The 135,808-nt window shown below is 54.5% G+C and overlaps 9 protein-coding genes across 16 annotated transcripts; 5 read left to right on the top strand and 4 right to left on the bottom strand.

The window, feature by feature from the left end:
• Positions 1 to 17,213: 17,213 nt before the first annotated feature.
• On the top strand, positions 17,214 to 24,614 carry GLA (galactosidase alpha). Its single transcript, XM_075007552.1, has 7 exons — positions 17,214 to 17,454; positions 18,288 to 18,462; positions 18,968 to 19,145; positions 21,110 to 21,201; positions 22,158 to 22,319; positions 22,694 to 22,891; positions 23,091 to 24,614. The coding sequence occupies exons 1-7, from the start codon at positions 17,270 to 17,272 to the stop codon at positions 23,415 to 23,417; spliced, it is 1,317 nt and encodes a 438-aa protein (XP_074863653.1). The 5' UTR covers positions 17,214 to 17,269; the 3' UTR covers positions 23,418 to 24,614.
• A 1,939-nt stretch (positions 24,615 to 26,553) lies between these two features.
• RPL36A (ribosomal protein L36a) lies at positions 26,554 to 31,340 on the bottom strand. The gene is made up of 5 exons (XM_075007553.1): positions 31,294 to 31,340; positions 30,642 to 30,747; positions 30,159 to 30,226; positions 27,319 to 27,441; positions 26,554 to 26,620 (listed from the first exon to the last, which is right to left on the bottom strand). Exons 1-5 carry the CDS (start codon positions 31,294 to 31,296, stop codon positions 26,600 to 26,602), a joined length of 321 nt encoding a protein of 106 aa, XP_074863654.1. The 5' UTR covers positions 31,297 to 31,340; the 3' UTR covers positions 26,554 to 26,599.
• A 1,482-nt stretch (positions 31,341 to 32,822) lies between these two features.
• Positions 32,823 to 61,172, top strand: BTK (Bruton tyrosine kinase). Of its 2 annotated transcripts, none has more exons than XM_075007425.1 (19): positions 32,823 to 32,976; positions 43,714 to 43,905; positions 44,811 to 44,909; positions 45,692 to 45,760; positions 47,082 to 47,163; positions 50,140 to 50,268; positions 50,389 to 50,456; positions 51,093 to 51,274; positions 51,637 to 51,699; positions 52,591 to 52,645; positions 53,574 to 53,656; positions 53,829 to 53,956; positions 55,641 to 55,718; positions 55,977 to 56,148; positions 56,454 to 56,670; positions 59,060 to 59,124; positions 59,483 to 59,601; positions 59,739 to 59,896; positions 60,258 to 61,172. In XM_075007425.1, exons 2-19 carry the CDS (start codon positions 43,765 to 43,767, stop codon positions 60,327 to 60,329), a joined length of 1,980 nt encoding a protein of 659 aa, XP_074863526.1. In that variant the 5' UTR covers positions 32,823 to 32,976; positions 43,714 to 43,764; the 3' UTR covers positions 60,330 to 61,172. The 2 variants fall into 2 exon arrangements, with proteins under 2 accessions (XP_074863526.1, XP_074863525.1); XM_075007424.1 differs by lacking the exon at positions 32,823 to 32,976 and adding an exon at positions 38,064 to 38,338.
• Positions 61,173 to 63,047: 1,875 nt separating this feature from the next.
• Positions 63,048 to 67,704, top strand: TIMM8A (translocase of inner mitochondrial membrane 8A). The gene is made up of 2 exons (XM_075007790.1): positions 63,048 to 63,267; positions 65,229 to 67,704. Exons 1-2 carry the CDS (start codon positions 63,145 to 63,147, stop codon positions 65,388 to 65,390), a joined length of 285 nt encoding a protein of 94 aa, XP_074863891.1. The 5' UTR covers positions 63,048 to 63,144; the 3' UTR covers positions 65,391 to 67,704.
• Positions 67,705 to 67,855: 151 nt separating this feature from the next.
• LOC142020149 (magnesium transporter NIPA2-like) lies at positions 67,856 to 74,128 on the bottom strand. Of its 2 annotated transcripts, none has more exons than XM_075007788.1 (6): positions 74,021 to 74,128; positions 73,061 to 73,208; positions 72,082 to 72,138; positions 70,638 to 70,728; positions 70,347 to 70,507; positions 67,856 to 68,964 (listed from the first exon to the last, which is right to left on the bottom strand). In XM_075007788.1, exons 2-6 carry the CDS (start codon positions 73,197 to 73,199, stop codon positions 68,351 to 68,353), a joined length of 1,062 nt encoding a protein of 353 aa, XP_074863889.1. In that variant the 5' UTR covers positions 73,200 to 73,208; positions 74,021 to 74,128; the 3' UTR covers positions 67,856 to 68,350. The 2 variants fall into 2 exon arrangements, with proteins under 2 accessions (XP_074863889.1, XP_074863890.1); XM_075007789.1 differs by having other exon boundaries at positions 73,061 to 73,308; positions 74,022 to 74,068.
• A 125-nt stretch (positions 74,129 to 74,253) lies between these two features.
• TAF7L (TATA-box binding protein associated factor 7 like) lies at positions 74,254 to 83,357 on the top strand. 4 transcript variants are annotated; one of them, XM_075007560.1, is made up of 13 exons: positions 74,278 to 74,318; positions 74,831 to 74,881; positions 76,434 to 76,507; positions 77,285 to 77,363; positions 78,238 to 78,371; positions 78,876 to 79,002; positions 79,269 to 79,327; positions 79,866 to 79,938; positions 80,381 to 80,497; positions 80,894 to 81,082; positions 81,230 to 81,342; positions 81,724 to 81,783; positions 82,678 to 83,357. In XM_075007560.1, exons 2-13 carry the CDS (start codon positions 74,869 to 74,871, stop codon positions 82,720 to 82,722), a joined length of 1,083 nt encoding a protein of 360 aa, XP_074863661.1. In that variant the 5' UTR covers positions 74,278 to 74,318; positions 74,831 to 74,868; the 3' UTR covers positions 82,723 to 83,357. The 4 variants fall into 4 exon arrangements, with proteins under 4 accessions (XP_074863662.1, XP_074863661.1, XP_074863660.1 ...); XM_075007559.1 differs by having other exon boundaries at positions 79,269 to 79,328; positions 79,861 to 79,938; XM_075007561.1 differs by lacking the exon at positions 74,831 to 74,881 and having other exon boundaries at positions 74,254 to 74,318; positions 79,269 to 79,328; positions 79,861 to 79,938.
• Positions 83,358 to 83,504: 147 nt separating this feature from the next.
• Positions 83,505 to 91,217, top strand: LOC142020025 (uncharacterized). 2 transcript variants are annotated; one of them, XM_075007557.1, is made up of 6 exons: positions 83,505 to 84,079; positions 85,035 to 85,214; positions 85,903 to 86,091; positions 86,270 to 86,446; positions 87,044 to 87,185; positions 88,117 to 91,217. In XM_075007557.1, the coding sequence occupies exons 1-6, from the start codon at positions 83,984 to 83,986 to the stop codon at positions 90,312 to 90,314; spliced, it is 2,982 nt and encodes a 993-aa protein (XP_074863658.1). In that variant the 5' UTR covers positions 83,505 to 83,983; the 3' UTR covers positions 90,315 to 91,217. The 2 variants fall into 2 exon arrangements, with proteins under 2 accessions (XP_074863658.1, XP_074863659.1); XM_075007558.1 differs by lacking the exon at positions 86,270 to 86,446.
• A 224-nt stretch (positions 91,218 to 91,441) lies between these two features.
• LOC142020016 (dystrophin-related protein 2-like) lies at positions 91,442 to 100,950 on the bottom strand. Of its 2 annotated transcripts, XM_075007540.1 has the most exons (6): positions 100,838 to 100,950; positions 99,847 to 99,912; positions 99,444 to 99,587; positions 98,456 to 98,693; positions 98,156 to 98,276; positions 91,442 to 97,757 (listed from the first exon to the last, which is right to left on the bottom strand). In XM_075007540.1, the coding sequence occupies exons 1-6, from the start codon at positions 100,885 to 100,887 to the stop codon at positions 97,621 to 97,623; spliced, it is 756 nt and encodes a 251-aa protein (XP_074863641.1). In that variant the 5' UTR covers positions 100,888 to 100,950; the 3' UTR covers positions 91,442 to 97,620. The 2 variants fall into 2 exon arrangements, with proteins under 2 accessions (XP_074863641.1, XP_074863640.1); XM_075007539.1 differs by lacking the exon at positions 100,838 to 100,950 and having other exon boundaries at positions 99,444 to 100,731.
• A 302-nt stretch (positions 100,951 to 101,252) lies between these two features.
• Positions 101,253 to 115,815, bottom strand: DRP2 (dystrophin related protein 2). Its single transcript, XM_075007538.1, has 14 exons — positions 115,770 to 115,815; positions 111,853 to 111,973; positions 109,971 to 110,239; positions 109,148 to 109,294; positions 108,552 to 108,630; positions 107,155 to 107,215; positions 105,694 to 105,755; positions 105,291 to 105,365; positions 104,677 to 104,878; positions 104,305 to 104,390; positions 103,772 to 103,929; positions 103,283 to 103,449; positions 102,300 to 102,411; positions 101,253 to 101,417 (listed from the first exon to the last, which is right to left on the bottom strand). The coding sequence occupies exons 2-14, from the start codon at positions 111,965 to 111,967 to the stop codon at positions 101,277 to 101,279; spliced, it is 1,674 nt and encodes a 557-aa protein (XP_074863639.1). The 5' UTR covers positions 111,968 to 111,973; positions 115,770 to 115,815; the 3' UTR covers positions 101,253 to 101,276.
• Between the last annotated feature and the right edge of the window lie 19,993 nt (positions 115,816 to 135,808).

Below are 135,808 nucleotides of genomic sequence, written 5' to 3'. Positions count from 1 at the left end.
GCTGGCAGCAGGGTGAGGCAGAGATCACAGCTGATCACTCCGCTCTGCAGCTAACATCAATCTCCCTCTGTCCTCCCAGCCAAGTTTCAATAGAGCTGATCTGTGAGTGACAGCACAGCCCCGGCCTCTTGCTGAGGGTGTGCAGGGCAAAGCACTGGCTCGTACCTTTTAGAACCGTCTGCCTTCCCCTTTTCTCTGCCAGACCGAGCCTCGGCCTTCTCCCAAACATTGCCGCTTTTGCTCAGCCCTGGGGGAACTCTTTCAGCCGGGATGCTGGCCTGCTCTTGGCCTCCTTCCCTAGCAGAGCCTCCACGTCACAAATGGGCACAGACCACTCAGGCTGCTTCATGGTTTGAGGCCAAACAAGTGAAACATGCTGGCAACCAGCTTCGGGCGCTCCAACCGGCCTCGCTGGGAAACACTGAAGCAGCAGCGATACCAGCTCCTCGGCAAGTGGAAGCATCCTCCAGGGAGGTGCAGCACATCTAATGAACGTGACCACTGAGTGCTTGGTATATCTGGTTACCTTGCCCCCTCGCCCCCAGCCAGTCTGCTCGGCCCTGGCCTGCCCACTCCTTGGAGCTGCCAGGACAGCTCCAAATGCTCCCGTTGAATCCCTCCTAACATGTCAACTGATACTCAATAGCAGGTAAAGTGGGATGACCGGAAGAAGCAAGCTGCAGTCCTCATCATGGCAGTTCTACGGGAGAGACTGTACATTGTTATTGGGCAGTTACTCATAAAGCGCCTTCCCCTCTAATGAGGAGGCGGTTCAATAAGGAGAAGTGTAGAGTCCTGCACCTGGGGCGGAAGAATCCCAAGCATTGTTACAGGCTGGGGACCGACTGGCTCAGCAGCAGTACGATGGAAAGGGACCTAGGGGTTATGGTGGATGAAAGGCTGGATATGAGTAAACAGTGTGCCCTTGTAGCCAAGAAAGCTAACGGCATACTGGGGTGCATTAGGAGGAGCATTTCGAGCAGATCTAGAGAAGTTATTCCTCTTTTTTCAGCACTGGTGAGGCCACATCTGGAATATTGTGTCCAGTTTTAGGCCCCCCAGTATAAAAAGGATGTGAATTTGCTGGGGCAGGTTCAGCGAAGGCAACAAAAATGATTAAGGGTTTGGAGCACAAGACCTATGAGGAGAGACTGAGGGATTTGGGCTTGTTTAGTTTACAAAAGAGAAGACTTAGAGGTGATTTTATAGCAGCCTTCAACTTCCTGAAGGGGAGCTCTAAAGAGGAGGGTGAGAAACTGTTCTCAGTGGTGTCAGATGGCAGAACAAGCAGCAATGGTCTGAAATTGAAGAGGGAGAGGTGTAGGTTAGATATTAGGAAAAACTACTTCACCAGGCGGGTGGTGAAGCATTGGAATGCGTTGCCTAGAGAGGTGGTGGATTCTCCATCCTCTTGAGGTCACTTCCAGCCCTATGATTCTGTGATTCTGTGTGATTCTGTTGGAAGATCACAGCAGCTTACTAAACAGAAGCAAAACTTTCAAAATGAGCCTCCACAGACAGCACCCCTTGTACACGCTCTGCAGGCAGGGGTGTTTTCTCAGCTCGGTGCTGCTGTGTGCACCTCGCTGGCATGTGAATGCTTTCAAACTAGCAGGAATCCAGATAGGGAGGTCACAGGGTAGGGAGAGAAGGAGGTGGGTGGATGGAGGGGACAAGAGAAAGAGAATGAGAGAGAACACACACACCCCTGTGGACAGAAACAGCTTCAGGAGTCAGACCGCAGAGTCAGTGACTCAAGCCATATAATAAATGCTGGGGTGTCAAGGCTGATCCCCACTCTGAGAGCAGAAGGTGGGGGCCCATAAGACACTTTAAAACACCTTGTCTCTATGGGCTTCTGTTCAAAGGTTTCCCAAGGTCACAGATTTTCTAACCCTGGGAGGTAGCTGCCACCACCACCCAAATGAGAAAACCCCTCTTTAAAACCCAGGAGGATACTCTTGGGATGTCTCCCTATGTGGTAACCCCAAGCTCTTAACCATCCCTTAGGAGAGAGCTTGAAAACAAAGAGGAAGAAATTAAGCTGCAGTCTGATAGCCAATATTTCAGTCTCAGGCAATACACAGACGCTTCTCTAGAACACAAGAATAAAATCATTGCCTTAAAAAAAGGGGGATTTACTCACAAAACAAAATATTTACATGATAAAGCATACTTGGATGCTAGGTATTATGAAGCAATTTACAAAAAAAAAAAAAGGTTAAAACACAGAGAATTACTTCCCTGGGATTCAGTTTAAAAGTTACAGCGTACGGGGGTGCAACAACCAGCCTGAAAAGTCACGCACCAAACCCAACGTAAAAAATAACTTGATGCCATCTGACTAAACATTTCCTTTCTACTCACATATCTGTATGCCCAGCTATCCTTGTGGCCTCGATATTTACTGACTCCTTTAATCCTGCTTAGTCTTAAACATGTTTCTCTCCTCTAGCCACACAGAAGAAAGACCCTTCAGCATATAACTGCTTCAATTCAAGAAATTCCCCTCTCTCGTCCCATTGGCTCACCTGGCTGCTTGCCGACAGAGAACACACCCTCTCGGGGTTTAGCCCTTTACAGGCATTCATTCATATCATGGAGTTTTGCTTTCTTCTGTCTGAGCTTCGAGTGTAAGCTCTGCTCTGCAACCATAGAGCTAGAAACTTACTGCTAGGGTTGCCAGCTGTCCCAACCGGAGGGACCAGCCACCATTTGCGACCATAGCATCCTATCCTGGGAGAGCTGTCAACCCTACTTCCTTCTTGTTTGAAAAACTGAAGAAGTGACAGAAGCATCATTTCAGCGGGGAAGAGTTCTCCTAGGAGCTGGGGCTTTAAGGAAAAAACCCCACGTATCACACACAACCCTCCCGCCAAGAATTGGCAAGGCTGCTATCAGGGCTCCTGTCAGTGGAGCTGCACGGGTGGTAGCCCGTTTCAGTAGACAAGTCCTGCTATGAGGAGAGGCCAGAGACTGAATGGGCCATGGAGACCCCTCACTCCTGCAGGTGCACTCACAGACAAGCAGTAGTCATTGTGTGGGATCACTTAAGACAGACCGTGCCAGCCAGTCCCCAGCCTTCTGGGTATGATTTCCCCACCTCTGGGCAACCCAGTACCTCTCCAAGGGGTACCTCTGTCCACGGGTATTACCAAGATACCAAGGACAAACTCCTCAGTCCCTCCCTCACCCCCCATCAGTGGGAAGCAGGGTCTCTTAGTCCTGGTCTCCCCTTTCCTCCCCTGGCTTGCAACAGTCCATGCGTCAGGGATTCATGTGGCACTCTGATTTTACTGACTGTTAGGCACTGAAACCCCTTTGAGGGGCTGAGCCCAGTCTCTCACAAGACTCAGCCAAGACACACATGCTCCTGGCGACGCCTCCCCACCAGGGCTTATGCACCTTGCTGCCCGAACGGTAAGGAGTCCTGTCCTTGACTGCCCCGCCCTCAGCAGCCCAGTCAAACTGCCTGGAGACCTCTCAGGCCCTGCTCTCTACCGCTTAGCAATAAGCATGCTCCAGCCTTCACAGAGGAATGCTCAGCCAGCCTTTATCTGGATTCTGACTGGAGGATCCCTGTATTGTTACACAGGACCCTTTGCTAGGAGACAAGCCATTTTCTTGTGCCTCGACCTCTATCCTAACAATCCTTAGTTTTTCCTCGGCCCCTGGCATCCACTGCAGCTGGTTTCATCCTGCGAGTTTCCTCTCTTGCAGATTTCACACCCTCTCTTCTTTTGCTGGTGGCTCCTTCATATGCAGAGCGTTGGGGAGCCACGTCCATCCCAGATCCTTGCCTCTCTCACAGGCCAACACAAGGAGACACACAATACACCAGAGGGTGACCAGTGACCAGAGGGAAGGCAGCCGAGCCTGACGTTGCCATCCATGCAGCAGGCCGTGACCTGCTCACAGATAACAAAAGGAAGTTTCTCCTGCCTGGCAGGAATGTCTGAGGTACATCACCTCCTGGTGACCCATTTTAATTCCAAGACCTTAAGAACATAATTTTTAGTATAGATATGTAATGCCTTATGTCAGGCCTGCCAACAGAGGAGGGAACTGCCCTGGGGCCAGGTAATTCAACAGGATCCAGGGCTCCCAGCCGTTAAATTGATACCCGAGGCAGGGGTGCACCCTCTGGGTGGTGCTAAGAGTTGGCGGGTGATGGGGCGTGGCATGGTCTGGGTGGTGCTAAGGGCTGGCTGCCCTCGGCCTCACTCCTTGTGCCCAAGGCCCTGCACCTTCCAGGAATGTGGAACAGTTCCCCCTTGCCCAGGGGCCCTGCAATTCGGGTGACTCCGCAGCCTTACCAGGCGTTTCACAACGAACATGGCAACGGATACACTAGGGGAGCTCAGCTGGAGATCTCCCACGTCACCCTTCGGTGAACGGTTCTGCAGCTGTCCAACTGGGAAAGCCCCGTAAAATCTCATGCACCCCTTGTGCCTCCTGCCAGTTGGTCCCTGGGTCCCACTCCCTTGGTGAGCCGAGGGAGGGCTCAGGGTCCTCCTCTCAGCCCGGCCAGGCTCCTCTCTAGCCAGCAGCTCTGCCCCAGAATGACTACGTTAAACCCTCTCCTCTGACTGAAGTGGTAACCATGACAACCACCAACCTCCCCGTACCAGAGGCCGTGATGGAAGGCACTTGGGCTTCAGCCCTTTGGGCCTAGGGCTTCATCGGTTCTTTTCTCAGCATAGCAGACTGTGGGCGCTAACGGCATCACATCACGGGGCCCTCTTTCTTCCCCCCCGCTCAGGGCCAGATACATTGCCAGCCCAAACTCCCTCCTGGCTCCCCAGCAGTTGTGTGCAGTTCTCAGGTCCCGTGTTCGCAGCAGGATGCTCACAGCCCGGCCTTCCCCAGAGGGAGATGCATACAAAGCAGAGCCTGACTCAGCCTGATACCCATAGAGCAGGCTGTGAACTGCTACGCAGATAACAAAAGTAAGGACCTGCTCCTTTGAGGTGCAGAGCACGATCCATTGCCAATAAAGATCCCCAGCAAGCAGGGAGCAGAGCACAGCATTCCTGGCAGCGGGTCCTGTGTTCTGGCCTCTGACGTAAAGAGCCCAACATAACACTTCACTGGAGTTCGTGTGAAGCACACAGACTATTTTCTGCCTGCCTGGTTTGAATTTAGAGCAACAGATCTCAAGCTCTGGGTCGCATCCCTATTTTAATGGTGTCACCAGCTGGGCTCCCTCTAATTTTTTCCATTTGTGGGCAGAATAAATTTTGTTATTTGCACCAAGGTGTGTGCATATGTGAACCACCAATAGAAACACATGGTGCCCGCTGTGGCTGGCTGTGGGAGCTCTCCTAATCAGCTAGGTGGCAGGTGAATCTCTCCTAGTTAACTACAACATGTGGCCTAAACAGGTTTGCTCTCCCTAAAGAGGCCTGGGGGGGTGCAGACTGGGTCCTTCTCCCCAAACAGGGTTTGGCCGCTCCATCCAGGAACTTCTTTTCACAGGAGTGGTCTGGGAATAAATCCATTCCCATTTGCGATGCGCTCAGATACTCCAGCGATGCGCACCACAGAAACGCCTCGGGGGGGAATCAGCCGTTCTGCCGTCAGAGCAGGCTTCGAATGATGTGCAGTAAATAAGGTTTAGAGCCACACATGGAACAAGGAGAAGACAATAAAATGAGGAAATAGCTGCACACTGAGCAAGCACCGTCTGTCCTGTGTCCTGGACAAGGCCCTGGCACACAGATGTACGTATTCATGTCATTATAGCTGAATCCTGAATCTGGCCTATCTGGAGCAGTCCCCGGGGTCTATTTCATTGTCTTCCCACACCAGCTGGCAGGGCTGGTGCCGGTGGCAGTCAGCGTAAGGCACGCTCCCTCTTTGCTCCGAGCAGCAGCTTAGCTCAGAGGCCAGGCGTGACGTTTGAGGGCTGCAGACATCCTTCTACTCATGGGTACCCGGATGCAGCGCTGCCACCCTAATGCCTTCTGTGGGCTGTCAAGAGCACCCTGTGCTGCTGGCAGAGGCAGCAGGCCATCGGCCATGCAAAGAGAAAGGAGACACAAGCAGTGGGGGTTGCCTTCTGGGAGATGAGTAACCACTGCTCGGTCCCCTCCCCTTCTACTTGTGCTCAACTGGATGCAGTGAACCTCTCCTACCAGGGTCCCTTCTTTCTCCCCGCCTTTCTGTGCCTGTCTTTCCCTGCTGTTTGCGGATGGAGAGAAGGTAAATAAGGGGAGTGGACAGTTACTTTAAACACAGATCCCCAGAGCGGCAGGCCCACTGGACAAAAGTGAGGTCAGCTCACCAAACAGGACATATAGCTTCACTGATCTCCTTGGAGCTACTCCATCATACCAGTTGAGTGTCTGATCCAACTTTGGTCGGCAAAGAGCAGGTCCAGGCCGTGGACCAGGATTTTACAGTCTGATGATCATCTTGGTCCATGGCCTATGCCCAGAATAGCCCTGAGAGCGCCTGGTTAGGATCTCAGGGCTGGTTCCCCTCAGAGGTACATCAGGAGCCTCCACTACGAGGCACTGAGTGCAATGGGCTGTCAGCTGAGCATGAGGAGAGAGTCCACATAATATAGATCTTGGCTTGTGGTGCCCAACACTCATTGACTGCTGTTAACATTACAGGCAAAGCTTTCCGGATCTGCAAGGAGCCAGGCACCCCCACCCCCTTGTGACTTTAAGGGGAGCAGATTGCATTCAGCACTTCACACTGGACGCAGCATTTAGCAGGAACCAACCCTAAGGAACCACAGAGCTTGGTGGTTGCAGAACATTCAGTTTCCCTAATACGCCTTCCAAGTGTTTTGAAATGATCCCCCCAGATCGTTGGGACCTCTCAGCATCTACACGTCCATGTCACGGGACCTCTCGCTCTTGCCTCACACCTTCTGCATTTGTCCTCGTAATCGGCAGCATTGACTAATTCGTAAGAACAACCACACCGAGCCAGACCAAAGGTCCATCAAGCCCAGTGTCCTGTCTTCCAAGAGCGGCCAATGCCAGATGCCCCAGAGGAACGAACAGGGAATCATCACGTGATCCCTCCCATCACCCATTTCCAGCCTCTGACAAACAGAGGCCAGGGACACCATTCCTGCCCATCCTGGCTAATGATCTCAGGAAGCTCTTCTCCCTCCTGCATCAGAAGCACTGTGTGCTGGTGGGCAAGGAAGACATTTGCTTTTCCTGTCGGAAACGTGGGCGAGGGGATTGTGTCTGGGCTGGCACATTTTCATGAGAAATATCCCACTGCTCAGCCACCACAGATGCGGATGGCAGAAGTGCTCAGCCCTCATGAGTCTAATTATTCAGCAGCTCTAAAAACTGGACCTCATATATAAACTCTTTCCTCATTTAGGCAATCCCCTCCCAGCCTGACCCGGGAGAAAGGATCGGTGCCTTCCTTCTACGCAGGCTCCGTAACTGGAAGCTGATATTTCCGAGCCCTAACTTTCCTTCCTCCCTGGCTTATTCACGATCCCTTCCGTCTCCCTCCACTTCCTCCTGTCTTGCACCTCATTTCTTCCTCAGCAATTGGACCCTTTTCCTGGGACAGAGCCAGCTAGGGCAAAACACCAGAAATGGGTAAACAGCCTGTAACTGAAAGACTAAAATGAAAACCCCTTTTAATGGAATATAATCTGCAGGTCCGACCCAGAATAAAAGGATAAGAAGTTGCTTGATTTTGTAAGTAAGCGGAGGAGATTAGATAGATAGATAGATAGATAGATGAGTGCAGTTCCAGCCTTTCCTGAACAGAAGAGAAGGCACACAAGCTGTATTCTTGGCTGCTCGTGGGGAGGAGGGACGGAGGCAGGGTGGCACAGGCTTGATGGAAGTGTCCTTTGTTTTAATTTGACATTCTTTTGTTTTCAGAATGAATGTGTTTTTAACCCGATTAGGTAATCTGTCCCACTGCTCTCGGCCGCCGCTCCCATGTCCCCTCACGCATCACTGGCTCAGCCAAGTTTCAGCGCAGTCTAACCAACTCTGCAAAACTGCCAGGTCTCAAGAGATAAAGTGCAGAGAGTGTTCCATTCACACATAGAGCCACACGCACAAAGTCTTTCACCCTTCGAGAGAGGCAGGTTTGGGGCTCATTAAATGACTTCTCTGGAAAAACTAAGGAGAAAATTCTCCCTGGGCTGCGTCTCCACCCTGTTGAGTCCCCTTCACGTCTTGCTGCTGGGGCAGACTGGGAATTTTGCAAACTAAGGAAATGATACACCAGCCCCATTGCCATTGTTTCACTGCTCGATGCTTAAAGAGAATTCAATGCTGGAAAAGGGCACAGGATTGAAAGAGCCCCAGAGACAGAACAGGTAAAAACACGGGCAGCTGCATGGTAATCACTGCAGGGCTGCTTTTTGGGGCTCCTCAGGTGAAACAAGACCCAGTAAGAATAATACCTAGTATGTACGTATACAGAGACAGCACTTCCAGTCAGAGACCTCAGAGCACTTTCAAAGGTCAGTCTCATTACCGATACATTTTTCAGATGGCGAAACTAAGGTACAGAGCACTGGCATGACTTGCCCAAGCTCTCGCTGCCAGTCAAGGGCAGGGATGGAACAGAACCCAGGAGTCCACCTCATAGTTCAGCAGCCTACAGAGCTTTTTAAATGAATAATTATTCTCATGCACTCAGGATGTGCCCAAGCCAAAACACAAAACATCAGATCCACATCTGGTTTTCAAACATCACACAATCGGGCGGCTGTCTGTCTGACTGACGCTATTTTGTTTCAGTCCAGAATAAAATAGGACCAATTTGCAACATTTACATCCAGAATCCAGATGTGGCTTCTGACTTTGCCTCCCCAGTTCTGGGGTGTGTGATTGGGGTGTGTGGTACAGAGCTGTCTTCATTACTACGTAAACCCTGCCAAACTGAAAGTTGCTTCTTTAACTGTCGCATCCCTCCGCCTCACTAGATGTCTTAACCCCAGACACAGCTAGTCCCAACAGCAGGGAGGTTCCAGGTTAATCTCTATGATGAAAGTGGAACAGGATCCTGGAGGAAGTCCCATTTAAGCCTAGGCAGAATAAAACACTAGTAAATGCACCGCAGAGGCCAGCCCTGCGTTGGAAGGCAGACACAGCGTGAGACCTGAGAGGCTTTTTCATTTCTAGCCTTTCTGATCTCCGACCAGCATGAAGTACAATGGCAAGGCGTTCTTCCTGCTTTGGTCTTTAACAGCCAGCAAGCCTGTGGCACTGGAGCCATGGTTTGCCCACACCTGCCAGAAATGGGCCAGGAATAGCGTGGAAGTGGTCATCCCAGCAGGCTCCCTGTGTGACGTAATGGGGGATACGGATGTGTGTGTGTGTATGGCTCACAGAGGGTGTGGGGCTCCTGCTGAGGGTAACCGAGGCGACCAGGTGACACCTCTGGACTGCAGACAAAGGGGGAGGTGGAGCCTGAGGGGGTCTGAATTGGAACTGGGAGTTGGGAAGCAGTGAGTATGAGCTGGGAGAGAGAGAGAGACAAAGGCAGGGGCAAGGTCCCGGCTCTGGGGGCCCCTCGGGGCCTCCTCTCCCCAACACGGATTGGACTGGCTGTCTCTGCCAGCTGTACTGACTCCTCTGTACAATGCTGCATCCCTCTCAGCTAATAAACTCATGGTTGTCCTGCTGAGCGACAGTCACTCCCGCCTGCAGATGGGGTGCAGAGCTTTGGGAAGCCTGAACCCCATTACACCCTGTGCTCCCAGGTCTCTGCCATGTGGAGGGGGTCACATTAAACATGCTGCTTTTCATCCTTTCCTGCTGCACGTTGCTCCAAAGAGCTGCTGGGCCATTTCCATGTATTATCCACCTCCCAGAGAGGCAGGGGTGAGGTCAGGCATTGTTCCCTAGCCCTGCTGACACCAGCGATGAGGGCAGTTATGTCTTTTTTTTTTTTTTTGGCGGGGAAGGGGTGAATTTCTCACAGCGCTGTGAGATGTGGCTAGACCAGCCCCTAGTCTCCAGGGGATGTAAGAGGCCAGAGAGGCTTCCGTTCCTCAAGATGCAGAGCTGGACTGTCCCTGCTGCACCTGGTCGACCTGTGGACCTGGGAGGCACTTGCCAGCCCTCCGGCAGCGGTTGCACACAAGGAAATCAAGGATGATGGCTTTTTCCAACCCTGGAACCAGCCTCTGCCTCTCAGGGCCCGAAGGCGCGGCTGACTTCTGGTAGCACTCCCGAGGTGCCAAGATTTTAATTGCTGAGTGGAGTGTCCCACATGCCTCCTCCCTGCCCCTCTGGGCAACTGTGCCCACACGCACACACACCCCACAGGCACCAGTCACCCCAGTTTGAAGGGGACGGCAGGGAAGGAGCAAGGCTCTTCAACAACAAGCAATTATTAAACTCCCCACTCAGAGGCACTTTTGTTCTCTCAGCGTGTACAGCCACCACCTGCTCTGGACCCAGGCGCTGGGATATGGGAGCACCTAGTGGGGAGATCAGAGACTACAGAACGTCAGCAGAATTCTGGTCTCTGAAACCCCAAGGCAGCAATCACCAGAACCCAGAGCCATTGCCAAAGCAATCACCAGTCCACAGAGCAGAGACCTAGGAAGGCTCAGGCGTGTTCCAGGAGTTAGTTCTGGAGGGGACTGGCACTGTGCTGGCCCATCAGAGCAGAACATTCCTGGAGCTGATACACTCTCCGTTGGAGCGGTCAAGAGGGGATTCATCCCACGCTGGCAGATCAGGACTCCTGGGTGAGGAAGTGGTATGGTAAAGGGGACCAGTTTCATTGAACATCTTCACTGAGGGTCTGGATGACGGGAGGACTGTACCCTCAGCAAGTTCACAGATGGCACTAAGTTGGGTGCGTAAGTAGGTATGCTGGAGGGTAGGGATAGGGTCCAGAGTGACCTAGACAAATCTGACGATTGGGCCAACAGGAAATATGATGAGGTTCAACAAGGGAGTCTTGCACTTAGGATGGAAGAATTTCACGCACTGCTATAGGATGGGGACCAACTGAGGGAGTGGAAGTTCTACAGAGAAGGACCGACAGATCACAGTAGATGAGAAACTATTTAACAGCCAAGTGGGTGCCCTTGTTGCCAACAAGGCAAACAGCATATTGGGCCGCATTCACAGGAGCACTGCCAGCAGACTCAGGGAGGGGATCATTCCCCTCTGTTCAGCACTGGTGAGGTCACATGTGGAGTAGTGTATCTAGTTGTGGGGCACCAACTACAGAAAGGATGTGATGTGAACAAACTGGAAAGATTCCAGGGAAGGGCAACAAGCATGATTAAGGGTCTGAGGCACTTGCATTATGAGGAGAGGTTGAGGGAATGGGCCTTTTTAGTCTGTAGAAGACAAGAGTGATGGGAGGGGAATTTGATAGCAGCCTTCAACTACCTGAAGGATGGGGTCCACAAATGATGTTCTTAGTGGTGGCAGATGACAGAACAAAGAGCAGTCATCTCAAGTTATAGTGGGGGAGGTCTAGGTTGGATATTAGGAAAAATTACCGCATTAGGAGGGTGGTGAAGCACTGGAACGGGTGGGGAGATCTCCATCTTTAGAGGTTTCTGAGGCTTGGCTTGACAAAGCCCTGGATGGGATGATTTATTTGGGGATGGTCCAGGTCTGAGCAGAGGGTTTGACTAGATGACTTCCCGAGGTCTCTTCCAACCCTAATCTTCTCTGAATCTACGAACCTCTTCCGAAAAAGCCTTGTCCAAGAAGCCACAGGGGTGCAGGCAACTGCCTTTGCTCAGACTCTCTTCTATCAGAAACAGCACAGTAATGAATACATTCTTCTCCTATTGGAGTCAGTAGGAATTGTGCAGTTGACTTCACCCGGCTCAGAATCCCTGCTTTCAGGGAGGTCACTGGGGACTTTGCTGATGACATCAGTTGGAGCGGGAACAAGATCTAAATCTGGACCCAATCTGTCAAGATGCTGAGCATCAGCGGGCAGGCACTCTTCAGCTAGGCCCGCTCCACACAGGAAAGGCATCGCTTTCTGCTGTGCTTAGCTCCGAGGACGTAAGCAGTGGTGACAGGGGCCAGCTGCCTCAGAATGTGGACTGGGGTGCGTACACAAAGCAGATCTCCACACATACGAGGAAGGGCCACTCTTACTATTGGTTTAGTTGTTTAACCCTCTGTAGCCCTGGTGCACTTCGAAATTCGGAAATAACTTTTCTTCTGCCACCAGCATTTCTTTCTGTGTTGCCAGCTTGGCTCTTTGTGGTGTTAATTCTGAACTAAGCATAACTCTCGGCTGCAGAGAGGTCTCCGTTCTCTCTTGCATCCACATTTTCCAAGATTCGGGTGCCCATATTTCCCTATGCTGAAGATGGGATGCCTGGCAAAATTAGACCCATTCAAGTGAGTTCAGCAGCAATCAGAACGAAGCACTACCCATGTTCAACTTGACGTCAAGCTGACTGAGATGATGATCCCATTACAAAGCAATGTTGTGTCATTGGATTATTTTTATTTACCTTCTTTAAGGCTTTAGGTTTCACATGGGGAGGGGTGACATACACACCTACTCCCCCCTCGCCACCCACACCCAGGGAGAGGTGACACACACGCGTTCCCATACACCTCTCTCAAATATGAGGTGGGGGAAGGCAGCCAACTGATCCAACCCTCCTTGCCTGGCTGGCTCTGCCTTCCATGCCTGGCTGGACAACCTGGGGAAACCCCGGCTCCCTTGGTACTTGGTGTCACAACTTTCTGAGGCAAGATATAGATGGAGGACGCACCGGGTCACACTCCCCCTTCCTGGACCTTCCGCCTGGTTTCACGCCAGAATGCGACCAGGAGTCTGGGATGGGAGCCACTTCCCGCTGCAGGGAAGTTGGGGGATGACCTGGCCTGTGTCTTTACACAACTCATCTCTTTTCCTTTCTCTCCCCATCCCAGCTTGTGGCTGGAAGCAGCATGTCCCTTCCTGCTCACACAATGCTAACAGGCACCTAACACCTCCAGGCTGCTGCTGGCCACCAGCATAACTCAGACACCTCCTGTCTCCTCCCACCACTACAGCACAAGCAGGAAGGGATTAAGCCCTAAGGATGCACTGTGCAACAGATCCCAAGAACCTGACTACCGGGGCTTCAGCAAACCTGGCCAGACAAGTGGCTCAGCAGGGGAGGATGCCCAGGAGAGGGAGCGGCCCTGCGTTCCCTGGAAGCAGGATCTTGGGCAGGGTGGATGGTGAGGGAGGTGGTGAGCCCCTGCCTGGGGGCTGCTGTGGAACCTGCAAGGTTGGGGTACAAATAGGCTAGAAATAGCTTCCCCCATCACTCCAGAGCTTAGCTGGAGGGGGAAGAGACCTCCCCATGCCAATGCTGCGCAGGGCTGTGCCACATGCAGGGATGGGCACCTCCTGGCTAGTGCCCTCTTGGGCTTTGCTGCAGCTCAAGCCTGACCTGAGAAAGGAGCCTGATGGCCAGTCTGATGGTGACCTGTATGAGCCAACCAGGGGTTGGTTATCTGCACAGCGCTGGGAGCAGGCCATGCCCCATCTCTCCACTGAGGATCTGGGGGAGCAGTGGTCTTTAGAGGGAGAATGGGCAAAGCAGGGAAAGGACAGAGAGATGGGATCACCACAGCTTACAGCACGTAGCCAGTGCTGCCCAGAAATGGGATGGGGGCTGGTGGACCTCTCTCCCACCTCCCTCTCCCACCAGGGCTCAAGAAGAGTACACGATGCTCAAGAACAGGAGCGAGGCCTGGCACCCTGACACGTCTCGCTAATTGAAAGTGTGGCATCCACTGCAGTCATGCTGACCATTTGCCATGGTCCCTACCCGTGGCTCTGAAGAGGGCAGCAAACCCCTGCTGTCCTGCTAGGTCAGATTCCTGCAATGGCCCCAGAGCTGCAAACTGCTCTGCTCCCCAAGCCCAAATATGGAAGTAAAGTTCTAAACCTGCAGCAGAAGCAGGAATTGAAATCTCCGGTGTCGCAGGCGGGGAGAAGCAGGCAGCAGAATGTAGAAGTGAGTCTGTGGGGTGGGTGGAGAATACACAGATGGATACGGGACATGCCAGGCTTCTACGTCAAAAAGTATATTTATGCATCAGCCCCATAGTGAGGCTGAACAGCTCCTCCGGGGACACTGGGTTCTTGAAATCAAGGCTTGCTTGGCAGGTCCCTTTTCTTCCTTCTTTACCAGCCCAACAGAGCCCCTTATGAACTAGAAGTGAGGATAGTACTGAGTAATTGTGACCAGATCCCTGGGGTGCAACCTGGGACCACAGAACAGCTGTGCTCCCTTAACTCTCCAACTCACTCTCAGCACCTTACTAGTGAAAAACAGCAAACCCCTCCAGGCGCTGAGCTCACTCAGCACAACTCCACACGGAGCCCCACGCCCAGCTGGATTGCATGAATTCTGCCAGAGTCATCCTGATTCACACAAGGCATTAGCCAATTCCCCCAGCTCCCAGCACTGTACCTCAGAAACGGACCATCCTGCGAAGGAAGATGTATTAACTGTTTCACCACTTCATCAGTGCAAGATGGATACACACCAGCCTTTATAAACCTCAGCGGCTTTACCGGGCACTTCGAGCAAAACTCACTGTGAAGATAAATAGTTAAACAAATGCACTGATTAAAAAGATGGATTTTAAGTGATTATAAATAATGGGCGAAAAGTCAGAGTTAGCCACCAAAAGAAAATAAAATGTAAGCTTACAACCCTATTAGACTGGGCAACACCTCTATCAGTGGTCACCAACCCAGTGATTACAATGGACTGGTAGACCCCGGAACCTCTGCCAGTGAACTGTGATCTTTAGAGAGGCTGTCTCTGCCTGCCTGGCCTCATGCTGCTCCTGGAAGCAGCCGACTGAGTGCAGGCACATCTCTGCAGCTCCTGGTGGGGAGGGAGGGTACTGCTTCTGCACCCAGCACTGTCTAAACAGCTTCTATTGGCCAGTTCTGTGATATTTTTCTTGGGAAATAATTATTAGCATGATTCCTCATCACACAAGCCAACACTGTATTTCAAAGATAAGGGACAGCTTTTTTAGCATCCCTCCCACTCCTTTGCCCATTATTATCATCATTAATAATAATAATAATAATAATAATTAATAGCAAGAAAAATATTAGCCACACTCACCTACATTCACCCAGTGGTATTTCGTGCTGCTTTTTGCAGCAACTAACTCCTCCCAATCTTGTAGTATAGAGATGAAAACATAAGGGATGCCCCCTTGTAATAGACCGTTGGTAATCCTTGTACATTGTCTGTTCCTAGTCCTTCCCATCCAAAGGTCTGATACTCCTCCACAGATAGGCCATCACAGTAATCCCTTGATTTACACAGAGGTTGTGTCCTGGGCAACCTCCACATAAATCTAATTTCACGCAAATTGGGGTGTTGGGGAGATCCCTGGAATTCCCTTGGCTGGGGGAGAGGGCAGCTGGGAGAAGTATGCGCTGTGGGGGGGGGGCAGCCACATGGCCCCAGCTTCTCCCAGCTGAGGGGCACACAGCTGCTCATGCTGTGGTTTCTCCCTGCTGGGGGCTGGAGGGGCGGTTTCCATTTGCACTGAACTTCCATTAATGTGAGTTAAGCACAAATCGAAATTGCGCTTCTCAAGGGTTTACTGTATAAGGAAGCTGAAGCACACTGAGGTTACGTGACTTGCTCAGAACAAGAACAACACTGGAGGCCAGAGTAGAACCTAGCGTTCCCCGTTCTAAGGCTGACTTAGGGCCTGACTCATGATTCGGTGGAATATTCTGTACTGAACTCAGTGGGCATGGGATCCAATATGGCCATCACCCAGCATACAGAATTTGTAAGTCAAATCCCAGAAAACGCTATTGAGATACACATCACATAGAGTCAGAAGGGACTTTGGGAAGGCATCACGTCCAGTCCCCTGCCCTCATGGCAGAACCAAGCACTTCCTTTTCTCAGGGAAAAAAAAAAAAAAAAAGTATTTGCCCTGTTGCCTCCTTAAGGTGGCATAGTGGCAGTTCGTGGCCGGTGTGCAACACTGGCCCAATAACACACCGAGAGTGGAAGAATCTTTATTTGGCATGCCAAGTAAGGCGCAGGGGGGTCTCTCCTCAAAGCCTGCGCACCTTGCAACAAGCAGTGAGCAATACTTATACCTCTCTCCTCCTTTGTTCATCCCCCCTCCTAACAAACCAGGGGAGAGTTTCTCATACTCCCTTTATCCATTCCTCCAGCTCAAACTGAATTTCTACTGCTCATATGACATTCCGCGCTGGTAATTCCCTATTAATCAGGAGGTAAAGTACCAATAGATTATTAACAGAATGTAAGTTACAGGAAGGTAGAGTTATTCAGTCGTATAGAACATGAACAGGATTTCAGTAACAAAACAATGCTGAATTTCATGAGAAAATTGAGGATTCACTAACAATGCTAAATACAATATTGGACCTCATGGGAACATCAGTAAGCATTCATTTACAAAACAACGTTTCTATGAGTACAGAATATAACAACGTTTCCCCTGCCAACAGCCCCAGATACCTAAACGGCCCCCTCAAGAGCTGAACTCACAACACCGGTTTTAGCAGGTCAATGCTCAAACCGCCGAGCTGCCCCTCCCCGCAAAAACTGCACGATTTTTCTTTTCTTTTTTTTTCAAAAAAGAGAGGTTAATTTTTCCCCTGGCCCCAGAGCGGTGAGGGCGCCGTCGCTTGACAGCAGCAAACTTTTTTTCCCCCCAGCCATTCTGAAGACTTATGTAAAATTTTGTCGTGGTAAATGGGAGCTGAGCTTCACGCCGTCCCCGGACCCCAGCAGCCGGGACTGGCAGGGAAACTGCCGCTAACAGGAGAGACTCCTAATGACAGCTGGGGCTGGCGGCACTGCCGGAGTGGGCCTGGAGGTGCGGCCTGGGGTCACAGGTGTCGTGAAGGAGGGCTGGGCCCCATTGACTCAACCGCCTGTCCAGGCCCGGGGCTAGCAGGGAGGCGGGCGGGGGCCTGGGCCTGAGCCTGAGCCAGGAAGGAGGCCACCGCCGCTCCTGCCACCCTCAGCCCGGGGCTGCGGTCACATGACATCCTCCACCCATGTCACATGACAGCCCCCCCCTCCCCGCTCCAATCACATGACAACCCCTCCTCCGCCGTCTCGCGCCCGGCTTCCGAGTTGAGGCCGCCTACCTTGCTGGATGGGTGGACTCTGTGGAGTGGTGTGCTGTGATTGGCCGAGCGGTGACGAAGGCAGGCTCGGATTGGCCCGCCGGAGTGCCCGTCCGAGGTTAGGTCGGCCGGCCAGGCCGTGGTGCCCGTAGTGACGGTCCCGTTGCCGATGGGCAGGGCGGCAGGGAGCTGGCGGGGGGCCGCGCTGGCCTGCGGCCTGGCCCTGCTGGTCCTGGGCGGGCGAGCCGCGGCGCTGGACAATGGGCTGGCCCGGACCCCCACCATGGGCTGGCTGCACTGGGAGCGCTTCCTGTGCAGCACCGACTGCGCCCGCGAGCCGCTCTCCTGTATCAGGTACCGGGCCGGGCGGGAGGGCAGCCCCGGCCCCGGCCCCGGCCGTCTTCGGAGCGCGTCGGTGCCTGGATCTGACCCCTGTGGCTCCGGCGCCAGCGAGCAGCGCGTCTCCTGCTCCCCCTCTCGCAGGGACCTCCCCTGGCGCCCCGGGGCGTGCAGGCTCCGCTGCCCCTCAAGGCCGCTGCCCGATCTTATTGCTCCGGTGGCCTGGCTCCAGCAACGGCCCAGCGCTTTCCGGAGTCTTCCCGCCCTGTCAGGCAGAGCGCTCGGCCCTCCGCTAAACGCGCATTGCCTAGGGACTGCGGCTTCGTTTCGATATCCAGCAGTGGCCAAGGCTTTAAGCACATTCTGGGGCAGGGTTAAAGTGCAACTAGCCCAAGGCCGTTAGCGCTGAGAGAACCACATCCCTTTAAAGTATAGTAGCGACAAAGCCTTGGTTAGTAAAAGGTTTGGCAAGCTTGGTGGGGTGGGGGCAGGGAGAGAGATGAAATGACTCAAGGGCTGGAAATAAATCCTCTGCTTGGCACTGGGATGGGCCTTTGGATGAGTTGTTTTTCCCCCCGGACTAGTATTACTCCATGACTTTGATTTTCCCACTAGCAGACTCTAACCAATTTGTGCGTAAAGTGTCTTGAAATCTGCACGAAAAGCGCTGTACAGAGAACTTTACAATCCTTAGGCCAATTGATATATGCTGCACAATAGCACCTGCTTTCTAGGAAGTAGTGATGCACGTAGAACCTAAGTAGCACAGAGCTCTCTTGTTCATAAGGTCAGATTTAGTACAACATAATATTTTATGTCTTGTGATCCCTGGTTTTTGTGTCCCTCAGTGAGCAGCTCTTTATGCAGATGGCTGACTTGATGGTGTCGGATGGCTGGAAGGATGTAGGTTATGAATATGTCTGTATTGACGACTGCTGGATGTCTACGACCCGAGATGATCAGGACAGGCTCCAGCCTGACCCAGAACGCTTCCCCAGTGGGATCCGCAAACTGGCAGACTATGTGAGTGCGTAGATGGAAACTAACGCCACCCCCTCTGACCTCCCAGCCATGGGACAGTGTAATATGTACAGTATAAGTTCTAATGGTGCCTCACTTTAAATGGAGAGATGGCACGGGACTTTCCTCCGATCTACTAAAACTAAATAGTTTGCTTGATAGATTAGGTTTTTATGATGAATCTTTTTCAGATGGGCTGACTAGCAAATTCTGTATGTGGCTTTCTAACCCTGGCTTCTAGGGAGTCCTGAACTAACACTGAAGAGGATGGAGCCCTTGCTGGGTGAGGGAGGCTTGGTCCTCATTCACATTTTCCTCTAGGATTGTGGATTATATGAGCAGTGAAAATGGGATCTTGGAGGGTTCTTGTCTCTTTCAGTGGCTGTGTGATTAAGGTACTGCAGGGGCTTTCACCTTTTGCTTACTTCTCTTACCATGCACCCCTTTCTTTTTGCCCCATGGCTGTTGCCTCTCATTGTGTGTGTGTGTATGTGTGTGCCCCCCTCAGGTCCATTCCAAAGGGCTGAAGCTGGGTATTTACGGGGACGTTGGAAACAAAACCTGCGCTGGGTTCCCTGGCAGTTATGGCCACTATGACCTCGATGCCCAAACTTTTGCCGACTGGGGCGTGGACCTGCTGAAGTTTGATGGCTGTAACTTTGGCACCCTGAACCAGCTGTCAGAAGGTATTTGCCACTGGAGAGATTCTTGTGGGGGAGGGAGTTGCTTTGCAGCCAGCACTGTCTCAGAACTGACACAGCTTCGGCAGAGGGGCTCTTCACAGAACCTATCCACTGGCACAGGGGATACGAGGGCTGGAGGAGCCATAAGGAAGCTTCTCCGATGGCTCAGCGATACACGTTGCAGGTCATCTTTATCTTGGGGATACAGCAATCGGTCAGTCTGACTTCAGTTTACCCACTCATCCTCTGCCCCTGCTGCACACAGGAAGCCTCCGCTTCATCTAGTGCCTCTTCCCTGGGTTGGTACTCCTGTGAAAGAGCGAGCTGAAACCTGCAGGCGTGGCTTGCGGGAGCTTTCTCGGACCCTGCATTGATCAAGGGAGGGGGTTCTCCAAGAGATGCGATCAGAGACGCTTTGGGGACCTCCCAACAGTTTGATCTGTCACCTGCTGTTGCTGCTCAGGCTCTAAGCTCAATAGAGCCTTTAATCTCAGGGACTCCAAACATTTCACGGACATTAAACCTCTAGTCAGCTTGTACCAGAGAAATATGCAACTACTGGGGCTCTTGGCAGCGGAGAAACCACAGGGGAAAACCCAGCTAGGATACCCTGTGACTGGAAGGACAACTCAAGGACACAACAGGCACATTAGCCGTGATAGCTATGAACCTGTCTTTGCTGGGGAGTCAGTTGTGTATCTTCACCATGCCTCGGCAGATGTGGTGGCTGACGTTTTGCAGACTCCCATGAAAGGGAAGCGGGCAGCTCAAAAGGAGGACTGCTGCGTTCCGTCCTTATTGGCACGGTGAGCAGCATCATTAATCAATTGGCAGGAGGCAGGCTGGACCCAGTTCTGTTCTCCCTCAGCGATCTGATCAGGACTGAGGGCCAGGCCAAGCTGGTTGGTCCGACACTTAGTAACTTCAAGCGCCAGGCCCACCGCTGAAAAAGCCCCTTTCAGCAGTGGTTAGTGACACTGGAAACTCTTGGGAGAGAGTCTGTGACGTCAACAGGTTTGAAGCAGGACAGCAAAGTACGTTTGCTACCAGTGTTTTAATCAGAAGACATAACAGGACAGGGCTTTTCTAGGTACAAACATAACAGTAGTGATACTAGAATCTCACCCAGTTAGTTTTGTCTCCTACTGCTTACACATTTCCCTCTGAAGCCCTATGGCTTGGGGATTCCATAAGGGTAAGGAGAGCAAGTTACTGACCTGTGCAGTTGTTAGCCACAGCTGGCATTACTCAAACTGTTCTCAGCCTGGAGGACAGCTCTTGACATTTAAATAGCAGCTATCGGTTAAACAAAACAAATGAGTGTCTAATATAACTTTTTTAGACAAGAACACATTGTAGTGGGTGATGGGAGAAAAGCCCCATTACACAGCAGCATGTAATTATACCCATTTTACAGAGGGATACATTGAGCCTTAGAGCAGTATTACAGCTAACTTACGTAAGTCTCTCAGCAAAATGGTGGATGAAACCAGTATCGGACTCAAGGCCCAGTCCTTTGCTCTAATCAATGGCCAGCCACGTCTCATAACACCTGGTTCTTATATAGCACTTGTCATCAGTAGATCTTGAAGCTTTTCACAAAGGGACAAAGTATCATCCTCATGTTACTAATGGGGAAACTGAGGCGCTGCCAGAAACAGGAACAGAAACCAGCCTGTCAAGTTTTTTGTTTCTAAACTACAACTGTTTCTCAGCCTAACTGCTCCAGCTTCCTCAAAGGCAAGTGGCTGAGCTGCAAACATGGCTGGACCCGGACAATTCACTCCTTTCCAGCTGGTGTTTGATTTTCAGCCACTGTCATATGAAATACCATCTCACAACCCACTCTCAGTTTTCCAAGAGTCTTGATCTGCCATTTGACCCATCAGTGCCAAGCCACATTACCTTCCACTGTTTCCCTCTGCCTTGGTAGGTGGTATGACTGGGCTGTTCTTCTCTGCCTTCAGGTTACAGGAACATGTCTTTGGCCCTGAATAAGACTGGCAGAAGCATTGTGTACTCTTGCGAGTGGCCTTTCTACATGAGACTCCTGCAGAAGGTAAGGAGTCCTTCCCCATACAGGTGTGATGCATGATGTGAAGACAGTGGTGACATTCAGGAATACTAACAAAATGAATTAACTTCCAAAATCGTCTCAAGAGTTTCCACGGGAACCGTGGCAGAATGCCAAAGGAGCCAGAGTGGTTGAAGGGAAGAAGTGTTGAGGAATGAAGGGGCTCTGAGCAGAGGGCGAAGAGGGGCATCAGCTAGTTAAGGATTCATGGCAGAGAACCAATGTGCTAGGAAAACCTGTGGCCCCGTCCTGTGTCTCTTGGGGCATCCCTTTCCTCTCCATTGGAGGCGCCTGGAGATAGTTTGGCTGCACCATTGAGTAGGAGCAATCTGTGCAGCATGGGTGCTTTGATGTTTTTCTACTGCAGACTTGTAGCAGGGTTATGTAATCCTCCCCTTAGGCCTATCTGCCAGTAGAGGAGTCCCCTACACAAACAGGGATTTTGGAGTACTAGAGATTTCTCCACCAGGAGGGTGGGAGAAATCTCTGAGCAAGGGGACTGGAGTGAGACTCCACTCTGAGCTGGCTCCTTCAAATGGTGACATAGCAGAATGTAGCCACCTCCTCCTGTGTAAAAAGGAGACCAAATCCACTAGAAGTTGTAGGCTGTAAACCCCAAGACCCAGGGATAATTAATTAGAACAGTATCAGCTATGGATAGGTTTCATGGGGTGGCACTGGGCTGAATAAAATCAGGAAGATGTAGGCGGCCATGGGAAGTGGTTGAAGCGCCATTGCCCTTGAGTGGGGGCAAGTACCAGAGACTGGGCCCCAGGGAACAATCCTGCCTGGGCCACAGCATGGAGATTGAATGACATTATAGGTCTTTTCCACCAATGATGCTCCACAGAGCATCCACGGAGCGATCCATCCTTGTGTCGGCCTCCTTATCATAAGTGGCCAGGCTGGCTCCTATGAGCACCCTCTTTGTCCTCCAACAGCCCAACTACACAGAGATCAAACACTACTGCAACCACTGGAGGAACTTTGTTGACGTCTATGATGCCTGGAACAGCATTAAGAGTATCCTGGATTGGACAGCTGTTCACCAAGACAGCATTGTGGATATTGCTGGGCCAGGGGGCTGGAACGACCCTGACATGGTGAGAACACCATGATGCAACCTCTACTTGACTAGAGACTATGGAGGGGCATGTGGGGGGGATGGTGACACAGCACCAGTGCAGGATGGTGGATGGGCAGTCTGCTCCTGGAAACGAGGAGGAATCACAAGGAAACTTTATAAGGAACTGACTGGGAAAACATGAGGGTGGAGGATGTTCTGTGGTGGGCCTAGCACAAGGGGCTCATCAAAGGAGCAGGAAGGCAGCCCAGTGGCTGTGTAAGGATGAGGGGTGCTAGGCACAGCAGTCAGGCAGTACTGGGTGCTTGGTGTCCTGATTTCAGCTCAAAGCAGCAGTGGAAACGAGTGCAAGTGTCAACACACTATTACCTTTCTCCTTCTCTGCCCCCACAGCTGGTGATTGGCAACTTTGGACTGAGCTGGGACCAGCAGCTGACTCAGATGGCACTGTGGGCTATCATGGCAGCTCCACTGTTCATGTCCAATGATCTACGACATATCAGCCCTCAAGCCAAGGCGCTGCTCCAGAACAAGGATGTGATTGCCATCAACCAGGACCCGCTGGGCAAGCAAGGATACCGTATCACCAAGGTACGATGGGGACAAGGCCCACTGAAATGGGGACAAGCTCTTCAGGGCATGACAGAATAGAGGAAGCTATGCTGCAGGAGTGGGAAGTCTCCTTGTCTTCCTCAGCATAGACTGGTGAATGTAATCTCTAAACTTCTGCCCACCAGGAACTGAGAGTCTGTCCTACTCCCTCAAACATTTTGGTTTCCCTTTTTGTTAGGAAAACAACTTGGAGCTCTGGGAGCGGCCTCTGGCAGGGGGCGCCTATGCTGTGGCCGTGCTGAATCGGCAGGAGATTGGAGGACCCCAGACGTTCAGCTTTTCTACCTCTTTCCTTGGCAATGGCCTGGCCTGCAACCCTGCATGCTCCATCCAGCAGATCCTCCCCACCAGTGAGGACTGGGGCCTACACAACTGGGTTTCATTTTTGAATGTGGAGGTGAACCCAACAGGTACTGTGCTGCTCAAGGTGGTGGTGATTGGGGAGTCTCCAGGTGAGATGCCTCTCATGAACATTCACAAAAAAAAATCTCCAGATATCTTATAATGTAGTGGTGGCCCAATTCCCTAGGCACCAGAGCTCCCTTGCTGTGAGCCTCCCCCATCACAGCTGTGAGCAATGAGCAGTGAAGGTTCCCTTGGATGTTACTAAATTTATCAACCCTAATCCAGCAAGAAGTACTGTAATCTGTCTCTTCTTGGGTTGCAATTACTGGGAGGAAGGTGACTTGACTTATTCCTGCTAGAGCTACCCAAGGCCTGGTCAATCTGACAAGTGTCCTAACCTCCTCTTTTCCCGGAGGCTTAAAGAGTCGAGGTGATCAATTAAACCGGGTCAGTGCTGCGTAAAGACCTTGTGGCCTTGGTTAACTGGTGAGACAATGCAAAAGCAGGGCCATACCCTGTTAGTGAGGTTTTTCAGTGGTGCCAGCAGTCAGGGGAAGTGTACGCATTCTGCCTGAACAGCTTCCTCAGGCTAGTGTAACTGATATATATCAGCTCCAAGAAAGCAATGCTGCTCTGAGACCCCCACCTGCAATCAGTCACCTTCCCCTAAGGTTGCTCACCTTGTGGGGGTGAGTCTGCTAGTGTCTTAAGCCAGTACTTGGATAAAGGCCGCTGCAGCCATGCAATGGTAGCTCCCACTCCTGTAGGACAGGAACCTTGCCCGTGGATCTGAATGTAACCAAGCATCCAGCTGTGATTCATTTTGCTCTAGGTGTTCTTAAATCCATGTTTGAGGGATAGGAAGCTGATCTAACTGCCTTCACCAGCTTACTGAAAGAGCTGCTGGCACAGTAAGTGTTCCACTGCTGACCCTGAGCTAAAGAAATCTAGTTCTTGGTGCAAATGGATTAATCATTAGCCACTCATTAGGAGAGGATGACCTGTGGAAAGGGGTTTCTCTGCTCCTTACTGCTGTAGACTGGTGCCATTAAGAGAAAATGGCTTACAGCAAGGATGGGCTTGCTCTGTCCTCTTCCCCATCTCTTTCCTTTGTACTACAGTCTACCTTAAATAAGACGAGGTAGGGTAAGCGAGACTTTTTGTGGTGGATTGTAGAACTGAGGTTTGTGTGTTAGATTTGTTGCAGTGGGTTTTCCAGCTCTCTTGTGAAACAAATCCCATTCACACATACCCGGCTATCTGTATCTGAAGAACATTGTACATCAGTCTTCTTAAAAATTAAAGCTTCCCTATTCCTAGCCACCTTTGATAGTTGTATTAAAGCATTTCAACCGATGCTGCTGTTGACTCCTGCCTTCTCTTGAAGATGCACCACTAACGGCTGTCTTCTCATCCAGCATTGTGAAACACCCATTAATTTTTGGTATGCAGAATTGCTACAGAAACCTGTATCATAACAACAAGCTGAAATAGGATACCCTTCTGAACCTCCATTGTAAAGAACTGTTCTACTTTTCAAGTCCAGTCAAAAATCATTCTATTTCTTACTGGAGTGTATTGCTGACAGACAATATTCTATTACACAACAGAATTTCCCAACTGCTGAGGCTGTAAAAGTTTAGATGCTAGAAGAGGCACATACGCATATATCCTGTCAATAGGGCACTCCTTCTGTTGCTTCACATGGAAGAACCTTAGTTGTACCCTCACTCCATAAGTGTTACCTGTTTTCTGCCAAAGTTTAGTTTGATCATGAAGTGAAATTTCGTAGACGTGCTGCGAGTTGCTCCTAAGCATCCTCTACACAGCTTAGATGAAGAAAATTAGATGACCCCTCTCCTCTGGAGTAGAGGTCAGTATTTATGAACAGTACCTACTCAGTCCCTGCTAATGTATCTTATTTACCTTTAGTGCTAGCACATAATCTTGCAGCATGATGAAGTGAGTCTGTGCTCACGAAAGCTCATACTCAAAACTTTTCTGTTAGCCTATAAGGTGCCACAGGACCCCTCGTTGCTGTTACAGATCCAGGCTAACACGGCTACCCCTCCAATACTTAGCACATAATCTGTAATCCTCACACCTGGACTCAGTGCTCTCTCCTTTATTAATTTAAAGGAATTACGGGACGGTGTGAAGTGCTGATGTGGAACAAAAAGCTAGCCAGGTTTTTCCCCAAGTCTATGTCCAAGGATGGGATATTTTGAACACTTGTTTAGCTGACTGGGCTAACGAAACAAACAGGCACTTTCCAACTTGAATGTAGCAAACCACAGGCTAAATAGGTGAAGCTTAACCCTTACAACTCAGCTCCTCTGAGCTAGCAGCAGCAAGGTCACATGACTAACAGAAATGAATGCTGGCTGCCCGAAAAGGGTACTGGAAAGAGGAAGTCCAGCTGCACGGTGAAATCTCTACATTTGTATTAGGGCAGCTAAAACCTGCCCCGGGGCCTTTGTGTATTTACTCCCTACATTCAGTTTACTGCTAGTGCTTATAGAGAAGAGGGGTCTAAAATGTAACAGTAGCACACGGCTTCATTCTTTCTGCTTAAGTTCAGCAAAAGCAAATCTAGCCCTACTCCGGCATGTGCATTAAGACAATCACTTACCAGGTAAGCTGGTCTTACTCACCCCCTCCCTCTCCTCTAAAAGCACTTGGTGCAGGGTGGACTGAAACTGGCCCAGGAACATCAAACCCCTCTAATAAAGGTAGAGTTTTGTGCAAATTAGTTAAACTGCTACAGCTTTATAGACAGACCTCAATTTAACTGAGCCTTAAACTGGTTTTGCTTCTGGCCATATAGGTTCAGAAACAAGCAAAATTACTGGAGCAGTTTTAAGCCAGCTGAGTGTTCACACCAGAGTTTGCACTAATTTAACTAACCCAATTAAATGAACCCAGTGCAAACTGTGTTTAGACAGTCCTATCTTCTGCACGATAGTGGAAGTAAAGGACCTAGGACAGAAGTAGAACCTGGCTTCTGCAGCACGCCATGGGTACATTGGACTGGTAGCCCCGAGCAACCTCCTGGAAGTTGGCACCTTTGAGGATGGATTTTATTTTATTTTATTTTTTTTTTTAAAAAAAGGTTTCTCAAGCTGTAGACAGAATTTACACTAAAGCCTCTTTTAAGCAGCACCAATCCATACAAAGTAATGTTACCACTGCTGAGATTTCCCAGCCCAGAGCATTTTATTTGCAGTGGCAGCTCCCACTTGGTTTGATATACCTAGAAGTCCCCTCCTTGCAATAAAGAACTATGCAAGAGCAGATCCTTTCCACACTTTAATGGATTCCATAACAATGACAGGATGGTGTTTAGAACTGGATCACCTGGCCCTGAGGGAGAGAAAAGGCAGTCTCAGTATGTGCAATACAGAACCGTACCACAAACACAACCATTTCAGCTTGCCTCAGAGACCTCTGTGGAGCAGGGATGGGGAACCTTTTCTCGGTTGGGGCTAGAAGGGGGCAGTGAGCCCCAGACAAATCAGATGGGGGCCACACAAGTGAGAAGGAGGGGGAAGCAGCCCTCACTGATGTGGTCTCTGACTGAAAAACAAAAAAGGAGACACTCCCCCCCTCCTTCCCCTCACACACTGGCCCTGGAGCCTAGGGGTTGGGGTGGGGGAGGGCAGCAAAGCATTCGGTGGACCCCTGCAGGTTCTGGGGCTGGATTGTGATGGAAATGAGGGGTTCAGGGTGGGAGGGGGCTGCCGGGAAGTGGGCTTGGGATGTGGGGTCTCACAGAAGCGGGCTGGGAATTGGTGGTCAGGGTGAGGGGGTTCAGGATTGAAATGGTTCCGGAATGGAGGGGACAGGAGCTGGGTGGGCTGGGGAGTTGGGGTGAGTGGGGGTCTGGATGGAAGGGGACACATGCGCATCTAGGAGTACAGGGTCTGGGCAGTGGGCTGAGCAGCAGGAAGACCTGCTGGCCAGCTCTGGAAGTGTCATTTCCCCGCCATGCTCAGAAGTGAAGTAGCTACCCAGTCTGTAACTTAATGTTGACCACAGCCCTTCCCAGCTCGCTAGCGTACCTTTCTCTTCTTGTCTCCTCCCAGCTCAAAATGCTTGCACCTCTTAATGGCCAGCATTCTCTTGGACCTGCAGTTGGGCTCCACACACTCAAGCCTCAGCACAATCTTCTTCGTGGTCTTGGCCTGGAGAGAGGGAGAAAGGGGGTGGGGAGGGAGGGAGAGGGAGAGAGAGAGTCAGTGAATGGAACATTCCCAGTAGCAGGCAAAGCCAATCCTCATGTAGGCCTAAGAGAGGAAAAGCTCCTCCTGACACATACACATGAGGCTGGCTGCTACAAGGCCTTTCAGGAACAAAAAGGCAGCAACCTTGGGAGTTTGGTGGCAAGAAATCTAAGAACAAAACTTCCTATTCGGAATGAAGTGAGGGAATTTTGGAGCAGAATTTAGCAGTTACGAGGAATGAAGAGCACAGAGCTGACAAAACCATGGGACCAGTTTCGTAGCATAGATCTGCTGCCACATTTCAGTGTTGGCCTGCAACATCCTGTCCATCCACAGGTTCTAGTCTGGGTCCTGTAGATTACTGGTAATCATAAGCAGCCGCAGTCCTCTTATGCTGGCTACTTAAATAATCATTTCCAATACTACCATGAATGCCAAAATATACGATGGTTCTGACAGACACTGAACGCACCCATCCTTCAGCTTGTAACCCAAACTCTTCAGGGAACAACATCTATACCACAGTCACCAACTGTCCCACACAGTGAGCATGCTAAAACTACTTTGACATATCTCTCCCTATGCTTCTAATAGACCATTGTGTCTACACAATACGGAAATAATCAATATGAACATGTATGTACAATATACATGTCGATTATTTTCACACAATGTAGATACACCATGGGGTCTCACATTGGTGATTGTAACACTCCACCCTGGCCCCATTTCGCTGCCAGCGTTTATAAGAGTGTTAATTTAAAAAGCATGTTTAATTTATAAGGGGAGGGGAGATGTTAACATTTCTGTAGCTGTAGACAATTTATTCTGAAAGCTCTTTTTAGGCAGCATAAGCTCATACACTGACGCAGGTATGGGTCTATTAAGGTGGTTCTCAAGCTTTTTTTTTTTAACTGGTGACCATGCAGGATTGCTGAGTTAAAGTAGCTGACAATAACAAAAGTCTGAAAACCACTGTGTCAAACCCAAGCAAAAAGTCCCCAGTCTTAAAGGGTGACTTGCAAATGAAAAAGTCTGGTTAGTGCCACTGTATAAACAACCGAGCGGGGGGACTGTTTTTTTTTTTTTAAATTAAATCAGAAATTCCAATATTTGTCCTGGGAACCTAGAGACGATCAGAAAACTAAGATCATAGCTGTATCATGGAAACAGGACCTGATCAACTGAGAAACTGGTTTTAATTCACACTATTTAAAGCTTCATTTTTGCTGAAAACGTTAACTCAGATGCCCAAGAAACCCTTGAAAGAAAATGCCTTACATCTGAACCTAACCTCCGAGTTCACAGGTCCTCATTTCGCAGACATCTAACACATCTTCCAGCAAAACAGTAAACCAGATGCTGCAGCCCCTAAAGCCTCTCTTCTTAATCTGGCTCTGCCGCCGTCCTCTAAAGCCTCTCTTCTTCATCTGGCTTTGCTGCCATGAGTAGAAGAGTATGTCTTCCATACTCAGCAGCCCTGAGCGGGGCTTATTAGGCAACTGCACCTTATAAGGAACCATGGTCAACAATATGAGTAAGGGAAAGGGGTAATCTAACTTCTCTCCACGCTGTGCCTCTTGATGTGTTTGCACTATGGCTCACAAAGACATGCCACTTCAATCTACTATGAGGAAATTTCCCATTTGGCTGAGGAGCAGCAGACGAAAGAAATGAATTCAGCACAAATTGGCAAAACCTGTCATCCGTCCGAGTTACCAAACCCCAATAACAGCAAGGTCACTCCTACTGCTCACAGTCTTGATCTGAGGTGTCCAATATTCTCCATTTGCCACAGGTGATAAACGGGGAAACATTCTGTCAAATGTGGATCATGCAGTGGCTTGGGGGCTCACGAGCCGTGTGTCTGGCATGGGAGGCTGTGCAGCAGCTCCTCGGGCACCACACCACTGGACCCACTCAGCCCCACACCTCGCAGCCCTGAGAGCCACATTGTACCCAAGCCAGCCATGTGGTGCCCAAGGAGCTGCTGTGCCACTGCTCCAGGTTTCAGGGCTGCACGGCTTGGGGAAAGGCAGCTCCAGTGAGTCACCAGGGGCAGGGCGGTTGGGGCATGTGGCGATTGGGTGTCTTCCTTTTGGACACTCGTGCTTACGTACATTGACATCCCTACCCATGGCTATCTACACAGCATGAGTCTCCACTCAGCAAACTTCATGTTAGGCTGTAGGAGTCTTCTGAATTACCTCTCTTGACCAGAAGACACAACACACACAATTTCATTTGGTGACCCCTAGTTCTTGTATTAATGGGCAACAGGTTTAAAACAAAAGAAAATATTTCCTCACACAGCACAGTCAACCTGTGCAATTCCTTGCCAGAGGACGTTGTAAAGGCCAAAACTACAATGGGGTTTGTAAAAACAACTAGATAAATTCATGGAGGTTAGGACCATTGATGGCTATTAGAAGGATGGCCAGGAATGTTATCCCTGGCCTTTTGTCTGTCAGAACCTAGGAATGGGCAACGGGAATGGCTCACTTGATGGTCACCTGTTCTGTTCATTCCCTCTGGGGCACCCTGGCACTGGTCCGTTTCAGAAGACAGGGTACTGGGTTAGATGGCCCCTCAGTCTAACCTAATTTGGCCATTCTTACGTTTCTAATATACAAAGCTGACCGGAGTTTCAATGCCCTCTTTTTTCTAGCTGTGCTCACCTTCTTACGAAAGATAGGCTTTGTCTGACCACCATAACCGCTCTGCTTCCGATCATATCGCCTCTTTCCTGAGGTGAAGAAACAAAACTATTCAGACCAACAGCTGAAACTTGTTAATACCCAAGGTTTATGGGATCCTCCACCCCATAATTATGGATTGCTAAATTCTCCAAACACATCCAATCCGTTATCCATTGTGCTTACTACCTCAGGAGTAATTGGTTACTCACAAATGGGATTCAAACCTCCCACGCTCCCACTGTGGGCAGTAATCAGTGAGTCTGTCCCACGAAAACTCATCACCTAATAAGTTATTTTGTTGAAGTGCGACATGACTTTTTTGTTTTGATAGAATACAGACTAACATGGCTATCTCTGTCACTATCCCCATTACTGTGCACATTGGTGGCGTGCCTCGCAGAGTAATAAATTGCTGCCTTCCACTGAAAAACGGATTAAGAAATGCAGTGATCTGCCCCTTACCCTGAGCATAGAGAGAGTCCTTGCCCTTCTTGTACTGGGTCACTTTGTGGGGCTGGTGCTTGCCACATTTCTTGCAGTAAGTCCTGCGGGTTTTGGGGACGTTCACCTAGCAGACGGCAGCATCAGCATATTGGAGCAAGTGTCATGACATCTACCTAGGGTGTCCCAGCACTGATCACCCAGGGCCTTGCTTTGGCTCAAGCGTCACCCCGACCCCTTTCCCCATCCCCCAGCACTCGGATTACAGGCCCGCAAAGGCACAGACACGAGGGGTGCGCAACTCTCTCTCCTCCCTCTCACAGGCAGGACAGCCCACAAATCCCAGTGTCCCAGCATCGTCCCGCCCCTCGCCCCCAGTTCCAGCCAGCACAGGGCCGGGTGAGCGCCCCCTGGCCTCGGCCGCCAGGGGGAGGGGGAAAGCGGCCCGCAACGGCTCCTGGCTCCGCGCTCCCAACCCATTGCCACTCCCCTCTTCCCCGGGCCCCCTCCTCGCAGGCGGCTCTCGGCAGCTGACAGGACCCCGATGCCCCGGGCCAGCCCCGGCCAACCCCCTCCCCAGCGGCTCCCCTAACCGTCTAGCCCGACCCCGGGCTCAGACGGGCGGCCCCGAGAGCGGATGGCGGCGGATACACCCACGTCCGGCCCGTCTCACCATCTTGCCAGGACCAGCGGCGGCACGAAAGAGAAAACCCGACCCGGAAGCGGAAGGGAAGAAAGGGGAAGGCGGAACAATAGAGTGGTGACGCAGAGCGCCGGAGGGCGACCATAGAGTGTGGCAGCAGCCTGCCACCTACTGGAGAGGTGCGGATATTCACTAGGCGGCTGAAGAGGCTGGGAAAGAGCCGCCTGGACCAGGATGGGCCATAAAGATGAAGGAGGCCTCTGATTGGTTGAGCTCCCTCCCGGGGGCGCTCGAGGGGCCGCTTGTGGCAGTGAAGTGCCTCGTGGGCAGGTGTAAAAGGCGCAGGGCAGGCGCCAGGGTAAGGGCACAACCCGGGTGCAGGCAGGGCTGTATCGGCACCGCACCCCCGAGATGCCCGGTGCCCACCCCGCTCCCGGAGGTGCCTCTAGACCGACAAGCGGCCCTCAGGCCTGACCCTGAGGTATGGCAGGGCTGCGGTGCAGAGTTCAGGGTGTACTCCAGGGAAAGGGTCAGTGGAGTGAAACTGCCCCGGCCTGGTTTTTCCGAGCATGTTACCCACCTTCTGACAGACAGAGCCCGTGCGAAGGTGCAGGGCATTGCATCTACTGGGGGCTCACATCCTTAAAGGACAAAGGAATTCATACCGCTGCCGAGGCAGCAGAAATGCAGAAGCTTTGTTTCCCCTGACGTTGCCATTTTTATCAACAGCAAAAAAATCACCTTAGCTAATGGGTCGGTAGAAGGAAGTGTCTGTCCCTGGCTCTGCCTGCAGCCCGGAGCGAGCGTCAGTTCAGATTTGCATATCAGTAGGAGCTGTCTCTGTCCCTCTCACTGAACGGTCCCCTTTGCCTTGCTTGTGGTAGAGCTGGCTCTGCCCCTCTCCCCCGCACACCCCACTTTGGTCCACTGGCGAAGGGAGTGCCAAGGGTGCGTCTACACTGCAATAAAATGCCCGTCTGCTCAGGTCGGCTGGCTTGGGCTGCTGAGCTGCAGATTTGCCGTATAGACATTGGGCCTTGAGCTGGAGTCTCCCCCCTCAGCTCAGATCTCGACACTGCAATTTTTCAGTCCCATGAGCCCAAGTCACATGACCCAGGCCGGCCACGTGTCGTTTACTGCAGTGCCGACATACCTTTCCCCTCTCCACCGTCTCATCTCCGACTTTTCCTCTGCCTGTCTTCTTCTGTGGTGCCTGCCTGTCCTATCTCTCCACGACCCTTGTTCTGTTAGCTGATGGCTGTCCGCTTTTGGCTGCCCCTGTCCTCTCATCCTGCCTCTGCTTCCATAGCTGTATCCCTCCCTGTTCGTTGTCCCTTGCTGTCTTTCTGCCGGCACACCCCCTACCCCTCGTGGGCCAACCCCATGGCCTAGCCTTAGTACCCTCTCTGCACTGGACTCAGGGTGGCACTGTTGGAGGATCAAGAGGAAACAAAGCTATTGGCTTAAGTCAGAAACACAAAAAGGAGAACTGAAAGGGTGGGGTTAGCTCTCAGTGTCCTTCCTTCCTCCCTCCGAGCTCTCTGTGAGAATGAGTCGCCTGGTGCCATTCCTATCACCCACCGCCAAACCCGACATTTCAAACCAGCTGCCTACTGCCTGCTCCCGAGTCTGAATGCCGCTGGGAAAGCGCCCTCACTGAGGAGAGCCAGATTTGGGGCAGGTGCATGGAGAAGGAGTGACAAGACATCACCAGTAAGTCCCTTTCCTTTGGAGACCCCTGGGGCCAGGGTGGGCACAGAGGATAGGTGGAGAGGGAGCTGCTGTGAACTGCATGTTGCACTGAAACCAGGAAGGAAGCATCCAGCATGTGTCACCTGGAGTAAGCAGAGAAGGATGTGCCATGCTTTGGAGCTATGCCGGGCCAGGGGCATGGTGTCCCAAAGCCAGAAGAGCAGGTGTGAAAGTCACTCTCGTTTCATACCCAATGTGCCAGGCAGGCACAGCATGAGCCCGACGGGTGGTTGCATAGTGTGCCATAAAGCAACATGGGGTGCGAGGCTGGAAGGAGCCTGGAAAGCTACACAGAGGGCTGCCATGCACCACACAGGGTTAGGAGACACCTAGAGATCAGCCAGGGTGAGAGGCAGTACCCAAGTCCAGAGTCTGTGAAGGGTCAGAGTCCCTGGGCCTAGGACTGTGGGGGCAGGGGTGGGGTGGAATCACATAGGGGGTCAGAATACAGGAACGTAGGAACTGCTAAACCAAGGGAGCCCAGTACCCTCTCGAGTCGAGGACAGTGCAATGGCCAGGTGGGCAGTAACGGGCCCAGTGGGAAGCAGGAGGGTGCATGGCCTTTATACACATTCACTTCAGTACGTGTGACTGCAGACGTTATTCATACACCTCTCAGGCTTACTTAGACCCTGCGTGGCTCTGCTTCAGGAATACCTTGGGCAGTGAGTTCCCCAGGTAGCAATAGCAGCAGTTCACGTGGGGTTAGGATTGGTTTGGGGGGTCGCCCTGGCTCAGAGATCCCATGTCGGTCACACAATGGGTGATTAGGTCCCAGCGTCCTCACCGGCCGAGAACACGCTCACTGGTGTACACAAAGGGGGCCGAGGAGACAGAACAAGGTGCTGGGAATCAGGACCCTGGGTTCCATTCCCAGGCCTAGCATTGAATTACTGGGTAACTTCAAGCCAGTTACTTCCTCTTGCCGTGCCTCGGTTTCCCCTCTGGCCATCATGTCAGTGGAGACAACGACATGCATCTGCCTTGCAGGAGTTGCCACTGATGTGTAGGGGGCTTTGAGATCTGGGGCTAGAAGGCCAGGGTGGGCAAAACCCACTGAGATGTGAGTTCCCTCCCTCCCCGTCCCACTTCTGCGCCACAACAGAGCCGAGCTGCCGCCTTTCAGGTTCATACAGTGCGGCCCGCAGAGCAGCAGAGACACTGCCAAGTCGTGCCCGTCAGCAGGCAGGGAAGAGGTGCCGAGTGGGGAGGAGAAGCAGCTGGGGAGATTCCGTACAGAGAAGGGTGCCCCGTGTTTCTTGTTGCCAGCACCCCCTTTTCCCTGGTTGTCTCTCTCCACGGTGTCTTGCCTGTCCTTCCCCAGGTCTCCTATTGTCAGTTTCTTCTGTGCAGCCCTGTCCTGCTGCAGCAGGGAAGGAGGCAGCCTGGCACCCAGTGTCCTGTTTTGTGTGGCTTTCTTCTTCTCCAGCTGCCAGGTGCCTCCAGCCCTTAGTGAGGGTTTCTTAGATACCAGACACGTGGCTGACTCTCAGCATTATTTAAATACTATTGTGGCTGCCAAGTGAGCTGCTGCCTACACGTGATGTATCCTGCTCCCCTGATGAAGGGACGTGTTCTAGCAGAGGAGATAAGTGGTACCTATGGGGCGGGTGCATCCCTCAGCACAGCGGTACCCCCGGGCTGGGTGCATCCCTGGGTGCATCCCTGGCACAGCACTACCTCCAGGCTGGGCACATCCCTGGGCACAGCGGTACCTCCGGGCTGGGCGCGTCCCTGGGCACAGCGGTACCTCCGGGCTGGGCGCGTCCCTGGGCACAGCGGTACCGCCGGGCTGGGTGCGTCCCTGGGCACAGCGGTACCTCCGGGCTAGGCGCGTCCCTGGGCACAGCGGTATCTCCGGGCTAGGCACGTCCCTGGGCACAGCGGTACCGCCGGGCTGGCTGCGTCCCTGGGCACAGCGGTACCTCCGGGCTGGGTGCGTCCATGGGCACAGCGGTACCTCCGGGCTGGCTGCGTCCCTGGGCACAGCGGTACCTCCGGGCTAGGCGCATTCCTGGGCACAGTGGTACCTCCGGGCTGAGCGCGTCCCTGGGCACAGCGGTACCTCCGGGCTGGGCGCGTCTCTGGGTGCGCCATTGGGCACAGTGGTACCTTGGTGTTGGTTGTCACTGGGGGCTGGCAGAGCAGGTGATACTGTGTTCACCACCCCTTTAGATTGCTGGTCACTGCATGTTGTTTCACTCAGCTGAGGCTGTGAAGTGCAAAGATAATGTCTTGTAAAACTGCTTGTTAAGCTGTGAGCCTGAAGGGGCTGCTCCCTGCCCAGGGAAATCGAATGGCACAGCCAGAGGCATAGACCTTTGCTCCCAGGCCTGAGCACTAGGTAGGTGAAGGACTTAAAACTGAACCCCGACTCAGGAGCGACTGATCCCAGCGAGGAGATCCAGGCACGGGTGCCTCCCAAAATGGCCTGTCTTAACCTCAGCCTTCTCAGAGCTCCCAACTCAGCTTTGGCTGGTGTTTTATCTCTAAATACTTGCCTTGCTGAAGAATCCTCTCCCCCATATACCCACACCAGGCAGTTCCTTCAGCCCACCTCTTACCCGGTTCTTCTCTGCTCGGTCGCTGGGCATCACCTGGGCTGACTCAGCAAACTGTAGCGCCGTGGCATGCTTGGCTGGGGTTCCGTCAGTGGGCTGGGCTCGGAAGCGGGGCTAGCAATGGGGATTACCCCTGTCTATGGGTAAACTGGCAGAGTGGCTCTAAACAGCCTCTCCCAGCCTAGGGTAGGGCCTGGCTGATACAAGCAAGGGAGGGCTGGCCATAGTGCTACATTTCTATTATTCTCTACTTCTCATGGTTTCTAAGTAGGCCTGGACAGCCCCAGCATAAGGTAGAGCAGCCCAGAGGTTGCTCTAAATTACATGAGGCCTCCAAATGAACCCAGGATGTGGACGTTCCTTCCCTACACTGAGCATAAGAGTATGGCAGCCAGGTCCTCACTCTGCACTGCCCGTTCCAGCCCCACTTTCCAGAGGGTGAACCTAGCCAGCCCCACTGTCCAGCCCCTCCACATCTCCTGCTTTGTGCACTCCTGGGCCCTACTGTTGGTGCCCCACTCTACTCTGCCTTTTCTCTGTGCTCAGACCTTGGGTTTGTCCCAGGAGTCAAGCCCCTGCACAGCGGGCATCCCCAAGTGGGTCCATTTGAGGTCTCTGCTCCTGCCCTGGGGCAGAGAGTCAGGGCTCATTGAGAGCAAATGCAGCACCAGTTAAAGCAGCAGGTTTGACTCAAGGCCTGAGCTATGCAAATCCCTGCACTAGCACAGCTGGGTGAGCTGGGCGGGTTCCTTTCGGCGGGGACTGCGGTTTGCACCTCAGCTCAGCCACATGGGTCTCACTTTCAGCAGGGAAGGTGCTCGCCGGGGAGGAGGAGCAGCTGATGAAATCATCCAGCAGGATGCTGACACAGCTGTACGCTGCACAATCCCTCTGAGTTCCTGAACTGCAGCTGGTTAAACTTAGAAACAGGCAGATTACCAGGAGTGCAGAATCCGAAGAGCTGCCTCAGCATTTTAGCAGCTGGCTTGTTTCCTTAACATCAGCCTTTTTGAAACCGCTCTTCTGTGCAGCCCTGTCCCCATGCTACTGTCTTGTATGCAGCTGCTGACTAGAACACTCATGGAAACAATGTGTTGGGTCAAATTCCGCACTGCAGCTCCCCCGGCCTGCAGCCACCACTAAGGGCAGGATCTTCTCTACCATCTTGTGCTTCCCTCACCTCGCCCCCCACCTGCCCTGCTAGCTGAGACACAGACCCCACTTTCCTCCTTTTGGATATACTGCAGAAGAATGACCCCTTTCGTTGCTGGGTTGACTACAGCACCGAGCTGTTCTGTCCCAGGCTCCAGGTACCGTTCTGCCTCCCATGGCTAGCAGTTACCCTTTTAGCTATAGTGGCCTCATTAGGACACACTTTTACAGCTGGCGTTGTCCTTTGCCCTTGCTTGGGAGACAGGAACAGCAGAAGGTCTCAACCAGAGAGAATACAGGTGTGTGTGGGGGGGGTCCCCATTCTTTTCTTCCCCGAAGCTGGGGGGATTTTCCTGCTGTGAGATAGGGCGATGCGAGGAAGTGGAGGAAGAGTGCAGAAAGGAGTGGATGGTTTGAGGAAATTTGGGGGAAGGAGAGGCTGGTCTGTCTCACTCTCTCTGCTGCAGGGCTCCAGGGGAATTCCCCAGGAAGCCTCGGGATTTGGGGACCCTCCCTCTCCTTCCCCCAAGCCACCACAGATTCAGCACGAGTCTCATTGGGTCCTGCCTGGCAGGGCTCCCAGGTTTCGCTGCCCAGACACAGGTCCCTCTGCAGGCCTCTACTGCATGAGCCCAGGAACTGTGAGCTCAGGGGTTGGCCCCCGCTGCCCACCCCTTTCCAGCACCTCCCTGTGGTGTGCATCCAGCCGGCCCAGCATGCACAGCAGCAGTGTGTTATTTTCAGACACAAGAAGCACGAAGCATCCGGCGGACAGCACATGTGACAGGCAGTCGGGTGCCTCAGAGAATCACACCGGGCCTCTTCCATCCCCCGTATCTGATGGGAGAAATGACCACCCCCATCCCTTTGTGATCTAGCTTAGAGATCCCACCAGCCACCGCTGCCCAGGCAACCCGTGGGGTCCCATCTCTCTCCCTCCCTCCCACCCCAGCCCCCAGCACTTCCTGTCAATCCATCCGCACCGCACCACGCAGCCTCCGGGAGCCCTGGGGTTTCACACTCTGTCTGTGCAAATGCTGCTGTCCTATATTTGTCAGAGCACAATTGACCAAAGTGTCATATCTACAGGAAGTCCCATTAGCCAGGCAGAGGGGGAGCCACCCTCTCCTTCCCACTCCTGTGCTTTTGCTTTGCTAGAAATGGACAGCTCACTGCAAGGTACGTGGCGCCTGGCGCTGGGGAGCCAGCCAGGCTCAGAACCTGGCCCGTTGGAACCGGAGAGGGAAACGTGAGCTGGGAGCAGAGCCCCGGGGGTAGTGAGCTGGGTTCGGTATGTTTGCTTTGCATTGAGGTCGTGCCCTGAGGCTGGGCCCCGTTGCGCTGGCTGGGTGCTGCCCAGATGCAGGTTAGAAGCCGCACCCTGGCCTGAAGAGCAATGCCCGGCTGATGGAGAAGCTGGATGGATCTCGGCGAGGAAAAAGGAGGCTGTACCACCTGCGTGGGACCATAGAAATAGAGTGCAAGGGACCCCGTTCTCCCTGGGTATTTACCTTCCTTTCCTTTGTCACTGGGCTCTTCCTGAAGACACGGTGAGGAGCTGTCCTGCCTGCATGTGGCTGCTGCCCATTGCTCGGCTGCTGCATCGCAAGGTAAAGCCTTTTTCGCTCCAGTCGGCAGAGCTGGGGAAGTGGTGTGATGACTCTTTGGGGCGGTGGCAGCAGATCTGGCTCGGCGGCGCGGCTGGGGTCAGATCGATGGCCATTCCGGAGGCTCCGGGGAGCTGGGGACGTGGCTGTAAATCCCAAGCTTTCTGAGCCAAGGAGTCCTGACGATTATTCCTATGAAAGGCCACTATACCCAGCATTAACTGTGAGGCAGCCCCGAAATTCCACAGCCTAACAAGGGCTGTGGCAGCCCCAGACCGGCTGTGGCAGAGAGGAGCTCCTCTAAGGCAAGGGTTTGCTGGAGGGAGCGGGCTTGGAGGTAATCCTCTCTCCCTATGGCTGCCTTGGGGCAGCCTGCAGCCCAAACTCATTATCTCCGGCCCCCCACCACTGCCTGCACCCCAAGCCAAAGCTTTCAGCGCCCCCCACTCCAGCCCTCTGCCCCAGCCCTGAGCTCCTTCCCACGCACTGACTCCCTCAGGCTTAGCCCTGCCACATGAATTGTGTCCTGTGCACCATAGGAAGGTGATGTGTCATGAGTCACCTCCTGGTGGGTACACAACCAAATTTATCCTGCACGTGTGTGGCAAACGTTAGAGGGACCATTAAACAGAATTCCCTGTTTGTTACCTGTTCCCTCACCAGGGAGCAGAAATAATACCACAGGAATCAGGTAACTAGTCCTACACCAGGGAGGACACAGAGCCCAGGTAACCCGTTCTCTAATGATAAATAATACCGGCCTCTTCTACAGTACTGTTCACCAGTAGATCTCAAAGCACTTTATAAAGGCAGGATCATTATCCCCCATTTGCACATGGGGAAACTGAGGCACGAGGCAAGCACCCACCCCCCTTGCCCAAAACCACCCAGTGAGGAACTGAATCTAGGTCTTACTCTATAGTTCCTGAGGGCAGGCGGCCTTCACGCATATCCCACCCAGCTACTTCCATTAGTCCACTCCTACCCACTGCTTTCCTATCCCCCTTATGCCTCTCTTGGAGTAGGATGTCCCCAGCTGTGACTCAGTCGAGCTGCACAGACCTTACAAACCTTTCTACCCATTTTTCATGGGTATTTTTAAACAAAGCTGCACAGAAAAATGTTTGCTTAAGTGGTGTGCGGGCCTTGGCTCAGAACAGAGCTAAATGCAGTTTGGATCTTTCTAGTCCAGCACCCTTGGGACCCGACTGGTGCCAAACGAGAGAATTTGCCAGACCACGGGAGGTTAATGTTGTCTAGCAGCATTACCAGCACTTCCACTGCTTACTGAGCTCTTAGAAGATATTTAGGGGTAAATTAAGAGTTAAGTAACAGCACAGAACACTGAGGGCCAGGACTGGTGGCTGGAACCAAACTTTACGGGACCACAGGAAACTTGGCCACGCCCATGATAAGTGGTTGTCCGGCCCACTAAAATCATGCTGGATCACGGGTGTTGCCAGATGAGAGAGGTTCAACCCATACCGGGAGCCTTCTGTGTTCCCCAGCTCCTCCTGCTTGCTTTGCTTGCCTCTTGTCAGGCACTCCAGCCACAGGGGCCACAATACAAGTATCAAACAGACAGATCCTTCCAGGCCGGGGCTGTGCCAGTTGATCTGAACTATGAAGCATCAAAGCCCACTCTGAGCACAGCAAAACAGAGCTACCTGCTGCTTGGCTGGTTGGCTTTCGCTCATGAGCTCTGGGTCCACCTGATCACCATATATGGGGTAGGAAGGGAATTTTCCACCCCCCCAAGTCAGACGGGCAGTGCCCTGGGGGGGTTGTCAACTTCCTCTGCAGCATGTGAGTGCAGGGTTATCTGGGCATCTTCCACTTCATGTCTCTGCAGTTCAGCCTTCAGCACCGTAGGCTAGTGATACACACTGTAATACTTTGATCTACTTTTGGTTACGGGACGTAGTGTGTAAGAGTTGGTCGTCTTGGCAATCCTGGAGGGAAGCCTGTAAGATCCGGGTGAGGGTGGGGGTAGTTCTGCCCCAGACTCTGTGATGGTACTTAAGAGCAACTTGCCGCTGGAGCGTTTTGTGGGTGCTTCTGCAGAATGAAATCAAAACCGTATTGTGAGTGATTCTTGAGCCAGGAGAAGGGGGCTGGTGTGTTCTGACAGCTAACGTCGCTGCTGATGCCTGCTCAGCTCGACTCTTTAGCTGTGTCTACACGTGCACGCTACTTCGAAGTAGCGGCACTAACTTCGAAATAGCGCCCGTCGTGGCTACACGCGTCGGGCGCTATTTCGAAGTTAACTTCGACGTTAGGCGGCGAGACGTCGAAGTCGCTAACCTCATGAGGGGATCGGAATAGCGCCCTACTTCAACGTTCAACGTCGAAGTAGGGACCGTGTAGACGATCCACGTCCCGCAACGTCGAAATTGTGGGGTCCTCCATGGCAGCCATCAGCTGGGGGGTTGAGAGACGCTGTCTCTCCAGCCCGTGCGGGGCTCTATGGTCACCGTGTGCAGCAGCCCTTAGCCCAGGGCTTCTGGCTGCTGCTGCTGCAGCAGGGGATTCATGCTGCATGCACAGGGTCTGCAACTCGTTGTCGGCTCTGTGGATCTTGTGCTGTTTAGTGCAAGTGTGTCTGGGAGGGGCCCTTTAAGGGAGCAGCTGGCTGTTGAGTCCGCCGTGTGACCCTGTCTGCAGCTGTGCCTGGCACCCTTATTTCGATGTGTGCTACTGTGGCGTGTAGACGTTCCCTCGCAGCGCCTATTTCGATGTGGTGCTGCGCAACGTCGATGTTGAACATCGACGTTGCCAGCCCTGGAGGACGTGTAGACGTTATTCATCGAAATAGCCTATTTCAATGTCGCCACATCGAAATAGGCTACTTCGATGTAGGCTTCACATGTAGACGTAGCCTTTGATAACCGAAGAAACTGTCTCCTCGCACCAGGCAAACTGGAGAGGTGCTGGATCCTGTCTCTGGCAGAGTTCTCTGGATCATGTTTCAGATAAAGGCAACTCCCCTTGTCTCCTACCCACTTCTGTAAATGCATCTATGCGCTCAGTTAGGCAATGCTGTATCGGGAGGATAACTTTGGACTAGCCTGTACACCTAAATTCCGCACTATAGGCTTTGATAGGATTGTTGTCACTGACTTCAGTGGCAGCAGGATTGAGCCTTAAAACCAAGGACTGGTGAGCTCGTAACTTCAGTGAAGCATATGGGACTGCGCATGTTACTCCTGTGCATCGTAACTATGCTTTTGATTCTCATTGAATTAGTTTTGTAATACCCCACAGCGGTGCCTTCCAGGGGTTAACGCTTCCTGCGTGCAGACTTGTCTGCCTTTGTGTCTGTATGGAAGGGGCTGCTTTCCTTGTTCGTACAAGAGTGGAAAGGGAAGAGGGATTCTCTGAACCATTCATTGTTCCCTGTTTCTCCAACATCTCTCTTCTGACCCTTCTCCCTCCAAATCAATAAGCCTCGGCCCTGCCTATAATACGCCTGTAACAGTGGCTTCAAAAAATTTGAGTCTTTCTCCCTTGCCCTTAGCATCTCGCCTTTCGTTACGATGTATCTCTGTGATTACCCAGCCCTGCAAAGTGCTCTGGGGCACACCTTGCAGTGGATGAAAGGCATTCGACAAAACAAAGCTGTATTTTTTAAGGGATTGTTTAAAGAATCTCCTACTATCATTAGTTTGGAGCATTCCGCCAGGGGGAAAACAGAAGCAATTTTGACATCAAGTGAAACGGACATCACTTGCCGCTTACAGGCATCCAATGTTAACGATGTTTAACAGGCGAAGAATTGGGCCTCTTGCAATGGGCACAGCCAAACAGTGTTTTAGGGTAACTAAGTGAAGCTTCCATCTGTGACCATCCAGGCCATCAGTCAGTCTTGGGCAGATTTAAGGTCATGCTGAGGCCTTTTCAGACTAGGCCAAAATTCAACCAACTGTTAAAGCTTCCCAGCTACAAACTATTCCACGTGTGGAAAGTGAGTAGTTCTAGGTTGTTACTTCCAGTGTGGCACCGTGGAGATAAATGAGTTGCAAACCCAGGAGCTCACAGTCAACACAGAGCACCAGAGAGCCCCTGGGTTCTGTTCAGGTCCATGTGTGGTTTTCCAGTGCTTGGGGCTTGAATCCCGAGCTTGGATTTGGGCCCGGTTCTACCTGGATCCGTTCACCAGGAGACCCAAGAGAATTGCTCTGCTGCTGTTGTGGAGGGGATGACCCACCAGGAGACTCTGTGGATGCTTGTTTGAACCAAAGTGCTGAGCCTCAGACCCAGCTAAGCTGTGGTGGGAGAGGGGCCTACACTAAGGTGGTTTATAGGCTGCTCTCCTCACGGTAGCTGTGTCCCCAGGTCTCTCCCAGTAAGTCTTGACCCTGCTCCTTTCTGGCAGGTACCATCTCCCCTTGGGCTTGCTGGCTCCTTCCCAGGCAGCTCTCACCAGCCCTCCTTCGCTCCTTCCCAGGCGCCGGGGGACCTCTTTTCAGCCCAGTGGGGAGGCAGCTGGCCAGTCACAGCTACACTGGCCTCTTCCCTCATAAAGCAGCCAGGACCAAGGCAGGATCCCTTCCCCATTCCTCCAGCCCCAGGGCTGCCAGGACTGTGACTATTGCAAACTACAGCAGCTGTTCTCACTCACCCCAGCTAGTACCAGCTCCCAAGTCAGGTCAGGTGGAAGGACTGGAGCGCTCCAGGCTGGCCCACTCCCCCAGGCACACACCTATCACATCTCTTGTACCGCGGATCATGGGGGAGGATGGGATGAAGCTCCCCCATCAGGGCAGCTTCTGGCCTCTTTGTTCAGGAGCCAGGTGCTAGCCACAAACCCCCACAATCTCATCAGTGACAGCAGCAGTCCCCACGCTGCAGTCAGCCGTGGTGCTCCTGAGACGCATCAGCCCCAAGGTGCGCCTTCGTCTCCCCTCCCAGCCAGCCGCGTGTCCCAGGGCCCACGTTAGCCCGGACTAACGGCACTAGTTCCCAGCATGATCGTTCGGGATCTCACTGTAGCTGAGACCTGCTCAGAGACCATCTTTCTTGGCCTTATGGGGCCTCAGTCATGAAAAACCTAATACAGCAGTAAAACAGGAAACTGAGAGATAATGATCAAGTGTGTAAATTACACCCCCTTTCCCTCGCCTCTTTGTGACCACATCTTCAGCCATTAACATCTCCAGCCTCAGCTTGCTCCCCTCCCAGTTTGAATGGGTACAGAATGCTAGGCTGGGGTCTCCCTCTGCCTTCCCCTAGTGACAGCGGGAGCTAACAGGACCCCCGCGATGTCCCACTGACATCAATGACAGCTGTGGGGCCAGAGGTCTAGAACTCTGGCTGATGAGAGGCCAGCATCTGGCAGGCTGCTCGCTGACTGCCCGGTCTCTGCTTTGCTTTGGCAGCGGCAGCCCAAGCAGTGTGGTGTGGAGGAAGACGAGGAGGAGGAGGACAGCATGGCCTCTGCTATCCTGGAAAGCATCTTCCTGAAGCGCTCTCAGCAGAAGAAGAAGACTTCTCCTCTGAACTTCAAGAAGCGCCTCTTCCTGCTGACGGAAAGCAAGCTGTCCTACTACGAGTATGACTTTGAACGTGGGGTGAGTCCCAGGGCCTAGGGCAAAGCAGGGCACGTCACTGCGGGGGCAGGGGTGGCTCTGTCCGAGCCCCCGCTGGAGGACACAGGAATGCTGTCTCCGGGCCAAGCAGTGACTCTCAGGGGCAGCAGGCTGGCAGTGCAGGGGGTGCTCGGCAGAAGAGAGGTGGGGAGGAAGGGACGTTTGACCTGGTTACTCTCTGAGGCTCAGCAATCCTATGCAGGCAGAGATTGAGAGTGGAGTAAGAGTCCGGGCTGGTGCCTAGAGCTAAAGCCAGCAGCCAGCTTGGAGGCACATCACACCCCAAGCTTAGTGGCTGGCCCCTTTCTCTCTGCATAAGGGGACCCCCACCCCGCCATCAGGGTTCCCTCTAAGTTTTTCCATGGCTGAGCGGAATAAATGTTACATGCACCGAGGCATTTGCAGACGTACGCCACCAGTAGAGACACAGGCTGCCGGTGCTTTGCTAAGTGGCACCTGAATCTCTCCTGGGTGGCTGCCCCAGCGCTTAGTGTAGCGGGAAAACTGACCCCTACCCGTCTGCTCCTAACCACTTGCTGATCAGCCCCAAACTGTGCAGCTCCCAGCCCTCGCTAGTGCCACGGGGCTGCAACAGAAGTCTCAGGGCTGACGGGGCCTTCGCTGCCCCTCCAAGCACTTATTCACAGAGCAGCTGCTCAGGAGACGGTCAGTACACACCAAGGTCTCCGGAGGCAGCTGCCGGTACCTTGTGGTGGTCCCGGAGCCACTGGACGGGAGTATCACGTGTTGGGCCAAATCCTTCTCTTGGGTACAGATGTCAGCAGCAGCTGCATGCAGGGGTCTGGGGCAGCGTCTGTGCTGAAGTCTCACCACGAGGGGCTGGTCTCCCCCTCCCCCCAACTCCTCTTCCTGGTTCTCCTTTGCAGCGGCGAGGCAGTAAGAAGGGGTCTGTGGACATTGAGAAAATCACCTGTGTGGAGACGGTGATGCCCGAGAATAACCCTCCTCCGGAGCGGCAGGTGCCGGTGAGAAAACAACCCCCTTCTTGTTCCATCCCCAGTGCTTCCTCCCAGCCCAGCTCTGCCTGCTGGGCAGAGCCCATCGTACCGCGCCGGTTGGGGGCCCAGCCCTGCTTCACTTCTACCCTGAAATGGGGCTGTGTCCTGCACTGAACTGGCCCTGGTTCCTCTGGGGAATTGCAGGTGTGGCTTCTGGCTGCAGGCCCCTGCGGGAACTGAGGAAATCCTGGCTGGAGGTTCCTGGCCTGCTCCAGTGCCTGTGGGCTCCAGGAGTCGATTCCTCAAGGCCTGGGGAAGGGTTGTGCTCCATTTCCAAATGGGTTGTCACTCCGGTCCTTGGGGCACACTGGCTCCGCTGCATGGTGGTTAGCCCTGGTCCGCACCAGAAGGAAGTGCAGGTGTAGGGGTTGGCTGCTGGCTCAGCCTCACGGGCCGCAGTCCCTGGGGTGGCAGAGACTCAGGAACAGGCTTTGGGTTAGTCTGCCACTGGCACCAGTGCCTGGCTGAGATCCTTGGTGCCAGGCAGTGGGCAGCCTGCAGGCTGGACACGGCCCTACATGCTCTGACCTGCCAGAAGGCAGACGAAGGCAGCAGCAGTTTAAGATCCCCAAAGACCGGGGAGGCGCCTGTGTCACAGAGCCCGGAGATCCGGAGCCGTGGATTCATCACGCAGCACCGATCTGTGGCGCCACCAGACGCTACACGTCCGTGCTGGGGGCTGGCACTTGGGTACTGCAGGCCCCGGCAGCCAGGCTCCAGGCTGTAAACCCACCGTCTGTCTCTTGCAGAGGAAAGGGGAGGAGTACAACGAGATGGAGCAGATCTCGATCATAGAGCGCTTCCCATACCCCTTCCAGGTGAGTCACTCTCCCGCTTGCTCCCGCCGGGGCTGGCGGCAAGGAGCCCAGGCTTGGATGGTGTCGGAGGGGGCTAGCGTTCCTAGGCGTTGCTGTACTGGGATCCCACCAGGGCTGGGTGCTGTGCCAAGTCCACTTGGAAAGTGGCGCCAGCTGGCCAGGAACCCTGCACTCCTGCTCCGGGATCAGGGTGCGCACGCGGGGCGCTCGCCTGCACCCAGGCTTAAGCTAACGAATTGTCAACGGCAGACAAGCCCACCGTGCCTAAGCTTCCCCTTTGTGCCCTGGGGATGAGGGGCCGGCCCTGCCTCGGGGGGCGGCGGGAGGTTCCCAGGCCCTGCGGCCTTGAGGGCTAGAGAAGCGCCAGATGTTGATGTGAAACTGGTGGTAGGTGTGTGGCACAGCTCAGCCACGCCCACGGCTGCCACCTGCGCTGCTGCAGCACCGCTATTTATACTCCTGCTAGCTCAACGAGCGCCCAGCGCCGCGCGTGGTGAGGACGTGGCTGTAGTTTCCGTTCCATTGCGTTGCTCACAGTGTCACCACGCCGGATGCCAGGCGGCAGGTCAGGGTCTGAACCAGGCCTGAGCAACACCACTGGAATCCAGGTCCAAACTTCCCCCAAACTGCAGGCCCAGGCTTTTGGCTCAACCCACCCCAGAGCTGGGGCTCTGCTGCAGAGCCTGGACCTGGGGACGTTTAGCTCTGGGGTGTGGTTCAGGCCCATCTCCAGTAGCTTGGCTGGTGGGTTAGCTGCCTAAAGACAGTTTCCTTGTTTTGAGTTCTGGAGACTTAAAGGCATTTTGCTCTTTGTGGCCCGAATTCCGTCTGAATTGCCCTCCTCAGCCCCTCTCTGACCCAGGCGTGATACGTGGCTGGGCCACATGAGCTCCCTGCCCATTCTCTGCTGTCAGAGTCCCGGTCGGTGAACAAAGCAGCCCCTGAAATAATGAAAGTCGAAGGAGGAAGTGGAAAGTCTCGGGGGAGGGGGCTTATTTATAACCACCTGGTCACAGTCCCATAAGCACAGCATAGGGGCCCAGATGAAATTAAAGGGGTTATATGTAACCCTCACACCCAGAGGCCGTTCACTGTCCCACATCGTGGTACCCAGACCCCGTCACAGATGAAGAATGTGCCCTCTACAGCCTAAGCAGAGAGCCAGCTGGCCTTTAGCTCAAGCTGTGGAGGCGCCCATTCGAAGCTCCAGAGGTCTGCCTGTGGGCAGTTACATACGCCCAGCAGGAGTAAGTTAAAGGCCCCAGTACCAACCTTCTCCCTAAAGGGATGCTCTGGACAGTACCGTCTGTCTGTCCCGCAGGTGGTGTATGATGAAGGGCCCCTCTACGTCTTCTCCCCGACAGAGGAGTTACGCAAACGCTGGATCCACCAGCTGAAGAGTGGTGAGTTTCTGGCTGTCACAAGGAGCCTTTTTCAAAACCTGGCTCGGGGCCAGCCTTGCCTCTCGTTTTTCCCATCCCTGGGCGGAACAAATTTTGCTGCATGCCCGAGGCATGAGCAGATGCGCACCACCAATAGAAACACGCTACCGGCTGTGCGTGCCTGTGGGTGCTCTGCTAAACAGCTGGGCGGCACCTGAATCTCTCCTGGGCGGCCGCCCACGTGCTCAGCTTACAGGGAACCCCGCTTGGAGCAAGGCAGGTGCCCGAGCCCCACTGCCTGTGGGTGGGGCAATGACATCAGCTCTGGGCTAGGCTCATAGCCCTTTCATCTGAGCCGGGACCCGTTGCAGTGACTCGGTGCAGCCGGGGTGTAACAGTTGTGGCCATCTGAAATCTGATGGAGAGGGGTGTGTGCAGCTGTGGGCTCGAGCATGAGGCGGGAGATTAGCTGGCAGAAATGACACAGGGAAGTTCACCCATGCAAGCCGGAAGGATGTCAGGCTGATAACAGGGAAGTCAGTTATTGCACGACAACCCCCAGCTTCTGAAACAGCAGGCGGGTAGCCGAGCTTGTCGCTCAGCCCAGCTCTTCGGTTGGAGGGCTGGGCTGCGTTCACGGTACTCTGCTCCCTCTCGGTCTGGCACTGTGACCTCATCTCCCTATTAGCCAACCCGGCAGTGCTGTGCCTTCAGCTCACAACCCCGCAGCGATTGCTGCCGGAGAGCCCAAACTCAGCCCTGAGTAATGAAGCTGCAGTAGCCTCCCGAGGGCGGGAGACGAGGGCTGTCAGCGGACATGTGGACTCGTTGACGCTGGCACCTTGGAGAGCAGGTTGCATGGGTGGTTTGAGCATCGGCCTTGTGAACCCAGGGTTGTGAGCTCAATCCTTGGGGAGGCTGTTTAAGGGTCTGGGGCGAATAGCTTGAAAACGACTCTCTCAGGGATGGTGCTCGGCCCTGCTGAGAGGGCGGGCGACTGGCTGACCTCCCAACGTCCCTTCCAGCCCTGTGACGTATGGGTGGAGTTGTGCTGTGCTGTGGCATTCTGCTGGAGAACCACAGGCCACTTTGCCACAACAGTCATGTGATTTGACTGCCTAGTAAGGAGGACAGAACAGCAGCTTTAGGACCTGCTCCCAGGAGAGGCTCCGGAACAAGCAGGCGAGGAGAGACCCACCCAAGGAGGGAGGGAAATGAACCTCCCCAGCGCCACCACAGTGCAGCAACCTCCTTGGCCTGTGTCCAGATCCAGAGCTGACCTCAGCAGCTGGGCGTTTCCAGCTGTAGGGCTGGCGTGGGACCATGGGGTGGGAAGGGGTCAGCTTTAGAAATTAACCACCATCGTCACAGGTCTTGGAAGGCAACAGGGCAGAGTGGTGACAGATGTGCTGGGAGAGTGATGCCTTTCCAGAGGGTGGGTGTGGGGATCTCGTCTCATTTCCCTTGCTCGGGGCTGAAGGAGGAAAGGGTCCTCTTGGACCCTGTACAGGTACATGGTGTGAGTCAGGTGCCGCTGATGGTGCGGTGGCTGGCAACCAGCTGCTCCCATTGGCTCTAGGGGAGTTACTCCCAGGTTGTGCTCCATAAAAATGTCCCAGGGTTGTCTGGCACATGAGAGCAAACAGCTGGAGCTCCCCAGCCTGCCTGTGCATTTGTCTTTTCATGCACGGGCCTCATGCCAGGGCAGCTGTCCTGGGCCAGAGTCTCAGGGCTGGCCATTGGGCACCTGGAACCACTCAAGATGGCCGTAAGATACATGTGCCCGGCAGTTAAACGCTCATGGTTGGCCGATGTCCGCTAGGGGGTGTTTAATGCAGTGTGGACATTTGGGCTGGAGCCTGGGCTCTGTGACCCTTCTCCAGCTGAAGAAAAAAACCATCTCCTCCATGGTTACAGCCCCATAGCCCGCGCCTCCTGCCGACGGAGCAGCTGACGCTAGCCAGCAACAAGTGTTTAATTGCAGTGCAGGCATGCGTTATATGGTTCCTGAGCCTCTGCTCACTGGACACACGCCTGGCACTGAAGAACATTTTAGAGCAGCCTCAGAGTGCCCTGAACTGTGCTGATTGCCACACCCCAAAGGATCTGTCCAGCGCTCCGGTGTGCAAGGGAGTTCCAGCCAGACATTTCTCAAACCCATCCCCCAAGCTATGGGCTTTGAGAGCAGTGCTGTGCTGACTTCACTCCCCTGCAGGATCCTTCTGCCCAAGGAGAGGCCACAGCTAGACAACAAAGCCACCTGTCTGGTTTCTCTTCCTGGGCCAATGCAAAGCAAGCTCAACAGGGCTGAACATATGGCTTGTAGCGCCTTCCCTGTCTTTTCTTTCCAGCGCAATCACTGAAGTGTCGCTAATATTGGCAATAACTAAACCTACTCAGATCCACCACCACCACTGCGGGGTAAAGTCCTTTGGTCACAGCCCTCCTGAAAGCCGCTCAGCCTCCGCTTCCCTCTGTCTGGTCCTGGCTTGTGTACTGGAGTCCCTGATTTCAGGACCACTGGAAAGCCAGGACTTGACAAACTTCAGCAGGCCTCGCCTTGTCTCAACCAAAGGGAAGAGTCACCCAAAGAAGCGTATGGAGTGACCGGACAGTAGAGAGTCTAATCCCGACTGCCTGAAGGCCTGCGGGGGAGGGAGAGGTTATCAGCTTAGCAGGGTTTGAGGTCTGCGTTCGGGGTCCCCAGTGATAAAAAACTAGCTAGTTTCTCCTAGGCTCTGCAGCCCTGGTCAAGAGCTCTACAGCTTCAGTCACACCATGGAGGACAGATTAAGTGAGAGTTTGAGGAGGGTAGGGTTGGCGAGGCGGGACACGCCGCTATGCCAGTTCTGAGTGAGGGAGCGAGGCCTGGATAGGTAGGTGTGAGTGTGAGGCGGGCCTGGGGTGCAGAGCTGATGGGAGCTGTGAGGTGAGGCCCTGACTCCTTGGGGAGGGGGCAACGCCCGTTGTACAAACGAGCTTCCTCTCCTGCTGCAGTGATCCGCTACAACAATGACCTGGTGCAGAAGTACCACCCTTGCTTCTGGATTGACGGCCAGTACCTCTGCTGTTCTCAGACAGCCAAAACCGCCATGGGTTGCCAGGTCCTGGAGAGCAAGAATGGAAGTAAGAGCCCACCTGCCACCCCACGCTGCCCTCCATCCCCTTCCTCATCCCGTCCCCAGGAGGCAGGCTCTGGCCTCCTTCCCAGTCGCTGCTGCTTTTACTGCATTTCTTATCTTAAAGGTTTAAAGACCGGGAGGTCTCATCGCAAGACAAAGAAGCCGCTTCCCCCAACCCCTGAGGAGGATCAGGTATAAGGGAAGTAGCTGGGACTGGCACTTGTCCTGGGGCAGCCTGTCTCCTGGAGGCCTGGAGCCAGGCAGCCCTCAGCTAAGGCGTGTCAGAGCAGCCGGTTCCAGGAAGGAGCCCCAGGTGTGGCACCGGCTGAGCAGGAAGCGTGGCTCTTAGCTCCAGCCAGAGAGGCAGGCAGGAAGGCTCTCTGAGAAGCCTGGGAGAGCTCAAGCAGAGCCCCAGGGAGGAGAGCTGGGCCACGGGGAGGAATTTCAGCCCAGGGAGGGAAGAGAAGGCCTGGAGGAAGGTTGCACCAGAGAGGTCGTGGGGCCAGAGTGGGATGGGCCCGGCCCTCTGCTGAGAGAGAACTGAGTGTCTGCGGAGAGGCCAGCCCTGAGTGAGGGAGGGAAGGCTCAGAGCCCGGACAGGCCACAGGAACCGCAGCTGTTTTCTAAAGACTCAAGAGGGGACATGGGGGTCTAACCCTGTCCTGGGTGCAGGTGAGTGCCCTGGAGAGACACGCAGGGGGCGCTGAGGTGGGGCCCAGGTAGGGCCAGGGTGACACACTCTGGGACCAGCCTCCCTGTACTGCAGACGGTGAAGGGTGGGCGCTGGGGTGCTCACTCCGGTCTGTGCTTTCCCTCCACCCCGGAAAGATGGTGATGAAGCCGCTGCCCCCCGAGCCATCTCCCAGCGCTGCGGGGGAGCTGAAGAAGGTGGTGGCGCTGTACGACTACCAGCCAATGAACGCCCAGGACTTGCAGCTGCAGAAGGGGGAGGAGTACTTCATCCTGGAGGAAAGCATGCAGCCCTGGTGGAGAGCCCGGGACAAGAACGGGTAAGAGCCCTGGCGCGGACGGCATGAGGGAGACAGACAGCCCGGCCGCTGCCACGGCACCCTGCCCGCGTCGGGCCCTGCCCCAGCTCCAAGACGGTCGTGATACAGTCTGCGCCAGGGTCAGGGAGAGGGAGGCAGCTCGGGCAGGGGGTTCAGAGGGAGGATGAGGACTGCGGAGAGCTGGCCGTGGCTGCCCTTGGTCCCTGTCTGACCCAAAGCCCGCTGGAGTCCACAGAGAGACACTTTTTGGCACCAGGGAGCTTTAGTCTCTGGCTATTTTCCATTAGGCTTTCTGGGCTGGGATTCCAGGAGCTCCCTGAGCTCCCCGAGGCCAGGCTGATGGGCTCTCTTTTCTGTTGCAGGAGGGAGGGTTACCTCCCCAGCAACTACGTCACTGAGGCCAAGAATTCCCTGGAGATTTTTGAGTGAGTATGGGAAGTCAAGGGGCCAGTCACCGGTAGGTCTGGGCTTCCCTTGGACCTCTCGTTGTTAAGTACGAGATGTGCCCAGTGTTGCTGGAGTCCTTAACTCAAATAAGTTCTGTTTTACTTCATTCAAATCATTGCTGTGGGATGGGGCTGGGGGAGACGGGTTCAGTACACAGGCTGCCCTGGGGAGAGAGGACCACCCCAGCCCTCTCTCAGTGCAACAGCTTGGGGCCAGGTGAGCAGCATCTGGGGCACAGACAGACACAAACAGAGAAACCCTCTGAAATATAAAGTAGATGACTGTCTCATTCTCCACCCAAGCCCCCTACTAGCCCACAAGGTTAGAGCCATCCCAGTCCCCATCTCTGGCCACTTGCTGCCCCCCTGTGGTCATTCCACAGTATAACTGTCCCTCCTACCAGACCCGTCCCTTTCCATTTCATGAGAAACAGTCACATTCCAGGCACATCCCATTGTCCTGGCACAGCCCAACCCTGATTGCGCTCTCAGTTACGATAAGAGGAAGCTGCACAACAAATTTGGTGGTTCTGGCTCTTACCGTTTAGGAGGAGTTCCTGAACAAACAGACTCACAGGCAGAAACACACAAAGTTTCTAAAATATATAGTACAGAGTTTGAACTTCTCAGCTCCCTCTGCTCCTTCCGCCCCACCCCACAGGAGGGGCTGGCTCTGCCACTGGGCCTTGCATGCTTCCTTTGTTTTCCTGAAAGGCCTGCCTGAAGATCTAGCTCTGGAAAAGGGGAGGGAGGGAGGGAGTAGGAGAGCTGTGAGCCAGTGTGCATTGCCAGGGAGCTGGGACCCCACCCTCCACTCCGTCTCCTGCCCAGGGACCTCTCCATAATCATAGCCATGTTCTCTCGTTCCAGGTGGTATTCCAAAAACATAACTCGCAGCCAAGCCGAGCAACTGTTGAAACAAGAGGTGACTGTGATAGCAGTGAAAATGAGAGACCTAACCCCATTAGGAGCCCTTCTCCACTGCAGTCCTTGCAGGGCTCTTCTCAGAGCCCAGACCCAATGCACGCCAGCAAGGAAAGCCACGGGGTCACCTCCACAGCCCAGTCTCCCTGCTCGGGGTCTTGCTCTCTGAACCCCCCAGCAGGACGCAGCAAAGCTGTTGTGTTCTGCTAAGAGCACCGTCCTCCCAGCGGAAAGGACTCCGGGGAACACCAGCAATGCCATTTCAATATGAATTAACGGCATCTTGAGGCCGGGCCAGATTTCTAGCGGGTGTCGAGCATGGTAGCTCCATGCAAGTCTGTGGAGACTTTACAGCCTCTGAGGATCCGGCCTGAGGTGGAGCGACTCTAAAGCTGCTGCCTCCTTTGAGCTAGGGAGGGCTACAGAGCCTGCTGTGGAATAGTTTTTCCAGTGAGCCAGAGATGGCTGATCACAGGGGGCTGCCTTGCAGAGTCCATGAGTCCCAGACCAGCCTGGGGTGGGATGGCCAAGTCCAAAGGTCCAGTCAGAAGACACAGCAAAATGAAACCAAGAGATCTACTCCAGCCTGAGCCACACGCGATCCCTGTGCCTGGCCTGTGCAGTCCTACTCCCTGCCCGCTGCAGGCCTCTTGAGCAGACAGGAGACCCTGCCTCAGGGCCTGCCTGAGCTGGGCCCTCCAGCTGATTGTCCTCTTTTCGCCCCCACCCACTCCAGGGAGCCATCCCCTTAGAGTGACTGGCCCTGCAGGATCCAATTCACTTTAACCCTTGTCTGCCCTCTCCCCGCTGGAGGGGGAACAATACCAGTGAGTGGGGAGGTAGTTTGGGATTGTCTAGTTCCATCCCTTGTCTCCTCACAGGCATCCAGCCCTGTCCTCCATGCTGAATCCCTTTTCTCTGTGTTTCAGGGGAAAGAAGGAGGCTTCATTGTCCGAGATTCCACCAGCAAGACAGGAAAATACACAGTCTCTGTGTTTGCCAAGACCCCGGGGTAAGCGCCACCTTTGAGGTGGTTTTCCTTTCACTGGGGCAGCGGATGAGCGTCTGTTCCCTTGCTGCCCTTTGCTCAGGTGCCCATTTTCTGGGCCTGCCTCCCTCACAAGAAGCTGACAGCCCCTCTGGGCCCCTCTCCAGGCGCTGACTGTGTGTGCTTGGCTCTGCAGGGACCTGCAGGGAGTGATTCGCCATTACGTGGTGTGCTCCACGTCCCAGAATCAGTATTACTTGGCAGAGAAGCACTTCTTCAACACCATCCCGGAGCTCATCACGTACCATCAGCACAATTCTGCTGGTGAGCACGCCAGGGGACGAGGACACGGGCAGAGCAGACTTTTATCTGGGCCCCATACTCTGCACTAGCTCTGCACGTTCCTCTCCAAGGCACTCCTATCTACTCACCTCTGGCAGCAGGACCGGAGGGAGAAAGAGCTTGTGGCGTGATTTCCCCCTCGCTGTCGCTGGGGCTCTCTAGAAGAACAGAGGCCCATAGGCAGGTTAAGAAACCACTTCTCAAAGAGGGCTCAGCAAATCAGAGGAGGGTGAAATGGTCCAGGCAAAGGCAGGATGAAGCTTCACCTTTGCGTTTGGTGGCACTTCTATGGGCAGAACATGCTTGCGGGGGTTTTGGGCTTCTCAAACTTTATTGCACTGTGTGACCCCTTCTGACGACAAGCCCTGCTGCCCCAGATGGACGGGGGAGGCGGGTGCAAAGTCTAAGAGCTTCAGCCCCAGGAAGGGGACCTGTAGCTTGAGCCCTACCACACGTGGCTGGAGCCTTCTGACGCCTGCTGGCTTTGGTCCCAGTTAATGGAGCCAGTGCTTTAGCCTGGATGGTGCGACAGGCTTTGGGCCAGGGCCCCCAGGAAGTCTAAACTGGTCCTTGAAACCCCGTTAGAATGAGGTTGTGACCCACTTTGGGGCCACTGGTGTGGGACACTCCCAGTGGCAGGGTGCTGTCTCAGAACGACCCCTTGTGGCACGCACCCCCTCCTCCTGGGATTCAGAGGTAAACCAGGCACATCCAGAGCATTAAGGAATATTCCCTTTCCCCTGGAGCCTGATTTAATTAGTGGAACGACCTTCCCGCAAAGGAGCTCTTGCTTCATGGCAGGGTCTTCCCACCCTCCCTAGAGCTGAGGGGAGTTCCTGTCGGACTCCTCCCTGCTTGGCCCTCCCTGTTGGGTTGTGCTCCTCAAGCCAGACCAGCGGTGGCAGCCAGCCCCTCACCAGAGGCCCCTTTTTATCTTAGGCTGCGTCTACACTAGGCAAAGGAAGTCGACTGCAGATACTCAGTTCTAGCTACAGCAATCGCGTAGCTAGAGTCGATGTATCTGCACTCGGCTTAGTTGTCCATCCTTACGGAAGAAGGCTGACGGGAGATCGACCTCCCTTACTTCTCGCATCTCGCGAGGAGTACAGAGGTCAGCTGCAGCCCTGAGAGGTTGATTTTCCGTGCTCCTATGAGACGTGAACGGGTCAATCTTCCAGGCTAGGGTAGGCATAGCCTCAGTCCTTTTCTCCCCGGGTTGCGTGAGCTCAAGAGGTAGCAACCTTCCTTTGCTGGTGTCTCTAAGCAATCCTCTCCTTTGGAGCAGCCCTCCTCCAAGTGTTGCTCTGCCAGCCTTTTCCGACTCAGTAGTCAATTGTCTGCACTGGAGGCTGGTTGGCCACCACGTGCTTACAGGTGGCCTGAGGTGGTCTCCTTTGGCTTGAACACAGAAAGATTAGTCTGACTCCTCCTGAAGGGGACATCTCCTCCTCAGTCCCCCATTTCGGGAGGTTGTGACACTCTTGGCCCCAGGAAGCACGACAGGCCAAACAGCACTGGGACCCAAAGCAAGGCCCGTGGCTGGGGGCTGATGCAAGAACATCCATGTCTTCCTGTGGTGTACGCTGGAGGCCCATGCTCTTCTCAGGAACGTCGGGGTACCCAGGGCAGGGCTGAACCTCACACTAACCCATTTGCTGTTTTTCAGGGCTCATATCCAGACTGAAATACCCCGTGTCTCAACAACAGCGGAAGAATGCCCCCTCCACAGCAGGGCTGGGTTATGGTAATGTTCTTCCATACACGTGTGATGGTATTGCACACTATGGCCTGGCTGCCTTCAGTGCAGTGACCTGCTGCTCTGTTGCCCGAGCTTAGAACATCACCTGCAGGATTCTCTTTTAAGCAGGCTAGCGTTGGGGTGGTTGCGAGTGTTCCTGTAATCAGCATGCCCGCACCTTTCTCTGTTGCTTCCCTTCTTCTGTGTATGTTTGTCCCAGTGCGTTCCTGCCATAGGGTTGTCCAAGCCGTTGTCTGTTTACAGGCTCATGGGAGATTGACCCCAAAGACCTGACTTTCCTGAAGGAGCTGGGCACAGGGCAGTTTGGAGTGGTGAAGTATGGGAAATGGAGAGGCCAGTTTGACGTGGCCATCAAGATGATCCGAGAGGGCTCCATGTCAGAGGATGAGTTCATTGATGAAGCCAAAGTCATGATGTAAGTTATGACCAATCCTGGACATCTCCTCTGGAGTCTTACTACAGAGAGGTCTCATTTGGCCTTGATGCATCCTCAGAATTTCTCCTCCAGGTTCATTCACTGCTGGGCCTTCCCTGCACTCTTCCACCTCTGGACACCCAACCCTGTCCTGCTCTGTGATGAGAGGACATGGCCATTTCCATTTAGGAGGGCTCCCCGCCCCCACCATGGGGCCGGCCTTGGAATGTTTGCCCTTGCCAGCCTCTGGGCATCTCTCCAGCCATTTTCTGCACTTTAATTGCCTTGCTTGTCCCACAACGCAGGAACTTGTCACACGAGAAGTTGGTGCAACTGTATGGTGTCTGCACCAAGCAACGCCCCATCTTTATTATCACCGAGTATATGGCCAAGGGCTGTCTCCTGAGCTACCTGCGGGAAACCCGGGGACGGTTCCAGCCCTCGGAGCTGCTAGAAATGTGCAAGGACATCTGTGAAGCTATGGAGTACTTGGAATCCAAACAGTTCCTGCACCGAGACCTGGTAGGATCCACGAGGAACATGCTGAGTCGTAGACGCCTAGTGCTGGGAGAGTTACGGGGCCTGCTTGAAGATGCTTTGGCTGACCCTACAGACCCCACCCAAAATATCCAGTTCTCCTCAGTGAAACTAATGGCTGGTAACTGGAAGTGACTCTTCACTGAGGGCCCAATGGCCCTGTGTGAGTTATTGATGTGGGAAGTCACAGTCATATGCTGGGGCTGGACAGCTCAATGCCAGAGCACCGCTGTAATTAGGTAGATTAAACCTGGGGAGGGACATCAGCTTCAAATCTCACTTTCTAGACAATCAGCAGATTGCTGCAGGGTCAGCAAAGAATTTCCTCCCAGGAAGGGTCAAAGGGGCTAGGATCATTTAAAGAGTTCAGCTGCTGCTGGAGAGGATCCTGGGTTGGAGGACCCCAGGGACTAATTCAGTCCAGAAGGTCCTGTGCATTCCTTTAAGCTGGTTTACCAGTATGATTTGAATCCAGCTTGTTCATGATCATGTAGAGGCAGCCATGAAGCCTTCTCTCTGCAAAGCACTTCCCTCACCTCCCAGAATATAAGCAGTGTGGGTACAGTATGCACAGCTCAGCCCTCCCGAGTCTCTGCTTCTCTTGTGGGCTAGTAAAAAGAGGGAAGAATGCATGTTTTTTTTAATCACACTTTTCACTAGTAAGGTGCTCTGAGCAAATCAGCACAGCTGAAGGACATCTCTGATTGCAGCCAGGGCTGGACATTGCTGGAGGCACAAGAGCAGGAGTATCTTTGATTTAAACAGTAGAAAAGAGAACAGACTCAGGCTGTGTCTATGTAGCTAAATGAGCGTAGTACTCTAATATCACAGAGGGAGCCGTGTTGGTCTGTAGCTTCGAGAACAACAAGAAGTCCTGTGGCACCTTATAGACTCACAGATATTCTGGAGCAGAAGCTTTCGTGCGAAAAGACCCGCTTCATCAGATGCATGAGTGAGGGGGTGGTTTCAGAGGGGTATTTAAAGAGTGGGGTCCCAGTAAGAGGGGGGGCCAGAGCTGACAAGGTCTATTCAGCAAGGTGGAAATGGCCCAGTATCAACAGTACTTATCAAAAGAGGAAAAAACAAGTCAGATCAGAGAGGGGGATGTGAGCCTTTGTCAGAGTCTAATGGGGAGATATCAGCACCCAGAGCAGAGAAACTGCCTTTGTAAGCTGCGAGCCTCTCCCAGTCTCTGTCTAATCCATGGTCACATCCCCCTCTTTGATCTGACTTGGTTTGTCCTCTTTTGATAAGTACTGTTTACACTGGGCCATTTCCACCTTGCTGAATAGACCTTGTCAGCTCTGGCCCTCCCTCTTACTGGGACCCCACTCGTTAAATACCCCTCCGAAATGCACCCCCCACTCATGCATCTGACGAAGCGGGTCTTTGCCCATGAAAACTTATGCTCCAAAATATCTGTTAGTCTATGAGGTGCCACAGGACTTCTTGTTGTTCTCGTACCCTAATATAGATGCAACTACACCAACAGAAGGGGTTTGATGTGGGTACACCACCTCCCCAAAGTTAGCTACGTCAATAGAAGCATTCTTCACTCAACAACATCGTGTTTACTTGAGGAGTTAGGTCAGCACAGTCCTGTTGCTCAGGGCTTGGGGGTTTTTTTCCACACCCTTGAGCACCGTAACTCTATCTTCCTAACTTTTAATTGTAGGCCAAACCTCAGGGTCCCGTTTTTTAAAGCAGATGCATTTAAGTCACCGAGACGTCCATCTGTCCAATGGTAGTTAAAGATCTAGTATAACAGACATTAACTACACCCGCAGACACCTATGGGTGTAAAAACGAGATCAAAATTATTAGCCACCATAAACTTGAAAAGGCAGGGCCTCAGCATTTGTGAGGTATTTGGGCCAGAGGGATGTACAGTTAATACACCAGCTAAAATGAACTGTTTGGTGGGGTGATCAGCTCTCATCCCGATGAGGGAGAGCTAAAGCACTTGAGGAGGTGATGAGTAGGGCTAATGCTGATCAGTACTTTAGCAGTGCGGGAGTGGAGCCAGTTGTGGTACATCCATATTTGCCAGGTCGTTCTGCCACGTCTCAAACAAAACACTGACGTCTGCTAGGCTCGGTCCTCTCCTCACCTGCTGGCGTGTCGGTAAGATGACCCAGCAAAATCTAAGTCCACACTTCTCCATGACATGAGCTGCCAGGGTGCTGTGTGATTTGGCAACCAAGGCCGTCCTGTGAGCCCCTGGAGACCAAGGCAAGCCATTCTGTGCCTGCCACATAGTCTGCTAGGGGAGACGGTGACTGCTGCAGTGATTCCCGCTCGGGAGGGGCTCTGCGTACTTCATCTGCAGTAATGAAAGACGGTGCTCTGACCCTTCCCATCTCCCTGCTTACAGGCTGCTCGCAACTGTTTGGTGAATGACCAAGGAATTGTGAAAGTCTCTGATTTTGGGCTTTCCAGGTCAGTCTGAAAACACAGTCTCTTTCTCCCTTTCACACGTCTTCCTCTTATCTCTCCTCTTTATTTCCTGCTGACTCAGCGCCCCTTTCTGACCCTGGTTTTCCTTTTCTCTCACTTCTGCTCTATCCATCTGTCTTCACCCAGAGCTCTCACCAAACTTTTTCTCTGCCTTCTTCCTGTCTCTTCTCCCATCACTCACTTTTCCGCTTCATCCCTCTCACCCACGGCTGCTCTCCTCCCTCCGTCTTGTCTCTCCATTTCCTTTCAGGCTTAACACGGTGCAGGAGAGGTTCATTAGATCAGAGTGAGTGAATATGGAAAAAAAAATGGCGCAACATCAAGTGTGTGTCTACTGCAGGTATGTCCTAGATGATGAATATACAAGCTCCATGGGGTCCAAATTTCCAGTCCGATGGTCTCCCCCTGAGGTCCTTCTGTACAGCAAATTCAGCAGCAAGTCTGACGTGTGGGCTTTTGGTGAGTTGAGAGAACAAAGAGTTGCAGGGAGAGAGTGGTTGGAATCAGAGAGGATTAGCTCCTCTAAGAAACTTCTTGAAGCACAGTTCTGTATCCCTTCTGCCCCTTGAACATCCATGTGCATTTCTGTTTGACAGGGGTTCTGATGTGGGAAGTTTACACGCTAGGGAAGATGCCCTATGAGAGGTTCAACAACAGTGAGACAACAGACCACGTCATCCAAGGACTGCGTCTCTATCGGCCTCAGATGGCTTCGGAGAGAATTTATGCCATCATGTACAGCTGCTGGCATGAGGTAGGCTTTATTCCAACACGTACATAGCCTTCTTGTCTACCACAACCCATCTGCAAGTCTCCCTGGTCATTCCATCCAATGCACCCAACCTTGCTCTGCAAAGGCTGTCTAGTCCTGGTGACTGGGGAAGAAGAGGCCTGCTGTGCACTTAAATTACTGACATGGTATAGCCCACATTAGTTGAGATATGATTTTTTTAACTGGTATGACTAAATCAGCAAAATACATCTAGTCTAAATACAATGGTTACTAGCGTGTCTACATCGGCAAAGCCCTCCTTAGCACAGATGAGGCTCCTATATGTATGTAGTCAAGGGTTTCTGCTTCACTGTATTTTCCCTTGTTCCTCTTTTTCTTTCAGAAAGCAGAGGAGCGGCCAACCTTCAGAGTCCTTTTGGGAAATATCCTTGACATAACAGATGATGAACCCTGAACTGCTATTTGAACCAAGCTGTTGTTTATTAGTTTGTTTTTGCCATTTTATCTTTTCTGTGACTAACGAACCTGCCCTAACAGGCACCAGCAGAGTCCTAAGAGTCTGCCCTACTCAGAAAGGCAGAAAATATCTGGATCCAACCAACGCATTGGACGTGGTCTTCTCCTGCAAACACCTCACTTGTTCTGGAGTCCCTTCCCATCCCACACCCCCGTTTGCTAAAGAGAACCTACTTGCTGTAATTACAGATCAGGAACCTCGCTGGAGAAAGGGTCCTGGAAAGTAGCACTTCAGCAGGTCTTGCTACAGCCCAGAGACTAAAGGGATTATAAATGGCAATATCTGGGTACTAATGGTCCTTGCGTGGGCTCCAAGACAACAGAGACTGAGCAACACACATAGAATCTAGGGATTTTTGTAAAATAAAACAACACGACTAGAAAGGAATCGGGTCATAGAGATCCAGCAGATCCTGTGTACACCAGGCAGGAGCCTATCTAGGGAGCAGCTCTGGTGTGGTTAGCTCGGCAGTGGCACGCAAGAAGAGTGCTACCAGGCGTGCTTGCCACCCTGGGTAATCAGGAAAAGGCATTTCAGAAATACCAGGATGGCTTCCAATCTCCATGACTCTAAGCAGTGGTCATTTGCAATTCTGACCAGTTGCGGGCAATGGGGCCTTGGGAGAAGGCTGCTGAAGGATAGATTAGGGTTTTGCAATATCTGCATGTGCACAGCATCATCTGCAGGAAGTCTCCAGGGCTCCACATCCTTGAGGGAGGTGGGTTTGCTGGTTGCTGTAAGTTTGATTGACAAAGACTAATCAGAGCGTGGACATGTGCACACTGAGGCTGTGACCAGCGACTTATGCTGACCTCGCTGTTTGGTGCTACTCTGCCTGGTGGGATGGTGCATGAGGCTCTTCCTGCTTACCAGCACCTGCCCAGCTAGACCCGCTGGGTCCCACAGGTGCAGGCTGACTGGGTCACATCTGCCCGGGTCACATCTGCCCAAGGGCTAGCCTCCATCCATCCACTCCCCTACCCAGCTCCACGGGTGGAGGAGAGCTGGGGGTGTCTCCCCTGGTCCCAGTCCCCTGTCCAGCCAAAGAGGTGCAGGCTGGCTGGTGGTGTCTCCCAGAGCCCAGCTCCTCAGGTGCAGGAGGACTGGGGTGTCTCCGCTGGGCCCCACCCCCTAAGTGCAGGCTGGCTGGGATGTCTCCCTGGACCCAGCTTCCCAAGGTGCAGGAGGACTGGGGTGTCTCCCCCTGGGCCTAGCCCCCCAGGTGCAGGCTGGCTGGGGTGTCTCCATGGGCCTAGCTGCCCAGGTACAGGAGGGATGGGGGCATCTCCCTTGAGCCCAGCCCCCTGTCCAGCCAAAGAGATGCAGGCTGGCTAGTGGTGTCTCCCACAGCCCAGCCCCCACAGCTACAGGCTGTCTGGGGGTGTCTTCCCTGGGCCCAACCCTCCCAAGTGCAGGCTGGCTGGGATGTCTCCCTAGGTCCAGCCCCCCAAGGTGCAGGCTGGCTGGGATGTGTCCGTGGGCCCAGCCCCCGAGGTGCAGGCTGGATGGGGTGTCTCCCCAGACCCAGCTGCAGGAGGACAGGGGTGTCTCACCCTGGGCCCAGCCCCCCAGGTGAAGGCAAGATGGAGTTTCTCCATGGGCCCAGCCGCCCAGGTGCAGGCTGGCTGGGGTGTGTCCGTGGGCCCAGCCCCCCAGGTGCAGGCTGGCTGGGGTGTCTCCATGGGCCTAGCTGCCCAGGTACAGGAGGGATGGGGGCATCTCCCTTGAGCCCAGCCCCCTGTCCAGCCAAAGAGATGCAGGCTGGCTAGTGGTGTCTCCCACAGCCCAGCCCCCACAGCTACAGGCTGTCTGGGGGTGTCTTCCCTGGGCCCAACCCTCCCAAGTGCAGGCTGGCTGGGATGTCTCCCTAGGTCCAGCCCCCCAAGGTGCAGGCTGGCTGGGATGTGTCCGTGGGCCCAGCCCCCGAGGTGCAGGCTGGATGGGGTGTCTCCCCAGACCCAGCTGCAGGAGGACAGGGGTGTCTCACCCTGGGCCCAGCCCCCCAGGTGAAGGCAAGATGGAGTTTCTCCATGGGCCCAGCCGCCCAGGTGCAGGCTGGCTGGGGTGTGTCCGTGGGCCCAGCCGCCCAGGTGCAGGCTGGCTGGGGTGTGTCCGTGGGCCCAGCCCCCCAGCTGCAGGCTGGCTGGGGTGTGTCCGTGGGCCCAGCCCCCCAGGTGCAGGCTGGCTGGGGTGTGTCCGTGGGCCCAGCCCCCCAGCTGCAGGCTGGCTAGGGTGTGTCCGTGGGCCCAGCCCCCCAGCTGCAGGCTGGCTGGGGTGCCTCCCCGGCCCATCGCCCCCACGTGCAGGAAGACTGAGAGGGTCTCCCAAGGCCCAGCTGGTGGAAGTCAACCCCGCCCCGCGCTGGTCCCGCAGAGGGCGCCGCAGCTCCTCCCCACCGCCTAAACCCGCCCCTCGACCTCGCTCTCGGCGCCGACCTTCGCCTTTTTGAATGAACGCGCGCTCCATGAGCCCTCCGCCGCGCAGGGATTGGTTCGCCGCTGGCTACGTCACGAAAGCAGGGCCTGGAAGCTCGGAGATCGCAGTGAAGACGCGCGTTGCCCAACCAAGCGCGCCGCTTCGAGCATGCGCACCGCAGAGCACGGCTTGGCGCGTGCGCATTGCGGGCAATTTCCCCTCCCCGAGCATGCGCGCTGCGGCGCTCATTCCCCTCCGGGCCAGGGGTTGGCCGCAGGCACGTGAAGGTCGCCGCGCTTGCTGGCGGCCGGCGCGGGGCGCGTGCCCGGGGTCCACCATGGAGCCCGCGTCCCCCGCGGGGCTGGCCGGCAGCGACCCGCAGCTGCAGCACTTCATCGAGGTGGAGACGCAGAAGCAGCGCTTCCAGCAGCTGGTGCACCAGATGACCGAGCTGTGCTGGGTACGGGGCCGGGCCGGAGGGGGCGTCGCTCCCCTACCCCTCGCGCAGCCAGCGGCTGGGCCCCGTGCAGCCCCCGATGGCGGGCGGGTCGGGACAGACCGGGGCTGGCGGCGCGGCCCCGGTAACGTGGCTCCCAAGCGGCGGCGGGTGGCGTGGGAGAGGGAGACGCTGAAATGCTGCCCCCGCCCAAGGGGGCTGCAGGTGTGAGCCCCAGGGAGGGGTTCCCCTTGGGGAGCAGTGGCTGGGAGAACCTGGCAACAGATCTGTAACAGTCCCCGAGCATAGAGCCAGGGAGCCCTCCGGAGGCTGCGGCGGCTCCGCCTTGGGATCCCTGTTCCCAGGCTGGCTGGAGAAGTCCCCTGGACGTGTCAATGGAGCGGCTTTGTGTTGGACACTTGGGGTGGTCCGTCAGACCAGTGGAGCCTGGGCGAGTGGGCAGGTATGCTGGGCAGATGAACAGTGTTTCCTTAGCTGCTCACCCTTGCCAGGAAGGGAAGCCAGAGACAAAATGGCTGAAGGGGCCACTCTTTCTAGGAAACTCAGGGAGAGCAGAGGTGCAGCTGTCTGTAAAGGAAGGTGTAGAGGAAGAGCTGGAACCCTTGCTGGACAAGACAGCGGCATGAGCAAGCTGGGGTTTGTGTGCATATGTGTCTGTGTAAACCTAAGGCAGATCTCAGCTACAGAATTAAGTCAACCTAATGTGGATGCACAGCCATCCTCAATTGGTTTTCCACATCCACACTATGCTCCTTCTTTCAGAGGTGCATGTCCTCACCAGGAGTGCTTCATCATCAACCGTGGGTCTGATGCCTATTTTCTTCCCTTGCACTGATTTAATTGGGGGTGTGTGTGTGTGTGTGTGTTGGAGAGGCAGCAACAGCCCATAGGAGTGACAAGGCCTTATCTTCATTACTTACTAGATCCACAGGCAGCAACCAATCCACCAAGTGTTGATCTGAGTCTAGTACAGATGTGATAAATCAACTGCTGAGCGCTCTCTCCCATTGACTCTGGTACTGCACCAAAAGAAGAGTAAGCAGAGTCAATAGGAGAGCGTCAGCTTACTGCCATAAGCAGACCTTAGGTGAAGCTGTATAGCTTAGAGCAGCAGCGCCCAGTAGCATAGACAGGGCCTTAAAGTGGCTGCATTGGCTTGGCGGTGACTTAAGTGCTACCTCTCTTGTGTAGGTGGAATTACAAAGTTGTAGTTTAGTATAGATTTTAGTCAGGCCAGCCTAAGGCAGCTTACATCAACCTAACTCCATAGCGTAGACCAGGCTGAAAGGGGACCATAGAGAAGCATGCCAGTGCAGGTACTTTTCACCCTGTTAGTTGACTTAGTTCTCAGGTGAGTAAGCACCAGATTTTTAGGCTTGGCTGTAAAGTGGTCCCATAGGCATATGACAAAACAGGGTGGGAGAGCCAGGAACCTCCCCCTTGCCGCAGCTAGTCCCTGGCTGTGTCTACACTAGCACCCTCCCTTTCAAAAGAGGGATGCTAATGAGGCACTTCCATAAATATGGCTCATTAGCATAATGACAGCCACAGCACTTCAGAAGTGCCTCTTTCGATTGTGCATGGCTCATCTATGCGGGGTCCCTTTTGAAAGGACCCCACACATATCAAAATCCCCTTATTACTATTTGGCTAAAGGAATAAGGGGATTTTGACACATGTGGGGTCCTTTTGAAAAGGACCCTGTGTAGACAAGCCACACGCAATCAAAAGCTGCCCTTTCAATGTGCTGCAGCTGTCGTCATGCTAATGAGGTGTTGCATATTCATTGCAGTGCCTCATTATCATCCCCCTTTTCGGAAGGGTAGTGCTAGTGTAGACACAGCCCCTATGATAAATCTGCTGTTCCAAGTGAGAAGCCGTTCTTTGGGGAAGGGTTAACTTACAAGATGGGTGACTCTTTCCTATCTCCTCTTTTGACTGGTTCTTTTCCTATCTTTGAGCAGGAGAAATGCATGGACAAACCTGGGCCCAAGCTGGACAGTCGGGCAGAGACCTGTTTTGTGAACTGTGTTGAGCGCTTCATAGATACCAGTCAATTTATTCTGAACCGGTTGGAGCAGACTCAGAAATCCAAGTCACCCTTCTCAGAGAGCCTGTCTGACTGAACAGGGCATGGACTTCTCTGTTCCCTTAATAATGAGAATGGCACATCGAATGGGGGAGAGAGACAGAGGAAAAGGAAAGAGGCTGATGGGACAGCTATAGAAGACAAGCTGGCCCCTTCCTCTGCATCAGATTCTAGAGTGTCCTGGCACCTGAATGAGCTAAGATCAGCATGTTTTGTCCTTTAAAATGCCAATCTTGTGAAACTCGCAACTAGACAAGAGAGCCTGTAACAGATGCACATTTACTTCTCTACTTGGCCGTGTACTGTTCTCAATCCCACTGACTGCCTTTCACACACAAGCTTGCACTAGGACCGCATGGACAGAACTTATTCAGTGGAGAACACTAACTCCAAAATGTTTAGCTGAGAGAGCACAGGAGGAGGCAATATTTGAGCACTGCAAACAGTGGGGAATGAAATGCTAAATGGAGCTTAGGGAAGGGGGATGACTTTAACTCTCCCCTAAGAGAAGGATGAGGCAAGCACTGTCTTAGAGCTAGACTGCAGCCTCTGTTGCTCTGTGGCCTCCAGATGCCTGTGAGGCTTGGGGAGGATGACAGCTTGGATTGCAGGACTGCACCAGTATAGTCCTATTGTCCTTTGAGAAGAACATACCAAGGATGTAGCTGTGAGAAGGGATTTTAAGTGTCACTTAAGACAAAGCCAGTCATGTGCCCAAGTAACAGTTGCATCAGTAAGCGTGACATTTAAAATTAATTTGCTCCATCCACTGCTTTTTCCTGATCATTGGAATAAATGTTAATTTGCTCAATTTTTAAAATGATCTTGTATTTAGGCAGAGCTGAGGCTGCTAGTCCTTTTCTTCGTCTTTGCCATGGAGTGTGGCTGTCTGCACATTCCCTGTGTCCCCCATTCTGTTCATAAAATTACCTTGGGGCAGGCAGAGACTATCAAGGCTAGTTCTTACAGTTAAACACAATTGCTCTGTTCAGCCCAGAAAGCCTGGGTGTCATATTGGGAACTGTAAATGCACTATTCAGAGTGGTCTGTTCAATGATTTCCATGACTGGCCAGTTCAAAAATGTAAAGAAATCCTCCAATACGAATCTATTGTATGGGAAAAGTGATTAAGTCCCCTTCATCCACAAAGTGAAATGGTGGTGTTCTTAAATAGAAGCCTCTCGTATCCAGACCGATTGTAGTTGAGGCTTCCGAACCAAATCTTGTTTTCCTTGAGAGAAAAAAGGTTCCTCTCCCCGTACACATTTGTGCTATTCTAGTCCCTGGGAACCCCAACTAAATTGACATCTTCCTGCCTGTTTGCTGAGCATGGTTATGACTGCTCCCTTGAGTTCTGCAGGGAAAGCTCATAACCCAATAGTTCAGTATTCCTCATCAGGGGACAGTGCTGACCAAATTAGTCACTGAGAGGTGACATCCCCTAGCTGTCCAGTGCCTGCTGTAGCATCGGTCTAGAGTCATTTTTCTAAGCTGGTGTTCAGCCATACTTTGGTCCATAGTTGTAGACTAATATCCACTGTTGTCTTCCACAACCTCCAGTTGACTGACTGGGCCAATGAGAAAATCAACCCTCTTACTCCCTTCAGACAATCCTATGAAGGTAGGGCTAACCACCAGGAACCAGCCCTCTGCTTGGTGGATGTAGATTCACACTATACAGCAGGGGAGGGCAATAAACAAGCCAGACGTGGTGCAGAAGAGTTACCCCGGGCAGGCCCCCAGGCACGTACCGTGTTCAGTTTGTAGGCTGCTTATTGCCCATCTGTGCCATATGGTATGTTTGTACTGCAGAGACAAACCCAAGGCAGTGAGTCACAGAACGTGCTCAATTGACTTGGGCCGTGGGGTAAAAACAGCATCATAGACATTCCCTGCTGGGCTCCAAGACCTGCCAGGTTTCAGAGCCGAGGCTCCAGCCCAAGCAGGAATATTTCTGTTGCTCTGAGACTGGGCCCCTCCTGCTTTTCCTGTGCAGAGCAGCTGTACCCTTAGACAAATGGGACTTAGGGTAAAAACAAGGAGGAGTGAAGAGCCTGTACTCACTTTTCAGGCGCTAAAACCAGTAGCCAAGTTCCCACCGTTCTTACAAAAAGCAATCATGAGAGATTCTTGAACACGCTCCCCCATTAGTTTTCAGGCTCTCGCCCCTTGAGTTAGCCTCACAAGCAGCTCTCGTGCTTTGATACTTCAGCAGCCACCAGCTGGACTGCTTTGGGGGGCGCTCTTGGTACCTGAGCAAGCTCAGTCAAACCAAGTTTTTAATTCCTCTCCCACAACAAGGGAAGCATCGGAAGGAGGAGGTCACATGCCACAGTGGAATCCAACCCCCCAAGGCACAATTTATTAGCAGCCCCAACATTAAAGAAGTCAGTTTTGGGAATCTAGTCCTGCCTTTAGCTTTGGGTCTACAAATAACCTGAGTGAGCTGAACTGGCAGCTTCCAGAGAACAAAGGAGCGTTTGAAATAACATGCTACGCCCGTTAACATGTTACTTCTTGTTCCTGTAGGAACAGTGATGATATACAATGTTCTCAGCACATGGCTGGAATGTTTTGTAAACAGTAATCTTTAACTATTAAGAAAAGCTCTGTTTTAAGACCACCCAACCGCAGCGGTCCTTCCGTTCAATAAGGATGTCTGGTGTTACTGCTGGGTCTTCCCACATAAGCCTGTGGCCTGATAGTCGCTGCACAGGGAACAAGTCCAGTGGTTACCGTGTTGGTGGGGATCTTTTCCAGGTTTTGTTCTTCACAGCTGGAAACCGCAATCAGGTCTTTCTCCTTTCTGTTCAGGTCCCCAGCAGTGGAAGCACAGAACACTCACACAAACAGGCAGCAGACGCTTACTTATTCCCAAATATGCAGCTGTAGCTAGTGGAGTCTGATCTAGCAAACCCGCTAAGTGAAGCTCAACAATGAGCCTAGAAAACTCCTGAGTAGAAGTTCAAAGGCTTTCTCAAGCAACAGGCACAAGAGTCATTCCTCCTCCTCCACACTCTGGGAACCCTCGAGGACATCCTCGGGGCCCAGAAGAGGCTGATGTAGGCATGACTGATCTTTTCCTGCACTCCTCCATGAGAGGTCTGTCCTCCCCTGTTGCAGGAAGAGGGGCAGCAAGTCTGGAGCAAAGGGGATGTCTCTGAATGCATGCAGAAGAAAAATGCCAGAGACTATGGTCAGAAAGCCACTTACAGTGCCAATTATGTTGTGCAGAACCATGTGTTGCCACTCCTTGAAGAGGATGGCGGAACAAGTCATGACAGCTGTGGTAAAAAGGACATAGTAGATTGGTGTGACCACAGATGTATTGAAGATGTCCAAGGCCTTGTTCAGGTAGTTAATCTGAATGCTGACGCAGATCACCAGGCAAATGAGGAGTATCCAGCCCAACGGTTCTTTCAGGACCGGCTTCCCAGCAAACAGCTCTTTCAGTGAGATGCCCAAGCCTTTGACACAGGACACGGAGAGCGAGCCAATAGCAGAGCAGATCAAAACGTACACCAGAACGTTGCTCCGCCCATAACGGGGCCCAGCCACAAAGATCAGGAGCATGGAGCTCACCAGCACACACGCTGCAAAGGCTATGAACCCTTAGATAAGAAGGAATATTCATTCAGATTTGCATCAGAGTGGGTAACGCTCCTGTACATTTCTCACTTATACTGGTGTGTATAACACAAGTGTGAATGAAGATACAGGCTAGGATGACATGCCCCGGGGTCAGGGCACTTTCCTTTTGTCTTAGTGACTTGGGTTCAAAATAAAAAGTGGCTCCAGGTCTGAGTCACAAGACTACAAGATAATTTGGTATGATTACCAGCTTTTGTTCTGAAAATACTAAAGCCTGGACTAGAGAGGGAAACTAGAGGTCAGGATAGTGGTAGAGGGGCCGGGCTGGTTTGACAAGGGGAGCGAGGGACAAAAATATGCCATTGGTATAGTACAGGATGCTATAATTTGGGATTACAACACATTGGCAGAGCTACATGGAGACCCAAGGACAAACATCAAACTGCTGCGTGTCCCTTCAGAGGGGTGCTAGCAGAGCTGTGCAGGTTGTGATTAGGACTCTCCTGGGACAGGAGTGGGGTGCTGCAGGTATGGAGTTCTGGGGCATGGGTGTCAACGCAGCATGAGCCTGTAGGATTTTGGGGGATAGACTGGAACCCTTTGCTCCTCTCCCTTCTCCTTGTAGGCTTCATCTCTGCATCATCCCACACACTGTCCTAGCACACTATTGCCTTTAGCATTCCCTCGATTCCAGTCTTTTCTTCTTTTCAATCATGTTTGGAGGTGGAGGGGAGCGGGGTATTTTTTCTTCAGCACTCCACCCCTCTGCTTCTCTTGTTAACCTTCACCTTAATTCTTCTCTGGCCTTTCTTCTCCCACTACGCTGACCACTCTCTTTGCTAGACTAGCATGATATTTGAGTTAACTTATCATTGCTGTTGACTCTGCTACTTGTTTTATGGTTATCCTTCCTTTATACTTGCCTAGCACTTTGGCTGTAAAGGGGCTGCTTTCTAACCATAAGGATCACAGAGAGTGGTCTAAGCAGAGTACTAGGACCCAAAAGCACCCGAGTTCTAATCCCTGCTTCAACCTAGATTCCTCGGGCCTTAAAAGTGCCACTTAACATCTATCTCACAAAACATCCATTCGCTTTCTTAAAATACAATGCAAATGTAGCTAACGTGTGTCAGACCTCGTGTCAGATGTGACAATAACTAGCCCGTACCCATTTGAGTAGCGTTACATTTTTGCAATCTCCAGAAACATGCCCAATCTAATCTCTTCCATCACCAAGCAGAATAATAAGCAGTCACAGCTCAACACACATTTCAGTCACTCCTGTGCAGAGTTAAATGGTTGCTCAATCCCTCTCAGGCTAGACAAGTTGTTCTACATTCCACTGCCATTAAAAAAAGGGGTGGGGAGAGGGAAATTAACTGAGTCCTCTTAGGTGGGGTACCTGGATCTTTCAGCTTCTCCGCCATTGACTCCAGGCTGGACACCTCTTCCCCCTGGGGGGCATGGATCACCATCACTGTGGAGCCCAGAATGCTCAAGATGCAGCCAATCTTTCCATGGACATTCAGGTGCTCGTTCAGGAAGTAGGAAGACAGAACTGCACTGTAGGATGGAAAGCAAAGCTTAAATGAAAGCCAAGAGGGTGCACTCGTTGCGGGAAAAGACAACATGAGGCTAGACGCGGACTTCTGGTAGTAAAGACCCAAGTATGGTTTGTTCTTGTGTTGCTTACCTGACTAGGACACTTAACGCACCCAATGGAGTTACTAGTGTTGCTGGGGCAAAGGCATACGCAGCAAAATTTGCTGCTTCTCCAACTCCCACTGCAAAAGAGACCCAGTTAGAGTAACTTCCCGTGGGAACAAATGTAGCGTAATTCAGGGGAGCTCACAACTACCCTGCAGCAGAGCCACCGACGGGTGTATGAAGGGGCAGCTGCCCCGGCACCCAGCAATTTTAGGGCCCATGCAGTCGACTGCTGCTGCAGCCACAGCATTGGTCAGAGCCCCAAGCACTGCAGGCCAGGCAGTGCTGAAGGACTGGCTGGGGGAGGCTAGCCCCCAGCTCTACCCCTTTTGTCCAAGGCCTTGCACCTTCCAGGGCCTGGTACTGCTCCCCACACACACACACCTTGCTCAGGGGCCCAACAGTTCTGGCCAGAGCCCTGCTGTGCAGTTAGTCACTGTACAGAGGCGTCATCACCAGTTGCTGTTTGAGGCCATAATTTGTTATCTGCAAAATAACAGATGGCAGAGAAGAAAGCGCATTTACATGTACTTAGCATATACAGCTAACCAGCATGAGAGAAAAAATACCAATGTTCTTATTGTTCAACATACACATATAGAGAGAGAGAATTTTGCCTTGTAGTGGTGTCCAGTGTCACATGCTCCTGCTTTTACTTAGCATCAAGTCTGTGAATTGCCAGGAAGTTCTCTTGACTACCAAAAACACTAGAAGCTAAGAAGCCAACTATGCAGCACGTCTGGCAATTCGCATGGTTCCCCAGAATGCTTTGCAAGATGACAGGAGAACTTCCAAAATGGCCCACTCGTTCCCTCAGTTTTCAACTCTTAAGGGAGAAATAAAGGAACGTCTAAGATGTGAGGACACACCATGGTGATGTCTGACAGGAAAGCCCACTTTCAAACTGCTTAATGAGAAAACAAGGGCGCTGAGCCCTGATTATGTCCAAAGGAATAAGAGAACTAGGAATCTAAAATCTCATTTAATTGGTTAACTGGTTAAATGTGATGTTTAACCAGTTAACCCGCAGCAGGCAGGAGTTGCTCCAGCTCAGCCACAGCAGCTCCTGGCTGCAACATGCCCAAGCTTGCTGAGGAAAGGAGCTGCTCGGGGAGGCCAACATGCCTCAGCCCACCATAGACCGGGGCTACTCCGGGCAGCCAGTGTACCCAGACCTGCTGTAGACGAGCTGCTCCATGCAGCCAAAGCAGGCCCCATGGGGCTGGAGCAGCCCCTGCCCATCATGGGCAAGGAGCTGCTCCAGCCCCCACACCAGTTAATCAGAGCCAGTAAGCATCATCCATCAAGGGTGATGCTCTCCAGTTAACCTTTCACATCCCTAAAGAGAACACTACCAAGATAAATGCAAACAATCAAAAACCTTGACAACCATGATCAGAGCATCCCTCAGGTTCACAGCAAGTACTTACTGGACAATAATCCGGCCCACCAAAGCCACTCCCTCAGATATGCATGACCTCCTTGTCCTATGAAAGAAAATGGGAGGAACAACAAATCCAGGGTAAGTTTCAATGCCATAAGCTACACAAATAACTCAGGATCTCGTTTCTCCACAAAGAAAGGAATACATTTTCCTCTGTAGGCTGGGATAATCCTCCAGCTCTCATCCTTCTCTGTAAAGGAAGCAAGTTTCCAGATAACACTTTTACAGAAAGAGTTTGATGCAAGTGAAGGGTGCTAGCTAGCCATTCCTGGGGCCAGAAGTCTGATTTATCCTCAAGAAATAAGTACAGCACATGCTTCATCTGCTCTGCCTCACCCATGTGCCCAACCATGTCAGGGTCACATCTCCAATGATCTTCATTACATTTCTGGTGAAGATACCATCAAGGTTAGCAGCTGCAGTATATGGTTTTATGAAGTAAATACTTGCCTCTTAAGAATCAGAATAAGATAAACCATTAAGCAGCTGTCAGATAGTAATGACTCAGGGTTACTGATCTGGGTCTGACTTGGAGCTAAAATAGTTTATAAAGCATCCAGTTTCTGCTGCCCAGATTGGGTATTTCTATTTATCTTCCTTGTTTATTTAAATTCTTGTCATTTGCCCCAAACCGTTACAAATTTTGAATGGTGCATTTCTCGAGCTCTCTGCTCACAAGGCTGTGCAATATTAGATCACACCTGGTTACAAGACCACACTTTGGTATTTCAATTGTATTAACAGCTCCACATTCAAGAAAATAATGTGTTCGTTTTGCCTGATCCTAAAATGAAAGCATTAAAACCAAAAGTGTTTTCACACCATTCAGCTGAAAAGCAATTAAAAGTTTCTGAAGTTCAATCATTCCAAGAGTGCAGAAAACCCCTAAAAACTCTCTTATTCTTTTGCCTTTGGGAAAAACACAACTTCATAAATCCAACTGTAACAAAAAAGATAGAAAGTACCTGCTCTAATCGAGCCCCTGCTGGCCAACCTGAGAAGCCCTTTCTTCTTTAGGATAAAACTTCCCCCGATGAAAATACTTGAGGACAGAGCCAGACCTAGTCCAATGTAGAAGTCATAGCGACCTGACACACCCTCCATCACAGCCTCCTGCACCAGGAAGAAAGAACATCGAGATTCACAGTGTGTCAGGGGCCAGGTATGTCTGCCACATAAACCCGAGGAAAGGCCCAGTTGCAGGGTGTTCCCCCGGAACGAAAAAGATTATTCTACATGAAACAAACACTTTGTGGGGAAAATAGTGGAAATCTCTTCCTGACTGCCACAATTCCAGGTGGTAGGGTCATGGACACTTCCGCCTCCTAACGCAGCATTTCTCACACAATCGGTCCAGACCCGAAAGGGGGAGGCAAGATCACCCTTTTCCTTGCCTTCAGAGCTGAACAGGCTGCACAGCAGTGGTTACTGGCCAGGTGCCCAGCCCTCAAGGCAGCAACACCCGCAGTGCAAAAGTAAGGGTGACGTGGCATGGTTACTTAGCAGGGATCTGCAGTGATGCCACAAATCCTGTGGCCCATACCAAAAGTGTGTGTGGGGGGGGGGTGGAAGATATGTTGCTTCCCAGAGGACAGTGGTACCTACAGTGTCTGGGAAGAACCCTAACTGGGGGGCGGGGCGGGGGGGCGAGCCACGAGCGCTCAGGCTGCTCTGATGCCTGGGGCGGACTCTGCCAACTCACGGGCTGACACCTCCAAGCGCAACCGAGCCACTGGCGCGGCGCGGCGCCGCGCCCCGCTGGGAGCCGGGCTCGCCCTCCTCTCCCCGCCCAGCAAGCCCCGCGGCCCGGGCGGTCACAGGCTCTGGGGAACGCGGGCAGCCCGGAAGCCTAGTGCCTGGTGTCCTCCGCCCGGCCCGTGCCCGTCCGCCACGGCCAAGCGAACTTCGCCGGCACCGCCCGGTACCTGCAGCAGCTCCCGACACCGCTTCCGCAACGTCCGCCAAACGCTTCCTCCGGAACCGGCCAAGAACACCGGACCCTTCGATTCTGCTTCCTGTACGTTGTCCAAAGCCTTCCGTCTCCGCTTCCGGTACGTCAGCCCGCCCCCTCCTCTGGAACTCACGAGAGGAGCGATCCACCTATCGGAAGCGCTTCGTGCTTCACTTCCGCTTCCGGTTAGGCGCCCAAACCCTTCCCCCGGAAACAGCTCGAGTAGGGGGAACTCGTCAACCTACGTTTCCGTCCCTGTTGCAAGGGGCCTGGTGAGTAGCGGGGAACCGAGAGCTCAGCCCCGGCCTAAGCCCCCTCGGGGTGGTGAGCCCCGGCTGCCGCGTTTCAGCCATTGCCCCCTCTGCCCGGCCACCCTCCCCTGCCCTCCCCTGCCCAGTGGGGAGCCCCGGTGGGGGCTGGTGCCCCGGCCCAGCCGCTCGGAGCCCGGGACAGCGCCGCCCCCGCGATTCCTCGTTCCAGGGGTGCTTGGTCCCCGCTCGCTGTGTGATCGCCGCCGCCACCACCTTACCTGGGGGTGGGCAGAGGGTTCGCCGCAGGCCTGGCTGGGGCTGGTGTTTCCCCACCCGCCTCTTGCAGCTCCCGGCGCTGCTGTGTCTCGTGTCAGTGGCAGGTAAACGCTTCTCAGGGCGAAGTGCGATTTCTTCAGTTGTCCTCCCTTTTCATTCGGCCCCATCGCTTTTTGTGCCATTTATTTACTTTAACAACTGATTTTCGTTTCTTTCTCCCTCTTTTGGCATTTGTATTTGGCTTTTGAATGACACAGGTGTTTGTAAACATTTGTGGGAAGCAAGAAGAGGCAAGATGACGTCTCCAAGTAATGAATTTGTTACCTTATGGCTCTCTGGTGCTGGGTCTCTCTGTCTCTTCTTCCTCTATGGGGGGAAAAAGGATACTCCGAAAGTCACAAATTTGCTGTGTTCCCTCTCCCTGTTTGAAAGTATCCAGAGGAGAGCAGCGCGCTGTTGGGCCTGAAATCAAATCTGTAGAGCTGACAATGTACATTCCATGTATATATGACTTCTGAGACCCCCGAGGAAAATCCTAACACAGCCTTGGCTATGGAGCTTGGCTTTGTGCCTCCTTAACAAGATTTGCTCATTGTCAAGGACTCCTGATATTTAAACACAAAAAGTTTCTAATGTAGAGTACAAGCTTCCTGTGCTGTGTAAGATGGGCATGCACAGAGTGCTCTTTCAGGTACCTTTTCCCTGGGCTTCTGCTTGCAAATTCTACATCTGGACCACCCTTCTTGCAGATACATTCTGAGTACAATGAAAACAACTTGCTCTGTAGTGTATGTGAGGAAATTAATGGAGCAGAATCCAGTGTATATTTTCTCCCTGCAAATTCTTCATTGTCTCTTATTGAGACCTGGAGATGTTTTTATGTTACAAAGACATCTTTTACCAAATACAAGTGGGCAGAATGCCTGTTGGTGTCGTGGTTCAGGCTTGAATACAGTTACAGGAGGCTGAGTACTATAAACACCACCATTTTAGGGCACAATATAGCAGAAATAGTACCTGGAGTTTCTGCTCTCGCAGTGCAAACCTAATTGACCAGTATAGCAGATGCTTCTGTCAGTGTGTGATTTCACCTCCATTGTGTTCATACGTTCATCTGTAATTGTAACATCAGATATGTAACTGATGTAGAGACACTCACTTACTTCCTGTTTTTCCTAGGAATGTTAGGTTTCATGTTAACGTTTCATGTTACATTAAAGTTGTTCTAATTAAAACAGAACTTGGATCATACATATTTTGGGAGCAGAACCCTATTTGATAGAATTTAAGGGTGGAATGTTAAAAAGTGGTAAGCGTTGGTGTAACTGTTCCTAGTGAAGGAACAAAACTTTACCACTGAGGTCAGTGGGAGCAGTTAGGCCCGTGCTGAGTTTTTTAGAAAATCTCATCCTAAATAACTTCAGGAATGAATCCCACCCAGTCACAGAAACTGTTCTTGCTCTCTCTCCAGCTCTCGTCTCTCACTGAAGCTCTTCTGTGTTCTATGTATATAGGCTTAAATTCTTGCATCGCTCCAAATGTGTTCCTGAATATCTAGGAATATTTAGTACTTTCTTTTGATTCTTACAAGGGAGATTCTAGAGAAAGTTGGCGATGGAATATAAACATGGGGACCAGGAACAGAAATTCTCTAATTTTATTGAATAAGGAGTTTCTGTGTTAAGGTCCCCATACATGGGTGTCTGTGTCTCAACCTCCGGCACGTACAGTTCCTACTAATATAACAAAGAGAATATGTGCTTTCTTTACAAATGCTGAATAACCATCATCTGGGAGCTGAAAACAAATTGAACAAACATTTTGATGACATGGTGCTTTGTCTTGTTTTCTGACCTCAAGTACTAAAGATGAGTAAGAACAAGGATGATGCTCCGCATGAACTGGAGAGCCAGTTTATTCTGCGGCTGCCTCCGGTAAGAGACCCTCACATCTAGGGCAAACTAAAGAGGGCGAAGGGGGAGGGAGCAGTCCCACACAAGATTACCATCACTTTGCAAATATCACCATGGCACCCATCCAGTCCAGCCCCCATTTGGATGGTGCAGAGCAGCAACTCGTGGTAAAGCGGGTTTAAAAAGATGGGTGACATCAGTGGGAATTATAAAGACCCTGTTTGAGATCTAGAATCAGTTGGCTATCTCTGTGCGCTCCCTCCTGTTTTGTAATGCAGGTCTTTTAAACAACCCCGGTAAATCAGCCATCTGCCCGTTCCTCTTCATGTCTATACCTGTGAGATGCATGCTGGTACATTGCTGCTTGGAGAAACTATGATGTTGTGAAGCAGATCCAGGCAAACCATTAACCGGCAATAATTCAATTAGTCCTCGTTGGCAGTGACATTCACTCTTGGCATAGTTTCTCCTTCAATAAATGTGTTCATTTACGTGAAATAGATGTGAGACGTTCATGAAACCACAGGGTAGCCTCTGTTTTCCAAGGGACCGTAGACAGAATCTTTCCCAAGTTACATTAAGTTTCTGGTTGTGAGGTACCTTGGAAATGGCAGAGCCAGGAGGCTAATGCATGCTTCTAGGAAAAATACTGTTTGCCTCCTCCGTTTAATTACGCTTTTTAGTTGGGTTTCTATGTTCAGATGAAAATATGGCTTAATATTGGGTTCGAAAGCAGAGTCTCTATTCAGCCATTCTACCAACACGCGCAGTCCTGTCTCGCTCATCTTCTTTTTTCAGGAATATGCTTCCACCGTGCGGAGGGTAGTACAATCTGGAAGTGTCAACCTGAAGGACAGACTCACTATTGAGTTACACCGTGAGTAGCCACGATCAGCTGCCTTTAATCTCTTAGCTCAGGAAGGAGTCCTGGAGGTTGTGTAAGAGAGTGATTTAACTTGCAAAGACCAGAGCAGGAAGAGGCATCTGAGCTTCCCTGGGGATTGTGCAGACATGCTGAGGGTGCACTGAGAAATGGGGGCGGTGTCTGATTTCTGGGGGGAATGTGCCTGAAATCTAATCAGGAACTGTTTCCTGACTTCCCACTGGGAGGCTCAAGGGGAAGTGCATTTTAATGAACTAGATGCAAGCTGCATGTTCCCCAACTGGACTAGCTTCACCTCTTGTGAGAATTCCCTGACCAAGAAAGAGGGGCTGTTAGTCATTAACGTGAACAGTCCAACCTGTCTTTCTGTCTTCTCTGCGCTTCATAAGATGGGCAACTCACTGTTCCCCAGGAATTGTGAGGTGAATATTTGTGGTCCTGAAGGTAAAATACTATTAATTCATGGGATGCACTGATCACATGGGTAGAGCCATCTTACTAACACGGGCATAAGTCATTGGCCCGCAAGGAAATCCCTAAAATTATTTTTCTCTCTCGAGTCCATCAGCAAATTCCCAGTCCTGTCCTTGAGGCAGGAAAGATTGGTCTCCAGTTGTGAGAACGGCCGATGTTGTTTGTAGAGCATGTCCTGCTGTGCCTTCCTGTCCTGCAAAGGTACTTTCCGAGAGTGCACCTCTAATTACCTTGCTGCTAAGAGCATTGCAGCTTTCACAGGAAAATGCCGCACAGTTCTGTGCAGCTCCAGTTCACACAGCAGTTTTAAAGGGTTTGAGGCAGGAATGCAGCACACAGCTTAGCCATTCGCTGGCCTGGCCATGGTATTAATCCGTCCCTTGGTTTTCTGCAGCCGATGGGAGACACGGGATTGTCCGGGTAGATCGCGTCCCATTAGCTGCTAAGCTGGTGGACCTGCCTTGCATCACTGAGAGCTTAAAAACCATAGATAAGAAAACATTCTATAAGACAGCGGATATTTGTCAGGTATGAGCTGTCCACACTATTCACTCACTGTCCTGTGCTTGCTCCCTTCTTTTGCCTGACTCTGTACGTTATCTGTACGCATCTGGTGAAGTGAGTCTGTGCTCACGAAAGCTCATGCTCCAAACTTTTCTGTTAGTCTGTAAGGTGCCACAGGACCCTTTGTTTCTGTACGTTATGGCAGTGCAAAACATGGTATCCCACTGCTCGTCTCCACATTCTCAGAATGGAGGTGGAGCAGCTGGAGTGTAAGATTTCCCACCCCAGCCTAGCAGTTGGCAGTTCCTTTCTGCTCGCTGCCCTGAAGCACCTATCTAAGTGAAGAGGAGGTTGGTCATAAATGGATTCATCCACACAATGTAGTTTTGTCAGCTGTGTCTGTGAATCCCAGAGGCCATGCACGTGCTGCGTTTCCTGGTAGAGCTTCTGTATGCACCAGCCTTTGAATTGAATGGAGTAACTCTGCTTTCATGTTGTAAACCGCTCCTCTGTGTTCTGGGCCTTCAGATGCTTGTGTGCACTGTGGACGGTGATCTCTACCCGCCTCTCGAAGAGCCAACGGTGAGTACCGACCCCAAGGCAAACAAGAAGAAGGACAAGGACCGAGAGAAGAAGTTCATCTGGAACCATGGCAGTGAGTAGAGCCCAGGACACTTTACCTGTCTTACCATAGCCTGACCCCGAGTTCCCACTGCTCACCCCCCACCCTGCCTGGTCCTTGCCATCCATCCTTGGCAAGAGAGGGAACCTACCAGGGCTCCTCACTCAGCTGTGTGGGTGAGAACCTTCTCCTCCACCCACCAAAGTGTGTCCCCGGGAGTGGGGGGTTCCTGTACTCAGATGCACGCGACTTTCCCTGCGCTCGCGTACCTGATGCGCAGCCTGTGTCCATTGTTCCAGTTACTCTTCCACTGAAGAATGTAAGGAAGCGGCGGTTCAGGAAAACAGCTAAGAAGAAGGTGAGTTGCAGCTCCTCATCCCTGGTGGCACCTGTGGTGTCAGAGGAGTGCTGCCTAAAGTGGGGGTGAAAGAGAACACTAGTACGGTGTTAAGCTTGCAACCCAGCGAGGCAATCTGTGCTTGCATTATGACCTCTTCTCACAGGAGCCGCATGCCTGGCTCAGCCAGAGAGCTCCGTGGTGGGAAGGGGGCATTTAACATTTGCCATACGGTCAGGCTGGCCTTTCCATCACAGGCGGTGGTGGGAGCGTGAGAATGGAGTGAAGTCAGGGCAGTGCAAAGATTCAGCTCCTCCAGGAGCTTTGAGGCAAAGGGCGGGAAAATCGAGCACTGTCCTTAAAGGCAGGTAGTGGCAAGGGAGTGTTTTCTGGAGGGAAATGGGTGCAGTCAAAGTCTCAAGGAAAAGAGTAATATCCACGGCCTGAGATGAGGTGAGGTGTGGGAAGAAGCCAGCAACCAATATGCTTCTGTATTGGAGAACGATCCGTCCGAGGGTGTTTAACACCGTCTCTGTTCTCTTCTCTCTCTCTGGCCCAGTACATCGAGTCTCCAGATGTGGAAAAGGAGGTGAAGCGTCTGCTCAGTACAGATGCGGAAGCTGTCAGCGTTCGTATCCTTTGGGCTGTTTGACTCTGCAGAGCAGGAGAGTGGCGGAGGGAGGCCTGTGGGAGAGTGACGTTAAGTTCGTCTTTGGGGTGGCGACAGGCAGGAGATGAACATGTGACAGATACTGAAGTTATAGCTTGAGCTTTATCCTCTTCCAAACCTGCTGTGTTCCTGAATGACCTGTCTCTGGCATTCCTCACAGCCCTCCTTGTGGGTGTGTCCATATACATGCATCTGCTGCTCCTGACACTGGGATCATTGGCTGCATCATCTTTAGAGATCAGGCCTTCAAAGATAAATCTGGCCCCGCAGGCCTCTGTTGGCCACAGCAACAGAGAGAAGGCGTCATCCGGGGTGTACCATCACCTGGAGGACCTCTTCTGGCAGCTTGCTGTCGGCTGTCATTCTTTGGGTTTTTCCTTGACTTTTTCTGTGTCTGCTCTCAGGCTGGGAGGTCATTGCAGAAGATGAGACAAAGGAAGCAGATAACCACGGTTCACTTACTGGCTTGGACATCTCCTCTCCTGGGATGTCCGGACACAAGCAGGGTCATGGCTCATCAGGTGCATTGACAAAGGCTTGTGCTTTTAGTAAAATCATTTAGTTGCCAGAAGGCAGGGTCACCTGGACTGCATCTCTATGGGATAGTTTCACACAGGAGACCTATTTTGTGATATGGACAGATTTGGATGCTGAGATTTTGTTCGTTGGGAGGAGAGGATGGTAATAGTTTGCTCAATTTGTCATTTTAGTGAACGTGACGGCAGAGAAAATAATCACTGTTTTCTGGGAATCCCTCAAGGAAGGTTAAGGTTGAGGGAGGTGTTTAGATAGACACGGGGTACAGAAAACAGTGCCTGACACCCTAGGAATGCCCAGTGCCTGTCAGGGAGCGTTGAGAATCTCATGTCAGATTCCAATGTACCAGCTCAGTTTTGCTCTTTGGTTCACGTCGCCAGAACATGATGAGCTGCGGGAGATATTTAACGACATCAGCAGCAGCAGCGAAGATGAAGAGGAGAGAGATCATCACGACGACGAAGATTTGAACATCATGGACACGGAAGAAGACTTAGAGAGGCAGCTGCAGGACAAGCTGAATGAATCCGATGGGCAGCAGCAGGAGAATGAAGGAGGAAACCAGATAGGTGAGCTGTCCTAGGCAGTGCTGGGTTGGTGGTGAGGAGGGAGGGTTTGATGCCTTTGGAGACTGGCACATTGCTCTGCTAGTTCTGTAATTCAGACTGGCGTGGATCACTTCTGCGGTCAGCTCAGATCTCTCCTGTCTCCTTTAGCCATGGCGATCCAAAAGCAGATTGACAACCTGAAGGGGAAACTCCAGGAGACCCAGGAACGCAGAAAGCGCCAGGAAGATCTCATCATGAAAGTAGAGAATCTGGCCCTCAAGGTGAGTGCTGGCCACCGATTGGTGCCTTTCCTTCAAGCCCAAAGCAGGTGTTCCTTCCTGTTCGGCTCAGCTGAGGCAGGGCAGGCTTGGAACCAGAAAGCATCTGACTCTGTTGTCCTGGAGTAGCCAGTAGCCTTGCTGTGTGGAATTTAGGATTGAAGTGGCTGTCGGAATACCTTCCAGTCAGCCGTGAACGACTTGTGGCCAATGCAGAGCAAACCTTGGAATTACACTGAAGAAAAGAAGGGTCCTGTAATCCATGTGGTGTTCCCTTTACTCAGCTGCCTGTCCGATTGGTGGCTGCAGCTTTTTTCTCTTATGCAAAACGGCCGCTGGCGCGGAGCAGCAGCAGTTACATTCTCGCTCGTGCATCTCTTCCAGACCCGTCTCCAGGCAGTGCTGGATGAATTCAAACAGCAGGAAGAGCGAGAGAAGCAGCAGGTGAGCACGTCTCTGTTACTGTCGCCTCCACTTTCCTGTAGAAGAAAGCAAGAAGCATGCAGTGCTGGGGGGTGAGGCTGAGTGCGCCTCAGCATGAGGAACTAACACCTTGTATGCTTGTGCTGTAGTTTCACGTATAAAGTCCTCCAAGCCCTTCATCACCACGTCGGGCTGTGACCTCATCAGCCACCAGCTAAGCAGGGCTGTACGTGATCAGTACCCACATGGTAGGATGCCTACACCCAGTGCAGCGGCTGGCTCAGTAGGTGGTAGGTTTCTCTCGGGGAGACTGGTGAGCCACGCTGCCTGGTTGCAGAGGTGGTACTGAGGCTGCCAGATTTGAAGTGAGATGTCAAATGAAGACCCTGACTATGTGTGTGTCTGTTTACAAAACAGAGCCACTCTGTGAAGCATAGGGATAGCTCCAGTCCCTTGGCAAGTTATGCATCTGGGTAAATATATTCTGCCTCTTTACATCTGTCCCTGCAGTTTCAGTTGGGTACTATAGTTTTTTACTCCACTTACTAGCTTGTGTTCTGTTGTTTGCCGTAGACAGCTGCAGTGTTCCGCTCAAGAAGTAGCTGCATTTCACTTGTCAACAAGGCAGTTTTTACACCTGAGCCTAAGAACATGCTCTGATATTTGGTTGTATAAGCAAATCAGATGGTTGTGCCTCTAGCTGGTTATTATCTAACACACCATTTGAAGGCAGACTTGTGGGACTCCTGCTCCCTCTGCAGTTATTTAGGCCTGGGTGTTTTGGTTCAGGCAGTTACATGGAGGTTTCTTCAGGGAGAGACCTATGGCTTGTGAAAGGTTTTGGGGATCCCTTTGGTAGGCGAGAGAAATCGAAGTGTACGTCTAAAACGTCTATCTCCTCCCTTCTCTCCACAGCTCACATCCCTGCAGGAACAACTGGAGTCCCTTATGGAGAAGTGAGGGGTTGGGTGGGGGTTTGATCCCGGCAGGAGCTGTATCCCCCCAGCAGGCATAGTGCTGAGATGGATGCTTCAGCCGGGGTTCTGGAGGCCCATCCTTTGTGCTGAAGACCTGGCACGTCCTCACTGCCGATAAGCCTGTTCCTGTCGACAGCTGCTGTCCTAGGACACTGCTTCCAGCGCTGCGGGCTGGTGTTTGTTGTGCCGGACAGGGGAGCCAAAAGTCCAAGGAAAGGCAGTACCTGGAGCTGCGCCACTGGGGAGATGGTTCCTTGACTGGTTTGATTCCTCTTTCCCTGCGTGGAGCTAATTGCCGGGGGACACGCCTCTGCTTCCCCACAGACTAATCCACTCTTGCCCTGGGTCATCTTCCTGCCTGGTGCCAGTACACCGTGCTGATCCCAGGGCAGGAATTACACACCCCATGCGCTGCTCAGGCCTGGGGAGCAGAGCCAGGCCAGTGCATCACGTGGCTGCTGCTCTCATCTGAGCCTGCAAAGCAGCATTCTCTGAGGGGAACATCTGCTTCCTTCATGGACTTTCTTTGAGTGAGGCACTGCCGTGGCGGGAGTTTGTGCCTGTGCTTGGAGAACGTCTGCATGAACAAAACCAGAATGAATAAAGTGTGTATTCCCAGCCAGGCTCTGTCCCCTTTCCTCTGTTGTCCCTTTGCCAGCTGGAAGCTGGTGGCAACAGACCTCCCTGGGGCTTGCTAGAAGTACAGGCAGTGGGAGCTGCACCAGCCTGGCCTGCTCACTCGCAGAGCAAACGAGGGACAAAGGGGACATGCTGAGAAGCTGCTACTCTGCTGACAATATGGGGTGGGCATTCCCCCTTCCCCGCGTGTGGGAGTAAGGAGCTCTCTGTAATTCCCGATAGCTTAGGGAGGGCAATCCTGGATTAACCTGGCAGGGGATGAGAAAGGCAGTCTAGTCAGCAGTTGTGGGGCTGCCTGGCGGGGTGCTGGGAGGGAGGCTCTTTAGTGCAATGGGTGGAAAGAGGTGAAGACAGAGGGGTAAGGAGAATAACAGACAACAGGGCTCTTAAAGGCTTTGGAGCAGAATAGTCAGTCTCGGTGGTGGGGCTGGGCAGCTTTAAACCAGACACGCAGCAGCTAAAGGCTGGTGGATGAGCCAGAGGGAGGAAACTCGTCCTACGAGACAAACGCGGGCGCAGCCCAGCTCCAGGAAGAGGCGGCTCAACCCGGCGCGTGAGACCAGCCCCGAAGGAGGAGAGGTGGGAGAGCTGCTGACGGTTCCAACATGGACGAAACGTACCTGCTTAATGTGGAAGGAGTCAAGAAAAAGATTTTACATGGAGGTCGTGGGGAGCTGCCGCAGTTCAGAGATGGGAGCAAGGTAACAGTGATCTCAGCCTGGCTGTGCAGGGGGAGAGCAGAGGGGCTGTTCTCCTGCACCCTAGGATGACAGCCAGTATCTCCTCAGCAGCCCTTATTACTGAAATCCTCTGCGTGTTTCTCCTCTAGAAGCACCAGTAGTCAATTGTGACTAAAAATAAAACCAGCTGATTTGTTCTCTTGTTGCAGCCAGGTCAAATTAGCCGTGTTTCCCAGGCGGCAGGTTTTCCCAAGGTCCAGGGCTGCAGGGTCCGAGATCCCAGCTGCGTTTTCGACAGCACGAACGGTCCTGCCCCTGGAGCCCAGCCGAGAGCCTTGCTGCTAATCCAGCTTGAGTGTCAGGAGCTGCATTAGTGCAGCAAAGCAGGAACGAAAGGGATTGTTAGCAACATCCACAGCCAAGGCTTAGCTGGCGGGAGTGACGTGGTGCCCTTTGTGTGTGTACTCCAGCAGCGTTCCATGCTCCTCGGGTGGCTTTTCTTCGTGGTTATGAAGCTTGCACGCTGTATTTACAAACCTCCTGCTAGGGGAAGGTCACACCAGTGGGGATCCAGCTGGGTTGGGTTAAACAAAGGTAGCAGAGGACAGCTGGATTTATGAATGAACAGTAGATGGTTTGCCCAGTTCAGGCAGTTACATGGAGGTTTCTTCGGAGAGACCTGTAACTTGCGAAAAGTTTTGGGGATCCCTTTGGAAAGAAGAAGAATAGCATTAGCCCTTCGGTGTGAGGGAGACTAGTGCCTCAAGGCCTATCCCTGCACGCCGGAGAAGAGCTCAGTGAACAAACACTAAGCTGGAGTCCTGGTCACCCCTTCTCGGTGACCTGCAGATGGGTTGGAGCCGTGTTTTTCAGGGTGGAGAGGGGAGAGCGAGAAGGCTATTCGTGACTCTGGTCACCCGCTTCCAGACTGTCGTGCCTGCAGCTGATTCACTTTGCGCTGGTCTCTTTGGTGCAGGTCACGTTCCACTTCCAGACGCTGAAGGACGACTTTGAGCGCACAGTGATAGACGACAGCCGGCAGGCCGGGATCCCCATGGAGATCATTGTGGGGAAGCTGTTCAAAATCGAGGTGTGGGAGACCTTGCTCACCTCCATGAGGATCGGAGAGGTGGCCGAGTTCTGGTGTGACGCTATTGTGAGTGACACCCCCAGGGCTGGGCCCCCCTAGATCTCAGACCCCGAGACACGCTCACGCACAGGGGCGTGCTCAGCACTGGGACGCTGTAACACACACACGGGTACCCACATGCATGGCCAGAGGGGTGTTTCTGGCAGGGCTGCAGGGGCCTGTCTTCTGCCTCGTTCCAGGCACCCTGAGCCGTGGGTCCCACGTCCTGCCCCCGTGTAACAATTCTGGGCTGCTTATGTAACCCACACACCTTGGTGCAGTTCACTGGCCCATGTCGTGGTACCTCTACCACCTCACAGAGGAAGAATAAGAGTCCTCTACAGCCTAAGCAGCGAGCTGCCTGGCCTTTAGCTCAAGCTGTAAAGGTGCCTGCGCTAAGCTGCCCAGGTCCCAGGTTTGAGCCTGCCTGGGGGTAGTTACACTTACTCCAGCAGCATCTTTCCTCCCCAAGCCATCCTTGCCAGGACTGTATGGCCGGGGCTTGGGAGTGCAAGGTCTGCCTCTAGGACAGCTGGAAAAGCCCCAGCTCAGGCTGCAGTTCAGCCCTGTAGTAAATGGCGCTCTACAGCAAGAGGGCTGTTTTTAGAGCAGTCCTGGCCTGCCCTTGGAATCCCTGTTGCAGGTGCCAGGCCCCAGCCCTTAACCAGGCTGGGGGGAGCGTTCTGCACAAGGCCCCTCCCCGCTCCTGTTTCAGCACACAGGCATGTACGCACTGGTCTCCAAGGGCATGAGGAGGATTGCGGAAGGCAGGGACCCCTTGGAGGGGCAGAAGCACCGCTGCGGGATGGGGAACATGTTTGACTACCACAGCACGGGCTACACGGATCTGGACGAGCTGCAGAAGGCCCCCCAGCCTCTCATCTTCATCATGGAGCTCTTCAAAGTAAGGCCCAGGCCAGGAGCGTGAGGGAGGGCGGGTCGGGACAGACCACAGCGGCCTCTCCTCAGCACAGCCCGGGTGGGTCACTCCCCTGGGGGCAAGGGGAGCCCAGGGTTCAGCTGTCCCAGGCCTGGCGTGAGGACCGTGCAGAGCCAGCAGGTCTGCGCCCCACCCCTACCAGGTGGAGGACCCCTTGGCCTACAAACGGGACACCTGGGCCATGAACAAGGAGGAGAAGCTGGCGGCCGTGCCCATGTTGCACAGCGAGGGCAACCGGCTGGTCCTGCTCAGGAGGTACCAGGAAGCCGCGGCGAAGTACCAGGAAGCCGTCATCTGCCTGCGGAACGTCCAGGCCAAGGTGAGAGCCCCTGGGGGAGAATGGGCCAGCCTAGCCCTGCCACCCAGGGTGAAGGGCCAGCGCTCGGCTGGAGCTGGGCCAGCCACCTATGGCTCAGGCTTCTTGTGTCGCGTCCTGCAGCGCTGGTGTGTCATGTGTAGCCACCACTTCTCTTCCCCGCTGCAGGCACAGGGGCCGCGCAGTCCCTGCCTGGGGCTTGCATTGTCAGCTGGCTGGGGAGCCCCGGGAGCCCTGGGCAGGGCTCCAATTCCTAAGACAGTCCTGGCCGCAGGCCCCTGTTGCTTGGCTCCCTGTGCCTGGGAGAACCTGTCTTCCTTGGCCTCCTGGGTACAAAGGCCCATGCACTCAACCAAAACAAGTGACTGCGAAGGGCCCGGCCAGGCTTGCTGGGAACAGCATCTTCGGGGCTGTGGCCTCCAGCAAGCTCCAGCAGTGGCCCTCTGAGTGGCAGACAGCATGCAGGGTAGCACAGCCCGCCCCCAAGGCTCCCCCAGGCTGCATGCCAGATCTTGTCCAGCTCCAGGCACTCTGTCAGGGTTCTCTGGTGTGTGTGGAGGGCGGGGGCCTTCACGGTGCCCGTGGCTGGTTTGTGAACAGGAGAAGCCCTGGGATGAAGAGTGGTTGAGCCTGGAGAACCTCATCACGCCCCTGGTGCTGAACTACTGCCAGTGCCATCTGGAGCTGGGGGAGTACTACGAGGTCCTGGAGCACACCACCGACCTTCTCCAGAAGAACAGCGGTAATCACCCCATCAGCCTGGGCCCAGCCTTCCACAAGGCCGCCAGAGGGGGACTCCTGCCCCCTCTGCGCCTGTCGTGCCGGGGCTCCTTCCTGCTGCTGGGCCATGGGGAGTTCGTGTTCAGCTGCTCCCGTGGATTGCTACCATGCCCACCCCCCGCACTTCCTGTCACACAGAGACGGGGTTTCAGGGCAGGCTGGCGAGCTGACAGAGAACAGCCTTTGGTGGAGCCGGAGCCCAGCTGAGATGACAGCCAGAGCTGCAAGCTGCCTGGCTAGTGCAGAGTCAGGAAGAGTCTGATAGTCTTCACAGCGGCTTAGAGGTTGGGTTGGTCCCTGGGTGTTACCCTGTCTCTCATCTCTGGTTTCCCCCTTGTTAGAACTGTCTGGAAAGGGAACATTGTCACACTAGGTGCATGTGGGCCTGTGATGCTCACTGGCTCCATAGGCCTGGAGGCTGCTGGGATTACAGAAGGCCGATGTGGACAAGGAGAACATCTCTAGTTCGCCTATGAAACCTTCATGCTTCAGGCCGCAAGCAAACTGGTGGCTGATGGGCTAGGGCCACACGTCCCCAGTGGGCAAGTTATGCTGTGATTGTCCCCAGGGCTTCCGTGCACCTTCCTGCCAAACAGCCGTACTGAGCAGCTGTGGACACAGGACTGGGTGGGAGCGTGGGCTGTTCCTACACTGGAACCCCGCTGCTTGGCCGTGACTCGAACCCACGAGCTGCGTAGTGCAACAGCACCCTGCTGCGATTGTCAGAGTGGGGAGCAGTGCCTAGATCTCTGCTTGGGGGCAGCACTTTTGGGAGACTCTGGCCTGCAGCAGGAGGCTTGTGTGGTGCTCTTCTGCAGGCAGGCCAGAGGCCCATGAGAGCCGAGCGGGGCGAGAGCGGAAGGGATAACCCCGAGGTCCTCTGCACCCGACAGAAAACGTGAAGGCTTACTTCAAGCGTGCGAAGGCTCATGCTGCTGTCTGGAATGAGAAGGAGGCACGAGAAGACTTCCTGAGGGTGGCCCAGCTGGACCCCTCGCTGGCAGCAGCTGTGAAGAAAGAGCTGATGCTCTTGGGGGAGCGGATGAGAGAGAAGCGTGTGGAAGATCGGCAGAGATACCAGGGCCTCTTCCAGCAGCCTCGACTCAAGGAGCCACCAGCAGGGCAGGGGTCCTGGGGAGGAGCTGGGAATACCGGAGCTGGCAGGTGGGAGGAAGGAGATTCTAGGGAAGGGAGGGAGGAGACCATCTTGGGAACAGCAAGCTCCATGGCAACGGGGGAAGAACAAGACCAAGGGAGTTCTGGAGCACAGGAGGATTCAGGGGAGGCGGGATGTGGAAAAGAGCGCACCCCCCCCGAGAGGGAACAAGGGCTGGGGGCTTCGGGAGTAGAGACAGGATGGGGAGAAGAGAACGTGGCGGCAGAGAGGGAGGTGGCCGGGACAGGACCAGACCAGGGGAATTGTGGGATTGACGGTGGGACGGAGGAGACAGGACGGGGAGCAGAGAACGTGGCGGCAGAGAGGGAGGCGACCGGGACAGGACCAGACCAGGGGAATTGTGGGATTGACAGTGGGACGGAGGAGACAGGAGGGGGAGAAGAGAACATGGCGGCAGAGAGGGAGGCAGCTGGGACAGGACCAGACCAGGGGAATTGTGGGATTGACGGTGGGACGGAGGAGACAGGACGGGGAGCAGAGAACATGGCGGCAGAGAGGGAGGCGGCCGGGACAGGACCAGACCAGGGGAATTGTGGGATTGACGGTGGGACGGAGGAGACAGGACGGGGAGAAGAGAACATGGCGGCAGAGAGGGAGGCAGCTGGGACAGGACCAGACCAGGGGAATTGTGGGATTGACGGGATGGAGGAGACAGGACGGGGAGAAGAGAACATGGCGGCAGAGAGGGAGGCGGCCGGGACAGGACCAGACCAGGGGAATTGTGGGATTGACGGTGGGACGGAGGAGACAGGACGGGGAGAAGAGAACGTGGCGGCAGAGAGGGAGGCAGCTGGGACAGGACCAGACCAGGGGAATTGTGGGATTGACGGTGGGATGGAGGAGACAGGACGGGGAGAAGAGAACATGGCGGCAGAGAGGGAGGCAGCCAGGACAGGACCAGACCAGGGGAATTGTGGGATTGACGGTGGGATGGAGGAGACAGGACGGGGAGAAGAGAACATGGCGGCAGAGAGGGAGGCAGCTGGGACAGGACCAGACCAGGGGAATTGTGGGATTGACGGTGGGACGGAGGGGACAGGACGGGGAGCAGAGAACGTGGCGGCAGAGAGGGAGGCAGCCGGGACAGGACCATACCAGGGGAATTGTGGGATTGACAGTGGGACGGAGGAGACAGGACGGGGAGCAGAGAACGTGGCGGCAGAGAGAGAGGTGGCCGGGACAGGACCAGACCAGGGGAATTGTGGGATTGACAGTGGGATGGAGGAGACAGGACGGGGAGCAGAGAACGTGGCGGCAGAGAGAGAGGTGGCCGGGACAGGACCAGACCAGGGGAATTGTGGGATTGACGGTGGGATGGAGGAGACAGGACGGAGAGAAGAGAACATGGCAGAGAGGGAGGCAGCCGGGACAGGACCAGACCAGGGGAATTGTGGGGCTGACAGTGGGACGGAGGAGACAGGACGGGGAGAAGAGAACGTGGCGGCAGAGAGAGAGGCGGCCAGGACAGGACCAGACCAGGGGAATTGTGGGATTGACGGTGGGATGGAGGAGACAGGACGGGGAGAAGAGAACATGGCGGCAGAGAGGGAGGCAGCTGGGACAGGACCAGACCAGGGGAATTGTGGGATTGACGGTGGGACGGAGGAGACAGGACGGGGAGAAGAGAACATGGCGGCAGAGAGGGAGGCAGCTGGGACAGGACCAGACCAGGGGAATTGTGGGATTGACGGGATGGAGGAGACAGGACAGGGAGAAGAGAACGAGAGAGAGGCGGCCAGGACAGGACCAGACCAGGGGAATTGTGGGGTTGGTGGCGCAGAGGGAGGCCAAGGACCTGCCTGGCAAGTGCACACAGGCCTTGGAGAAGGATGTTGCGGAGCAGAGAGGGACAGAGAAGCCACGGTGCGTGTGAGGCAGACTGCCGCAGTGTCCAAGGCCAGCAGGGACCCCTAGAGCGAGGCCTTGGAGAAGACAATGGCAGGGAGGGTCCCAGGGCAGGAGCCAGAGTGAGGCGTTTGGAGGCAGATAAGGAAGGGGGCGGGAGGACAGAAGGCTCTTCCAGCCCCAAGGCAGCAGGGCACAGCTGAGACACAAGATGCTAATGCCCAGGGCGGGAGGCAGCGAGGGCCCAGGTGGGCTAGGCTAGTCCCCACCCCAAGCAGCGCAGCGCAGTGCAGGACAGCGGAGTGCCCAGGGGGGGAAGCGGGGCCCCGGCCAGGCAGAGACGGTGGGAGCTAGCGGGGCTGCTCTGAGACTAGCCGGCCAGCCCTGAAGGACGAGGCCTGGCTCAGCGTGGGAGAGGGGCTCGTGCCAGGTTCCTCCACGCCCTGTCCCTGCTGAGGCACCAGTGCAGTCGGGAGCTGACAGCGGAAGTCAGCCCAGCGGGCAGGAGCCAACCGCCTCTCCGTCCCCCAGCTGCCTGAATGGGGCCACCCCTCGCGCCTGCTCTCCCGGCCAGCCCTGGGGCTAGAGCTAGCGCCCCCCACCCGCTGAGCCCTGCATGGCCGTGCTCCTGCTGTGCCTGTTCTCTGGAATAAAGCGCAGCCCTGGCCAGGCGTCGTGCCCAGCTGCGTCTGGCGTCTCGAAGCCCCCAGGCCCCAAGAGCACTTCGCTTTCCCTGCCTGGATGGGCGAGTGCTCCCAGCCCTGCATCTCGCCCTGGGAGCGGGTCAGTTAGTAAACCCAGGCAGCCCTGCTGGTGCGCCCGGGAGCGCACAGGAGGCAGAGGGTGGCGCCCATTGGCTTTACGGTGTCCTAGGTCAGGGGATGGTGCACAGGGGGCCACAGGGAAGAAGGGGGAAATGATCCCCGGTACCAGTGTAATCCAGGGGGCCCAGAGGCTGGACGAGGAAGTTACTGGTGCCCTGAGTTGTGGCTGTGCTGGTGGCACTGCTCTGGCGGGCGGGGGTGGAGGGAGGGACAGTCTGGGATTCCATAGCCAGCGCTGCCCCTTGGCGTCTGACCTCCAGCAAGCTGGGGGTGGGAGGGCGTCCTCGGGGTGTCTGTGTAGAAGGGTGAGATTCTTAGGGCACTAGGCCAGCAATGGTTAGGTTCAGGGCAGCACGAAGGCCCCAGCAAAGCAGCCTCCTGGCTGAAGTTTGGCAGTGGCTGGCACTAGCTTAGGCTGTGTGTAAGGCAGCTGGCTCCGGGGCAGCAGGTGAAGGGAAGGAACCTGTGACCTTAGAAGCTAAAGCCACGTGCCTCTGTCTGAAAGACGAGTGAGAGCAGGGAAAACCGCTTCCAGCTGAAGAACCGCCAGAGCCCAACGTGTGCTAGCACCAGGGGACGGGCAGGGGGTGGCAGGAGGGAGCTAAATCTCCTTCCAGGGGTCTCCCGGGGGTTTGTCAGTTGCAGAGAGGCAGCTGTGTTGGGCTGTTTCAGCAAGGACCAAGGACTCCCGCGTTCTTCCTGTTTGTGACCTACGATGACCGGCAGCGAAAACCGCCTGAGAGACGGGCGCAGCTGCAATGGGCAGGGCCGGGAACTTTGAGCTGCTTTTAAAAATGGAGCAGGTTTTGTCAACAGAGTTGAGCGCTGAGCAGAGCAGAGCCTGGAAAACCAGCACCTCTATGCACTGGCCCCTTTGGGTATTCCGACCCCACACTGCTGCACACCTACAGAGCCAGCAGTGCCCTGCAAGGTGGGGGTGGGGGGGTGGAATTCCTGGCCTCATTTTGTGTACGGTTAGTAATGAAGTCCCCATGGCCGGGTCCTTAGTCCTGGTAATGACACATGAGCCAATGAAGCCAGTTCGGCTTCCAGAGTCCAAGCAGAGCCTTCCACAGGGATCTGAGCAATGAGCTGAGCTCCTGTAGCAGGTTCTTGCCAGGAAGGGAAGAGAGCGAGGAGAGAACAGCTGGTTGTGAGCTTGCTTACCCTGAGGGAAGCTGCTTCCCACACTCTGGTGCTTAGCAGTGGGATGCAGACAAAGAAGCCCAGAATGGCAGATTCCAGGGGAGAAGAGGAGGAGGAGGGGCAGCAACAGAAATAATGACGAGGCCGAAGCACCAGCTGAGGTGTCAACAGAAATACAAATTTATTCTCTTTCCAGAGCAGAACGGGGGAGAAGCACCACAGCAAACAGGCCCCAGAGTTCACGCGCTCGTTCTCCTCCCAGCTTTAACAGAAACCCTGACCTCACTTCTGCACCACGCAAGCTTTGCTTCTACAGGAAAATGCCCTAGAGGGTCGCTCGGCTGGCCCGTGGCTGCACCTTCCCCCAGGCGCAGAGCCAGCTTGGGCAGAGCCCTCAGATTCTCTGCAGCGGCACTTCCCCAGGCGAGAGGGCAGAGTGATCCGGCTGGTATCCAGGCCTGCGAATTAGGTGCCCACAGGCCTTTCAGGCTCCAGGCCTCAGCGTGGAAGGGAGGGAGCTCAGCAGAGGCCCGGGAGAGGAGAGGTCCCTGTAGAGCGAAGGGCTCGCGAATGCCATTAGTGGAGCAGGTGATTTGATGAGAGCCTGGAGGAGTGCGCCCACCAAAGGGCACCGTGTGGCAGCAGAGCCGCTGTGAAACAGGGAGCCAAATGCGCAAGGGAGGGTGGGGAACAGACAGACTGAGGAAGGCCCAGGAACTCCCAGTGACAGAGTTAAGGCAAACACACACCCCGCCCCCCGCCCAGCTGCAGGGGTCCCACTCGCTGGGCTCACCGCAGTGGCAGGAACGGCTGTTCAGAAGCTGGCCCTGCCGCTCAGCTTAGTGCCTGGGCGGCATTTCTACCTTCGTCTGGCGCGCGTGGGCATGAGACCCAGCTAATCCAGCCTTCCCGGCATGGGTGTGCCTCAGTCCCTCTGCTCTCTGCCTCCAGCACCTCAGAGTCCAGCGTCCTGCGTGCAGTCACCGTGGTGCTAATTCCAGTCACTTGCTTTCGTGCGTGGTGGTGGCTTGTGATAAACAGGAGGTCACACTGGGGTGGTCCCTTCTGGCCAGAAGCCCAGTGACTCAGTCACCAGTCGTGCCAGGCGGTGCTCTCCTAGCTGGGGAGATGGGGGGGCACCAGCCTCTGCCCCATGAAGGGAGAAACGCACCGGCTCCTCAACATGCCTCCGGAGGCCTTTGTTCAGCTCGTACGCCTCCCTCATTCTGAGCCACTTCCCGCTCTCGCTCGCCCACAGGTGAAAGGTGAGGCCTTCTTCCTGAGGGAGCCTTCTGGAGTCGCAGCCCGTCCTGGGTGGCTCCAGTCACTGCAGCGGGGCCCCCTGCCTGGCTCTCCAAGGTGGCAGGCAGCCTAGGAAGCCACCAGCTGTGGTAGGAGCAATCCTGCCAGGGCTGAGTGGTGCGGTGCTGCTGGGCGGTGAAGCAGATGAGGCGGACACCACCTGTCTGCGCTGCCGCCTCTCTCTTAGGGCCTCAGCTGGAGAGGGTGCAGCGTAAGTGTCTTCTCCTTTCTCCCTGGGCTCTGCCTGGCGGGAGAAGTGCAACCATGAGGCCTGGATGAACCCTGCTCCTTCCTGACGGGCTGGAGCCTTGGGCATGGAGCCTGATGTGGGCTCTCCCCAACCCACGAGGTGGGCAAAGCCAGCCGCGGTTCTTCAGGGGAGCAGCAACTGCACATGGAAGCAGAGGTCTGGTGTCTCAGACTGTCCTGTCTGCCAGAGCTGTCCCACCCTCAGCCTTCTGTACGGGTCCCACCACAGAGCCTGGGAGACCGTCTCTGCTGTGAAACTTGCTTCTCCCCCGGACGGAGCGGCTCCCGTGTGCCCGCTGACAGCGCCCCTGCAGAGACCGGGCCATGGTAGCTTCCACTCACACCCTTCTGCAGCTGCCGTAATGCAGGCGAAGTGGCCATGCGGGCTACTCAATACACGGCAACCCTACTGCCCCACGCGCTGCAGTAACCCGCCCGCAGCACCGCCAGAGAGCAAGCCTAGCAATCTACAGCACTTCAACTACACACCACAGGACAGCAATTCACAGGGCGAACAACCTCCAAACGCCACAACACATCACAAATCACAGCAACGCCTATGCACAATGTACAGGGTATTACGGCAAGACTCACGCCACCGAGTCGACATGCTGCCCCCCCGCAACAAGATCCACAACGTCACACAGAATACCACCACAACGTCAGTATCGCACACAACCCCCGAGGCACAGTGCACTCCCTCGAACCTAACACCACGCTGTCTCCAGACCAGGCCGCAATACCCCTGACTAGATAGTCCACAGCCCCTTCCGTACACAAGAGCAAACAGCAAAGCAAGGCAGAGCTGTCCCGACGCACAGCATTAGCAGTCGGATCTCCACCATGTGAGCTGTTCCAGCTGGACTTCAGCTTTGGAGCACGGGGCTACCCCAAGACACACAGTCCGCCTACAACATTCCACATTGTTCTCAGCAAGCTCCTTACTGTGCTTCTTCTACACAACAGCCTTATTGCCTGGTACCCCCAGCATCCTCCCCAGCTCCCTGAGACAGAACCTTCCACCCCTCCCTGTCCGTCCCCCCCTCCCCCGAGACCATCTGCAGCCCCCGCCCCAGCTCTGCAGCCTTTTCAACCATAACACTGTCCCACACAGACCACCTTCTGGAGCTTCCAGAGCCAGGTGTTCCACAGAACACATTGCTACGCTACAGACCCAGTGCAATCCTGCATCCCCCTCTCACCGCCATCCCAACCATCTTCCTCATTGAAGGAGATACCCCAGTTGCACCCTCCGGCTTCCCAAACCAGACAGCTCCCGCAGTTGCTCCAGCTGTCCTCGGGGACCTTGCTCCAGATGTCCTCAGGGACCTTGCTCCAGATGAAGAGGGAGGGATTTTCAGAGGTGTAACCATGTTCCTGGGAGCATAGCGCCAGCTCCTTCCTGATACGTCTCTGGCCGGTGCGCCTGCCTCGCGCAGTCACGGTGGCTCTGGGCCATGCCCATTTCTCTCTCCAAACCCTGGAAGAAACGGGGCACATTTACCTATGGGATGGAGAGATGGAGGAGAGCCTGGGAAGGAATCACCAAAATGGGCATTCCAAGTCGTGAGTAGTCCCTGGACCAGAGCTCAAGAGAGGACTCTGAAGAACCCACTAGGCACATGTCTTTGGTGCTGGGCCGCTCCCCCATTTCCAAGGTACTGGGAGTCAGCTGATGGCATCGAGGCTGCCGGATTTAGTTGGATTGTCCATCACAGCAGGAGCTGGGCCATCTTGGGAGGGGACACTGCTCCAGCCCAGACTCTGGTGTTATGGTGGCAGAGAGCTGAGAAGGCAAACGATCCCTGAATTCGAATCCTAGCGCTGCTAGTCAGTTCCACTGCACTGAGGTCCCCTCGCGGTGCCTGTGACGGGGAGTGGTACGAGTGAAAGAGAGCTCATAAGGTGCTTTCTCCTCAAAAGCAGAAGCTAAAATAGACCCAAGCAGTGAAGCAGAAATTAACACTGAACATGGTATTAGAATTTAATGCATGAGTGAGTCCATGATAGTAACGAAGTACAGAATATATAGAGAGTGTGTATAGAAATATATTGTAAATTAAATGCTAAGGCGCTCTGCAGACAAGTCTGCTAGCTTGTCTGACACTGGGTTATTGACTCCTCCCTTCCCCCTTTGGCCATCCTGCCACTGGACCAGCAGCCCAGCCCGGGCCTGGCGATCACGGGGGACCAGGCAATCAGCAGAGTTCAGTTAATCAGACTCGTCACCTTTGGCACTAGAAAACGGTTTTAAAAACAGACACGTGAGGCTGTTCACTGTCCTGCTGCTGCGGGAGCATTAGGTTGCAACCCACACCACTGAAGTGGGCCAAGGCGTGGCTGGGCTCTGTCCTCCCCGGTACGCAGCTTCCTTCCCTGACCTACATCAGTCACGAGGGCGGTGACAGCAAGGGTCAACATCATCTCCTGATTTCAGTCCCTGGGTTCCATTTGAATGCTTCATGGAGAGACCCCCAACCTAGTGCTCCGAACTGGCTGGTCCTCAGGATGGCTCCAGCCAGCACGCCAAAGAGCCTGCCGTCACAGTCCCACATGGCCAGTGGGAGTTCCCCTGAGATGTTTGGACAGAGGTGGGCTTCATGGAGGCCATTCCCCTGGAGAGTCCCCAAGAGGATGTGAGGGAAGCCCCTCCCAGGAAGGATGTGAGGGTGGTGGGGGAGGAAAGCAGAAGCTGGTTAGACAAAGCCTCTTGCCTGCGGAAGGGGTTAGTTAAGGGAGGTCCCACCTGAAAGAAAAGCCAAGAGGTTATATGAGATGGGATTTGGGCGCCACACGGGTTAGAACGCGCGTTAATGAACTAAGCGGAGGGAGATTCACCAGAGTTCTCCCCAGGACACTTACAGGAACCCCTGGCTCTGTGGTGCTGGGGCACGAAGGAAGGTTCACGGGGAGGATTATGGAGCTATAAAGACTTGACGAAAAGAGCAGCCACGTCTAGTAACTGTTCAAGCAATAGCCCAGCATTAGAGGTACTAAATCCAGACTGTGCTGGTATCAGGAGAAGATGGAGTCACTCAGAGTAACACCAGCTACTAAACCAGGGATGAGGAACCTATGGCCCATGGGCCAGGTCTGGTCCTCAGCTGATCTTGACCCAGCCCACGATAGGCTGGGGTGTGCCCACCGCAGCAAGGTGAGCCGGCGCGCAGACTCCAGCCCCACAGCAAGTCTCTGAGCCTCTGCACCTCATCCCTTGTGGGGCTAGGGCGCAAGCACTGGCTTGCCTAGGGGGAAGCCCCAAGCTTCAGCACCCCCCCCATGCAGGGCTGGTGCCCCAAGTTGTGGGGGGCCAGGTCAGTTTGTTTTGTTGTTATTTGGGAGGGTTTTTCTGAGGGTTAGCAGCCCCTGACTGAAAACGCGCCCCCCCCACCATTCCCAGCTGCCAGTGGGCTGTTTCCGGGTCTACACGAGGGTGGGAGTGATTTTTTTCAGAGACAAGCAGGGGTCTGGTCTTTGCCACCTCAGTGGGGGGAGGGGTCGTGGCTCCCGGCTATCCTGGAGAGAGCGGAGCTGGTTCAAGGGGATTGGCTTGAGCGATGGCAGAAACCAGATGGGGTCAGGCATGTTCCTCTTCAGCAGTGTCGGAAACGGTCCGGAGCGCAGGGCTCCTGCGACTGACGTCTCTCTCCAGGGCGGAAGGCAGCGTCTGTGTCCAGCCAAAGGACGACCAGTCTCAGCAGCTGTGGCACTTGTCCACAGCGGGGGCAATTCCTCCTCTGAAATCTGCGTACTGCAGGTCCCAGCAGTTCTTTGGCAGCGGGCGAGGGCTGGGGCTCGGTTCCTGCAGGACTGCCGGACGAGGGCCGGGAATGCCTCTGAGCCAAGCGAGAGGCTCATTTCAGAGAGGAGTAAGACACCAGCGAAGGGGATTTCACCCTGGTACCTGGGGAGTTGGGGAAGGCGCTCCTCAGCTTCTCCATGATGTCCTCCAGACACAGGCTGACATCACGCGCCCTCGTCTCCACCTCGTCTGGGGAACAGCAGGGGAGAGAAAGGCAGAGCTGAGGCTCTGTGCAGTTTTCAGAGATTAACGCAATGCGGATGCTAGATCCAGCGGGCCGGACAGCGTGATCAGGAGACAGGGCACGGATGGCAGCCCTACGGACATGCCCTGCTCCTGGGCCAGGCGAGCAGGGCTGCTCTTACAGCCACAAATGAAGCTGTGTCTTCCAGCAAGGCACCGCAAGGAGGGGAGGGGCGGCGGAGAGCAGAGTGACTGGGTGCTCCAGGTCTCCACTCCGAACAGCAGAGGAGCACAATGAGCCAGTCACCCCTGGGCACCCCGAGGGAATGGGGGTGAGGCCCCCGGCTGGTGACCAAGGCTGGAAAGGGGCACCCACGATTTAACGTCCAGCTCCAGGGCCTCACCCGCAGCTTCGGTTTCCGGGGTGTTGTGCTCCTTCTCCCTGGGCTGGCTTCCCTCCGAGGGATGGGGCGAGGAAGCCGAGGACGAGGCTGCAGAGCCACTGACCTCCGGCTCAGGAGCGGGCTGGAAAGAGAAGGGGGACTTCATAAAAACCTTTGCTTCCTCAAGCCCGACCTGCAGCCTTCTGCACGTCCATTGCCAGCACCTGCCGCCCGCTCGGGCTGTCCCAGCCCCACCGGCCCAGAGCCCCGTGGATGCTGTGCGCTCTGCACTGTGCTCTCGCTCCCGGCCCGGGGAGGTACCTGTAGGAGCAACTCCCGCAGGCGGTTCAGCTGGGACTCCAGCTGCTTGTTGTGATCTTCCAGGATCTGCATCCGGGTCTCCAGGCGGCTCTTGTGCTGCCGAAGGAGCCTCGCCTCGGCCAGGAGCTCATCGTTCCGCGGGTCTTGGGCTGATTCCGGGGACCCCTCTGCCACTGTGGGGGACTCGGCTGCCTCATCGTGCTGCCATTTCAGCCGCCTCAGCTCTCCTTGGAGGATCCTGCGGAAGGGACAGTCGGGAGCCAGGCAGTGACTCTACCAGCTTCGGAGACAAGACTGCCTCACCGAGCTGCTATTCTACCACCAGGTTTGTCTAAGGTCTCAGGAACCAGCGTCCTCCTGACTTCTCTGCCCGGCACCACGCAGCCACCCGCCCCTCCTTCTGCGCGCGTTCCCTGAGCACGTCAGCCATGAACTGTGTTTGCAGGAGACGGACGTCCCGGCTCCTTCTGAGCCTCGCTCTGCACCTGGCAGAGGGCTCGGTGGTGCTTGGCCACAGCAGCGCGGCCATGGTGATAAAGCAAAGGCGGGGAGGCAGAAGAGACCTGCGAGGGCTTGTCTGGCTGGTACCTAGGTCAGGGCAAAACTGCTCCGTGCGGAACTGGTTCCAGGTGTGCTTCAGATGCCCCTGATAACAGGGCTGCTGCCGCTCTCAAGAAGCCTCATTACTACAGAGCCCACCCGTCTCCTGCCTCCACTTCCCCCTATTCCTCCAAGCTACACGGGCTGGAGCTAACCAGGGCAGCTCTGTGATGTCGGCCAACCCCTCCCAGCACCGGCAGATAGGTCTCACATCTCAGCCATGCTAAGCACGTGGGCTCTTTCCATCCATCTCCCGCCCTCAAACCATTCCAGAGCCCCTGCTTGCCCATCCAGGGCTACCCAGGGCAGCGTTTCTCTGGCTCCTTTTCCCCTCCGAATCAACCCCAGTCTCACTTCCTAGCGATGGCTTTTGGCTGCACACACACACCTGTTCTCGTCCTCCAAGTGGGCCAGGATCCTCTCCAGCTCCCCCTTATCCTCCGTGTTGAGCCTGTCTTCCACCTTGGGGCTGCACACCAGCTCGCGGTCGGTGATGGGGCTGGAGTGACGGAGCAGGTACTGATCCTCATCCCTGTCGCGGAGCACCAGGAGAAGATCGGCCAGAGCACTCCAGCGGTGGGAGCGCAAGAGGAAGGGACAGAGGCAAGGGAAGGGGTTGTACTGCTCTGAGCAGGGAAATCCCCAGTTCCGTGCCTGGGCGCAGAGGGTGAGAATGCACCGCAGACGGGGCAGGACAGATAACGGAGGAGGAGCTTCCCACGTTCCCCACCCAGCCTGAGCAAGCATTGCAGAGAAATACATGCCCAGTCCCCAGGGAGGCGCCAACTCACAGGCTGTCGTCTGGGGACAGGCTGTCACTGAGCAAGGAGCAGTTCTGGCTTTCCATCTCTGCGAGCCTGCGGAAAGAGAACTGCGCTGGGACGCGGCCGGGAGAACCAGCAATGCACCGCCGCTCTCGGGGTCTCCTGCAGGCCTTCCCAGCGGTTCCGCCCCAGGCTCTCTGCCACCGGGTTCTAAACACTGCTGGCCTTTACAGGAAAAGCCCTGCACACAGGGACAGACTGTCCTGAGAGAGCCCTCCCTGGGGACGGACCCCGGGCTCCTCACAACCGAGCCGCTGGAAACCTATGCAGAGGGTGGGATAACGGTTGGGGAGACCCAGCCTCAATTCCCAGGTTCACCACAGAGCCCCTGGGCGATTTTAGGCGCTCGGGCCCAGCTCCGCATGTTGTTTATGCTTCTAAATCATCGATTTAGGTGATGAAGTCTAAATACCTGGCTGGGTCTGGGCCTCAGTTCTGCAGCCGTGCAATGGGAACAGCGGCAGGTCCTGCCTCCCAGGGGTGTTGGTGGTACAATGCTTTACGGGTCGCGGGCCTACAGCAGCGGGGCCGTGAAGTCCCCTGGGGTGACCTGAGGCAGGGTGGCTGGGAACAAGAACTCTGAGGGGGGTGCTGTGGGTGTGACTGGCTTTGAGGGGCGGGGGTCGGCTTGTTTGTTAGGGGAAGCGTGGCAGCTTAATGGCCAAGTGTTTAAATAATAGTCATTTAAATTCATGAATGCAAGTAAAGATCCTGTGGAAGCAAATCAGCCCATCTGGGAATCTTGACCCAAACCCGTTTTAGCCACAATCCCTGTCTGCAAGCGTCCCATGGGAAGTCCCAGCCGAGCAGGAGCTGTGGGGTTACTCTGCCCTGCAGAGAGCCAGCTGCTCACAAGGTGGGCAGAGGGGGTCTCAGGCTAGCCCTGGGTGGAGGGCCAGAGGCACAGCCCCACGCCTCCCCTCCCCCTCGCTCAGCACCCCGTGCTGACACGTGGTACCTGCTGGCAAAGTGTTCGATCCGGGAGTGGGTATCGGCGTGCGGTAGCATCGGCGAGGTGGCCGGTCTGGAGGAGACACACACAGGTCAGTGTTGATTCCCTGCTTCCACATTCCAACCCCTGACGAGGTGACGCTGCCCCGGTCCCATTTGGGTCTAGAGGACCTGGGACTGTCTGGAGAAGCATCGCTCCCATGAGGTTAAACTGGAAGACAGACGCAGCACGGCCCCAAAACCAGCATCTCCGGAGGGCGACGGGAATCCCAGGTCTGTGCCAAGGCCTAGACCCCAACCCAGCCTTTAGTGAAACCTGAGCCACCTTCCCCCTCTGACCCCTGCAGTGGGATTGTTTCTTCTTCAGTCCCCATCCACACTGCCCCCCGGTCTGTGTGCGTCAGGCCAGGGGCGTGGCAGGCAGCCTGTTGGCGTGACGGTAGCACTCACGTCTCAGAGAAGTCGGCTTCCAGCACAGACTGGACGGGCAGGTAGCCCCTCTGCAGGTGCTTGGCGAAGTACTGCTTGGACCGGAACTTGTTCTTCAGGGTTGTGGCGAAGTCCCTCATGCTCTCGCTGGATGTGGTCTGCAGAGAGAGAGACGCGACGCGGCAGCCGGTGATGAGACCGTTGTAAGGACTGAGGGGTTTTGTTCCGTAGTTAATAAACTCGATTTTGGTTGAACCGAAACCGGGGAGCTTTGGCTGGGCTGCGTGGGGGAAAGCGCAATTTGCTTACTACAGATGGGCACTGCCTCTTCGCCCTGAGGGAGAGGCGGACGGGGGACTCCACCAGGGCAGGATGGCACTGGGAACCCAAGCGAGGAAACCGGTTGCTGGAGAGCCTGGGTGTAACCTCGGCTGGGTGTGTGACCACTGATGGGCTTTGCCGCTTGTCACAGCAGTACGGCGCGGGCAGGTGCCCAGGCCGGTGGTCAGAGGTCTCGGTGGAACCCGTTTCCCGGTGGTACCAAGGGAAACACGCCACAAGACACACTAAGGCTGCAGTGAATAAGGGAGAGAAATCGCTCGAGTTGAGCCTCAAACAGAGCCGAGGGGGAGAGTTTCCAGACCACCGGTGGCCGCCCGTGCACGCAAGAATTGTGCAGCGAGCAGGGAAAAGCACGTGCAGACAGTTGCACGGGGACTCGGAGGCGTGTCACACACCGTGCGAGGACACGGCGACACGCACACCGTCAGGGACCGCGTTTCGCACCAACGATCTGGCTTGGCCGACCCCGTGTTTCCTGCTACCGCTTTGTAATCTGCAAAACACAACGGTGGTGGCAGCTCCCGGCACGCGCAGGCAGCGCCGGACAAGGCAGCAGCTAACCCACTCCCGGCGCTGCCCCAGGCTACCTGCGGCAGGAGGGGGCACAGCCATGACTGGGAGTGCCCCAAGCTGCAGCCAGCCGCAGCAGCGTCTGCTCCGCACTTCCCTGCCTGGCAGCGGGCACCCCAGCTCCTCACCAGGGTGTAGTACTCCATGATGGGGTAGTGCAGCTTGTTCCCTTTGCTGGCTCGGCCCGTCAGGAAGCAGGTCTGGCAGATGTCCACGTTGAACTGCTTCAGGCTGCGGTACCTGGGGCGAAGATGAAGTTAGGGGGATGGCCCCATTGTGTCCAGCCCGTCCCCTCTCAGGGGCTCTCGACAGTGGACTGGCCTGTGGTGGCGTGTCTGGCTCACCGTGTGCTCCTCCCGGGTCATGGGAGCTCTGCTTTTCCTTGCACTTTGCTGAATTTAAAGCGTGGCTCAGAGGCACTGTCTCCAGAAGCCAGTTAGCTCCATCCCTCCCTTCCTGCCGGGTCACAGGGTCTGGCCGTCTGACATTACCCGACTGAGGCACAGCTGATGTGAATGCCCAGATTACTGACAGGTGCAGGTCAGGGGGTCAAATCTGAAACCTACCGCAAGTCTAGGGCAAATGGCCTTTCCAGGACGCCGGCCCCTGCCCCCAGAACGGCCACAGCCCGTACGGCACCAGCTAGCCCCAGCCCGGGGGTCCCGGCACTTCCTTTTTATTTTAACGTGCGGGTGTGTCTGTGGCCTGGGCTGACAGCCACTATCTGCAGGCACAGGCCTGCCGAGTGGGAGAGCAGCTGTCCCTCTGCCAAGGTAGCCAGCCGAGCAGCCCATTAGTACCTGCGATGGGTCCTTAGGCCTCTGTCCAGGGGCTAAGTGCTATCAAATCATTTCACAGACTGCTCAACAGCTGGGCCAGCTCTCAGGCACGCCCAGGAGCCAGGGTGCAGTGGCCGCCTGCGGGAAGCAGGGCTGAGATCCCAGCCCACGCAGGGTCCCACCCTCACCCGGTCTCCGCTGAGGCTGGGACACAGTCTCCGAGGGGAATATTTTCACCCAGCACTAGGGGGTGGTTCTCTCTCTCAGGCTCCTGCAGAGTCCCCTCGCCCCTGAACTGGCGGCAGGGGCTGCAGCCCCGTCGCTCTCCCTACCTGAAGCCTTTGATGGGGCACTGTCTGCAGACGGAGCACTTGGTCTGGTGCTTCACCTGCTCCGCAATGGTCACTCTGTGCAGGACAGCCAGCCACACCATGGACTGCGGCTCCAGGTTGGCCCATTCCAGGAACTGGCCAGCTTCGATCACAGGCTTCCCGTTGCTCTAGAGACAAGAGCTGGTCGTGACTGGAAGCGCCCTCATGGCTCCAGGCAGAGATCTCTGCTGGCCAGCACCCAGGGGCAGCTTCTGCTCTGTCTCTGTTCCAGTCCCGCTGAGCTGATGGCGTACCCGCTCCAGGGACGGTGCTTGGTCCTGCCAAGAGGGCGGGGACTGGACTTGGCGAGCTCCCGAGGTCCCTTCCAGCTCTGTGAGCTGGGTGTGTGCACTCCAGGAGAGAGGCGTGACACGGCTCTCTCCCAGCCCTGCCCCTCAGGCAGACCCCTCCCGAAGCAAAGGGCAAAGCGGCGCGGCCGAGGTCACTTACAAAGCGGAAGCAGCTGCGGACACTGGGCTCCACGTTGCTGCCCCCGAACGCCGCCACCTCTCCCAGCTGGCGCGGAACCTGGATGGCCTCATGCAGCAGGAGGCTGAGGTGCCGCTGGTCACACAGACCACCGGGATTGGCCACCTGGCCAAAGAGATCTGCCAGGAGATGGCCCAGCCCCACAGCAACCCAGGGAACGAGGGTGAGAGAGCAACAGAAACAGCCGTTACTGCACCGCAGGCGCAAGCCTTTCCCCCTCCACAGCCGGGGATGCAGCTTTGTCTGGGCAAGAGGAGGGGAAGCGAGAGGAGGGAGATACAAGACTTGGAGCTTTGCCCTGAGACTGACCCAAGGGATTCCCACCTTGGCACGGCAGCACTGTCATCCCTGCCTGCTGCATTAGGGAACTGGGTCTCAGAGGAAGAGGGTGGTCCCGGTCGGAGGCTCCCGTCAAGCCGGCCTCTCGCCCAGCAACCGTACAAAGCCCAGCCGCCTCCCGCTCCCCCTTTGACCGCGTCGGTGCCCAGACTCACACTGGAATTTCTCCTTCACCTCCGTGCCACACAGACACGCAATGCCCGTCTTGAAGGACAGCACTCGCATCCTCCCGCTGCGCCCGCTGGAAAACAGGCGGAACTCTGAGCCCCTCTTTTTTCCGGGCAGGTCCCTTTCGTAGCCGCGCCCAGTCAGCACCTGCTAGGAGCTCCACAGCAAGAACTTCCCCCCTCGCTGCCGGCTTCCTCGCAGCAGGCCCCTGCCTATTCCAGCAGGGCCACCGCCCCGGCAGCACCCGCCCGCGCTCCAGCAGGGAGGCTCCCTTCCACGCAGTGCCCAGGCAGCGCGCCAGCTCCCACCACACCAGCCTGATGGGTCTGAGATGAGCCGAGGAAGCCGAGAGCAGCTACCTGTCGAAAACGTTGAGCAGCCAGTTGAGACTCATGTCCACGCAGAGCGGCACGTTGACCAGAACGCCCCTCTCCTCCTCCAGCCGCTCGTAGAGGGCGGTCAGGCACTGTATGACCTCCACCACGTCCATCACGCGATCGCTGGGCTGGAGCTCGTGCTCGTTAAAGACTTCCAAGGCTGTGGCCAGTGTCACCAGGTCCACTGAGCGCGCCAGAGGCCGAGGGGTGAGGCACCGGAGGGGCAGAGAACAGGAAAAGGAGAGAAGTGTGGACGCCTTCCCTGAAGGCATCAGTCCCAACCACAACAAAGATACATAATCAAGGAGCCAACGTCTCTTTAAAAGGCACCTTTCTGGCGGTCTTTCCCCTGCTGTGGTTACAGGAGCCGCTCAGATCCCAGTCACCGACACGTTAAAGGGAAACCGTGGCTTATAAAAAGCCACGAGAATCATGGGGGGGGTGTGAGGGGAGGGTAGAAACTGCCCCTAACTATAACGTATGTCAGAAGAACGGTCTCGGACCAAATGCCGAGGAGTTGCCCCACTCCAGCCTCTCCCTGCAAGCGCTGGAAGCCTCCCCAGCGCAGGGGGGCAAGGTGGGCACGTGGTACTCACGCCGCAGCGCTTTCTGGACCCGGCGCAGCTTCATGGCCGTCCGATAAGCGGAGAATTTGATGTTGTTCAAATCGGCTGCAAAACCAGGAGAGAGAAGTGAGCGTAACTCTGGCCGGTGCATGTCCCCATCCAGCACTCACCAGCCACAGACAGCCGGGGAACGTGTCCTTTGAATGAGCCCAGAGTGGGAGCTAAGGCTGCTGTGCCATTCCCAACGCGTGAAAGGAGCAGCCCTCCCCCACGGACAAGCAAGCGGGAGAGAAGCCAGCACCGACTCCGCAGGGACTCGGCTCCCCTCCGTATAAGGGTGCGGAGTACAGGCCGTCGGGGGCAGGGACGGAGGGGCTGGAGGATCAATGCTTTCCATGGGCTCCCCGGGGGAGGTACCTAGACCTGCGCTCACCTAGTGTTTGGTATAACTCTGTCATCTTGGGGTGGTCCCAGCACGTTGTCTGAGCCTGGTGGCTGAAGAGAGAGGAGAACTAAATCGCTAACCCTGTACATTTACTGGCGCACAGGTGAGCAGGCTGCAGCCACCACCCAACCCCTTTTTTTTATGACAAGTTCCCAAAGGATGTGCTGTCCTTCCCAGATGGGCGCTCCCTCCAGCTCCAAGCCAGGCAGCCCATGCCTGCAGGCCTCTGCCTATCAGCCCATGGTCCCGTACTCCCATCCCGGCATCACAGTGCAGACACCCCCCACGTGACCTTCTTACTGGGGGAGAGGGATCCCCAGTGCACACAGACGGGGGCATTCTGGAGGCAGGGGGTCCACCCCTGTGGAGTCAGGAGTGACATCCCAGGTAAGTTCACCTCCAGCCCCACCTCTTACGAGCTGACTGCGGAGGGCTTCTTCCTCCTCCAGCTCTCACTCTTTACCCTCCAGTGCTCTAACGCTGTCCATTAGGGGTGCCCCCACCCCTCGCACCCCCCACACTCACCACCTAATGTCTGCAAACATCCCTTCTGTGACGCCTAGTGAGCAGTCGGGGAACACCTCTCTTGCCCAGCGCAGGGGAGTGTGGGGACTGAGAAGTTTGCACTGGGACTGCAGATCAGCCCATGAGGGGGGAAGAACATGACAACAGCCACACTGGGTCAGAGCACAGGTCCGTCTCACCCAGGGGCCTGTCTGCCGACAGTGGCCAGAGCCCCAGAGGGAGTGAACAGAACAGGCAGTCACTGAGTGATGCCTCCTGGTCATCCATTTCCAGCCTCTGCCAAACAGGCCAGGGACACCATTCCTACCCACCCTGGCTCACAGCCATCGACGGACCTGACCTCCATGAGTTTATCTAGCTCCTTTTTAATCCCTGTTACAGCCCTGGGCTTCACAACCTCCTCTGGCCAGGAGCTCCGCAGGCCGACCATGCGCTGGGTGAAGAAAAACTTCCCTTTGTTGGTTTTAAAGCTGCTGCCCGTTCATTTCCTGGGGTGACCCCTAGTTCTTATGTTGTGGGAACAAGTAAATCACTTTTCCTGAGTCACTTTTTCCACCCTTGTCATGATTTTATGGCCCTCCATCATCTCCCCCTTCGCCTCCTCTTTTCTAAGCTGAAAGGCCCTGTCCTTTTCACCTCTCTTCAAGTGGCAGCCGTTCCAGTCCCTCAGCATTTCTACTGCCTTGTTCTGAACCTTTTCCAATGTCAAGGGACTACCTGGGCTGCGTCCAGAGTGACTGGAAGGGGACGAGCTCAGCGCATGGGACCCTCGAACGGACAGGGTTTGTGTTTTGCCCCACCAGAACCACGCAGGTCTTATGGGAGAAGAGTGGGAGAGTCCCACAGGGAACGGAAGACAGGCAGAGCACCTGGGAACGTGCGACAGAGATCAGCCACTCTTCCCGCCTCGGCGCGCACACTCACTTGATGTAGTAGGGCACTTTATTGGGGGAAATTGCTCGTTCCCAGGGGACCTGGACAGAGGCTGCAAAGGAGAGAGACGGACACAGGGATTAAAGCAACAGCAGACAAGCTCCTCTGACCAGACATCGCAGCCTGTCGAGCGCTGTTCTTGGGAAGCAGAGGCCAGGTGGGGCCAGAAATGGAATAACCATCCCAGCTCACCCTGCTCAACAACAGTTGACTCTGGAGGGGCCCAGGCCCTGGGACTCTGCCGTTGCTTCTGGCAGTGAGAACTTCATGACAAGGCCTGTCCTTGAGGCCCCAGTGCGTGGCAGAGTGGGGAGCGTACCACACTGGATTTGGGGGGCAGAGGGTGTGTTCCTACGCAATAAACACACTGGGCCACAGCATGCGAGGCAGGTGCTTCACTCCCATTAGAGATCGCCTTCAGTTCAGGGGGCTGAGGCCGGTTTTCCTGAAGCAGAAGGATCAGGGTGGGTAGGAGCCACTACTACTTTGGATGTCTGCAGCAGCAGGGTCGCTAGCGGGGAAAAGAAATCCCTTTCTGCACCACCACACAGCTCACTTGGCCACAGGTGAAGGTCGGAGCTTCTGAACCTGGCTCTGAAATCCATTTGCAGGCAGGCCAAGCAACGCAGCACCTCTGAGGATCAGGCCACTTGGATTTAAGCCTAATGTCAGACACCCCGGCTTGGAAATGTTGTCCTGAGTGCTTTCCACTGCAGGATTCATCCTGCTGCCGGGGCAGCCTCCTAACAGAGCCAGCCCAGGATTGCAGGAACGGCCTCCTGCCTTACAATGGAAAATACCACTGCCCTACCCACCCCTGTGGGCTTTCTCCTTCCACCTGTCATCCAGCCTGGGGAGCTGCAGGACCAGTGAACGTAGCACAACCCCAAGCATCAACTTCTGGCCCACGTCATCATGACTGTGTTCTTGCGTGGGGCACCATTCCACAGCCCGGCCCTTGCAGTTAGCAAGTACAGACCCTATGACCCCGGAGAGCGGCTGCGGGCGTAAGGGCTTGTCTCCAGAGGAGGCTCAATGCGCTTTCACTGCTTCCCAGGGATTTCACGCTCCAGGGGATTTGTTGTAGTTTTCCTCAGTGTCCCCACAGACAAGCACCTAAACCCTGGTCCTCCCGGGTCATGGTGTGTCAACCTTGGGAAGTGGCAGGAGTCACTTAGGAACTGCCACTCGACAATGCCTCTTTCTAGCTGGCTCCTTGTGCGGTCCCAGCTGACCTAGGCCAGAAGGTGGCAATGGGCCGGGGGGGTGACCTCGTGTGGCCAAGCCAGTAAGACAGACAGACAGGCAGGTGTGAATCTGTACAAAGCAACAGGCTCAGCGCTGAGCTTCTCCCGCCTGGGGGACACGGGGACGATCTGCTCACGTACTGGAGAGGAAGTGCTGAGAACCTGGTCCAAAGTCGCGATGGGCATCCTGGAGCTGCTTCAGGCGTTCGTTAACGGAGGCCTGGGAGAAGGGGAGACTGGAACTTAAAGTGAACCTCTCCAGGACCTCAGCTTCTTGAGGGGTCAGGAGCCACGGCACACTGCAAATCACCACCCCAGAGGGCCCCCGTACGGACACCCCAACACAAACCCACATCTGCCACTTTCCTGGATTCCTAATCCCCAACAACCACACCTGCTGGCCTGCTCCCTTCCCTCCCCTGGCTAATTCTCAGCCACCCCAGGCCAGATCCTCTCTATGGCTCCATGGAAGTCACCAGCACCACCCACTGAGAACCCGCCTCTGCGAGCCGCTGTTGCGCCTTGTTCCTTGTGTTGTCTCTGTTCTCCAGAGTCCCACCAAAGGCTCATGAGCTCCCTGCCCAGTGGCCTGCTGTCTTCCTCTCCCTCAGAAAAGACCCATTCAGACTCACTGCCCCAGAATGCTGTTATCCAAGTTGCGCTATGACAGCCCCTTCCCCACAGTGTCCAACAGAGCACCCAGGTTCCCTCCTTTGCCCCACGTTGGCTCGTCCTACCTGCAGCTGTTTCCATCGGGTGTTGATCTGCTCCAGAGCCCGAGAGTTCTCCAGGGAGAGATGCACATCTGAGAGAGCAAGCTGGTGTGCGAGGTCATTAACTAGCTTCACTCCATCCTTCATGGGGGAGAGCTCCTCTTTGAACAGCTAGAGGCCGCCCGCCCGAGAAGAGAAGAGACATACGGTGGGACAGGGAGAGAGACACCACTCACCTCACTCTTTCACTGTAACACCCCTAGCAACGCTCTGGCATCCGCCTGGGCACACCAGCGGCTGGCATTGCCAGGGAGAGTGGTGGTGGGGCAGAGAAATCACTACCTAACACTCCCTTCCAAAGAGCGCTAGCGCAGTGGAGGGAAACCAGCAAGCCGGACTGGAGAGAAACGCATTAGCACAATGATGGAGCTGAGTCCCCTTGCTGGGGATACGAACTGTAGGGTTGGAGGAGACCTCAGGAGGTCATTGGGTCCAAGCCCCTGCGGAAAGCAGGACCAACCGCAGCTATATCATCCCAGTCAAGGCTTTGTCAAACCGGGACCAGCAGAGGACTCCTATCCAAAGTACGTGGCTGGAGCAGGACACAACAAGGAGAACGTGCTCCACTGGAGAAGTCGTCAGGGTTCTCTCTCTCTACAGACATCACAAGCCAAATTTGCCCTAGCAGTCAGCAGAGTCACACTAATGGTTTTGTGTGTCCAGCCAGGGCGCTGGCACAGTCTTACTTGCACCGTGACGGTATCAGAGTTCATGACGCTGTGCCTGGAGGAGCTACTGTAGAGATGCAACCAGCCCCCCTTGGGGACAAGGAAAGGGTGAGATGTACCTTGGTTGCCTGGATGTGCTCTGGTAAGGAATCAATGAAGAGGTCCCCAATGGGCTCCCAGGTTTCTCGCACGCTCTCGGCTTGATCCAGTGCTGTGCTGAGTTCCTCCATGGCTCCCTTGACCTCCAGCAGCTGCTCCAGCGTCCGTTCAATGTGACGGTGCTGGTCAATGCAGCGGGCAGTGAGCTTCTCCCACAGCTCGCTGGCCACATTGGCTTGCTTCCAGACAAACCGGCTGACGTTCTGAATCCGGTGCCTTGGAGAGACATCTACGGGCAAAGCAGCAGGGCCACAGCCAACCGCCAGGAGATCCCAGCCACGACAAGGGTGGAGTGACAAGGGAAAGGAAGAGAAGAGGAGCAGGGAGAATTGGGAAGAGGAGGAACACAGGAGAGAGCAAGAAAACAACTTCAGTAACATTATAAAATCATAGGTGTGCCGGGCTGGAAAAGACCTCGACAGGTGGTCACGTCCAGGCCCCGGTGCTGAGGCAGGGTCAAGTAAACCTAGACCAGCCCTGATAGCTGTTTGTTCAACCTTCTTCTCAAAAGCCTCCACTGACGGGGATTCCACAACCTCTTTTGGAATCCTACTTCAGAGCATCATGACCCTTCGAGTTAATCTAAACCTCCCTGGCCCATTATCTTCTGTCCTGCCCTCAGAGGATGTGCAGAACACTTGGTCGCCCTTCTTACGAAAGCCCTGAACACAACTGAAAACTTACCGGTTTGTCTTTCTAAAAGCTAAACGCTCCCGGGGTTTCTAACCGTTCCACACAAGTCGGGGGCTAACCCCTGGATCAGCACAGCAAAGGGGCTCTATTATCAGCCACGTCCGATCACTTGACTCCTCCTCAACAGCAGGGAAAGCACAGGAGCTGCCGGGATCGCACACGCAGGCTGGGAGTGGCTGTGCACCCTGCCCCCTTGCCAAGAAGGGGGACACTGTCTGACAGAGAACTTCTGCCATCCCAGCAGTTGGGGATGGGCATGAGGAAGAGGGGAAACCCCTCAGGGCCGGCAGGAAAAGGGAGAGACCTTCCCCAGCTGCCAGGAGAATCCCTCTGGGGCCAGGTAAGGGAGGCAGTTGTTGCTTCCCATATGGGGTGTGGCTCAGTTGCTGAGCCGGGACATGATGAGTTTATTTTGCAGCAGGTGGCATGCGAATGCAATCGCTGTCTGATGCCCTCGTGTGCTGCCCTGCCTGTCTCGGGGACATACAGTGCCCTGGGCACGCTCTGCCTCGGCCCGCCGCGAAGCAGCGTGACATAGGCTGTGTCCACGCTGCTGTGGCGGAGGCGTGCTGGGCATACGTTTGGACACAGGCAAGCTGGCTTCATTCCAGTTAGCCTCAGCGCTCAGGGCAGTGATGGGCGTCAGCGCAGGCCAGACACGCAGGGTCCCAGGCGGGCTTGAGCAGCCCATGTCAAAGCTCACGCCGCTGCAGCTTTGCTGCTATCGGTGCCCACCCTCGGTAGATCAAGCAAATGTGTCTCCAGGTGCTGCGACCAGCCTCCGACGGTGGTGCAGGCAAACCCTTGGGGACACATGGGACACCAGAATTACCCTGAGCTACGCTACGGCACGGGCAGGTCCCAGTGCCACAGCGCACCCTGCCCCCATCTCCTCTCTTCTGCTAGAGCGACTGCAATCCACACACCTCGGGGCATGCTTGGATCTGCTGTGCAATGGCACCTCGGCCACGTACGCTGAGACAGCGCGAGTCTCCTCTACAGCCTTTGCTGCAAGCCGGCTGCCTTTTAGCTCAAACCCCAGGTTGGAGGCCACCTGCGGGTGGCTCCACGCCAGCATGCAGGGTTGCAGAGCTCGGCCACGCTGGCTCGAGGACAAGGAGCGGGAGGAGAGTGGCAGGCTGTACACACCTTTGCTTTCCGCATTTGGTTCCTCTAATTCCTCGAATGGGTGCTGCGAGAGGAAGGCTTGTGCCGACTCCAGGACAGAATAGATATATGGCCCCCGAGACTTCACCTCCTCCATGAAAGCCTGCAGAGGAGTGGCACAGCGGGACACAGACTGTTAGACTGGTGAGGCTCCCTTCCTCCACCCAGAGCCGTGCAGGGAATTCCTCCCTCCTGCCTGAAGTGTCTCAGGAAGTGGGTCTTCCCCGTGGAAGGTCATGACCTGGTTGAGGGGCCAGCAACCCGCGGCTCTTTAAGAAGCCGGTTGAGCTCTGGGTGTCGCCACCGTTGACGCTTGTGTGGCTCCCTGCCCTGCCGCTGCCGAACCAAGAGAGCTGAAGTCAGTTGGTCTAATGGCCGGCAGGGGGGATCCGGCCATTCGCCGACTGCATTTAGTTCCGTGTTTCAGCACTGGCGGGGCAGGGAGCTGCAGAGGAGTCAGCAGTGGCAGCGTGCAGAGCTGCAACGATGCCATGCGGGCCCTGGGAGAGAGCGGTCTGGCCCCAGTATAGCCACCAGTTCTACATCCTCCCTTCCCTGCCCACCTGCAGCTTCCTCCCCCTGCCCAGGGCAGGTCAGCGGCTCTGGAGGCTAAGGGGGAGGGGAAGGCGGAATAGGCAGGGAGGGATGGAGGGGGAGTTGACCCGCCCCTGCCTGCCTCTGCCGTGGGTGACAATGTACCCCTGGCAAGACCCAGCCACGGCGCTGACCTCAGGCGGGCTCCCTGCTCCACCAGCTGCGCCCGGGGCAGGCAGAAGGCAGGGCATGCTGCTGCTGCTGCTGCTGCTGCTGCTGCTGGTGCCGTTGCCTGACGGGTGAGCAGGGAGCTGCTGCCGGCTCTCATGCACAGCAGCTGCTGCTCCTGGGAGCGCGGGGGCTCAGGCTGCCTTGCACCAGCAGCAGCATCAGCTCCTGGGAGGCCAAGTGGGGCCGGCGCTTTGGCTCTTTCTGGGACAGTGGGTGCGACACTGAACGCCACCTGCCACGAACGTGCCTCCCGGCTCCTCCTCCGCGTGGAGGGCTGATGCAAACATTGCACCTTACAGCCTATCCCCAGGCGCAGCGTTTTCCTTGGCCTCATTTGCTCTGCGACCCAGGGGTGAAACTGACAACTTTCTAACCGGTACAAACCATCGTGGGCGGTGTCCTTAAAAGCGGGGTGACAAAGCGCTCGCTTTGACGGTATTTGTTGAGGACCAGCTCACATTCACACGCACTGCGGCTCCTGAAGGGTTGCGTTTGTAACCGAATTTGAAAAATTGGCTTTTCTCGCTGATTTTGTTGTAGACCCCTGCCCTAACAAATGTGTTATTCTGGAAGGTGCCGCAGGACTGCTCGTTGGTCCCTGAGCACAAGTAAGCTACAGGCCCAGCGCAGGTAACTGACATGTGAAAGGAGCTACAGGCCCAGCGCAGGTAACTGACGTGTGAAAGGAGCTACAGGCCCAGCACAGGTAACTGACATGTAGAAGCAGCTACAGGCCCAGCGCACGTAACTGACATGTGAAAGGAGCTAGAGGCCCAGCGCAGGTAACTGACATGTGAAAGGAGCTACAGGCCCAGTGCACGTAACTGACATGTGAAAGGAGCTACAGGCCCTGCACAGGTAACTGACATGTGAAAGGAGCTACAGGCCCAGCGCAGGTAACTGACATGTGAAAGGAGCTACAGGCCCAGTGCACGTAACTGACATGTGAAAGGAGCTACAGGCCCAGCACAGGTAACTGACATGTAGAAGCAGCTACAGGCCCAGCGCACGTAACTGACATGTGAAAGGAGCTAGAGGCCAAGCGCAGGTAACTGACATGTGAAAGGAGCTACAGGCCCAGCGCAGGTAACTGACGTGTGAAAGGAGCTACAGGCCCTGCACAGGTAACTGACATGTGAAAGGAGCTACAGGCCCAGCGCAGGTAACTGACATGTGAAAGGAGCTGCAGGCCCAGCGCAGGTAACTGACATGTGAAAGGAGCTGCAGGCCCAGTGCACGTAACTGACATGTGAAAGGAGCTACAGGCCCAGCGCAGGTAACTGACATGTGAAAGGAGCTGCAGGCCCAGCGCAGGTAACTGACATGTGAAAGGAGCTGCAGGCCCAGCGCAGGTAACTGACATGTGAAAGGAGCTACAGGCCCAGCGCAGGTAACTGACATGTGAAAGGAGGTACAGGCCCAGCACAGGTAACTGACATGTGAAAGGAGCTAGAGGCCCAGCGCAGGTAACTGACATGTAGAAGGAGCTACAGGCCCAGCGCACATAACTGACATGTGAAAGGAGCTGCAGGCCCAGCGCAGGTAACTGACATGTGAAAGGAGCTGCAGGCCCAGCGCAGGTAACTGACATGTGAAAGGAGCTGCAGGCTCAGCGCAGGTAACTGACATGTAGAAGGAGCTACAGGCCCAGCGCACGTAACTGACATGTGAAAGGAGCTACAGGCCCAGCGCAGGTAACTGACATGTAGAAGGAGCTACAGGCCCAGCGCAGGTAACTGACATGTAGAAGGAGCTCTCCCTATGAGGACAGGATATGAACATCTTTATCATACAAAGGGAAATTAATGGATAAGCCGACCTGGGATTCAGGGAAGATCCCACCGCTGGGAAGGAGGAGAGTGATGTGGTGAGATTAATAGTATCTCTGAAACAGGAAACTACTGATGTGTTCTGGGCTGTTAGAGAGAAGACCTTCTGATCAGGGCGAGTTTGCATTGTGGGTCCAGGGATGAGAAATCTGCCCTTTGTGAGTATTTTAACTATGCCCAGGAGTGCAGGGGCCTGGGACTGGATGACCTCTTGAGGTCTCTTCCAGTCCTGTCACTTCAGTGACAACAAGAAGTCCTGTGGCACCTTGTAGACTAACAGACATTTTGGAGCAGAGGCTTTCGTGGGTCTTTGCCCATGAAAGCTTATGCTCCAAAATATCTGTTAGTCTACAAGGTGCCACAGGACTTCTTTTTGGTTTTGAAGATACAGACTAACTCGGCTCCCCCTCTGATACCTGCACTTCAGTGATTTCCCTCAGTTCCGATCAGAAGACAGACATTGCTTAATCGGAACTGCTTCATGCTGTGACACAAAGATTCTCACATCCCCAGCCCTGGGTCAGCTGTAGATCCAGGTCAGACAGATTAACGGGTCTCTCGGCTCCCCAATGGTAAATGTCAGGTTCCCCAGAGCATGGCCAAAGAAAGACATCTGTCCCTTTGAGAATTCGGACGTTGAAGCCAGTTGGAAAACAGGCGATAAGCAATAGTTAGTGACCCAGGCTCAGCATCTAGTTTTGTGATCTCCTTGTAGATTTCATCGGTGACAGGGATTTACACCCTGAAACGTACACTAAATGCCCCTTCCCTTTCTAAACTGGCCTGATTCTGCTATGCCTTGGGGAAAGATGCAGCTGACAGCCAGTTTACTGCCTCCAACCTTCACAGGAGTCACAGGGGGACTTGCAAACAGAGTTGTCCCACCCATGGGTGGCCACCCCAGGCCCTGTGCTTTTGGGCCACCCAACCATCCTATGGCCGGGCGGGATTGGGGCACTACATAGGACCAGGCACTGCAGCAGCAGAGAAGCGGGTTGCCCCGGGCCGGGACGGTGGTGTAGCACAGGGGCGTGCTGCTCTGACTCCCACCGCCTGCATGGTGAGCAAGAGAGGACGGCAACCCCTGCTGCCGCAACACCCGGCCCCATAATCCCCAAGGCAGTATGGCTTGGCGGAGGGAGCAGAGCAGAGGTGGAGCCAGGAAGAGGAGGGCTGCCCTGGGGCACGGGCAGGGACGGGGTAAGGGGAAGGTTGCCCCAAGCCCTGCCTGCAAGGACAGTTGTGGGCAGAGAGGCCAGGCCAGCCAAGCGAGGGCAGGGCTCTGGGGAGTGCATCTGAACGTACCGCGTGCGTCTCCTTTTTCTGCTGCACCAAGGGCACATCTCCCTGAAGCGGCAGCTGCGCCGACAGCTCTTCATCCTTCTGACCCAGCCAGTCGATGATCTCCTGGAGGGGGAGCTGCAGCTTCCCGCTGTGGTCCGAAAAGGCCTCCAGACGAGCCCTGCGCGGAAGGGATGGGAACACAGCAGGCGCAAGGATGAGCCTGGATGGGAATTTGCACCGAGGGGGGGGCGGCAGGCTGTGCACAGGGTCCCTGCAGCCTGTGGCTTGGAGGGCACCCGCCCACTCCCGCTCCGTGCGCGTCTCTGCCCAGAGGAGAGACAGCCAGGCAGGAAGGCTATCGGAAAACCTCTCCTGCCCTGCGACTCAAGAATAGTGACTCCCTGCGCTGGTGAGCACGCTGCCCTGGCATCTCATGCAGCAGATTTCCAGGGCCTCCGCACTGGACATCTTTGCTGGTGCTAACAGGGGCTGGCTAAAGGCCGTCCTGGAGCGGTTCCTGATCTCCAAGCGCATGGTGGTGGAGGGCTGAGGAACCTGCCCAGACTGGTGCACACACAGAACACGGCCTGAACTCCAGCTACGCCTGGCTCGGCAGGGACTTGGCTCTACGTTGTAGCCAGCCCGACCTTTTCCAGGAGCGCGTGCATGGAGGCAACACACAATTAAATGCCCCAACTGACCGCTCAGTGATGCTGGCTGTATCTGCAACCACACAAGACTGCAGAAAGGCACCTGCTCCCAGAGAGGCCGGGTGGGCCGGGGAGGGGCGGGCCAGAGAGAAATGTGGTGGGAAGGGGACAGGTTTTCCAAGTCCTTATCTTGAGCGGTGAGACCCAACCAGCGCATGCGCTCACAGAGAGACAGCAGGAAAGGGGTGGGGGGCGAAAACATAAGGAGACAGGAGGGATGAAAGAGGGAGAGAACAATCCAGGGCGCAGGAAATGCAAGTACACGGCAAGCAGTAAAACAAAGAGAATCCCTGACTCGGAGACTTGCTTCTGCTTTAGAAGCCAAGGGGGGAATCGGCTCCGAGGTCACAGTGAATTTGGCAGGCAAATAACTGAACGAGATCTAAGGGCTTGTGGCTGACGTCTCCAGCAGGCAGTCTGAGGGCACAGCCAAGACCTGCAAGTCCTACCGAAGGCTGTGGGATTTCCTTTTTATCTCATTCCAACAAAGATTCATCTCCAGCGGCGTCTGGGGCCTGTGGGCGCCGGCGGGAGCCTGCAGGGTTACACAGGGCGCTCCATCACCATCTTCTGCTGCTTTAACCTAGGGGGCAAATACAAACACCTGACACACTTGAACCAGGCAGAGGGTGTCTGGTGACTGCAGCTGATGGCCGCTCACACCTCTGCCACTGTCTCTCTCGACGTTCCTGGGCATGACCCTCAACATTTATACCCCAGATTCGCCAGCTGCGCAGAGATTCTGAAGCCAGCCTGCAGCCCAGGCGGTCGTGATGTTTTGCAAAGGAGTTAAAGCGCTTGAAGGATGTTCTTGTCACGTGACATAGTATAAAGTTACCAGCATTTAAAACACTTCAAAGGGCTACAGCACTTCGGGGCTCTCAGGTTTTCTGAGTCTGGTATTCCAGCTTCTGCTGGAGGGCGGGTGTGTGTCTGACCACTGCCCTCTGTTGGATTGATCTGGAATTGTTCAGCTGTGTGGCATAGACTCCACACCACAAGCAGCTAATGGAGATTCCCCTTCACCTTGATTGCTTGGAGCTTGTGCTTTTGAAGCAGCAAAAAGCACAGGTTTCATGCTCTACTCCAGCTGCTGCTGCCGTTAAGCAGCCCCAGTGCGGCATAGTGACAACCAGGCTGGTGCAGGCGTCCTGGGCTTTGTTATAATATGAATGGCCTTGGCTGTGCAGCCTGAGCCGCCAAAGACAGATGTTCTACAGAGGGGAGCAAGCCGGGCCCTGCACAGGGAAACGACCGCACAGAGCATCAGCTGCGGGGTTAGGAGATGAACTTAGTCTCCTGGGTCCCGCTCCAGTGTTCCTGTCCCCCCCGCCAGACACACCAGCAAACAACTGGAGGGAGGTGTGATCTAAAGCGCAACACACACACACACACACGGCCTTTGGGGTGTGAGGATGGAGGGCGGAGGAGAGCCCAGATTGCTGCGGCCTGTTCCCACACCACACAAACGTTGACCGGTTTCCCAGCTGCTGTGTTCCGCTTGGGAAAGGACAACACCCACCGGGGCTCAGAAGTGAACAACTAACAAGTGTGAGCACCCTGCATCCCCACAGGCCTGCCAACGGGGCTGGGCAGGGATCCCTTCACTCCCCTGGGGTGCAGCCAGCCGAGGGGCGGGGTGCTTGGGTCAAAGAGCACTGGTACCGTTTGGAGCGAGAGGAAGGGACCGTGTATTTACAGCCCGGAGGTTCGGGCTGGTCCTTGCTGGATATACAACCTACCACAATGGGGCTTTGCCAGGTGCCCGGGGCAATCACCCTTCTACTCAACGCTCACAGCGGGGGCAGACGTGTTTTAGCCGAAGCCCGTTTAATTTGCTGTCCCTGCCCTGCCGCGTCGCCCTGAAACCCGTCACACATGGAGCAGAGAGGAGCCCTAGGCGTGAAGCTCCAGAATCGTTCAAGCGAAAGCTGCTGCAAACCCGGGCCTTTCTCGCGCACAGCCGCGTGCTGCCAAAGGAGTCAGCCACGTGCAGCCGCAGCCACCACCTCTGTCCCCAGGGAGATTGCAAAGGGCTCCGGGCCAGCCGCCCTTCTCCATCCGAGGAATAAAGGCCTGCGTGGATACGAGCCCACGGCACGCAGGATCCTCGCCGGTCCGGCACGGCAGCTGCTCACTCACTGTGTCCCAAGCGTGAGCCAGCGTGCAAGCAGCCCTGGCACTGCTTCCCGCCGGCGGGAGGAGCTCTCTGCAGAAATCAGATGCCCCCACACCAGGCCGGCCCGCGCACGGCCTACAAAGCTTCCCTACCTGTGCAGAGCCAGGGGTCCGTGGCGTGGCTGCTCAGCGGCTGCCCCGGGGAGAACATCGTCCCCCACTCTTCCCAGTCCCATCAGCCAGCCCCAGGCAGACCACGGTGGGAGAGAGGCAAACAGCAGACCAGGGAAGGGACTGGAGGGCGGGTGAGGAGCAGGATGGGAGGGCTGAGAGGAGCGGCTGCCCTATTTACTGACCCCCCAGGAATCCCGAGGGAGGCGGCTGCCGCAGCCGCTCTGCTAGTGAATCAGAGCTTTGTCCGGGTGGAATTCCAGCTCCCTCCAACCTGGCTGAACCCCCGCGGGCTCTGCGGCAGCTGCCTGCGTGTGCCTGGGGGCCGGGAGTCCCCGGAGTCACCCTGTGCTCAGGCAGGTGTGAGGGGCACCGAGCGGGCGCAGCCAGCCACCTTCAGAGACCCCCCTGCACCCAGAGGAGACAAGAGCGCCCGGCAGAGCCGTCCCGGGTCACACATCACGGTGCAGCTGCCCCCGGACCTCTGCTCCCTGCAGGCGGAGCGCTGGGCTCGCAGCTGCACGGACGTGTTCCGGGAGGAACAGTCCGTGCAAGTTTTCAGTGCCCTGGACAGACCCCGGGAGAGGCTGGAGCTGGCGTGGGGGTGGAATTAGAACCCCCCCAACTCCACTAAAGGAGATGGAGGGGGCTGCACTAGAACAGCCACAGGCTCGCTGTTGCTCAGTGTAGGGGGACCACCCCCCGCCCAAATATGGGACCGGGGGGATGGCGCCGTGCCGGCCAAAGCGGGACAGATGATCACGCTGGCAGGGAGCCCTGGGGGGGCTGTCACCCTCCCCGTGAAGCTCCTGGCTGCCACCAGCTGGGGACCACCATGCTGCCGCTCCGGCTCCTGGCTCCCCCGGCTGAGGGAAGCTGCGGGGGACAGCCACGGTGTGGGTCCAGCTCCCCCAGCCAGGGGAAGCTGGAGAGCAGCCACACCACCGGGGACGGGGGCGGGTGGGAAAAGCTGGGGAGCAGACGCACTGCGGTGGGGGAGCTGGGGGATGCTGGGGAGCAGACGCACTGCGGTGGGGGAGCTGGGGAGCAGACGCACTGCGGTGGGGGAGCCGGGGAGCAGACGCACTGTGGTGGGGGAGCCGGTGGGGAGCTGGGGAGCAGACGCACTGCGGTGGGGGAGCTGGGGGATGCTGGGGAGCAGACACACTGTGGTGGGGGAGCCGGGGGGGGAGCTGGGGAGCAGACGCACTGCAGTGGGGAAGCTGGGGAGCAGACGCACTGCAGTGGGGAAGCTGGGGGGAAGCTGGGGAGCAGACGCACTGCGGTGGGGGAGCTGGGGAGCAGACGCACTGCGGTGGGGGAGCTGGGGAACAGACGCACTGCGGTGGGGAGCCGGGGGGAAGCTGGGGAGCAGACGCACTGCGGTGGGGGAGCTGGGGAGCAGACGCACTGCAGTGGGGAAGCTGGGGAGCAGATGCACTGCAGTGGGGAAGCTGGGGGGAAGCTGGGGAGCAGACGCACTGCGGTTGGGGAGCTGGGGAACAGACGCACTGCGGTGGGGAGCCGGGGGGAAGCTGGGGAGCAGACGCACTGCGGTGGGGGAGCTGGGGAGCAGACGCACTGTGGTGGGGAGCTGGGGAGCAGACGCACTGCGGTGGGGAAGCTGGGGAGCAGATGCACTGTGGTGGGGGAGCCGGGGGGGAGCTGGGGAGCAGGCGCACTGTGGTGGGGGAGCCGGGGGGGAGCTGGGGAGCAGGCGCACTGTGGTGGGGGAGCTGGGGAGCAGACGCACTGAGCTGGGGGAAGCTGGGGAGCAGACGCACTGCGGTGGGGAGCTGGGGAGCAGACGCACTGCAGTGGGGGAGCTGGGGGAAGCTGGGGAGCAGACGCACTGCGGTGGGGAGCTGGGGAGCAGACGCCCTGGGGTGGGGAGCTGGGGAGCAGACGCACTGCGGTGGGGGAGATGGGGGAGCTGGGGAGCAGACGCACTGCGGTGGGGGAGCTGGGGAGCAGACGCACTGCGGTGGGGAGCTGGGGAGCAGATGCACTGCGGTGGGGAGCTGGGGAACTGACGCACTGCGGTGGGGAGCTGGGGAGCAGACGCACTGAGCTGGGGGAAGCTGGGGAGCAGACGCACTGAGCTGGGGGAAGCTGGGGAGCAGACGCACTGCGGTGGGGAGCTGGGGAACAGATACACTGCGGTGGGGGAGCTGGGGAGCAGACGCACTGAGCTGGGGGAAGCTGGGGAGCAGACGCACTGAGCTGGGGGAAGCTGGGGAGCAGACGCACTGCGGTGGGGGAGCTGGGGAGCAGACGCACTGAGCTGGGGGAAGCTGGGGAGCAGACGCACTGCGGTGGGGAGCTGGGGAGCAGACGCACTGAGCTGGGGGAAGCTGGGGAGCAGACGCACTGCGGTGGGGGAAATGGGAGAAGCAGGAAGCAGCCACCCGAAATTACGAGCCATTTAGCCCCTTTGACAAATAAACCAGGACACCGTCCTGGCGTCCCAGGTATGGGACTGTCCCACCGACACCGGGACGGATGGTCACTCTACACGGCGGGGAAGCGGGTGCCCTGGCCCACACTGCCTGGGCCAGCCATGCGCTCGCCTGGGTGGGCCCCTGCAGAGGGAGCATCACAGTGCTGGCCAGGGCCTGCCTGCGGGCAGAGGCGGTGAGAAGGGGAAGCCCCTCTGCGGGCCCAGCACTCCCCAGAGCTCCCTGGGCCTGCCTCCCACCCGGCTCCCGGGCCAAGCTCAGCATTCCTGGCCCTGGCTCGCACCCCTCCGCATCCAGAGCAAACAGCTTGTTCTTGCCAGAAGGATTCCGGCCCTGTCTGTCTCCCACAGAGCGCTCTGGAGCGTCTTCCACAGGGCATTGTTTCCATGCTCCGCTCCACCCACAGGAACGGGAAGAAAAGCTCCCTGTCTCTGCCTCACCCCGCTCGCCTGCCATCGCCACCCCTTCGTCCCAGCTGGGCGGCCCCACACCGACACACGCATCGGTCTCAGCAGCCCCGTCGGAGCCCACTCTGACGCCAAGGCCGGTAACCCCATGCGTCAGGCCCAGCCCAGGGAGGGGCAGGCAGCGCCAGGAGGCCTTGGCGGGTGAAAGGCGCAAATGCTGCTAAGACAGCTGCCCTGCAAGCAGTGCCAGCCAGGGTCCTGGCGCTCTGCTCCTGAGCCCCCAGCGAAAGCCAGTGCCCAGCTCTCCGGCACAGGCAGGAGAAGCTGGTGCTGAGGCTGCTCCCTTTCCACACCTCTGCTCCTCCTCGAATGTGTATCTGAACCCCTCACCCCGCCCTGGTAAGAGCCACTGACTCACAACAGCAGGAGAGTCCTGGGCCCCCCTGCAAGCACCGCTTCCAGCCTGGGAAGCTGCTCAGGCAGGCGGCTGCTGGTTTCTCACACTTCCCCCAGCTTCTCTCCCCAGAGCTGCAGATCTCCGCGCAGCCCGTGTATCAGGAGCCGGTGGTTCTGGGATCTAGCCCCAGCCTGAACTCCTGGGAGCCAGGAACCTGGACGTGCTGCAGCAGAGGAGCGTGGGGGCCAAAGGGGAGGTAGCTTCACTCAGCAGCGCCACTTTTGCGGAAGGGAGCAGGTCCAGCACTCTTCAGCCAGAGGGAGAAGGGTGGAAAGGGGCAGCGAAGGGGGCAAATGGAAAGAGCCTCGGCTGAAGCTCCAGGTCAGAGGCGCAACGCTGGCATTTCTGCACCTTCTCCGCCTTTGGCGGGGGTCTTGGGTTAACTGGCTCTTCCCCTTCTGCAGGCAGGACGAATCACCAGCTCAGGTTGCACACAGCGTAAGTCTTGCAAGACAAACACACACAGTGACCACTGACATGGCGCCTACAGGAGACACAGGCCGTGCAGGTCAGAATCCCCCTCAGGCCCCCAGGATAGCGACTGACCTCCCTGTCCAGCCAAACCAGGCCTGCTGCAAAGCAAAGGCCTGGGACTGCCAACAGGGACGAAGGGAAACAGATTCCGCAGTCCCCACATCCATTATTGTCAACCCCAGGAGTTCAGAGGCACCACAGAATCGCAAGATCAGGTTAAAACCATGGGACTTAAAAACAGCTGGATTTTTTTCTTTGCCTTCTGGTTTCTGAGCCTTTATCCCAAGGGTCACATTTCTCCCCTCTTCTCTGCAGAAGCTTCCCTCTTTAGAATGGTAGCAGAATCACACACCCTTAGCCTCCTGAATCCAAGAGCTGGGCCTTCAGGCAAAACAAATATTGCGAGACTAACCACAAAATAATGAGAGACGACAACACGAGAGGTGACCCGTCAGCCCCATCCTCACACACGTACATACACGCTATTTTTGGTGGTGGTGGTTTGAAATCCAGAATTGGCCCCAATGCTGCACATTGCCTCTCAAGTCCATCGCTTGTTTGGAAGCGTCCTGCATCTGGAACTTGCTGTGCGAGTAGAAAATGCTAAGGAGAAGCTAGGAGCTGGGGGAGACGGAGAAAATAACAGCCCCAGGAACGTAGGAGGTGCCATTTTGCTATCAGTACCAAAGGTTGACAACAATCACTAAAATGCTGAATTAATAAAGAAGTGTGATCGTCAGCAAGCTGTGGCGCTCTTACCTGAGACTGAGCGGTGCGGCTGTGATGTGGCTGGTCTGTTGTACACCGCTCACGACATCGTGGGAGAGTGTAGGGGCATCCCTGCATGACCATCGGCTGCATCAGAACGGAGGTTCATGGGGAGGGGAGACGTCTCTGGGCACAGGCACCTGAAACAGAGTGAAATCCGCTGGGTCAGCTCTCGGGTCCCATGGTTCAGGAGAGCTGGCTGAATTACAGGGAGAGAGCTAGATCTCACCATAGCAGAACGGACCAAGGGTCTACCTAGTCCAGAAGCCTGTGTCCAACAGAGGCCAGTCCTAGATGCCTCTCGGAAAAGCATAAATCCCCTCCCCCATGCATTCATTGTACAATATTCAACCATGGAGGGAAAATTCTCAGTCTCACCTGCCAGAGCAGCTTCTACTCTGAAGCCTATGGGATGAAAGGCCTTTGTCATCTGAACCCTATTGCTGGGGGCAGTGAAGATGTTACTTTCTTGCTCATAAAAACATCGGATCCTTTGCCTTAACGAAACCCTGTGGCAGTAAGTTCCACAGATGCTACCACAGCACGCAGACAGACTCTCTTCTTTGGCCTAGGATAAGACAGACAAAGAGCTATGAGCGGGAAAGGAGAGAAGAGACCAGACCTGTCATTGGTCCCAGCAGCACTGGTACCATTAACGCTCAAAGATCTCACAGGGATGGGGATAATCCTGGGCTGGAAGGAAAATTGGTCGTAAATTATATAACCCCACCGTCCCTAGACACACACCACCTCACAGTAACAGAGAGGAAGCCGTGCTAGTCTATACACTATCAAAACAAAAAGCACTCAAGTAGCACTTTAAAGACTAGCAAAATAGTTTATTAGGTGAGCTTTCGTGGGACAGACCCACTTCTTCAGACCATAGCCAGACCAGAACAGACTCAATATTTAAGGCTCAGAGAACCAAAAACAGTAAGCAAGGAGGACAAATCAGAAAAAGATGATCAAGGTGAGCAAATCAGAAGGTGCGGGGGGAGGTCAAGAATTAGATTAAGCCAAGTATGCAGACGAGCCCCTAGTCCCGGTTTAAAGCATGTGTTAATGTGCCGAATTTGAATATAAAAGCCAGCTCTGCTGCTTCCCTTTGAAGAACGGTGCAAAAGTTCTTTTTCAGTAATGCACATACCTTTAGGTCATGAATAGAAAGCCACATTCCATTAAAATGTTGACTAACTGGTTTGTGGATCTGGAGTGTTTTGATGTCTGTTTTGTGCCCATTAACCCTTTGTCTAAGGGAGTGTGAAGTCTGTCCAATATACAAAGCATCTGGGCATTGTTGGCACATGATGGCATATATGATGCTGGTAGAGGAGCACGAGGAAGTGCCCGTGATTCTGTGAGTAACCTGTTTAGGTCCAGTGATGGTATTTCCAGAGAAGATATGTGGACAAAGCTGGCAGTGGGCTTTGTTGCAGGGAAAGGTTCCAGGACTGGTGTTCCTGGGGTATAGACTGTGGCTGTTAGTGAAGATCTTCGTGAGGCCGGGAGGTTGTCTGTAGGAGAGAACAGGCCTGTCACCCAGGGCCTTCTGGAGTGTGGCGTCCTGATTAAGGATAGGTTATAGGTCTTTAATAATTCATTGCAGTGGTCTGAGTTGGGGGCTGTAGGTGATGACCAGTGGTGTTCTGTTCTTGGCTTTTTTGGGCTGATCTTGGAGTAGCTGGTCTCTGGGTATGCGTCTGGCCCTGTCGATTTGTTTTTTTACTTCTCCTGGTGGGTAATTCAGGCTTATGAATATTTGGTAGAGATCTTGTCGTTTTTGGTCTCTGTCAGTTGGATCAGAGCAAATGCGATTGTATCTAAGAGCGTGACTGTAAACAAAGGATCTAGTTACCTGTGCCAGATGGAAGCTAAAAGGGTGTAGGTAAGTATAGCGATCAGTAGGTTTTCGGTACAGTGTGGTACTGATCAGGCCATCCTTGATTAGTACTGTAGTGTCCAGGAAATGTATCTCTTGCACGTTGTAATCGAGGCATAAGTTGATGGTGGGGTGTAGATTGTTAAAGTCTCTGTGGAATTCCTCTAGAGCCTCTGTACCATGGGTCCAAATCATAAAGATGTCATCAATGTATCTTAAGTAGAGGAGGGGTAAATGGGGACGAGAGCTGAGGAATCGTTGTTCCAGGTCAGCCATAAATATATTAGCATATTGTGGGGCCATGCGGGTGCCCATTGCAGTTCCACTACTCTGGAGGTATAAATTGTCCCCAAATTGGAAAAGATTGTGTGTGAGAACAAAGTTACAGAGGTCACCTTATGAGGATCCTCACTAACAGCCACAGTCTATACCCCAGGAATATCAGTCCTGGAACCTTTCCCTGCAACAAAGCCCGCTGCCAGCTTTGTCCACACCTCTTCTCTGGAAATACCATCACTGGACCTAACCAGGTTACTCACAGAATCATGGGCACTTTCTCATGCTCCTCTACTAACCTCATATATGCCATCATGTGTCAACAATGCCCAGATGCTTTGTATGTTGGACAGACTTCTAACTCCCTTAGACAAAGGGTTAATGGGCACAAAACAGACATTGAAACACTCCAGATCCACAAACCAGTTAGTCCTCCTTGCTTACTGGTTTTGGTTCTCTGCGCCTTAAATATTGAGTCTGTTCTGGTCTGGCTATGGTCTGAAGAAGTGGGTCTGTCTCACGAAAGCTCACCTAATAAACTATTTTGCTAGTCTTTAAAGTGCTACTTGACTGCTTTTTGTTTTGACCACCTCACAGGTACTCGCTGCTCATAGTACCAGGTATTCATAATGTATATTACACTGCAGCGATTAATGTTGATCTCTCACCAATGCTGCTGGCCTTACTCTCATCTCCTGGCCACTGTCCTGCTTCTGCATTTCTGCTTAGGAAGCAAAGCAGCTGAGAAACAAGGAGCTCTTATTTGGGAGAAAACAATCTACACTCAGGTCCAAAATACTACAACTTGCACTTGGGATACCACAAGGGCCGGGGCCGTGAGTAAGAGGGGGAAAGATCAAGCAGAGAGCTTGAAACGCCCAAAGGTTACGTCATCAGCATTTGCCCTTCCATGGGACTTTCCCTGTGAGGAGTCTGGCGCGTTTTACAAACACACCAACACTCCCCAGATGAATTTGCCCAGCTTTGCGGGAGGCTAAGGGATGCCAAGAGTGCAATCACTAGGCAAAGCACACCCAAGTCACGACTCTCACCTCAGGACAGCTCCAATGTCATGAGAGGAACACGCCAGCTGAGCACAAACAGAGGGGATTCATCTGGGGGCTAAATGCGCAACACACGTGAATGTCACGTGGGACACATCTGGGCAGCGCAGGACTCGCGAAGTTATGGGAGGGGAGCTAAATATCACCCATGTGTATGCCCACTGCAACGCGGAGGGATTCTGCCCCTCTCCCAGATCTCCCAACTTAAAGCTGGGCTTCCAACAGGAATCAGCACAGCTCCCGCCATCAGCCTTCACTTTAAAGCCACGTCCTGGCTGTTTCAAGAGGGGTCTGTGAGAGAGGAGAAGGGAGGCAGCTGGTAGAAAGAGTGGCTGCCTCCCTCGGCTCCACTGGAACCACCGAGGAACTTTCTGATGGATTCTCAACAGACAGAAGCAGGCGGTACGTCCTGCAAAGCCTTCAACACCACTGGCCAGCCAGAGGAGGAGGAAATCCCCCGGCCACAGCTTGTCTGTCTCTTCCATTCACAGGCTTCTATTCCATTTGCTAAAATGAGAAGTCCTGCGGCACCTTATAGGCTAACAGATATTTTTGGAGCATAACCTTTCGTGGGCAAAGGCCCCCTTCGTCAGATGCACGTAGTGGAGATCCCAGAGGCCACTCTTAAATCCACAGGCTTGTGTAAAGAAGGGAGTTCCAATCAAGAAGCCCAGAGGTGACATGATCAATTCAGCCAGGGAGGATGTGGCCCTCTTCCAGCAGCTGATGTGGAGATGTGAACACCAAGAGAGGAGAACCTACTTTTGTAGTAGGCCAGCCATTCCTGGTCTTTGTTCAATCCTTGGTTGATGGTGTCAAATTTGCAAATGAATTGTAGCTCTGGAGTTTCTCTTTGGAGTCTGTTTTTGAAGGTTTTTTTTTTTTTGTTGCAGGATGGCTACTTTTAACCTGTTACTGAGTGTCCAGGGAGATGGAAGTGTTCTCCTACAGGCTTTTGTATGTTACTGTTCCTGATGCCTGATTTATGTCCATTTATTCTTTTACAGAGAGACTGTCCAGTTTGACCAATGTAAATTGCAGTGGGGCATTGCTGGCACATGATGGCATATATTATATTGGTAGATGTGCAGGTAAATGAGCCCCTGATGATGTGGTTAGGTCCTGTGATGGTGTCGCTGGTGTAGATGTGGGAAGAGTTGGCACTGAGGTTTGTTGCAGGGATTGGTTCCTGAGATGGAGTTACTGTGGTGTGGTCTATAGTTGCTGGTCAGAATTTGTTTTGGGGTGGTGGGCTGTTTGTAGCCGAGGACTGACCTGCCTCCCAAGGTCTGTGGGAGTGAGGAATCATTGTCCAGGGTGGGCTGTAGATCACTGATGATGTGCTGGAAAGGTTTTAGCTGGGGCTGTAGGTGATGACCAGCTGTGTTCTGTTGTTTTCCTTGTTGGGCCTGTCTTGTAGCAGATGGCTTCTGGGTACACTTCTGGCTCTTCCAATCAGTTTACTTCACTTCCTTAGGTGAGTAATGTAGTGTCAGGAAAGCTTGGTAACCGTGTTGTAGGTGTTTGTCTCTGTCTGAGGGATTGGAGCAAATGCTTAGTGCATGGCTGTAGACAATGGATTGTGTCGTGTGCCCTGGATGGAAGTTGGAGGCACGTCATTAAGCATAGCAGCCTGTGGGTTTCCAGTGTAGGGAGGTGTTTATGTGACCACCATTTATTTGCACTGTAGTATCCAGGAAGGGGATCTCTTGTGTGGACTGGTCCAGGATGAGGTTGATGGTGAGGTGGAAACTGTTGAAATCATGGTTGAACTCTTCAAGATCCTCTTTCCCATGGGTCCAGATGATGAAAGTGTCATGAATGTAGCACAAATAGCAGAGGGACGCTAGGGGATGAGAGCTGAGGAAGCGCTGTTCCAGGTCAGCCATAAAAATGTTGGCCTAATGGGTGGCCATGCAGGTGCCCATGGCACTGCCACTGATTTGAAGGCATAAATTGTCTTCAAATCCGAAATAGTTGTGGGTGAGGACAAAGTCACAAAACTCCGCCACCCGTTGTGCCTTGGCCTCATCAGGGATCATGTTCCTAACAGCTTGGAGTCCATCTTCATGTGGGATACGGGTGTAAAGGGCCTCTGCAACCATGGTGGCCAGGATGGTGTTCTCAGGAAGGTCACCAATGGACTGTAGTTTCCTCAGGAAGTTGGTGGTACCTTGAAGCTAGCTAGGAATGCTAGCAGTGTGCATCTGAGTAAAGAGCCCACATATCCAGACAATCCTGTAGTAAGAGTGCCAATGCCTGAGATGATGGGGTGTCCGGGATTCCTAGGTTTAGGGACTGTGAGTGGTAGATAGAATAAACCTGGTTGGGGCTCTAGGGGTCTGGCTGTGTAGATTTGTTCCTGTGCTTTTGTAGGGAGTGTCTTGAGCAGATGGTGTAGTTTGTATTCTGTTTGCTGCCTCCCCTCCTCAGTCTCTCACACACAGAGAACAGCTCATCCTATTATGATCTTTTAAGATCCTTTAGCAGTTTCTGCACCCCTAAGTCCCTCTCGCTCCCACAGAGCAGCCTGAGCTGAGGTCTTCAATATGCTGCTAATTCCCTGGTCCCATCCTCTAACCTTCCGGGTCCATCTGCGTGAATGTCAGAGCTTGTAACCGGCAGCGGCTCCCCTCCTCAGCCCTAGAGGAAGTTATTCATTTGATGCACTGAGGGCTGAGGTTCCAGGAGCCAGAGTTCCCAGAACCCCATGGGCCAAGTGACTTCCTGGTGTAACTCCAGTGAAACAATGGACGACTTGTGCCTTATGCGTCAAAGCTGCTAAGATCAGATTTTCCCACAGCCCTCTGCACACGCTCCTCACAAACGCCTGAAAGGGCCTGGTCTTGTCCTGCTCCCCTTAACTCATCTCTTGATGGGCCAGACTGGATGAAGAAGCTGAAAGTCTGAGGTCCTGGCGATCTCCTCCAGCAAATACACAGGCATATTAATCAACGGTGCATCCCATCACCTCGCTGGAAAATCAGGGACGTGCCACTGAAGAAAGAGTCCATACTGCGTTCAGGCTGGCTGCAGTGCAAGGGGCTCAGGTTCCCTTTTCCTCAATTAGTTTCTACTGCACAGCTCAAAAGTGCCACCTTGTTCTGTTCTGCCCAGTCTTCCCACCTTGGGCCGCAGCGCAAGTTGGGGGGGGCATACCTGTAGGGGCTGCACGCTTCTCTCCAGCCCTCTGCCAGAGTATGCAGTGCACCATGGCTTCCCATCAGCTCCTGCACATTGCCTTCGGATCAGCCTTTCTGCAGAGGACACCCACCCCTTTGAAGAGCGGTTTGGAGGCGAGGCGGTAATTCTGGAGCTGTAGGGCATACATATGTAAGGTCCGCAGACCCCGGTCATCGGCAGAAGGGAAGGAACCTGCAACCTTAGGGGCTAAAGCCAGGTGCTCTACTACATGAGGTAAAAGCCAGCTGGCCCTCAGCCACAGCTGCAGAGCAGAGACTTCACTCCCTCATCAGTGGTCTCAGCGCTTCTGGGGTTACACATGGATCGCGTGTTCCCTAGCAGCTGTACTGAGAGAGAACAGGCAAGGCCAGCCAGCTCCCTGCGGGGGGAGCTGTGTGGGGACCCCTCACTCAACAATATGGATCACGCAAAGCACCTCACAGCACCCCCCTAAAGAAATACAGCCTTGCTGGCTCAGCGCAGGACAGACAGGGCTGGAAGTACAAGCCACAGCCCTGCAAGCTGAATGCCTTCACCGCCACTGCAAGCATGCTCAGAGAGAGACAGCTAGTGTCTCAGTGTCGCTTTCCCTACAGAGACCCGAAACCCAGCTTTACAGCAAGAATTCTACAATTCGCAGACCCGGGAACATTTCAGCAACAAAGCCAGGCTATGGAATACAGGTTGGACCTCCCTGGTCCGGCACCCTTGGAACCTAACCAGTCCCAGACGAGGGGACTTGCTGGACTGGAGAAGTCCCCTTGCCACCTGTCCCCCAGCACACTGGCAGCTCCAATTCCATCCCTGGCCCCGGCAGGGATGCTGGACACTTGATGTTGGCCCCAGCCTGCCAGATATGGGTCACCGGCCCCGGCTAGGCTACCACATACCAGCCCTTTTGCCACCAGACACTGGCCCTGGACTCTGTGGTCCAGGAACATCCATGGTCCTGCTGGACAAGGAAATCCCAGATTTTCAAGGTACAACCTGCACTAGCCTATAGCCACCAGACATCTGGCTGATACTCAGTGGGAGTGATGAGAATGCCAGGAGTCCTGGGGGCGGGCAGGTGACACCAGGTCCCACGAGCTGCCCACCCCCCACCAGCAAGTGCTCCCTGGCTGTTGGGAACCTGTAGGGCCATTACTGAAGAGTTTTAAAGGGCGACTGTCACAAACGCCTGGCCAAGTGACCTCTCCCCAGGGGTACTCGATACTCAAGGGCTGTTGACATCAGGGAGAGAGCAGAATCACGCTGGGTGAAATTACAGACAAAATGTAGGCTCTTGGGACGACAATGAGCTCGCTCTGAGGGGCTGTAGCACAGGCTGCCAGGGAATGGGTGGAAGGCCCATCACTAGGCTGGGGAGATCCCATGGGAACACTCCCCTGTTGAGAGATGCTGCATCAACTGGAAATCCTCCTTTTCTCCAGGGCCTAGTCCTGTGGGTAACGTACGCTCTGTAATGTGGCAGCAGATCCGGAGTCCTGACCTCTGGCTATTTAAACTGGACTAGCAGGTGGAGGGGGAACATTCCTACCCATCGCAGCTGTTTGTCTCACCCAAGGGCATCTGCTCTGGCCTTCTGTGTGCAGCGAAGCAAGAAACAGCTTGGCCCTGGAGACGGAGCTGAGGTCAGGACCCCCGACCTGCAGCCACGTGACAGAGTGCAGAATGGCTGCTCCGGGGTGCTTGTGCAGGCGTGCGTGCCTGGGGAGCACTAAAACGTCTCGGCCTTCGGTGTAAAAATCCCCGCCCTGCATTGTTCCTGGAAAAAAGACCCCATTAATGCCATTCACAGCAGCACTCACTGATCATTGTGTGGTCTGTCCCGCTCCCTGCTCCCACCACTGGAGGGGTTTGCAAAACAGGCAAGCCGCCCAGCAGCCATCCGCAGGGCACATTACTGCTGATTAGGGTTTCTCCTACATCACCAGCCTCCTCCTCCTCATCTGACCCTGTCCATAAAACATTCTCTCTGGAGCTGCAGAGGAACACACAAGCCTGGCAGCCGCACTGTTGAATCCATCTCAGTGTGAGACAAGGGGCTTTCCGTGTGTGCCTTCCTGAAAAGAAGGGAAATACGCTGAGACCTGTGTGTCCAGGGCTGGTAGGAATTCCCAGACAAGAGTGCAAATCAAAACCCTTCTCAATGGCAAACTCTCTGAAATAACTTCTGGTCCTTTCCCTATGGTGCCTGCACACCCCCATGTAAAATATTGGCTGGACTTCTCTGCAATGGTGAAGGCCACCCCATAACACTGCCTGTCCTTAGTAAAGAGCACCCCGGCAGAGACCAGCCAATCTTTTCCTCCAGTTTATGCCTTCTGTACTACAAACTCTGGCAGACAACAGTGTTACACCTGTCAGATGGCTGCAGCAGGTCTTCGAATTGCTTCTATAACTTCAGTGATTATGCATATTTCAGATCACAATCATCACTGTGCTGAGAAATAAGTAACAGGCGGGTCTTGGTATTACTTTAAAATGCCACAACGGTGCAGCGTTAAGGTGGCTTCAAGATAAACTGGAAGGCTATTAAAAAACCCCCAAACTCACAGATTTTTCCTCTTGTTGACCAAGCTGCGCCTGTTTCAAAACCAGGAAGGCAGAGATTGATCTAGTGTACTGACTGAAAAGCAGCCAGACAAAAGGAGCTAATAGTCGGTGCTACAGCAGTTCTGCTTTCAACTCTGGAATATGAATTATTGCTTCACTGGGAAAATCTAGCAATTGCAGAATTGCTTCTATCCTACAGTCAATTTCAGCAGCTTTGGCTCAAGTGGCAGTGTTTAGGTAGATGTACTGAATGAAGTCAGACCTCTGCTCCATCTCATTTGGGCGCCTTGCCTCCAGCAGCAGCCCAACCCTTGTCTGAGAGAAAGATGTCCAGGCCAACGCAAACCACACGCCTGACCTCTCACCCCCGACCTGTACCATTTGATTGCCCTTATTTTGAGAAAAGGGCCTACACCAAACCCAGATCTGAGCCCTGCTCCAATTTCAGAGAAATTTTCATGTCAAGACAAGCTTTGCAGTTGGTTCACAGATACACAGACAACTAGATTAAGCAGCCTTCAGCCTTTGGGGAAATTTGGACTGGTCTGAATGGTGGACTTCAGACTCTGTAGGATTTGGTTGGCATACTGAATGAACAATACCTACACTGCATAGCTTATGGATAAGGCAAAGAAAGGGTTTCCATCAAAACCCCTCATTTCCAACAACTAACTTCCTCAACAAATGCTCCTTTGCCAGTAAAACTTGCCATATGGGGTCTTGGCCTCAGGGGAACAATTTATTTGGTGAATGTTTGAGCTAAGGCTTCTCAGCCATTATCCAGTAATCTCAATGGAAATACAGATGCACACTTGCTCCATTGCTAGAACGGTTAATGACTTTTTTGTTGGCCGACATCCTGCTCAGTGGCAGAATAATGGAGCACTTAGAAGGAGAAAGGGGGAGGGTTTAGGATATTTCAAAGTTCAGATTCTACGTTTATGCAGAGGAGCGTTCACCGCTGATTTAGTTGCACCTTAACAGGATCCCGCATGATCTGAGACAGCTGGACTTGTGATACTGCACTAACAAGTCTTGTTCCAGAATAAACACTGTCCAAAGGACATGTGGTAAGTAACTTATTCCTGGAAGCCAGGGCCAACTGGACTCTTCCCTGAGACAGTGGGATCAGGGACGGATGGCGAGAACAAGGAGATATTGCTACCTAGAGGTTGGGGCTACAAGACAGAGTTTCTTGCTGGAACAGGTGTCTTTGGTCTTCTCTCTACTTCCCCTCAAATGAAGAGCAGAACTAGCCCATGTCCCCCATGTCCTATGCATATCTGCTTGTCCATCAGGAGGCAGGAAAAAGCCAGCAATGAATACCCTGCACAGGAACCTCATCTCTTGGGAGTGGGGAGGTTCTGCAAACGGGATTTGACCAGGCCTAGCACCAGGCGTGGCCTGGGGCAATTAGCTGTTAAGAACTTGTTGCTCCTTCCTCTCCCTCTCCAGGAAGGAGAAAACTCCTATTCCCCAACTCAACTAAGCATCTGCAACCCCCAAATTACATGTATTGAACTGTTTAGTGTTCAAAGTTCACACCTAACCCCATTAAAGTAAAATGAAACCACTGACGCAACTGGTACCATCCCAGTGCCACATTATGTCTGCGGATCATCTAATGAATGAAACATGGGGCCTGATCACAGGAGGAGACAAAGGCTTAACATCAGAACTGACAGCACTCCGCACCTTGCAAGATCAAGGTCTGAGGCTGTGGGCTAGGGAAGCAGGGTGGATCTAGGTGGGGAGGATTGAGGCGTGTATATGGCAAACAGTAAGGAGAAGGGACTCCTGAAGAAACAAATCTTCCCCCACCCCCGAAATATAGATTGTTATTATGACACAGACTGAGAAACTGCACACACAAAAATCAGGGTATGCTGGAGAGTTAATGTTCCCACAGCAACGTTAACTAGGCCATGCTGCAAACACACAAACATTCTCACCATGCAGCCTTTACCGTTCCCCTCTATTTGACGACATGCAACCCATAGCATATGATTTAGGAAGAGGCTAAATGCTACTTCTTTTTCGTGCCTCCCCATGCTTAAAATCGTTTGCCAAACCGCTCCCTCTTGAAAGCCCATTTTGACTAAACCCATCTTTCCTACTTCGTTCTCCTGGCCGGTCTCCTCTCAGGTTCCTCCGTTACACAGTAATTAAGTTAATTACAGCAGCACCTAGCAGACCTCACTGTGATCCTGGTCCCCTGGTGCCAACAGAAAAAGCAGCCTGCCCCGAAGAACTCACAATCTAGGTAGACAGGACAGGAGAAGCATTGAAGCAAGGATGCATTATCCCAATTCAACAGACTGGGAAAGTGAAGCCTGGAGATTAAGTCATTCCAAAAGTCTGTGCTAGCACCAAGAATTGAACTCTAGAGCCCCAGTACCCATCTCTAGCCATTGGACCATACTTCTCCCCGCATAAACTACAGTCCTGTGTCTTCTCTTTGCCTTGTCTTCCAGATAATCTACTCTTCTTGCTCTGCTCTTTGAGAGGAGGAATGAACCTGACGCTAGGTTCTGACACACGAACCTTCCTTCTATCATGCTGTATAAACTCTATATATTGTGACAATGCTGAGAATGTACCAGCTCTGAGATGTAGCCAAGTTAAGCTCTTGGGGTTTGAGCTCTCATTCTTCATGTTGCATTAACACATGTTTTTGTGCACTGACTATTAGTGGTCCCACAATCACTCAGCTCTCTTAGGCTATGGCTACACTGCAGCCCTATTTCGAAATACCTTATTTTAAAATAACACAACTACAGGTTGAACCTCTCTCGTCTGGCACCCTCGAGACCTGACCGGTGCCAGACCACAGCTTGCTGGAATACAGGAGGTAAATATTATCTAGTACATTACCAACACTTCCAGGACGTACTGGGCTCTTAGGAGGCATTTAGGGGCAAATTACAGTTAAATAACAGAACAGAACAGTACAATCCAGGACTGGTGGTTGTAAACAAACTATATGGAACCATGGGAAACATGGCCACACCCAAGGAAAAAGATCATCCAGCTAACTAAAATCAAGCCGGATTACGGATGTTGCCAGATGAGAGTGCTCTGGATTAGAGAGGTGCAACCTGTACACATGAAATGCATTTCAAAATAGTACCTAGCTGTTTTGAAGCATCATTTCTGGATCCATAGCGCTATTTCAGAATAGTAGCACTGGAGCCCATTATGGCTTATTTTGAAATAGTGCTATTCCGTGTTCTAAGAGCATCCATTTTGAAATGGCAATTTTGAAACTGGTGTTATTCCTCTCACTTTGGCTATGCCTACACTAGCCCCTGACACTTGAAAGGGGGGTGCTAATGAGACATTTTGGCAGATGCTAATAAGGTGCTGCCATGGGCTTTTGAATCACGTGCCACCCGTGTAGATGGGGGCCTTTGTAAAAGACCCCCCCAGTCTTCAAAAGCCCCTTATTCCTAAAACCAAATAAGAATAAGGGGCTTTCAAAGACTGGGCGGGGGGGGTCGTTTCGAAAGGACCCCAGCTAAATGGGCAGCGCGCG

This window comes from Carettochelys insculpta, chromosome 13, assembly GCF_033958435.1.
Source record: "Carettochelys insculpta isolate YL-2023 chromosome 13, ASM3395843v1, whole genome shotgun sequence".
NCBI classification, from domain to species: Eukaryota; Metazoa; Chordata; order Testudines; family Carettochelyidae; genus Carettochelys; species Carettochelys insculpta.
This window is presented reverse-complemented; position numbering and strand designations above follow the sequence as displayed.

Coding starts and splice junctions, on each gene's coding strand:
- GLA (XM_075007552.1), top strand. CDS start 17,270: ATGGGCAGGGCGGCAGGGAGCTGGCGGGGGGCCGCGCTGGCCTGCGGC. Junction 17,455..18,287: donor GAGCCGCTCTCCTGTATCAG/GTACCGGGCCGG, acceptor TGTGTCCCTCAG/TGAGCAGCTCTTTATGCAGA. Junction 22,892..23,090: donor AAGGATACCGTATCACCAAG/GTACGATGGGGA, acceptor CCTTTTTGTTAG/GAAAACAACTTGGAGCTCTG.
- RPL36A (XM_075007553.1), bottom strand. Junction 27,442..30,158: donor AGCCTATCTTTCGTAAGAAG/GTGAGCACAGCT, acceptor CCCTCTCTCCAG/GCCAAGACCACGAAGAAGAT. Junction 26,621..27,318: donor GAGGAGACAAGAAGAGAAAG/GTACGCTAGCGA, acceptor TCTCTCCCTCAG/GGCCAGGTGATCCAGTTCTA.
- BTK (XM_075007424.1), top strand. CDS start 38,300: ATGTGGCTGCTGCCCATTGCTCGGCTGCTGCATCGCAAG. Junction 44,910..45,691: donor CTCCGGAGCGGCAGGTGCCG/GTGAGAAAACAA, acceptor TGTCTCTTGCAG/AGGAAAGGGGAGGAGTACAA. Junction 47,164..50,139: donor GATCCACCAGCTGAAGAGTG/GTGAGTTTCTGG, acceptor CTCCTGCTGCAG/TGATCCGCTACAACAATGAC.
- TIMM8A (XM_075007790.1), top strand. CDS start 63,145: ATGGAGCCCGCGTCCCCCGCGGGGCTGGCCGGCAGCGACCCGCAGCTG. Junction 63,268..65,228: donor AGATGACCGAGCTGTGCTGG/GTACGGGGCCGG, acceptor ATCTTTGAGCAG/GAGAAATGCATGGACAAACC.
- LOC142020149 (XM_075007788.1), bottom strand. CDS start 73,199: ATGGAGGGTGTGTCAGGTCGCTATGACTTCTACATTGGACTAGGTCTG. Junction 72,139..73,060: donor CAGGGGCTCGATTAGAGCAG/GTACTTTCTATC, acceptor TTTCTTTCATAG/GACAAGGAGGTCATGCATAT. Junction 68,965..70,346: donor GGAGAAGCTGAAAGATCCAG/GTACCCCACCTA, acceptor TTCTTATCTAAG/GGTTCATAGCCTTTGCAGCG.
- TAF7L (XM_075007559.1), top strand. Junction 79,939..80,380: donor TGCGGAAGCTGTCAGCGTTC/GTATCCTTTGGG, acceptor GTCTGCTCTCAG/GCTGGGAGGTCATTGCAGAA. Junction 81,784..82,677: donor AAGAGCGAGAGAAGCAGCAG/GTGAGCACGTCT, acceptor TTCTCTCCACAG/CTCACATCCCTGCAGGAACA.
- LOC142020025 (XM_075007557.1), top strand. CDS start 83,984: ATGGACGAAACGTACCTGCTTAATGTGGAAGGAGTCAAGAAAAAGATT. Junction 84,080..85,034: donor AGTTCAGAGATGGGAGCAAG/GTAACAGTGATC, acceptor TCTTTGGTGCAG/GTCACGTTCCACTTCCAGAC. Junction 85,215..85,902: donor AGTTCTGGTGTGACGCTATT/GTGAGTGACACC, acceptor CTCCTGTTTCAG/CACACAGGCATGTACGCACT.
- LOC142020016 (XM_075007539.1), bottom strand. CDS start 99,817: ATGTATTTCTCTGCAATGCTTGCTCAGGCTGGGTGGGGAACGTGGGAA. Junction 98,277..98,455: donor TGCGGGAGTTGCTCCTACAG/GTACCTCCCCGG, acceptor TTCTCTTTCCAG/CCCGCTCCTGAGCCGGAGGT. Junction 97,758..98,155: donor CCCGGAAACCGAAGCTGCGG/GTGAGGCCCTGG, acceptor GCTGTTCCCCAG/ACGAGGTGGAGACGAGGGCG.
- DRP2 (XM_075007538.1), bottom strand. CDS start 111,967: ATGGAGGAGGTGAAGTCTCGGGGGCCATATATCTATTCTGTCCTGGAG. Junction 107,216..108,551: donor TTCTCAGCACTTCCTCTCCA/GTACGTGAGCAG, acceptor TCTCCTTTGCAG/CCTCTGTCCAGGTCCCCTGG. Junction 104,391..104,676: donor CTGCTCAACGTTTTCGACAG/GTAGCTGCTCTC, acceptor CCTGTTTTCCAG/CGGGCGCAGCGGGAGGATGC.